This window comes from Melopsittacus undulatus, chromosome 4 (assembly GCF_012275295.1).
Source record: "Melopsittacus undulatus isolate bMelUnd1 chromosome 4, bMelUnd1.mat.Z, whole genome shotgun sequence".
Lineage (NCBI taxonomy): Eukaryota > Metazoa > Chordata > Aves > Psittaciformes > Psittaculidae > Melopsittacus > Melopsittacus undulatus.
In genome coordinates, this window is record NC_047530.1 from 92,418,614 (window position 1) to 92,526,155 (window position 107,542).

General features: G+C 39.2%; 3 protein-coding genes across 3 annotated transcripts; all 3 read right to left on the reverse strand.

Annotated features, from left to right (window-relative positions):
- Nucleotides 1–16,110: 16,110 nt before the first annotated feature.
- PTPN20 (protein tyrosine phosphatase non-receptor type 20) lies at nucleotides 16,111–29,233 on the reverse strand. Its single transcript, XM_034061984.1, has 9 exons — nucleotides 29,210–29,233; nucleotides 27,026–27,111; nucleotides 25,274–25,389; nucleotides 22,942–23,090; nucleotides 20,645–20,735; nucleotides 19,192–19,526; nucleotides 17,594–17,809; nucleotides 17,262–17,324; nucleotides 16,111–16,422 (listed from the first exon to the last, which is right to left on the reverse strand). Exons 1-9 carry the CDS (start codon nucleotides 29,219–29,221, stop codon nucleotides 16,351–16,353), a joined length of 1,140 nt encoding a protein of 379 aa, XP_033917875.1. The 5' UTR covers nucleotides 29,222–29,233; the 3' UTR covers nucleotides 16,111–16,350.
- On the reverse strand, nucleotides 29,222–40,611 carry LOC117435991 (tyrosine-protein phosphatase non-receptor type 13-like; the record flags this gene model as incomplete). Its single annotated transcript, XM_034061342.1, has 10 exons — nucleotides 40,474–40,611; nucleotides 39,376–39,534; nucleotides 38,570–38,744; nucleotides 37,296–37,506; nucleotides 36,513–36,550; nucleotides 34,204–34,290; nucleotides 33,705–33,769; nucleotides 32,163–32,324; nucleotides 31,087–31,258; nucleotides 29,222–29,286 (listed from the first exon to the last, which is right to left on the reverse strand). Coding segments are annotated over exons 1-10 (1,272 nt in total), but the record flags the coding sequence as incomplete, so codon positions are not given.
- A 3,681-nt stretch (nucleotides 40,612–44,292) lies between these two features.
- FRMPD2 (FERM and PDZ domain containing 2) lies at nucleotides 44,293–83,545 on the reverse strand. Its single transcript, XM_034061343.1, has 29 exons — nucleotides 83,443–83,545; nucleotides 82,473–82,601; nucleotides 78,834–78,991; nucleotides 77,867–77,932; nucleotides 76,080–76,265; nucleotides 75,107–75,233; nucleotides 73,141–73,272; nucleotides 70,442–70,526; nucleotides 67,152–67,302; nucleotides 65,482–65,553; nucleotides 64,670–64,844; nucleotides 63,789–63,939; nucleotides 63,553–63,691; nucleotides 62,516–62,668; nucleotides 59,586–59,771; nucleotides 58,542–58,698; nucleotides 55,845–56,007; nucleotides 54,833–54,936; nucleotides 53,743–53,841; nucleotides 52,474–52,581; nucleotides 52,224–52,340; nucleotides 51,515–51,750; nucleotides 50,846–50,950; nucleotides 49,448–49,541; nucleotides 48,862–48,947; nucleotides 48,518–48,665; nucleotides 47,244–47,458; nucleotides 45,880–45,978; nucleotides 44,293–44,661 (listed from the first exon to the last, which is right to left on the reverse strand). The coding sequence occupies exons 1-29, from the start codon at nucleotides 83,543–83,545 to the stop codon at nucleotides 44,293–44,295; spliced, it is 4,113 nt and encodes a 1,370-aa protein (XP_033917234.1).
- Nucleotides 83,546–107,542: the final 23,997 nt, after the last annotated feature.

The window sequence follows — 107,542 nt, forward strand, 5'->3', positions numbered from 1 at the left end:
TGAATGAACATAAATGGCATACTGAAATTACCTTAATGCCAGTGTATGAAATGAGCTTATTTTAGCCAGAACTGGCTATTGTCCCAAACTAGAAACTCTGATTTTCAGGGAGGTGGACAAAAGAGACCTTGGGCTGGAACCCTGAGATGGGCTAGCAAATAGTCCCACTGCAGTGGATATTGCAGGTACTTTTCTACTTCTAAATTCCCTGTATGTTTTCTGTCATCCATGAACGAGACCTCTGGAGATGGTTTACTTACAATATCATAATGGAAAAACATGTTATGCTAATTCTAGTTTGATTTTGATTGTCACAAAAGCAAATTGCACTGGGAATTTTACAGTTTTCAGTGTGACAAATGGCAGGGCTAGTGGTTCAAAAGACCTGAATTCTGCATCTGCTTTTTTCCTGGCTTCCCAGGTGATCATAAAGACAGTTTGCAAATTTCCTCTTTTTCTCTTTCCCCATCACTGAAGTTGAATCTCCCTTGTAAAACGCCTTAAAATCTGTGGCTGGGAATTATAAGATACTGGTTCAGAGTGGTGAGAATATGGAGTACTATTATCTTATTAGTGAAGAAGGTGACTTTTTTGTAGTCTTCTGTACCTGGACAGAGATTAGAATCTGATCAGAGATGTGATTAGTCCATCACACCCTGATAGATCCAAGACATCATTAAAGGGTAGGAGGCAGCTTCCTTACAGTCTGTTATTATCTAGTGATCTGAGGAGAGACAGTGACCAAAGTGAATGGCCGTGATGAGCATCACACCCCACTGCCTGTCATAGTCACGTGTTAATCAGGGTACAGTAATTTGTGAGAACATTAATAAATACACATCACTCTCTAGGGGACTGCAATACATTATTTTACCTTCATCAGTAACAGACCTTGTTATTACAGAGAGAAGCTCCTGTCAGGGCAATCAAGGATGGCCACTTTTAATGAAGACAAATGATCTCCGGCAAGCCTTGATTTGGCTTAATGGCTCGCTAGTATGAAGCATGGATTTAATCAGAGCTCCAGCTTCTGTCACGCATGGGCCTTGAAGTCAGGTAATTGGAAGCAGGTGCTAAGTACAATTTAAATGAAATGTCTAGTTAATAAGGACAGTTTGAAACAAGCAATTTATACCCTTCCCCCAAGCCATAGCCGTCTCAGGGACATGAAGGCAGCCAGCTGTACTCAGGAACCAAATGACTTAATTTCTCAGTGTTGCTTTTCTCACTCCCAACACTCTGTTGCTACTTTTAGCTTGCCAGATGTCCCAATTGGATGGACAACTAAGGGACTATTTGAGCTCAGTATGCTTTGTTTTCTGCTGGAAGAGGCAGCTAAGCCAAAATCTGGACAGAGATATGGTCCAAAAGATTCTGGCTTTCAAGCTTCTCAAAGTCCAGGTTGGGAATGAAAAAGAAGAAAGTACTGGTGTTTCCCTAATACATTTATCATTGTTTACCCCTGAACTGTGGTTTTGATTTCAACTGCTATGTTGAAATTGGAGTACATATAACCCACAATGCCTCTCATAATCCAAATTGAGGATCATTCTGAAGAACACTGTGGTCCCTTTCCTACCTGCTAATGTGTTACATTTCCTTCCAAGAACATCATCATAGTTCATATTTTTAACTTTTTCTTTTTTGGTGGTGATGGGGCAGGAAGGAGAACAGAACTTGGGGGTAGCAGAAAGAGACTGCCTACAACCCATGTTATGTGTGTAATTGTCATTTGGAACCACATAGGAATTGTCAGCCCCACTAAGTCTTCTGCTGTAAAGGTAAGTCTTCCAACATTTGTAGTTTGTTTTGATTTTTTGTTTGTTTTAGTGTGGAGTTTTGTTTCCTTTAAAACCTGGCTCAGTCATGTGCTTATGAAATAAAAAATGACTGTAGCCAGGGAAGAAAATCTGAACATGTTACCTAAAGCAACTGCTACACCACCCCAACACCTCACTAAAAAAAGAAATACTTATTTTTTACTTACAGTCCTGAAGAAAGGCCTCTCATTCTCAGGCATTTGTTGCCAGCAACACTGAACCTTATAGGGAATATAGGGATTTATAGGAAGTTCAGTGAATTATCACTAATACATTTATTATAGTCTAGATTTTCAAACATAAATCAAACAGAAACCAAACTGGGTTTTAAACCCTAATTTTCAGTTACTTAAAACAAGGGTCTAACAAATGGGCAGAAGCATAATAAGAGCAGTACTATTGGTACTACAGGATCTTCCTTATCCCTTTTAGGTCTTTCTGCTATCTTTACACTTCAAACTAGCAGTTAAAAGGTAGTACATTCATAACAAAAACAAGATTTTACTTCTGAGGGAGAAAGTAATTAGCCACTGGCTGTGGAAATATTTTCCATTAGCAATTTTTCAAACACAGGCTGGAATACAACAATGCCTGTAAGGACTGCATGACTGGTACAAACCACAGACATTCACTAAAGGGTTGTTTCTATGATCAGCTTCTGTGAAACTAATTTCTCAGTCAAGGAAGTACACACAGGCAAGGAAGGACCACTGGTGCAATTAAGGAGACAGATACCGGTGTGCTTTCCCAGGATAGCATATGTGCTGCTTGCTTTGAAGTGGCATCAGTCAAGAGGTAGGGCTGCCTCTCTACAGCAGGACCAAAGTTACTAAATCTGAGCCATGGTAGGTGCACCTATTTCTGGGAGCATGACGTGGCAGTGATACTGGAAATTGATTTCTCTCCATTAATATCTTATTATAGCAGGACCATTCAAGACTAGGTGCCTGCTAAGGTATCTTTTTTAGAGAAGAAATAAAGTAATCCCTGGCTTAAATTGTTTATTGAACTGCTTGGAAGCATGAATTTTTCCTGGGGGCTTCTGCAGGTTTTGTCTAGATTTCAGGAAATCAAAGGGGTTTTGGCATTTCAGATCCATTTTGAAATTCATTGTTGATTTTTTTGTTTGTTTTTGATTTTAATCCTTTTCCCTTCATCTGGGTTTTTTTTGTTTTTGTTTGTTTTTTTTAATTGGGAAAAAACTGCCTGGCTATAATTAACAAATGAGAAATAGAACAGTCTCAAGGAGGCAAATGGATCAAGAAAAGAGAAGTAAAATACAGGCTTTTTAGATTAGAAGCTAGTGTTCAACTGGTGAGAGTCCTGCTATCCTTCTGCTTTATGGCTTTCATTTCTTCCAGTAGCCCCAAAGGTGGAAGATTTCCCATTAGTTACAAAATAATTAACAAGCAAAATGTTCAGATGGCATTTCAATTCCACAGCTACATTGTGCTTATGCATGTGATTGCAGCTCAGATAGCTGCAAAAGAGCTGCCAGCTCTTGGAATTATGAAGTCTAGCTAAGTTGGGTACCAGAAGCAGTGGGCATTCAATAACACCAGCTCCACCAGAAACTGAACAAAGCTGGCTGCTGTGTGAGCAAACACTCTGTGCCAGTTGCAATCATGTCTCTCTGTAATGGAGGAGAGAAGCAGCGTTCTATAAGTGGCAGAGTTTTGTGCTTCAATCCCAAAGTCACTTCCTATTCACGTGTGTATAAGGAGGGTTTATCATGGGCATGCATGATGATGAATAATGATGGGAGGAGAAAGGAAGGATAGTTTGATTCTGTACCAGAAGGGGAAGGGTTGCAATGTCCACCTTGCCTTTTGAATGTTGGTTGTTTCTGTGTACCTGTCAAAGTAAGATATTTATGGCAGGAAGAGGAACTATGATTCTGTCAGAAAATGAAGCATTGGAAATGCTATGATACTGTATTTAGTTATTGGCCCAGCTGAGGAAAAAGAGAAGTTCCCAGAAGAAGAAAAGGAGTTTGTGATAACTGTTTAATTGATGCAGATAAAAACAGTGGAGAGAAAGCCCAGACGGGGATTGTAGTTCCGCTCTTCTCCTAAGGAAGCGGAATTGGGACCGTGTAATCATGGAGCAGTGAATAGTTTGTGTGTGTTCTGTCTGCAGTCATAGAATCATAGAATAGTCAGGGTTGGAAAGGACCTTCAGATCATCTAGTTCCAACCCCCACACCATGGGCAGGGACACCTCACACTAAAACATGTCACCATGTTTGAACAACATGGCCAGGGATGGAGCATTCACAACCTCCCTGGGCAACCCATTCCAGTACCTCACCACCCTCACAGTAAAGAATTTCTTCATTATATCCAATCTAAACTTCCTCTGTTTAAGTTTTAACCCATTACCCCTTGTCCTATCACTACAGTCTCTAATGAAGAGTCCCTCACCAGCAACCCTGTAGGCCCCCTTCAGATACTGGAAGGCTGCTATGAGGTCTCCACGCAGCCTTCTCTTCTCCAGGCTGAACAGACCCAACTTTCTCAGCCGGTCTTCATATGGGAGGTGCTCCAGTCCTCTGATCATCCTCGTGGCCTCCTCTGGACTTGTTCCAACAGTTCCATGTCCTTTTTATGTTGAGGACACCAGAACTGCACACAATACCCCAAGTGAGGTCTCATGAGAGCAGAATAAAGGGGCAGGATCACCTCCTTTGACCTGCTGGTCACGCTCCTTGTGATGCAGCCCAGGATACGGTTGCTTTCTGGGCTGTGAGCACACTGCTGGCTCATGTTCATCTTCTCATCAACCAATACCCCCAAGTCCTTCTCTGCAGGGCTGCACTGAATTTCCCTTTTGCCCAACCTGTAGCTGTGCCTGAGATTGCTCCCACCCAGCTGTAGGACCTTGCACTTGTCCTGGTTAAACTTCATGAGGTTGGCATCAGCCCACCTCACAAGCATGTCAAGGTCCCTCTGGATGGCATTCCTTCCCTCCAGTATATCAACTGAACCACACAGCTTGGTGTCATCGGCAAACTTGCTGAGGGCACACTCAATCCCACTGTCCACGTCACCAACAGAGATGTTGAATAAGATCGGTCTCAACACTGATCCCTGAGGGACACCACTTGTCACTGGTCTCCAGCCAGACATTGGGCCATTGACCACAACTCTTTGCATGCATCCATCCAGCCAGTTCTTTATCCACCGAGTGGTCCACCTATCAAATTGATGACACTCCAATTTAGAGACAAGGATGTCATGTGGGACAGTGTCGAACGCTTTGCACAAGTCCAGGTAGATGACGTCAACTGCTCCACCCCTGCCCATCATTTCTGTAGCCCCGTCATAGAAGGCCACCAAATTGATCAGGCAGGATTTTCCCTAGTAAAGCCATGCTGGCTGTCACCAAGCACTTTGTTGTTTTTCACGTGCCCTAGCATGCCTTCCGGGAGAATCTGCTCCAAGATTTTGCCAGGCACAGAGGTGAGACTGACTGGTCTGTAATTCCCCAGGTCATCCATTTTCCCCTTCTTGAAAATGGGGGTTATATTTCCCTTTTTCCAGTCATCAGGAACTTCACCTGACTGCCATGATTTTTTTAAATATGATGGCCAGTGGCTTTGCAATTTCATTTGCCAGCTCCTTCAGGACCCACGGATGGATTTCATCAGGTCCCATGGACTTGTGTGCGTTCAGGTTCTTAAGATGGTCTTGAACCAGATCCTCTCCTACAGTGGGCCCAAGGTCTTCATTCTCACAGTCCCTGTGTCTGCCTTGCAAGATGTGAGTGGTGTGGTCAGAGCATTTGCCAGTGAAGACTGAGGCAAAGAAGTCATTGAGAACCTCAGCCTTCTCCAAATCCAGGGTAGGCAGTTCTCCTTATAGCTTCTGGAGGAAACCTACGTTGTCCCTAGTCTGTCTTTTATTTGCTATGTACCTATAGAATCTCTTCCTGTTATCCTTAACATCCCCAGACAAGTTAAATTCTAACTGGGCCTTGTCTTTCCTAACCTGGTCCCTAGCTCCCTGGACTGTTTAAAAGATATGAATAACTCTTAGATACAATTCACACCTTGACAATGAGGATATTCCAGTTCTAGTTTGGTAGCTGTTTTGGTAGGCCAGGAGGAGAACCTAATACTGATAGTTGCAGTGGACAGGAGACAAGGCTAGCATTGCCTGTTGAGTCACAGAAATAACGTGTAAGACCAGCTCCTGAGTGGAATCACCCTGCGACTGTTGTCAGCTTGTCAGGGTACCAAAGAGTAAGGCCAAATTTTGTTTTTTGGTCTGCATGCCTTTGTAGAAAACAATGTAGAAAACAATGTAGAAAACAATGTGCACTCTGCTCCCAGCTACACAGGACAAACAGGCTTTGCTATTATTATGGACAAGGATCTCTTCATTACAATGTAATCTGTGAGGGCTCGTGCAATATAAACCAACTTCCATGCTTCCCTAGGAGCAAGGTTGCAGAAATAAAGCAGTAGGCCAGAGGTTCATTTATACTGATCAGGATTCGCTTTCCCAGCTCTGCGAGTTGCTCACCATGAGGCCAAATAATTTTGTCTTAGTGTGTACTTCAGTGTCTGTAAAAAGCCCAGAATAATGCTACCAGCCTCTCAGAAGTGAAATGATTTGAAGCCCTCCATAAAAGGTGCTATAGAAGCCCAAGCTGCCATAGTCAAGCCAGCACAAACAATACCTTGTGGAATGTGTGCCTTTCATGTTTGTTCTGGGGCCATGGCAAACAATGTCTTTTCAGGACAATAAATGTCTGTGTTCCATGGTGAATTTCCTTCCCTTCTCTCATTAAAATCCATTCATTTCCAGTTCAGCCTCTTCATTCTGAAACATACGTCTTGGATATTTGTCAACTTCTATTCATTTTACTTAGTCTGCGCATCTAATCTCTTTGAGACTAAACATTTCCTCTGATGGCAGAGCCCTAAGAGTGCTATTCTGCCAATTGGGGCGCATTGAAGAGAGCTTCTTGGCAAGCTGGCTCATTCTTGGGTACACACATATTTGAGTAGTGAGACCTTAGCGTTTAGCATTCTGCAAAACTCAGAAGAGAACTACTGCCTTGAAATGCAAGATGCTTACTGGCAAGTGTTTTTCAAGGTAGGTATGGAAAGTTGGCTTTTGTGCCCAGTTTAACTCATGACTCTGTATGTAGGTTCCTCTGTAGCCTGGAAAGCAGTAGCACGAACTTCCTTCTTGTGCATACTATCGTATCTCCTGCCTGCTCTGCCATGTGTTTCAGGTACAGGAGAACAAAACTGTAGTGTTCACTACTGCTAAATGAAGGGAGATTGACTCAGATTGAGCTATCCAACAGCAGTGAAATCATGGCAGCTTTGGCTCTGCTTATGTCATCCACTGTTTTATCCACTGAACAAAGGGAAAGGCTCTTTCCTCAACTCCTTACGTTTGCTGTTTTACCCTGTTCTCTTCAAAAGGGAAAAGCACTCAAGCAAGAGGCTTCTGCTGCTTCGACTCAAGAGATCCTTGAGGGCTTGGTGACATCTGGTGGGAATTGGAAGGATCGCAAGTAATTTATAAACAATTTTAAGTTTCTCCCCACCTAGTCACAAAGGTTGCTGTTGAATTCATACTCAAAAAAGCAAACATGGTGTTATAATGGTGCATATTGAACACTGTTTAATTTAGAGATCAAAGGGCTTAAAATGCTGATGGGACATAACAGAGCTTACATAGAAGGTGTTTGGCACTGGGCTTTTGCAGGGATGTAAATACCATCTTTTTATCAGCCTGGTCAGAATATCAGTATAAAAAGCAAATTGTGCAGGTTACATTTGCTCATCACGCAGTACTAGGCCCCTGATATATAACCAATTTTCATCATGTTTAAACTTTGCACAAAGCACTTTTATGCCCTAGCCTGGGAAGTACCACTGTGGGTATGTTTAGCAACCCATTTGAGAGCAGTTAGATATGTGTGCCCAGAGTCTGGATTAGGCATGGGTCTGAAAATTGGTGCAAAACTTCAGCAAAGGGAAAGGTAGTGAAGATAATGTTCAGGCTAAATCTGGCAAGGAAAGAGAAAATGGGTTTCTTGAAGTTCTGATGATTTATCACATTTGATCTACATGCAGATGCATAAACAGACCTTAGACCTTTAGCATAGCAGACTATATGGAGTCTTTGGAGTTTACTGTTAGATATGCCCATTATTTTAGGTTCCCTGATCATCACTGGGGCAGGAAAATGTTCTGCTGGTACAGAGGTGTTCATGGTACTATTGTGACACAGTGATAAGCTATTAAGTCCTAACCTAGAGAGAAAGCCACGTTCACCACCATGCTGTACACATGGCATCTTCTGGGGCAGGAAGGTTCTCCTGCACAAAGCACAAACAGGACTAAAGACAAAATCCCCACTCACAAAATCTCTAGTAGCTGTAATGGGGCACTTAGTTGAATGTTTTTGATTCTGTTCTGCAGAGAGCAGTGTTACATACATACACACACATTTGTGCACTCACAAACAAACACACACATTAGGTTGAGGAGTTAACAAATGCAGTGAGCACACACATAGGTTGAGGAGTGAATGAATGTCTTATTTTATTGTAGATTATTCTGTGATTTGGCAGAGGGTGAGAGCAAAAAAAAGAGGGCATTTCTCCAAGGAGTTAAAGAAAGGTGCCCCATTTCCTGCATAATATTTTGGCCTGCATCGATCATCAGTCTGCTCCTGTGGCATTGTAGTCTGGTGAATGCATCCACATTAACAAGGATATCTTTCCCAATCCTGTCAGTTTTCTCCCAGCAAGTAGAAATCATGTGCATTTGTGATATGAGATAGATTGGAAATGGTATATGCTACCTCTTCCATAAGTCCCCAGAACCTAGAGGTAGCCTAGGTGCACTTTGGATTATTCAAGGACAAAAAGCTGGGAATCAAAGCACCCAATTGGAAGTGGGGTTTACAAATCTGTTGCCCTGTTAACTGAACAACTAAGGGGGGAGAACTGTTGACAAAATGGAGAGAAGAAAAGTTTTATTTACTGGATAATTTTAATATATTTACTTGTTGGTGGTGTTCCCAGCTTAGTCTGTGTCCTTCTCAGAGCTCCAAGGAGATAGCTGAGTTTCACCAGATGCTTTGGTAGAGTTCAAACCAGTGTTATGTAAGTCCCTGGAAAATTGAACCTGGCCCTTTGAACCTTTTGAATTTCTGCTGACAAAGGCTAACAGAAGACATAACCCAGCAGCTATCCACATTCTTAGCATCTGAATGTTGCTGAGAAGCAGAATAGGTGAAGTCTCCATGAGATTGAAAGTCTCAGCAGGAGCTAGAATGGAGTACTCTGGAAAGAGCTGCTGTTGTCTAGAGCAATGTTACTCTGAAGGAATTGAGCATTTGTGTTGATCTGAGAGATGTGATCATCCCACTGCTCCTGGCATCCCAGCCATTATCTGGATTCTAATTATGGGAACAATTTTAGATCTTTTGATCTAAAATTGCTGTCAAGCAAAAGGAATGATGCTTAATCTATGCTAAGTGGCTCAAATTAGATGATATTAATGGTATTCTCACTGTGAAATAACCACTTTGTTCCTACTCACTGTCCAAATGGTAGGTTAGCAGAATCCTCACCTTTCCAGGGGAGAGGCATATGCAACAAAAATAGCTCTCAGTTGTGTGAACTGTTTCCTTAATGAAGCAGCATAAATTTCCTAATAATAGAGACAGGTGCTTGCTACTTGTACCATACCGCACACACAGTGGTGAAGTGAATGTGTGATAACTGAAAAGTGAGAGCATGGAGAATATTTTATGCTTTGTGCTTTCTTTTTCTTTGAGTACTTTCTCAACACTTCACAAACATTACCTGTGAGCCACGTATCTCCTCTAAGATGGCAAAAGGAAAATGAGATAAGGAAAATGAGATGTGATACTATTAAGGAATTTGTCTTACAGTGAATTATAGGTATGATGAAAATATTAACCAAGAAATTCTGGAGGAATATGTGTAATGCTATTTCAAGTTACATAATCTATTTCTTAATTTACCTACTGGAAGTCAAAATTCCCCAAAAGTCATTCAATTATTTCAGTGTAGGATTAAAAAAAAGTCAGAAGTCAGAAAGCACTGTCTGTGTTCCTATTGAATACCCGAATACAGGTTTCGTCTGGTTTCAGTGGATAAAATAGGTGTGAGGCAGGATAGTTTAGTGAGAGAACATGATTCAGTTCCTGCCTTGAACAATGACAGCCTCCTGATCACCGAGGCAGTGTTATCAGTATGCGGTTCCTTTGGTGACAGTGCTAAATTTGCAGTGAAATCTGGAGCCAGCTGAGTGAAGTCTGGGATTTCCTTGCAAAGACTCAACAGTTTTGGAAGTGTTTTCTCACCCAACATTTCCAAAAATTGTGTGAGCTGTTTCTGGCTACTGTAGGTGTGATTTTTACATGTGTTAGGGGTTGTGGCAAGTCTGCAAGCCAGGCATGCTCCCTCCTGATGCTGTAGCCCAAGTTGCTGCTTTATCAGCACCTTTACATATAAAATTACAGCATTTTCCTTGCACTTATGGTAGGGGTTTGCTTTGTGTGAATACTTGTGTTGCTATAGCTACATTTCCCTAATGTTCATTATTTCCCATAGTGTCTTTGTCGCTCATCCAAGGATCCTGGCATCAAGCAAGCTCACAGCATGTAATTTCTGCCTTGGGAGCTATTGGTAGGTGTACTGAATGGCCAAGAGGTACTGCAGCTGGTTCATTGCCTGGACTAAATCTACTTCAACCATGAAGGAAGTGTTCAGGGAAACAGGACTTTTCTTACAGCAGGGTGATGGGAAAGACAAGCCTACAATCACTAGTGCCCCTTTCCAAGAGGTCTGAACAGGAAGGAGGAGAAGAAACTGTCATCTCTCAAGGGAACAATTACAGGGAGGGGAGGGATCACAGGCAACTTCAGCTAATTGCTAGGTTGTGTAATGAGCTGGGGTGCTGGACAGCTACTGTATAGTCTCCATTGTGTCCATTGTGCCTGGTTGGGGGTGTACTGCTCTCGGGCATTTTAGCTGGTTTTTGGTTTTGAATGGTTTAATGAGTGAGCTAAATAGCTGTAAAATTCAGAGCAGGCTCTCAAAAAGTTCACTTTTCCTCAGGCATGCAAGTGTATCTGGTGCAGAGCAGAAGGAGCAATGAGTTATGAACAGCCACCTACTTCCTATGGGAGGGAGCTGTGTGCAGAACTCAGTTGCACAGAAAGACAGCAAAGAGTTAGTTAAAAAGTAGAGCTGGTCACTGGCAGATCTTGCAGACTGACACCTAGGAGATGCTCCAGACTCTTCATCTTCTGCAATATCTGTCATATAAGGAGAAGCTGAGAGAACTGTGGTTGTTTAGCATGGAGATAGGAATGTTCAGGGGCCATATGTACAAATTCTGAGAGGGGGAGGAGTAAACAAGTAAAGAAGGAAGAAACAGACTCCTTTTAATGGTATCCAGTGAGAGGACAAGATGCAATGGGCACAAACTGAAATACATGAAATTCCATTTAAACTTCAGAAAAAAGATTTCTTACTCTGCTCGTCAGATATCAGAACAGATTGACTAGACAGCACATGGAGTCTCCATCCTTGGAGATACTCAACACCGAACTGAACACAGTCCTGAGCTGTAGATGATACTGGTTTGAGTTGGGGGGGGTTAGACTAAATGCTCTCCAGCAGTTCCTTCCAATCTCATTTATTCTGTGTTAATGCTTCCATGCTATTCGGTCTGCAGAAGTGAGAACAAGTATGAGGTTCTCTTATTCCTGGTTTGCATTAAGTAAGTGACCAAGACAAGAAAAATAGTACCTATATGGCACTTCAGAATATCTTTCTGGTTTTACAAGCTTCTTTCTAAACCTACAGAGCTACATGAGTGCAAAATTATGTGCAAATCACACTTCACTGTTACACATATCTTCTGTAAGTGCTGTGGCCTTCCATCACACACATGAATGGACATTTAAAAGATCAATCTAATAGTGGATTGTCACCCTCAGTCTGCTTAGACTGCAAGGGTGAGCTCTCTTTTCAGGGTAGGGATCTCAGTTATAATGCTCAGTCAGTAGGCAGGCAATCTTCATGTTGAGCCCAGCTTTGTGACTTAATAACTGTGAGAAATACTATTGTCCTTCATGGTAACTGTTTTACTGGAGGTAAAACAGTTTATTGGAGCACTGGAAGTGCTCTTCCATTATAAATCCAGTAAGAGAGGCACTCAGACTATGCAGAGTGTCATTTAAAGTGCTATTTATTGACACTAACACTATGGAGGAAGAGATGATAGTACAGATAATCTTATGTCCCTTCAGATGGCAAAAACTCTGAGTTGTGCAGCATCAAAAAGGCAGCATACGATCTGGGTGCAGCCCATCACGCAGACTTTGTCTGAGAAAGGGTTTCCCTCTTTTGGTCATTTGAATTATTATATGGTTTTTGCACAGGAAAAAAACCCTCAATTTTTCTACCACCCAACAGAAAGAATGTTCACATGAGAAGTTCTTGCTACACTTCTAGATAAAGGCAAGAACTTGAAGGTGGTATGATCACCAATACCAAGTGGGAGATGCCTACAGGCTCTCTGTTACAATTAGCTGGCTGTGTTTATTCTGCAGCTGAGATATTCACAGCACCACAGGGGCCTGAAGGTTAAGCTGTATGTGCAGCACAGCACAGCTATTGGCCTATTGGGGTTAAACTTTATGTGGATAGCCGTCCTTGATATGCAATGATTGGGATCATTGCACTGAGATGTATGACACTATCTCCAGTGGTCATTTCGCAGATGGAATTGCAACATACTTGATGAAAGAAACCAGTTTACATGGATTATCTTACACTAATATACCCCAACCCAACTAGATTCAGTTGCTCACAGGGTTTCATAAAACCAGTTCTTGTAAAACTCCAGGAAGATTTACCATTACTCTTAATTTTCAGTAAATGAAGGAAGAAAGCACTCAATTGCAAAAGCACAACTGCTTTGAGATCAAGACCAAGTTTATTCATAAATTAGGCTCTTGTCAGATTTGGACAGATCCTGTTCCTGAGGATGATGAGTACTTTGTTATCATTTATTTTAGGATCTCTAGGACTGGCACCAGCATGGCTATATAGCTGTCAGCAGCATGCAGCCCCTGCCTGCCCAGGCAGGAACCTGCCAGGCTGAAGCCAGAGCACTGCATCCTGCTGACCCTCTTCTGGTAATGCTTGTGAAAGAGCCTCAGTGAAAGTTCATGGAGTGATTCTGTGCCAAGGACATGAGTGACTCACTGCAGTGGATGCTGTGGCAGTGGCGATTTGCCCATAGATGGCAGCGTTTGCTGTCCTTTTGATATCCTGGCGGTATATGTATTTACTGTATTTGTTCCACCACAGAAGATTCTGTTGTACAGAAGGCCAAAAACTCCAACTGAAAATACAGTTAGAGAAAACTTTCTGACTCATCTCTCAGGCTTTCTAAAAATAAAAATTAAAAGGAAAGCAGAATAGCATGAATAAAGAACACAGGAGTATGACCCTCATTTGTGCTGGGTATTGGAGAAGATGGTGTAGATCTGCTCTCTGTAGCCAGATTCCCCTATACATAAACACATCTTCAAAGTCTTCTGTTTGCAGTTTATCCACACTTTGAGTTCAGTGGCCCCATCTATAAAGAATATAAGCGTACCCCAGTAGTGCAGTATAAAAGAAGAAACCTGTGAGGTGCAGAGAATCCCATTTAAGTGATTTGGCTTATTCAGGAAGTCTGCAGCAGAGCTGGAATTTGAATCCCTGAATCCTACCTCTAAAGGGGAAGCTGAATGCAGATGGTTCCTTAGCATCTCCAAGACAGCATATACATCAGCCACATCTGCTGAGCACTTTCTAGTGATGACTCATTGTTTATTTCTCCAAACATAGTGTAGGAAGAAGATGCATGTATCATTTCATTCCTTTCCTCCTAAAAATGTATCTGCTGTCTAGGCTGACTGTCAGCAGTGGAGCTCATGAGCAGTACTAGTACTGAGGTGACCAGCTTTTAGCTTCAAGCATGTGCAGAACCTTTGCAAGTCTGCAGTTTTGTTAAAATATTTTCCTTCTGTGGATTGAGAGACTCTATCCGATCGCCCTGGGACTGTGACAGATGGAGCGCCTATCACCCAGAATGTGGTTATTTGTGTCTGTCTGGCTCCACTCAGAGTGGGTTGGAGAGTCTCTGAGATTTTCTGTGGGAAAGTTTCTTTGTTATAAAACAGATTACAAAATATCTGGAAGGACAGTTCTGTTTTATCTTATTCTGCTAGCAGCCTTAAAGGACAAGATCTGTGTAAATTGTATGTCTCATCGAAAACAAAGTTCAGTCTGAGTGACAATGCCATTATGAGGATCACAACCATAGGATCAGTTTAAAAGCATTTAATTATTATATTCCTATAGGATAAGAACATGGGATATGGCAGAATGTCTCAGAGGTCAGTTAAAACCTGCTTCACAGAAATGTGCAAAAGGTAGCATAATCCCAAAATCTGCCTTTACAGGAAATTTAAGCCCCAATTAATAAAAGTTTGTTTTCCCTAGATCTCAATAAAAGAAATTGAAATGAAACAGTGCTTTTAGAAATCTTTGTAATATCCCTGTAAATAAAGAAAAACTGTCAAACAGCAAACACTTCTGTTGAACAGCTGTAAAGATGGTGCACAAATGCAGATGAATAATACCATGAAGATTGCCTTCTAAATCCGGAATGCTTTTCCTAACCTACAGAAAAACCACTCTTGCATGAAGCACAAGAATATTTTCACTGAGAAGCTTTTTAAAGCTGTTGTGATACATAAGGTGAATTGTGCATTCATGTGCATTCATTGCATAGTAATACACGTGCAGTAATGAAAATCAAAATGAAAGGCCTAGTACCAAATGAAGGTAACAAAGTTATGAATAAAACTTTGATGATATTGGACAAAACTGTAAATAATCCTTTACATGCAGCATAAAGGTAGCAAATGCAGAATGCATGGAGAGCAATGCTTCTGGGAAGGCTCAAATTCAATGAATTTAAGACAAAACATTGAATTCTGTTTATATTTATGCCAATTTAAATCCAGGGTTACTCCACTAACTTAGCATTACTCTGGATCTCTATCAATATGGTTGAAATTAGCATCTGGCTCATCGTCATAAATTTAATTTCTATCTTTTCCTGACTTCCAGCAGACAGAAAAAATGGCCCTTGGCCTTAATTATAATTGTATTACAATGGCTTTTTCTGAAAGTCATATTTTTAATTTCTATTTAATCCCTCTTTCTTTCTGAACTATAAACCTTTCATTCATAATGAAAATAAACAGCTATTTTATTGTCTTGTTTCTACTGCAGTTTTATATTCAAATGCCTCAGGATTTTGTCCTTTCCTGAAATGAAAGAAGTTTTAAAAATATGTACAATTGAGTTAAATAAATTCTCTTATAATATTCTATGTGTAAAAGTTACTCTTCCAATGCAACCCCCCACCTTCTAGATAAAGGACTTAGAAGTAGCACTATAGAAACAAGTACAGTCTTATAAACCTGAACAGCAGATTTCTGCTCAAATCTACTCAAACTCACACTAATAAAACACTTTTTACAAGAGAAATAAACTGTACAGAGAGTTATTTACTCTAAACTGAAACCAATAGGACCTCCCATAGGTTGGTTCAGATCCTAGATAAGAATTACAAGATAGTTAATGAAAATGATCAGGGGAAGATGAAATGTAAATGTGTGCCACAATGCACACACAGTCCTTTCATCTGGCTTTGTATTGCATTCCTTTTTACATGGATGCAGAATGAAAGAATACTGATGCTGTTTAAAGACGTTCATATTGCTGGGGAAAAAATAATATTCTATGCAATTATTAGAACACTCTTTCTGCTTTGAAGAGAACCAACTAGGGTTTAAAGGCATCTTATTTTTCTGTCAGTTTCTTAAGATGTCTTTTGATGGTGGTATAAATTCCTGGGCTGGAGTGATGACTGGAAATGATTCTACATTGTTCAGGCAACCAAAGCTAAATAAATTGAGTCCTTCAACACAAAAGCATAACTACTGTAGAAAATGCTGATTTGCAGTCCAGAAACCAATAGTGCACAACAATATGTAAGGGACAACTAATCTTCCACCAACACCAGCAGAACCTTAGATTTTCATAGTTGCCTCTGGAAAGTGGAGCTAATTCCAAAAGCTTCTATCTCCTTGTCACAGTCCCAAAATATTTTCCAAACAATTGATATGTTGTTTTACAGAACACACAAATTCCATTTTAATTTAACAGCACTGTTCCAGCACTGGTTGGCTGTTTCTCCAAACTGTGTGCCAAGACTTAAATGACTTACCGAGGACATGTTAAACAAGGTTTTGAAATGCTTTAGAAATCAGAGTAATTTAACAAAGCATGTAATGTAACACTTGTCTGTGCTGGCTTGACATTGCTTTAAAGCAATTACTGAGTGGTCCCTGGAGTCCAATGGGGACAGCAACAGGGAAGAGTCATATTGCAGTCAGTCGGAATCCATTGCTTGAAGGTTCTGAAGGACTTCCAGCACAACTTCATAGCAGAATAAATACTCATCCTGGATGCAAAGACCGCAGTGTCAAACATCTGATTACATTCAACATAAATTCTAGACAAAGAACAATGAACTGTTTGAAGTGTTGTTTGTAACTCCAACATCTATGTAATATGGATACAAAACCTTAAAATATTTAAGACAATCCTTGTTTTTTTTGTTCCATCACTTCAAAAGTTCATGAAAGTTTTCTTATTCAGTGCAGTGCCTGTAAGCCTGTGCTCAAGCCTCATTTAGGTCAGTGAATGCTTAATTTTAATCACACACTCAATCACTATCCTGAAGCAAAATATATGAAAGCATATGATAAAGTATTTGCCTACAGGAAGAACGTACCCTGGTCTTGTCTTACTTTTCTTCACACCACTTGTTTGCTCAAAATTGAGTTAGCTACATCTTATCTTTTCCTGTGTGAAAGCTCTTTTCAGGGGTAGGTTTAACTCAGCAGTAGTAGGCTTTACTGAGGTGGTGATAACTCAGTAATAGCAAGAGTTCATCTGAAGACTGCAATTTTTCAGGGTAGAATTTATGGTATCTCACTGGTTTTGTTGTTGAACCCTGCTTTTCTTTTTGCTTAAAAAAAGTGGGGGAGTGGGAAGGGAATGGGGATGGGACTGGGAGCTGTACTATATTGGTGCTTTGCTTTTATTTGCATTACTCAGTAAGAAACAGACCTTTCATATTTAAATCTAGACACCACTTGCCTGGAAGGCTGTTATTTTCCTCAAATAAGAAGGCTAAATTTATGCTTTAAGCCCCAGATTTATCAAAGCATGGAGCTATTATGTACCACTAATTGAGACATTATAAATTCTTCATCTAGTTGAATATTGAAAACTTACCTTCGTTTGGATCATGCCAAATCGTTGATGTCTCAAGTCTCTCACTATCTGCTTGATGTTGAACTATCAGAAGAGAACAGGTTTTATTTTGTTGACATGTGAGTTATAAAGAAAGATTTAAGCATGTTTAGATGGGGAAGTTGTGTCTTAGTTCTGTTACAAATAGTATATTGGCGGTTATTATCTTTGTTGCTTAAAACAATAAAAGCTGGTTTGTTCCATTTTGTTACGTTGATTTCTAACAGGAGTAATGCTGATCTAAGATACTCCCACTGTGTTTTTGATATCCATGCCAGTTTGTAATACTTAATGACAATCTGCTGGATACTTACAGATAAATCTTTTTCTATATAGCTGAGCAAAACTTCAACAACCAGCAAAACTCCACTTCTTCCAATGCCAGTGCTGCAGTGAGCAACAATAGGTCCTGTGCTGTGAGCTCTTCTCATGTAACAAATGAATTTTACAAGTTGCTCAGGCAGTTTGGAAGTATTTTGGTCTGGCCAAGTGGTAAACTGCAAATGACTTATAATGCGCTTCTCTTCTGTCTGGAAGAGCAAGACCAAAAATGTTAAAAATGAACAGTTCTAAGACCAAGTTTCATGTAATTCCACTGATAAATTTTCCATTAGCTTAATTCTTAGTCAATTGTTAGTCTGCTGAACAATTCCTCAGCCTTTCATACTTGAGTCTATTAAGGTTTCTTTTAGGTTTTCAGAAATGTACTCAGAAGACACTGGCCTAGGAAATTTACTTCATATCATTTTTCTGACACACTGAAGTTACTCTGGATGTAGTTACCTTATTTGATTAGACAGGAAAAACAAAAACATTTGTTAATTTAGAACGTTCCAGCACCATTTACTAAAGTTAGTTTTGTAACTGAACTAAGCCATACTAAGATTGTAAATGCTATTCTGGCTATGAGATATAAAAGAACAATTTGTGATTAGATACCCTAACATTCAAACCAAATCAAATAAAAAAATTCTTACAAGAATAATCATAATGTAGATAAAATAAAGAGTGTTATTAACAGAATGGTCCTGGGACGGTACTTCCTGTTGCCAGCTTGCCAAAACATGTTAAGCTGAATGCAAAACAACTACCTGTATTTTTACGATCAGAAAAATGTGAATGCATTTTTGGATTTCTCCTGAAGTAAAACTGTGTCTTTCTGCAGTAATGTGATATTGGTCCAATACAGACATAGCAAACTAAGATAACCATTGAAACAATAACGTATAACAGCCTATCTTCCCATCTTAATAATCTTTTGGGGAAACTCTTATCAAATGCTTTAATATGCTTCACACTTAGTGACATAAAGTAAATTGCCTTTTCTTTATATAGAGGTTTTTTTTTTCTTGATGGAAAACACCAATTTAGTCTGGAACAAGAAGGAATCTTTTAATGATTTCATTAATTAATATGTCTTGCAGAAATTTTCACAAAGCTAAGTAAAGCTTTGAGACAAGCTATTGAGGCAAGACTGATGGACTTATAGTTGCCCTAGTTTCCATGTTTTTACACTTGGATTCTGTATTTCTAGTTTTATGGGTATTCACATCTTTTGACATTAGAAAGAAACATCATTAATTCTAAGATCTAAAAAAACCACCTTCTTCCCCTTTCCTTCCAGCCAGCATTAGAGAATGTGAATCCACTCTGGCAGCCGTTACTGATTTGACTTGAGAACAGTAAGCAATTCTGCAAAACACTGAATGCACCAGCTCTGTGAGTATTAAAGGACTAACTTTTGAACATTCTTGTTTAACCTTAATTTCATGCCTGTTATTCAGATTTTTACATTCCTAAAAATTACTGACCAAATGTTACAGAAGAAGCAAACAATAATATTAGAATATACTCATGTAAAATACCTAAGAAATTTCATCATATATGAAAATATTAAGCCTACTCAACTTACCTGCTTGTTGATTATTTCTATTGTTCTAATTATGAAATATTCCAGAATCTGGTAATCGTCTAGCCTGAGATGGAAATTAGCCAGGTCTATAGAGTCATGGGGAGGTTCAGGCCAGTATCGATGAGATTTGATTTGCCCTAGCTCCACTTCTTTTGTCATCATGGCAATCACATCTGATTCACTCTCCCAGACCATTTGCCAGAAATCAGCCACAGTGGATGGCAAAGGCCCTTGGGTTGTAATATAGAAATGTTCCTCTTCTCCAACTTTCATCCTAATATAACTTGCATTAATGTAGCCATTCTTTTCTCCCAGAGGAACTCGTGTCCTATCATCTGTACAGAAAGAGAAAGTAGTTATTTCAGCTATAGGTCTGACACAGAGTTCTACCATCTCTAGTAGTCGGGATGGTTAACCTCAGCCTCAAGCAGAAAAGTATGCCTCTGGATTTTCAAATACATTTGACTAGTACCACTAGTATTAATCACCATGAATAGTAATTCCCACAGATAAATTGTATTGTTCACTTCAGCTTTATTTCTCTTAAGATACCTGTGTAACACTCTGACAAGCCTTCTAATTACCATAGAATTATACGGCAGTGATTCAGAATAGTGTATCTAATATGGCTTTTAATATATGGGATGGGAACATTGTCACTGGATAGTGCTGTTTTAGAGCAGGAAACTCCTGAGAATGTATGCTGTATCACTAATACAGAAAGGTGATTGCGAATCCTATTTTGCATGTGTTTTCCTGCTGCTGCAGTTCAGAAAGACATCAAGGGTCCAGCAAGTGCTCCCCTTCTATTGTGATACCTCTCAGGGAATCATTGGGTATTACAGTATTTTTTGGAAATACTTGTTAACAGCAGTCATTCAGCTCGTGTACTGAAATCTTCTAAACAACTAAAATGACTTATCAGTGAGCAAACTTGTTTCTGACTTAGAACAGAGATGAGCATATAAAAGCTCTGGTTGTATATTATGCTTCAAAACACTTCTGAAAACATCTTTCTTTTTCCAAGAGATGCATAACTCCATGATTTCCACCATGCTTTCCAGAATTCCATTGTGTCACAAACAGTAGATATAGCTGTACATTCAAATAGATTTAAAGATCTGCTATTATAGTTCAAGTTACACTTGCCCATAGAAATATAGATGAATATTTCTGAGAAAAATGGGAAGGAAACGCTCAGATAGCTTCCCCCCTACCAGAGAAAGTCCCACCTTGTGGAAGATGATACTTCAGAAAATTACACACTGTGCAATGCTGACACCCTTACATGAACTCTACCGCCTTTGGAAAAATCTCAACATGTTTCATTGTTAGCGTACCTCTCAGTGACTAATGATGTAGTGGGATTTGCATCTCCTACATATCAATGTTATAATTGCTTTTCTGTTTTCCAGTTAACTGAATGTATGTTCTCATTAGTGTGCATACTTACACGGAAGAATATCTCTGTATCTGTTTTTATCCCGGTTTTCTGGTGCTTTGCCAGCTCTGCAGTCATCTATTGGTTTCAAACGTTCTAAAGCCTAGAGCAAAGAGAAATAGTCAATCTATGTTGTTCATGTCCTTCTTAGACAACCTTTACAGAGTTGGTGTGAGCAAATTATACCACTATAAGTGACCCAACATTGATAAATAGACTTCTTACAGAAGAGAATCAGTACATCACCCTCTAAACTTCAAATTGCTTTGTACTTTCTTCAGTCTGCACAAGATTTCTGGGGTTTTCAAGTGAGATTTCCAACCCACATCCTCAGCCCTTGTCATTACAAATCCCTGTTGTATCCTCCTGTGAAATGAATGTTTGGAATAGTGTCTTGGTCAAATGTCAGTATTCATATTTGATGACATACAAAACTAACTAAAGCACCAAGTATTGCTCTATTAACAAGCAGTGAATGTCAGTGAATACTTTTCAGTGACAGGGAAAGTGATGGATATAGAGAACAGCATCAATGGTGAAAAGTGCAAATAATATGACTGTTAAATACTTCATAGCAGATTTAGGGGAACTGTGTGGTATAGCTTGAAGCAGGAATGTAAAAGTTAATTTCATTTACAGTTTTGAGTTACCTTCATTTTTCTTTATTCTTTTACCTCTTCGGTATGCACTGCACAATGCCCAATCATCACATTATGGCAATATACGGTGTATATGGGCTGAAATACATCTGACATTTCTTTAATACATTTGTCAGTTACTACAGCTTTTACTCAGATAAATTATCCACTGGCTTTGGTGACCAGTGCATTCCCTGTTAGACCTTTATGTTTTCTGTGCAGACATGTGTCTCAGCTCAGTATGCTATGCCTGCATCAGTAACAGAATGGAATGAATGGATATTAATACATGCCCTTGAGCCTTTAGGGAAAGTCAGCAAATCCTATACACTTTAGCCTGTGGGATTTTCCACCCAGAAAGTCAGAGATACAAAGGCAAGTAAAAGGAACTGATGATGTTGTAATTGCTATGGAAAACTGGTAGCAATCTATTTCCCTGGTTTTGAGTACATCCTTTAAAGGAAATTCCGGTACTGTGCTGAAGTTACGAAATAATCTGTTCTTTAGGAGTTTGCTGATAATTGAGTACTCTTTTTATACCCTGAAACAAGAGATCATAGAATCATAGAATAGTTAGGGTTGGAAAGGACCTTAAGATCATCTAGTTCCAACCCCCCTGCCATGGGCAGGGACACCTCACACTAAACCATATCACCCAAGGCTTCATCCAACCTGGCCTTGAACACTGCCAGGGATGGAGCATTCACAACCTGCATGGGCAACCCATTCCAGTGCCTCACCACCCTAACAGGAAAGAATTTCTTCCTTATATCCAATCTAAACCTCTGCTGTTTAAGTTTTAACCCATTACCCCCTGTCCTGTCACTATAGTCCCTGATGAAGAGTCCCTTCCCAGCATCCCTATAGGCCCCCTTCAGATACTGGAAGGCTGCTATGAGGTCTCCACGCAGCCTTCTCTTCTCCAGGCTGAACAGCCACAACTTTCTCAGCCTGTCTTCATACAGGAGGTGCTCCAGTCTCCTGATCATCCTCGTGGCCTCCTCTGGACTTGTTCCAACAGTTCCATGTTCTTTTTATGTTGAGGGCACCAGAACTGCACACAATACTCCAAGTGAGGTCTCACAAGACCCTAATTTTATATCTTTTCATGCCATCAGATGTAATTATGTGTTATCATTATCTATGGAAGTACTTTATTGTTTCTTTTCAATTTCATAAAGTTCCCAACCTTAATAGCATCTTGTGGCAATGAGTTCCGTGGTTCACTGGAGCATTGCGTGAAACATTTTGCTTTCAAATAAGTGTTTCAGATCTACTGAATCCCTAGCTGCATGGATTTCTTGCTTTAGTGCAGCCTCTAAAATAGTTCTTAGGGAGTTGTTCAATAGAGCTGAGGGGGTAATAGGAAGAAGTCAGCCTAGGAAAAAGCAATTAATACTCTAGTGTATTATTTATTTTTCATTCCATGTGGGCTGTATCTTTGGACAGGGAATAGTGTAAGCTTGACCTGTGTGGAAAGAAAGATCCAAATACTGTAGCATCACCCAAGCAGTAGAGTAGAAACCCCATTCTGGCAGGAATAATTCCCTGAGAAAGTGGAGTTAGTAAAGATATACAAGCCAATCTCCCATACAGTATGCAGAAGGCTGCTAAAAGTCACTTTCTTATCTCTGCCACACACTCAGATCTTAAAAAGGAATCACACTTTACCACAAACTCCTTTAACACCTCTTGAGTCTCAATCTGAAACTGAAGGCCTCGAATAAGACCTGTGATGCCAGTTGTTGGACCTATTCCAGCCAGTGATGGTTTAAAGTTAATTAAGTTAGTCAGTTCATCTCCAGAAGCAAAGGTTCTACCTATATATCAACAAAGAAAAAAAATGAGTTTTTAATTATTGTTGTTCGTAGTACAAATTCTTTGCTTTAAAAATTAGGGGGCTGCAGTACATAAATACATTTTGATGCTTATACTGTGGAAGTGAAAAGTGAAAAAATATTTTTGGCTTACTTATGTTCACAGCAGAAAGAAGAGTAAGTCAGCACCATGGATACAACCAGCACTACATTTCATGTCATTTGGAAGCAGATCCAACTATTGCAACTTATTGCCTCATAGAGTTTCTAAATACAGTCTGTTTAAATAAAGTGTTCTTGCAGAATTGTAAACTTTATCGACAGATTCTATTGGTACTGGAGACTCTCGCCACTTCTTCACAAGGAATCATCTTCATCTATGCAACACTTTCCTTAAAATTAGTACTGCCACCCCCCAGTGCTAGGAATAATCACTGCAAATTCTTCCTCCCTGAAGTAAAATATCTTCTGTCCTTTCATCTTACCTCACACTCCTCTTCAAGAATAAGATGCAAAGCATCTTTGATGCAACAAAATCAGGATTCAGTTTTACTAATTTGCTCAGCCTGAAGTATATGTTCTGATAAGAAATTTGGCAGATAAAGAATATGGATAAACATTTATATCTCTAGAAATACCACTACTTTACTGTAGCAATTGAAAAAAAAAATTACCGTGTAGAGGAAAACCAGTAGCTTTTTTGGTAAAAAGTAGTTGTTTGAGGCAGAGAAATTACGGAAATTGTCCTTTTAGTCATAGGCTACTGTTGGCAAAGGATAACATGCCAGCTGTCTCAAAAAAAAACCCTGTTGATCAGTCCCACAGGTTTGTGGTATGCTGAAGACAAGAAGCAATGCTCTCATTTCCTCTTGTAAGATGTCATCACTATTCTTAAACAATCTCCGTAACAAAATTGTTGCACTTTCTATGCTTTTGTCTGAGCTACAACTTGCAACTGCCTTGCTTGAGCTTCTGAAACAATTTCTGTCCACTTTCTGTTCTCTAGCCATAAGAGATGCCAAGGTACTTCTATTAACTAGTTGAGAGTGCCAATGAAGACAGATTTGCCACTCCAGACACAGCATGCTATTTCCTATACACCTCTCCTTCCTGATCAAGTAGAATAAGAAAGCCAGAAATCTGGGCAGGTATGAGAGGAGAGATTGGATAATTTTCTATTTGCTAGCCAGCACAGTTTGGTACTGTGAGGGAGATAACTGTGATTTACTTCTTCTAAGAGCCATGAGTAATTAATTGCTTCCACAGGGCAAGAAGAAGCAGGGAGAGACCTGTATTTCAGAGAATCTATAGGATACTGCAGTGTGATTCCTTTCACGAATTTTTCTTGTTTGGAGCAGAAGCAAGCTTAATTTCCTACAGGAACAACTAGGCAGATTCTTTCTGCAAATGGTCTTCTGGTATCAGAACGGCTTTAGCACCTGAGCTGTGAAAGTGCTTCAGTATGTTTAAGCACATCAGTTCTAGGGGTTTTAATTTCACTCATTATATGATGTGAAATTCAAAGCCATCTGCTTTCATTTCATTCATTTTGAAACAAACTAAGAATTTCAATTTTTAATTATGCACTGGGAAGCTCCCACAAATTTCCTTCTGACCCAAATTGCACTGGTTTTGTTTTCTTTTTTTTCATTCAGCCACTGAGCCAGTGTGTCATTTCTTCACATAATCCAATAGTGCATGACTTGAACAAATGTTATGAAGTTGCTCAAATTAATGCAACAACTTTCTTTTCCTCTTTTTTGCTCAGTTTACAGCTCAGTTACACCTGATTGAGTATAATCAAGGTATTCAGAGATTTTCCTTTGAGGAAGAACATGATACAGAGCATGGAAAAAAAAAAAATCCCCCCCAAAAAACCCCACACACATAAAAAAAAAAAATGCTCATCCTTTTGAAACTGGGGTGCCAAAGCAAAGGTGCTCCAAGCAATGGTGAGTGGGTGATGTTGGAGAGCTCCTGATGTAGACCTTCTTCTTGCGAATGTTGCAAAGGTTTGATGACCTTCATATGTGTCATAGTGAAAATTGTGTCCTGAGTGCTCTAGTCTTTGAGACACAAAGAGCAAATACTTAGCTTATATATAAGTGATTAGTGTTGTTCTCACTGTACATATACAGAGAAGCTGGCCTGTAATGTTAAAGAAACAGAAATTTTTGCATGGTTACTTCTAGGTAGAACAGAACTCCTGTGGGGCATATCATCGTCTTCATCATTCCGGTTGTCTGCCCCAGGCTGCTGACTCTGTCTTCTGCAGCCTTCACATTCCGCATGTTTCTGTGACCTGCAAAACAGCATTAGTTGAATGATCTTACAGAAGCAACAGAAACTTTTATAGTTTGGTTTTTTTAATCTATTTTCTATCACTTTTAACATTCTTAAGCAACTATTTTCAAGAATTAGTGTGAAATCCAAAGAACATAAATCCAAGGAGTAACAGCATAGTCAGGAGTAGTGTTTGGAAGTAAGGTTTATCACAGTTGCAGACAATTTTTCATGTATGATACTTTTCATTTGTTAGGCAGCCATAGCTATATAGGCTTTGCTTGTTACTATTGCCGAAAATATTTAGAAAATTTTGGAGCCCTTAAATATGTTTTAGGTAGAAGACACACCTGCAATCCAGAATACAGCTACAATGTGTGCAGAATGGGTCAGATGTTCCTCTATTGGCTAACTCTGATACCCGCAGACCTAACATTTAACTATATTAGCAGGCTTAAGCATTATCCTATCCTAGGTGTGATAATAATACATAATGTTAGAAATAGTAGAAGGTACACTTAAGAGGGAGAATAAGACAATAAATAGCAGCTTTCTGAATATCAGTATCCATTGCAGGCTGTGCATGTTCAAATGACACAAGACTTTTGCAAGTAGCAAATAGGAACACTGGAAAGTACTGGTAATAAAAAAATTCAGATTACATGACAGATGCCAGAAAACCATCCTATTTGCAAAACAACCAGAAGAGATACTTGTTATCCTTATATGTGATAACTTTGTATTAGTCATAGATGCATTTATGTAGCTTGCCCACAGAGCAAGATAACTTAATAATAATCATACCTAATTGCCTGGTATATGACAAGATAATGTTATATTAGCAATGAGATAATAGCAAGGGGCACTGAGCCTCTGTTCATATGGATGTTCTTACATGCAGATGCTCTCAAACCATCTTGCAGCTCTGCAAGCAGGTGGGTTAGGGAAGATTTTCATCCCTAATTGGTTGGCCAAATACTGTTCTTACAAAATTTTAAGTTTTCTTACAAAATTTAAGTAAATATTTAGTCTGTTTTCCAGTTTATGTGAGTTGTAAGTGATAAATAGTCATATTTCATCTATGCCATGTCATTTTAATAGACAAAACTGCCCATGTCTTATCAACACTCTGTTATTCTTTGGTTTCCCATTGTACTGTGTATTTAAAATTTGAAGTAAAATCCTTCTCTTCCTGTAGTATGTACTTTCTTTGGAGTAACATTCTCAAATTCTCCTGACTCTCATATGTCTGAAGTTCAAAATCTGGATTGCTACAACCATAATAGCACAAGGTCCAGCCCACGCTGCAATTGCTGCTTGGAACACTTAGTAGAACCCACAGGTACCCTACCCACACCAATGTGATAGTGGTACCACTGTTCTCTTTTCTCCTCAGCTAGAAAAGCTAAAGCTAGCTTAGGCATGTCTGCATGAGCTGCTAGAGCTAGAAGTTTGTGTTTCGTTTGTCTTAGTACTTGCGTGGAAGCTGTTAAGCATTTCTTACTGCAGATGGAGCTGTATTCCAATAGAACTATATTTCTGTCATTTAGGACACATGGGTGCATTTGCACTTCATATTAGGGCAGTTCTGGAAGTAAAAGATTAATTAGCCATACTATTTATTTTAATAGTTTTAATTCATTTGAAAGACTTACCTGTCTGAAATGTTACCGATTATATCCTTATAGTCTCGTCCAGCCAGCTGACCTTGCAGAGGGGAATTGTGTGTCCTATCTAGATCCTACAGGTTTAAAATATGAAAAAGCTGTGAAAAATCAGTACATAGAAAACATCAAGCATGTAGTTACTTTCATTTACATTGTTTCTTATATCTGTAAAAATGTGTCCTTCAATCAGGAATGGAAGGGAAAACAGAATAGTTTCTACTTTCAGAAGAAAGTATGCAACTTTAATTCAGCATTGTAGTATCTACTAGGAGTAAGAAGCCACTAGGTATAAAAAGTATCTGTGAGTTTCATAACAATACAGCCTTCAGAATCCCTACAACTTAGAATTAATGACTAAACTTTGAAACGTTTCATGTTAGTCATATCCTCCCCAATCTCATAAAGAAAATGCAATCACAGGAATCATGAGTCACACTCTATCCTTCACCTCCTTAGCTCTTGGTAGGAGAAAGCACCACTGTCTGAGATGGAATTGTTGGTAATAATTTCCTTTTTTCTATCTCAGACACAACGATGCCAGCTGGTAGAAGCAGGGTGCAGCTGCTCTACTGAAGCACTCAACTAACAGAGAAGGCAGGCCCGTGATCACCCTCCATATGCAGGAGAAGCAATAATATTGGTGGCTGGTTTTCCATCCTAGAGAATTATAACTGGATTCTGCATTTAAATAATGATTCAGGACATCTGCATCTGCATCATGTTTGTGGAAGTGGCTCCTTCTGAGTTGAAACACTTGATAGATACTTATTTAAATTCTAGTTCAGAGTGGTGTTTCTTTTTCTTTCCCTCCTTAATATTCCAGATGTACTCAGAGTACTGTGACATGTTACACAGTATAAAGTACTGAATGCCCACAGAATCTTAAAGGTAGCTTCCACTTACACCTTATTTTCTTAAGTTTGTGCTTGTACTTTCCCATTAGTACAGGGAAATTCGTGGCAGCCTATTTAATAATGAATTCATTTACCCAATTTCTGCACCTACTAACTACATTGATTGGAGAATGCTGTATAGATTTTTGTTTTCTATTTGCTAAGGAAAGTTATCTTACTGCTGCTTTTTTGCATCTGTGATTTTTTTTTCAATGGGTTGTCATTTTCAGAGTCTACATCTTTAGAGTAGATGGCAGCTGTGCTCTATAAAGTAAAGCATAAATAGTTTCTATTCACAGGAAACAGCTAAAAGCAAGCTTGAAATAACAAACACTTAATGAAACTAGTTCAGCACAACATTTTAGCATGTGCTTTAAGTTAAGCATGTGCTGTGCTTAACTAGAAAGACTTTACTACATGCTTAAAACTACATTTGTGCATTAACACTTTGCTAAATTGGGGAGCTAATAAAGAAACTGTAAGTAACCTTAGCACTATCACTTATTTTTCATTTCGTTTTGTATTTCTTGGGTGTACTTCTTTGTCAAAATACAGGCATGACCTTGTTTTGATGTTACTTTTCATCAATCTTCAACAGTTTAGTTCAACACCCATTCCAACAGAGTACTTAAAACTTCCTCAAACAAATTCCTCTTCAAGGTTTTCTCATCTTATTCACATCAAGGATTTCTTCCATTTTTTCTAGTTTCATTATATTGGTTGAGGGTTTTTATTTGTTATGGATGATAAAAAGACCTATATTTCTCACATTTCCTGAGAAGAGGTTTTACAATTGTAAACTTAGAAATAACAGACGCTGTAAAATTTGGTGTGGAATGTCTTATAGAACTTAGTAAGATTACAAAACATAAACATGTTTGAAGAAGTTTGGGACCCTTGGAGTTATGAATATTTATAGAAGACAGTTGAATAGAAATCTTTTAAAGTGTACTGTTTTAAAATACTGAAAGAATGGTAAAATTAATTAATCATCATTCCAGTGTTAAAAAATACAAGAATTAGACTTGATATATGCAGCCTTCCACTTCCCCCCCTCCCCCTCTTAGCATATATATATTATACTGATTGTATGCTCTATCTCAGTGGAACCTTGACTCATTCAAATGTTACCAGTTCCTGTCATTGTAGCACACTTCCCTCATCTTAATCCTTTTTTGTTAAGGAGGTGTGGTTCTTGCCTGCATTGCAGCAAACCCATTTTGTAAACAAATGTGAGTGTTTTGCCTGATAAATTCTAGAAGCCTGATTCAGATTTTACCTTGGTACACATCTGGTTGGATTCTTCTTCCTTGAAAGTGAGAACAGGCTGAGCTTGCAGGCTTCCCTCTGCACTATCTGAACACCAGAAAACAAAAATCAAAACAAAATCCCTATGAAGCATGAAAATATAGAGCCATTTCTTTTGTGCCACACGCACCAGAGGACTTCAATCTTGGAAAAAGCACTGAAATACAGCGCCAGAAACTGGCATGGAATATCCCTTTCATGGATGCTCCGAGAGGTTAGTACAGCACAAATGTTATATATCACCACTGAAGAAGCTAGCATAATTCAGGTTGCCTGAAGATACACTGAAGAGACCCCTGTATCAATAGCAGTTATAAAAAAACTGAAACAGATTTTAATTCTGCCCTCTCTAATCCAGCCCATTCCTAAGGCCCAAATACCATAGATTAACTTTAATGCCAGTGCTTCTATAATACCACGGGGTTTTGCTGGTCCAGGAAAACAGTTAAAACTTTCCAGCAACTGTGTAATTCACCAGTGTCATTTGAGATGCAAATAAATGTGCCCACAACTAATTCCTTGAATTTGCAGAGCTGGGGAAAAGGCTAGTCTTACTGAAGTGAATGGGAATAATTACACAGACCTTAATAGAGCAAGAGCTTCAATCAGCCTTTTTATTAATTGGCTATCCTTACTTTTTGTTTGATTTTTTTTTTTTCATCATTAACTCCCAGAATTAAACTAGGATAGAGATGGGCCAGTGAACATCCTCCTTTGAAGCTGGTGCTGACCATGGCTTTTACATCCTTATGGAAAAGCTTTGCTCTTGAAACTCAGAGGCAGCTTCCAGTAAGTGAAGGAGTATCCAGTGCTTAAGACACTGGCTAGAAGTTCAAGACGATTAGGTTTAGTCTAACAGATACTGAAAAAATTGAGATCTTTGAACCCTACGGGGCAGCTGCTGCCTAACAGCAGAATTGCCTAAAATACCTCTACGGGCAAGTTTGCATCAGTAAAGCTGACTAGATGCATAAATGTTTGCTCTAAAATATGTCAAAACCCCACAGTCAGCTCAGCATCTCTTCCTCATCAGCTGAGGAGAAAGTAAATAGCAATGACACTAGCTTCTTGCCTACAAAGATTTGAAACAAAGCCTCCAATCTGTAACTGATGAGCTAGAACATATATTAGGAAGGAATTATATATTCTTCTCACTGAATTTTCTCCTCAGTGTTCAAGGAAATAGGTGGTTGAGGTATATAAAGCCATAATCTATTGTTAATAGTATACCCTTCCTTCCACTCAGAGCTTTAATTAGTATTTTGATTTTGCATATTCATTAGAGCAGAGCCTGCAGCACAAGTTTTTTTCTATTAGAGTTAGTCAGCTCTGTTTTACCCTCTGCAGGTTGATATGCTCTCAAATTAGTAGCAATCAATCTGGGAGCAGAGGCTTCTAGATTTGCACACACACAGAAAGGAGAGGAGGTGTTTGTCAGGTAGAACTGGTGCTTCCTAGATATAAGGTAAGAGTGCTGGGGTGTGGAATTTATGGGAAATGTGTTTCAGCAGCTGGGTCAATAACTGGCTGTGATTCCATCAGTGGGTTGTATAAAACTGGGTAAAATCATACCAGGAGCCTCCATGACTTAAAAATAAAAGCTGAGTTAAAGGTTCTGTGAGGGTCTTGCAGCTTTGCTTCAACTATTTCTAGACTTAAAACTGACACTTGGACATTCCTTCGTTATAGTCCTATGTCTTGAGTAGCTTATCCAGAACTGCAGATCAGGGTGAAGAATGTGTTTCTATATGCAGCTATGAATCAGGACTAATTGTAAAGTTAGTACTGTTGAACCCAGGCAACACATAATCTCACTTTACCATCTACTGAGTGGCTGTAGCTGCTTACCATGCTCTGCTTTTGTGTTTGGAGGGGAAGGTATATTCTTGCTTTGACTGCCTGAATAAGCCCAATGCAAAGCCATCCTTCGGCACACAGTGAGTTGAACAGTGCCTTGAGACTTGCGCAGCAAATCTGTAACTGTTTGTCGTGGCAGGCCAGACACGAAAGTCTCATTCACCTGAAAAAATACAATGATATGTACTTCCAGGTTCCCATAACAGAAAGGTTTTTTAATCACATATCCTAGCATTGAGCACTTTGCACTTTATGTGTCCTCGTCCCCTCCCATTTTAGTAACTTGCTTGATCCTCTCCTGCCCACTTCTTTATACCATGATTGCCAGCAGTATGGCACAAAAGTATAGTCTACATACCTTCTGAGACAATAAGAGGGCATTGTTCCCCCCATAATTCAGATGGAAGATGGAAGAGAGATGGAAGTAAATGAAAAATAGAAAAGCAAACAGAACTACTGAAAGTCCTGGAGGAGGAAGAAAAAATAATTTGGGGTAAAAATAAAACCCAAACACCCCCCAAAAATCCAAAACATGGATTTACATTAAGAGATGGTTAAATAGTGAGATTTTAATTAAAGATTCACAAGCTCTAATTCCAGTGCTTTTTGCTTGTCTTGGTAATACCTAACTGGCACTGATGATAAATTCCTCCCAGTATCCTCTTGGTTAGTTGTTATATGCATGCTTGGTCAGTTAACTCTTTCTTCCCTGATTTTTTTCATGTGTAGCCATGTGTAATCCTCACTGTGCAGTTACACTACAGAGTGATTGCACTTTGTCACTTGCCCTGCTATTCTGTGTTTGCTTCTCTGCTGGAATAGCCAACAGCTACCTCCAGCTGTAGAGAGGCCCCGTCCCAAAGGAAGATGAATGCTAGGCAAGGGATGGAGGGTAGGGAGGCAGAACAGCTGTCTGACCCCCAGAAGCTGAGGAACGCCATCTTCTACATATTACTGTGCCAAGCAGCCCCAGATCTCCAACCTGTGTAGCCTTTACACTGAACAAAATGCTGATTATAGAATAGCTAGAGAAATTGTAGGCCAAAACAATGAAGAACAAGCAGTACCTTAAGTAGGATGTCACCAACTTGAAGCCTTCCATCTACATCTGCAATGCTGTCTGGGCTGATAGCTTTTATTAGGATGGCCCTGCCATTTTTTCCACCCACGAGTGCAAATCCTAGGCTTCCATTTTCTGCTTTTTCCAGCTCAATCTTAATAATGATGTCCTACAATAGACAAGGATGTAGTCTTAAGTGGAGTTTATTTAGGGCTGTGCTTTTTTTGCATTTTTAATACTAAATAATCCCATTATGCTTCAGAGTCCTCACTCATTGATGTAGATTATGGGATATATCCTTCTCCTGAATAGGTATATGGAGCTTTCATATATTAAAATAGAAGCTGCATGTATATATCAGTTTGAAAATAGTACATACTTATTTCCATAATCTTTTTCAATAATTACTGGAGGGAAAAATAAGTTCTTAGTAGCAAGGAAATACTTAATTTTGCAATCCTTTTATAACGTATCAAATACATCACCTTCACTGACAAACAAGTCACTCTTCTCTCCAGCATGATGGTAATGCAGTACATCCTCCATTATTTTATTATTCTATAATGAAAATCTTAATCTTGCAACCCCAACATACCCATCTGTTTGGCTTTAGCATTTCATTAATTTTTAAAATAAGCTGCTTTCATAGGGTCAAATATTATGTCAGAAATAGCACCAACCTAGAACTATTTATGACTTGCAGCATGACTTGTTCCAATGTTGCAAATGTCACCATCAGAAATTATTTTAGCATGTTGAACAGATAAACCATCATGGATTAAATGGTGCAGAAGAAGCAGTAATAGTGATGTCTTAATCAAAAGTGAGAAAATAGTTTCCATTTTCCTGCAAGGTTGGAGGTCTAATTTTAACAAGAGAGCAGCCTTCTGCAAACCACAATCAAGAGAAAACTAGTAAATCAATTCCCATGAAATATCAGTCCCAATGTGGGTAATTTCACTTCCAAGTAACATCATTTTCCACATTTTTGCACAAACAGAAGTGGTGCTTGCACTTGTAAGAATTCTGAAGCATTGTGTGTCGAGCATGGAAATTCTTTTTTTGAAGAGCACACATGTATTTTAAGAAGTCATCATTTCAAAAATGGCATTAATTTTGATAAATTCAAACCATTAAGGCTTATGTCAATACTGCAGAATACTCCAAAGGTTTTGAGTAATTTTACACTCTTTTCAAACGCCCCCATCTGAGAATGTCAGAATGAGATATATTAACTGAGATTTCAAACATTGTTGTGGAAAATATTTTACAATTACATTTGCACTTATTTGCCCTAGAATTCCATATCATAAACTGAAAAACAGTAATAGAAGAGCCTAACTCCAGGAGTGTTCAAGGCAGTCTAGTCCATGAAGATTGAAGGAATTCAATACTTCACAGGACACTCTCCAAATGCATTATATTCACATTTTCAAAGAAACTGGAGAATCAAATACTGTTGAAATATCACTGTTGAAAAAAAAATCTCACTCCATATAGCTCACTTCACTTGGCAGACTATGTCACACTTGATAAACTTGTCACTTACCTTACATTCTGGAGAATCAGGAGTGTTTTGCTCAGCATCACAGTTTGCTTCCTCCAAATGTTTCTCTGTGAAAAAGCAGTGGCAGCAATTTTTGCACAGTTGCACTGGTAAAATGTTCTACAGTATAACTCTCAAAATCATATTCAGAGGCATAATAAAACATTTTCTACTTGACATGTAAAATACAAGAAAGAAAACCATTTGAGGATTTATGTGGGCTTACACTCCTGAACCGTGAACTTTACTTTCTGTGCATTATCCTTTAGACTTTTTATGTCCCAGTGAGCAGGTTCCAAAACAAACTTTAAAAGCTGCATATTACAGGGTCAGATACTCTATAGAGATGGATGACAGGTAATGAAAATCTGAGAGAGGCAGTTTTGTTTATGAAGAATTAATCTTTCCCAGGTGTGGCCAGTACCACCTACAGTCTTATTTTCTTTCAAAGAGAAGGCACGTAATTGTACAAACCCTAATTGAAAAACGCTGAGTTCCTTACCATGTTGATGCAGCAGATGCTGTTCTTGGGAATTCAGGTTTTCATCTGATAAAGAAATATTGTCATTCTCTGTCTCAGCAGGTGGCCCTGAAAGCATACATGGAGGTTTGTTCTAACAGGCCATATACACAGTGGAATGTAAATTCTTTGATTATTAAACAAAGGATTAATATCCAGTATTGACACTACATGCGGCAGTTTGAGACACTTACTACTGTGTTATTAAGTTTGCCAGTTTGCACAGTAATATAAACAATTCTGTCGTGAATTGCAGAGATGTTGCATCTCAGTCATTGCTATTTTTAAAATTGTAACAACAATCAGAGATCAGACTGAGTCATTCTAGACATGTGGCAATGATCAGGCAGAGGAAGAAGCAAGGCGTGTTAGTGTCTGAACAGATGGATATGTAAGAAAACAATGTGCATTTTTTGACCCTCCCACTTCTATCCACCCACCCCAAGTTTTGGGATTTTGCTTTATCATCTTGGTGATTCTCGTTGTTTTCCAAAAAGTATTCTTTATTGTATGAATTACAGAAAATGTAGCGATAGGACAAGGGATAATGGGTTTCAATTGAAAGAGGGGAAGTTCAGACTAGATATAAGGAAGAAGGAATGAATACTGATGGCCTCATAGCAGCCTTCCAGTATCTGAAGGGGGCCTACAATGATGGCAGAGAGAGGCTGTTTATCAGGGAACGTAGCAATAGGACAAGGGGTAAAGGTTTTCAACTTAAACAGAGGAAGTTCAGGTTAGATATAAGGAAGAAGCCCTTTACTGTGAGGGTGGTGAGGCACTGGAATGGGTTGCCCAAGGAAGCTGTGAATGTCCCATCCCTGGCAGTGTTCAAGGCCAGGTTGGACAGAGCCTTCAGCAACATGATCTAGGTTGAGGCATCCCTGCCCATGGCAGGGGGGTTGGAACTAGATGATCTTAAGGTCCTTTCCAACCCTAACTATTCTGTGGTTCTATAAGTTTTCTGCTGGTTTTAAAGGAAAAAAAAAAGCTCCCTGTTGCATCTGCAATTTTAGTATGCATTTTTGTGACTGAGAGTCTATCAAATGAAGAGTTGTTTCCTTAATTGCAAATTGTTATGGATTTTCTATAAATCTATCAAAGATGATAGCAACAGAACACCAAATACCAAATTACTATAGATTTAAGTGCCTTAGAAAAGTGAAGAATCTTGTTTTATAAGAGAGGTGGGTAACTGTACTACTGTAGAGTTCATAAATCTGTATCAGAGGTGGATCAGATCTGGTAACCTATTTTGCAGGTGTCTTGAAAAATCTCAGAATCTGCAAAGCTCATGGAGCAAGGGTGTGTAAGCAAGGTCCTATCAGGATATGCTTTTACCATGTTTTAGATATACCACAGGAACTGAGAGCACATGTAATTTTAGCTGTAGAAAAGTCAAAAAAGTTTGTTCTTCAGTTAATTAAACAAACTGCTTCAGATTATAAAAACAAACACATAACTAGTTCTAGGGTAGGAAACTTGTAACTAGCTTGACTTGAAATAATTTCTTCAGGTAGTCAGATGCTAGTATTAAGATGAGTGTAGGCATATGAGTAATTCTCTTTTAGGGGTACTTTTTCAGGTCATCTTTGAAAAAAAAATTATTAAAAAAATTCAGATATTAAGTCAGGTAAATGAAACTTAAAACTTAAAACTGTAGCCAAATGTACACTGGAAAGTATGATTTGCATTGGTAAGGCACTTTCTGAGCAGTGATGCAGATGTGATACCTATCTGATGGTGCAGACGCAACCTCTGCTTGCTGAGTTTCCTTCTACTGCTGCAGCAATTCTGGTTACATCTTTGCAGTGCAGATGATTACTGTAGTTTTGTGTTAGTTACAGTATTAAATATCCTTTAGGAATGCTGTTATATTAACTAAGGGATATTGGTGCTGCCTGTTTCTGATTTTCTACAGATTTCTTGATAGCAGTTTAAAAAGTTGGTCTAGATGATGAAGTAGTGGCTCATATTAAATAGTTCCAATCAAAACAGATGTTGAAATACGGCCGCTTAAAATTCCCTTTTAATATCAATTAAAAAAAATAGAAACTATGCAAAATACAACAAATACTTTTTTACAGAGAACTATACATTTAATTTCTGTCTTTAAGGACCTACCAATTTTTTTCAGACTCTTAGAATCGCCGTAACAGAAATACCAAATGTCAGATTACAATCTCTTAATAACGTTTTAAAGGCCATGAATCAATACCTTATGTTTATTTCCAAAATCAGAAGTAAGTTTTGAACTAGAAAATAATAATAATAATATTAGCCTTACTTACTATTCTCCTGCTCTATAGGAACCACTGGATTGCCATTTCTGGGGGCAGAAAAAGTGAAATATGTGAGCCATTAAGAGCTGCATGCTTTGTAAAGCACATATGAAAAATATTTTTAGAAAGTCAGTTGTCTGAATTGTGGTTCTATTCCTATGCTTTTGTTAAGGGTGCTTTCCTAAAGAGTATTTATATGAGTATACAAACTATTTGTATGTATTTAACAACAGTGAAACGTTTTTATTTAATTTATTTATTCCCTGGGTTGGGGAAATAAAGAACATTTTGAGCCATCTGTCCCATTACAGAACTGCTTTGTGGTATATTTTGAATTCAGCTTTGGTTCCTCCTATATAAAGTTGGAATGATCTTAAAATGTTTGGCTTTTTTAAGCAACTCAGAGTTTTCCATCAGAGGTAGTTTCTTGCCTGTAGTAGTGAATCTAAGATTGTATGCAGAAGGTTGGCGCTAGTGGAGGGCTTTCCATAGAGAACAGGATACCTGAAAATGATGGTCAGCCTCATGGTTAAAGGTCCACATTTGTAGTTGGGTGACAGTTTGGAGATATCTCATTTGTATTGTATGAGTGTACTTGTACTCATTGTGTTAGCTGTAATTACAAGGAGTAAAGATATCTTATGGATATCATTTATCAAGTGGCAATGTTTAGACCTTTGAGTTAAAGCATTTTTCTTGTACTTTGTCTTGGTTTTATTATTTGACTTGTTTATGTAAAATTGAAGAACTTGCTTCAACATTAGGATAAAGGTTGAGTATGCTCAGATTTACCTTGTGGCTTTGATTTGGACATGCTGGGTGGCAGCTTCACACACTCTCACTGCATCATCCAGGCTAATGCCCTCAGTCCGCAGTCCACAGATGTAAACAATCTGATCTTGTGGCTGCAAACTGCCTTCCACACTGGCGGGAGAGCCAGGCACTATTTCTAGCACATAAATACCTTGTAACTTGCTTCCAGCCCCTCCTGTCAGCTTCAAGCCTAGAATAATGCAGAGAAAGCATCTTTTGTGGCAGTGTTTTTTCAATTTCACTGTCAGTGACATACAGCCTAATGGAATAGATGTGGGTCATTGAAAGATAGGCTGAACAAATCACTGACATTATAAATAACAGTCACCCCAGTGCGATGAGGAATAAGAGCTGGACAGGGAGAGTGAAATGCAATTAGATGCTAAAAAATGTATGGAAAAAACTTAATGGTATTGTCTATCTCTATGCTTCAGCTATTCAATAGTGCTTTATTTCACCTGATATTGAATAGTCATTTGAGTAAGACACTCAGCTGCATAGCAGCAACTCCCTCATTACCAGAGTGCTGAAGTGCCCTGCAATCTTTAGAATGCCATAGGCAATGGAGGCATAAAACAAATGAGGAGATACCTATACAGTGAAAAATGGAATTGTGCAAGAATATCCAAGAAAACTCCGAAGAACCTAGTTTTGAACTTGAAACTGGATACTATACCTGAGCAAATAGTTATACTGTTTCCTGAGTCTACAGTTGTATCTGTGTACAGTACTCACCACATTCTGCAGAAATATCAAGATACAGTGTGAGAACTTCTTTTGTAACTTGTTTTGCACAATGTAGATCAAACTTCGTGTTTATGGCTAATCAAAGATTTGAGTGGAGACTTTTTGAATAGCAAACTATTTTTTTTTCTTTCTCTCCGAAAAGATATTTATGTATCTCAGCAGGTAGGAGACATTATTATGTACAACATTAGTATCTACAACCAACAGCTTCTGTATACGAGTAACATAAAAATATGAGACTAGAGATCTGCAAAAAATATTAGCTGATAGAGTCATAATACAAAGATCATTTATCCAATAATTTTCACTGGTCTAATAAGATATATTGGTCTTCCCTTTCAGGCCTTACCCAAAATAAAGCTGTTCATTGTCATGGGTGATGGCGAAGAGCATAAAAGTGTCAAGGTCACTCAGGATCATATTGATCTAAGACCACAGTTGGCTATGATTACTTTATGATTGCTATAATCCCTGTCTAAAATAGCAAGTATATATTTACTACACACCTAGCTGTCCATTGGCACCTTTGGTGAGAGTAATTTCAGGAATCTCATCTGGCCTAATAGAAGGACGTGGATCACTGTCAGCACGACCAACCACAAGGTGCAGATCAGGAGGGGAGCTCTGCAGTAAAGTCAGGGCTTCGTTGCATGGTAAAGATGTGACATCAATTCCATTCACCTAAATGACAAACCAGTAAAATGATGTCATAGATCTCATTGGCCATCATGTACTCATCCCTCCACTCTGAATTTTGCAGATGAACTTAAATTAGTTTCACTTACATGTTACTGCTTTGGTGTGGTATTTAATGTCAGTGAATGCAACAGCTGAGATTGCAGTAAGAATTCTTTTTTGGACTTTTGTTTTTCTAAATGCAGAGCTCTCATAAAAATAGCTCTTTCTTTTCCTTGAAATTCAAGATCTTGTAGCAAATAACCAAAGAAGACATTCTAATGCAAACAACTGAAGATGAGCCAAACTGAAAACAGGTTTTATTCGTAACTCCTGTATCCTTTGTATGTAACCTATCTTATGACATTAGTTCAGTTTATTGGGAAAGCATTTAAGATCTTAGTTGTCTTGCATTACTGTTAGATGATTCATGATATTTGACTGGTTATACAATCTATTCAATGAGAAACGTGTCCTGCTGAAGTCAACAGAATTACATTTATTATATGATTCATTTGCACTTGCATGCCTAAGTATGTGTTAAACTGGACCCTATGAAAGGAAGAATCCTCAAGCTAAATGACATTGATCTGCAAATATTTTTTCCTCTGTATAAACTCAAAGTCAATTACTGTACCATAATGATTCTGTCTCCCCTTCTTAGTCTTCCATCAGACAGAGCAGGATCATTCAAGATTTCATCAACATAGAGGCAAGAGTTCACTTTGTTAAGAACTACAGAGAATCCATAACCGTTGTTCTCTGACTTTGTCAAGGTCACAAAGATCTCCATTTCCTATTAAAATAAGTACAAGATATGTCTGATGTAGGCTTTTCTGTTGCTTCATTAACATCTTCCATTATATGCAATGTTTTATATGCAGATAGTAATCAGATCCTCAGATGATATGAATAAGAGCATACATAAAGGCTTCTCTGATCTGTCACTGCTTTATTCCAGAATTCATTTTACTTCTTTTTACCTAGTGGAGCTTCATGGTGATTGACTGATAGGGCCTAATAAGGCAGAAAACACCATCAGGGACTGGAATTTTGGTATTCGAAATGTGTGAAGTAAGGCTTGGAACAGTCTGAGCTGGCAAGCATTAGAGTATTAGGGTGCAGAGATTATTATTGCTATTAATACTGCTATTGCTGTCACATTGAAGGAAATGGCTGGAGATAAATTTTGGCCTTGGTGCTCTCAAATTAGTATCAATTCAGAACTAAATTAGTGTCAGCAAGAATGCAAGATACTCAGCATTTGGCAAGACTGAGCCCTAGATTTTGTATAGTAATTAGCAGAAGGAACGCACTTTCTTATCAGGACATTACAGTAGTATCACTGTTACAAAGAGATTTTTCACATGGGTTTAAAACATGACAGAAAGAAACCCATGTAGCTGACTCCAATTAATTTTAGTCACTACTAGAGGACTGTTAGGCCTTTGTAAACTGGGAATAATACTTCAGAATTCTGGAAAGCTGAAGAAATAGTAAGGTGGCAAGAGCAAGGACATGGCCTTTAAGGCAATTAGTAAAGAATTCTGGAGAGCTGGGTGTTACAGAAGGTCTCCTTTACTCGAGTATTCTTGACATTCAGGAAAGTGAAAAAAGCCATGCAGAAATAGCACAAACAATGAGTTGAAATTAATGTTTAAGAATGTTGCATTCTTAAAGTTGGTTTTTTTTCCCATGTTTTCTACCTATTAATAGTTTGGTGCCTATCACATACCTTAGTGCAATCTTCCTTTTCTTCCTTCTCTTCTTCTAGTTCCTCCAAGTCTTCCCATTCATTGTCACTGTCACGTGTCTCTCTAGCCAGCATGGATGATGAGAAGGGACCACAGACACGTGGTTGTGGGGTCACCATAGTTGTGGAGAGTGTCTCAGAACTTCCTTCCCGTGAAAGTGAGGTCACAGGTGTTGAGCTGATAATGAGATACTCTTCGTCAATAAGGGTTAGACAGAGAGTTTCAGGCATACATTTCGTGTTCAACAGATCATCATCACTCTTGTTAAATATGTGGCTGGAAAGTAAAAAGACTGCAGTGCTGGGGTTTTCCTCCAGATGCTTTATTAGATGGCCACTGGAAAAGTCTACTACTTATACGTTAACTTATTTTAACTGAAGTACTAGTTATGATATCAAATTGCTGTGTGGGTCTTCTAATGTTACTATAAGAATAAATAAGTAATCAATAGTGGTGACCTCATAGCATCCTTCCAGTATCTGAAAGGGGCCTACAAGGTTGCTGGAGAGGGACATCAAGTACTGTAGTGATAGGACAAGGGGTAATGGGTTTCAACTTAAACAGGGGAAGTTCAGGTGAGGTATAAGGAAGTTCTTTACTGTGAGGGTGGTGAGGCACTGGAACAGGTTGCCCAAAGAAGTAGTAAATGCTCTATGCCTGTCAGTATCCAAGGTCAGGTTGGGCAACATGGTCTAGGGTGAGGCGTTGCTGCCCATGGCAGGGGGGTTGGAACTAGATGATCTTAAGGTCCTTTCCAACCCTAACTATTCTATGATTCTACAATACTTTGCAAAGCTAATTAAAAGATTAGAAAGCTTTCAGAATTTGAAAAGAGTCTTTGCAAAATCTTGCACTTTTTTTAAGACATTAATTAGTACTTTAGTTGTTTCTTGAAAAGAATAATCAGACTGTTCCTAGGCCACTGCCATAAACAATTTAACTTATCTGGTCAATGGTGTGTACATTACAATACTACTACAATCTTTATATTTTGCATTTTTGTTGAAAGAGGAATGCCAGCCACACTCCTGGCTCCTAGAGGTCTTTCCTGATAACTGGAGCACAGACCAGAAACATGAAATATGAGTCTTGTCTCTCCATAAAAAAATTCAAGTCCTGACTTCTCTTTGTAAGTTTGCTTTTATTCTTATGCTTGCCTTGAAGCATAAGGTTTGTCCTACAGAAATCAATGGATTTTTCAATTACTTGAATTAAAATTGCTATTGATTTTATTTCATTACAGTGGAGATAGTGTTCAGCACTTTGGATATTCAAGCCCAAACTATAATCGTATGTGTTGTGTTTAATACTGTTTTAGCTGTTAGCATTAATGAACTTTAAAAGAGTTCATTACTATAGCATTGACTCCCATTAAATTTAACATTGCAGCCAATAGAAATGGTTGGAACACTTTTTTTCAAGTATGTATTTTCTTCATATCAGTCTTTATTGAAATATTGTTTAACCTCATTCATCTTAATGAAGAAAACACTTAAAATGACACAACTTTTATTAATGCTTCACATAGCAAAAGTGTCATGTCATTTCATACATATCACCTAGGAACTTCCGCACTGGTGGAACTGAAGTGTATCTACCATCTCCAAAGCAAACATAGACAACTAAAATGAACACCTATTATGTGTCTTGCAGGAAATCACGGAAGATCCCCAGTGTTAATCTCTTCTTTCAAAAGTTGTTTATGATCAGAAGGATAATACAAAGCACACTAGCAAAACAAGCATTTTAGTTGACTACAGCTAGTAGACCTCAATAGTATGTTGAAATACCAATGAAAATTAGAAAAGGTTGTAGGCTTATGCTGTGTGCCCTCAGTGACACAATCCATCTAGTCTCTTAGCTTATATCTTTGCAGGGAGGAATTGAGAGAAGTTGGCTGTCTCAAGTACAACAGCAAAGCTGAGAATGAAGCTGACAGTTAGTGCTGTAATAGCTGGACAACAGATACTTACAGTACCATGGAAGACTGGGATAATTGAAAGAACTGTTTAAGGGTAACAGCAAATGCACTCTGCTCCTTTCTTTTAGAGACGGGAAAGAAAAGAATAAGTTCAATAGACATTGGTCAGTGTGGGTGTCATAGAAGTTGTCACATGCTAGTGTAGTGCTGGCTGACCTTCGGAGTGTATGAAAGTGTTTGGCAGAGCTACACAAGCTCAAGGCAATGAGCCAGCACGGGCTTAATCAGTTCACAACTTTGAGCCAATCTCCACATCGCTGTGGGAAATAACATGAGTCTTGGTCCTGCAGGCCCATACATGAGCTTCACTGCTTTTGATTTCCTTTTGGAGACTTGTGACTGGACACCTGGGCTTCAGAGGGAGAAAATACAGGCTAAGGTTTTCCAAAGCAGCTTTTTCAAAGGTTCTTATTGGTAGTGATAGAAAAAATAAAAGGAATTTTCCATGTGATACCCTGATCTTCTAAAATTCATATCAGAAGATATCTGCATTTGCATGAGCAGTTTTGAGAAATCTGAAGGAAAGAAATTTCCTCATTAATCAAAAGGAATTCCTTCATTAATGCCTATTTCTTTTTGAGGGTTTTTTGTATGTTTCTAGATAGAAGGATCGTTTAAATTCAGATTATATTAAAATATTAAAATGCATGGCATCTTAAACTTGCCTGCCTGCCTTTTGAAAATGCAAAAGCTGAAATTAAATGATACTGAGACTGCATCAAACAAATTTTTAAAAGCTGTATTTTAGAACTTCCTTCTTGGGAAGAATCCAATTTTTTTGTTGGAATTTATATTTTCCCACATTAAACATAGTGTTGTTGGAACTGTATCTCTTGGCAAAAATGTCTGCTACAGACATATTTCTGTTGGTTTTACTCTAAGCAGTAGGGAACCATATAGGTAAGCAGGAGCTTCACTCATAATCATAAGTGAAGGTTCTCTCAAGAGAGAGGAGTTAAAAGTATGAATTGCCATAATGGCTCAACTTGACTTGCAGTCAGCTTGACTGGAATCTCTGACTGTCTGGTTCTGCACTTGATGAATTTCAAGAGTAACAAAAAGATTTCAAGCAACTGGGTAGAAAAATAGAAATTAGTTTCTAGATAAAATTACCAAAACTGTAAGTTAAAGGCTTCTAGAAGACCTTTAACTTGTCTTTCCATCAATCATTTCTGTTCTGATAATTTATATTCTTTGCACAGGGAAGGATTATTAAAATGGAATAGATCATGTTTTGTGTACCAGTGTCTGGCATATTGAAAAGGGTGTTAAAGAAGGCTGAGTCTGTTTGCACTACATCTTATTGTATAACTCCTCTGGCTTAGAGCTTCTACCGTTCTACCAGCTTTCAAAGACCTGAAAGTAGTTTATCTTCCAATTTTGTTTTATTTTCTCCGAAATATTTTGGAATTAAAAGATCATACAATAAGAAAGAAATTTTTGGTGCCTATTTAAGTCAACTCTGAGAAAAATTAAATTAAAAGATCATATAATAAATGAGAAACTCTTTGGTTCCCATTTAAGCCAACAAGAGTCTTTCCACTAATTTCCAACTGCAGCCAGCTTCTGCTGAACAGCATCAATTATTACAGTAGTGCAGCACTCATACAAATACCTTGCAACACAGACTTATGCAAAAATCTTATAGATGAAAGTAAATAGAGACAGTAGGTTAGGATAAACAGAATAAGCTGGTAAAGCAAAATCTTCAGTAATCAACAGTGATTACAAGCACATAGTACTGTACTTAAATCCAAGCAATTCACATGCAAAATTCAAAGAGCCAAAGGAAAGGCTGCAGAGCAAGTTTCAGCATTCCCTACCTTTTTGCCCGTCCAAATTCACATGGTGAGTAGCAGTTCTCCTTCATTTCTTCCTCAAGGGAGTGAAAGACTTCAGAACTGGCAGCTTCTTGATGAAACTTCCAAAGATGCTTATAGAAATGTTCCCTGGAAGTCATAAGTTTCTGTATGGGCTTCTCTGGAAGTTCAGCTTCCTGCTCTTCATAAGTTGAACTGTCCTCCTCAGGAGGCTCACCAAAATCTGCTGCCACTGGAGAATCCAGGCAGTCTTCGAGGTCTGGAGAGGTGCTACCTCCATCACTGGTTGACTGATCCATACTATTTCCTAACTCTGTACTGCCTGGCGTTTCTGCCACAAACTCCTTAACTGGAGATGGTGCTGGAGTCTATCGAAATAACAGAAAGGTTAGTGTAACTACATTTTATCTCCCATCTTCTTTAAGAACAAAATAACTTGAAGAAGCTGTATCAACAAGCAAGTGAATGTGAATATATGAAATGGTAGCTGGAAGGGAGGGGAAAAAATAAGAGGGGAGGTACTCTTACTAAATCAGTGTTCAGTCTTTATGCTTTTCTTCCATATTCTGCAGGAGTTCCTGCCAGGACACTACTACACAATTCCACTTTCCCCAATATTTTTTTTTTTTGCTAGAGGTGGCCCTTTTTTATTTCTTTTCACATCATGTCTCAATCTGTGTCTATATTCTCTTCATTGTGTAGAAGTAGCTTCCAGATTTGACTCATGTGTGACTGACCGTAGAAAACAGTCAAGAGCACATAGCAGGAGAGCAACAGGAGCCAGTTTGCTATCTGGAGATGGTCCAGGCAGTAATTTCTGTCTGTCTAGGGACAGCTCTTATAAATCCTTGAGGGACAGGAGCCATGAGTGGGCCATTCTGCTACAGTAATACAAATGCATATTCATTATAAGAATACTTGTGTAGGTGTTCATGAGATGTGTTGAAGAAGAAGGAATAATAATGGTAGCACAGCTAATGGCACTGGTTTAGTCTCTGCTGCCTCTAATGTTTGGGTTTTTTCTCCCCCTTTCTCTCCACACTTTCCTCCCTTCTCCCTCTCCCCCCCTCCTGCCCCCCCCCCCCAATTCTGCTAACTATCAATAAGAAGCTGAAAAAACAGTTGAAACCATAATATATATAAATTTACTAAGAGGTAGCCCATATGCGAAAAGTTCTTTAGTTTCCTCTTACTTTGGGGAGTAATACAGCTACCTCAAGCCCACAAGTTGTAATAGCTGCAGTTGAGAATACTGTAGGATTTAGCTGAGGATTTAGTAGAGCATTTTTAGAAGCATCACTAGAATATCTGCTGGGGTATGTGCTGTTTCACTCCAGTGACAATACTGCAATTAAAAAGTTGTTGGACTGGGATAAATATGTTTGACATCAGTCAGATTTCTATTATTCTGGTTACTAAGGAAGAAACAGTTGAACTTTAGAGGTTGAATTGAAGCTGGGTAGGGAAAGAAATGGAAAAAAGAGCCTTTGGGAAAATGGAAGGTTACCTTATTCAAAACTGAATAAAAAAGGTATTGTTTTTCCAAGTTTACAGAAACAAGCTTACTGATAGAAGCTTTGCCTTACCATGGCACTCTGCTCTATTTCTGGAAGAACACCTTTTGGTGGTCTGCAAAGTAGTAGTCCGACTTCTGAAGGAGCTCCTCTCAACAAGTGCAAGACATCCTAAGCCAGAAGAAGGAATATTATCTTTCTTATGGAACACAGTCTTTTGTACATGTCAATTTACCAACTGGGATGGAGACAATTTTTATAGTGAATGCCCAATTCCTAGTATTTGTGTCTCTCAGTTGTGTCTGGGGGACAAAATTCACCACTGTATGATTGTCATATAAATGAACCATAGTTTTTATGTGAGTGTATATCTAAAGTCAAGTCAGTTCTAATTACATATTTTTGTTCCACCAATAAACACGTAGGTTTAAACTCTTTTCTTGAAGAAAACAGGGTTTTCAGGCAAATTCATTCAAATTGCATGTGGCAGTGACACATCTTCTGCCAGTTGTATCAGTGCACCTCCACAGACTGCCATATTAACATAACCAAAGGGAGACTTTCTCAAAGCCCCTCCTTGACATCTCCTCAGTGCCATTCAGCTTTCAGCTAAAGTGAGAGATTAATTACTTAATATGGGAGGGGGGAGGGAGGAATAATGCTTTAGGCAAAAACACCCTGTCTGTCCCCCTGAACAAACTGAGTAAAAAGGCTGTATGTCAGAAAGCAAGATAGTGCTGAAAAGGGACAAACTCCAAGTAAGAAAAAAACCCCAAAAAATGGAGTACAATTACAGCAGCTCTTCAGGTGTCTGGGACCTACAGCACCTTGCCTTTTGCCCTAGCTATTTAATGATACAGGTGACATGCCATTCCAAATTGCATGATTTCAACATTTCTATTTGTTACCAACCTTATCTATTGGTATATGCATATTTACATACAAAAGGGGCATTTTTCATAAGGAAAACAGTTTATAATGAAAAAAATAAATCCACAGGTAGTCCTTTCTTACCATTTAATTTCTTCATAGAAATAATTTCTTATTCTAGGTAAGAAAGCTGAACTGGACTTAGCTCATGTGGTAGAGATTTGAATCTGGGACATGGCATTATAAAGCACAAATGATCACAGGGAAAAATTGTTCCAGCTATGCAGAACAGCAATAAAGATTCCAACTAATTAACAACTGGTGTGCATCTGACAATAGACTTTGTGCATCAATAGTAGAAAGTTATAAACTAAATAACAAAGAAATTCTGTTAGGGAGGGTATTCTCCTTAAGAATTATAGAGAATAATCCTACATAGAAATCAGATTAATTATATGCTAATTCTGACTCCCTCTGGTAATAATTAAGTTCAAATGCAGTTTCACCCCATTGTCCTTATTATTATGTTACCCATCTGGAGTTCCAGTGATAGTATTGCCTGGTACCTGATACAAGAGTCCTTGAATAGGTTTCCCATTCACAGCTAAAATGATGTCTCCGACTTCAATTTTGCCATTCTCTTCAGCTGGCTGCCCTGGAAACAGCCTTTTGATCCTGATGATAGATCCTCCGAGGTGTTCGCAACCATCTCCTTCCATCTGCAGAACACTAAAGCCAAGGCCTCCCAAATTCTTTGTCAATTTGACTTCAAATATATTACCTGTTCAAAGTGGGGATTAGAAAAAGAGTGGGAGATGTGGCATATAGAATCATAGAATCCCACATATGCAGCTGATGTAAATTATATCCTCAGTAGTCCTTTTCCTGGTGTCCTGCAGAAGTATATCTACTGATAATAATGGCAAAAGAAGGGTTTGGTGTTGCTTTAACTTATGTGAGCCCTTGAAATAGCACAGGTAGAATGTGGATAACTGGATTCTGTTTCACCATGTCTTCACAAACTTTATGCCATCTGGTACAAGCTCAGAAAGGAAGAAGCCTTTCATGCCAACAGAAAGGTTCAAATGCTATTCTTTTCTGACATTCTTTCTGTACGTGTTGGATATATCTTACTACTGTGTTGATACCTGATGTTCGTTTGGGTCCTGCAGTAACCAGCATAACCTATAATAAAATTTACTGCTCTTCCCAGACAATAACAAGAGACCAGACTTTTTCCGAATACAATATTTGCAGCTGACCCCCATTCTGCTAGGGACAATATAGAGAAGTATGCCCCACGAGAAAGCATAGTGTTTATGAGAGAGCCTTACAGTAGAAGAAACAGCATTTGTTTGTTGGCTAAATTCAGTGAGAGTGATCTCTGAATCTTCTGCTTTTAAGAAATGAAGTGCTGGCCCTCTTCAGTCCTGTTCCTGGGGTAGCAGCTCACCCTGGCTTCATCACTGACATAGCATCGGCAGTTGTGCTGGTGGTGCTCTCCTTGGGTATCAACCTGGCAACATCTACACAGCTGCTTCATGCCCAATGGTGCTATAGAGTACAGACAGGAATGTCCCCTGCCAGCTCCAGCTCATGACAGTACAGTATTTATGCCTAAGATAAATTTAGTTATATCTAGCAACTATAACTCTTGAGTACATCAGAAATGTTTTGTTTGGGATTGATTTTTTATAATGCCATTAATATTGCACATTATATGTTTATTCAACATGCAGTTTTCCTTCCAACCCACAGAAATTTCACAGGATTATTTTCATTCATTCCTTTCTTGCACACTGTAAGAAGTCACCCTGAGATCTTTTTTTTGATCACTCACCATCTGTCAAAAAGCAGTAGTCCTTGATATCATCTGTGAAGGATGTTGCTACAGAAACAACTGCACATTGGTCGTCCTTTCTCTCACTAGCAGTCAGGCATGGCTCTGCTGATTGGTAGCTTCCCCGTTCTAGAACCAGCTTGGCAATCTAAAATAATGATGAACAGGTTCTAGTTACACAGTACACAGTGAGCCCTAAGTCTTTTCTTTTTACTTTTGCTTTTATAATAGAGTTGGATGGAGGAGTGGGGTGGCGGGGGAGGGGGGGGTGCGGTTCTTCCGGTCCAGTCTTGCTACTGTGCTTCGTATTAAAATATCTTATTGAGCTTTGCTGTTGTACAAACCTGGCCAGACTTCTTCAGGTGTTCCACAGCCTGTTTGTGAGTGATGCCACAGAGGCTGATGCCATCTACTTCCAGGAGACGATCACCTGAGGCAAAAAAAACAAGCGAACAAAAAAAGCGTTCAAGTTGCTTTTATGTTTACGGTCAGTGGGTGTAAACATTGAGGCTACCCATGATGCAATAGGTGTTCATGCTTACATGTGTCAAATTATGCTACTTTGTATAAAAGCAATACTGCTTGCTGTACAGAATTCTATACCTAGCACTTAAAACATACCAGCGTATTCTGTAAGTAAGATGCAGTGATAGTATCTGGTTATCATAGCAGCTTCTGAAAGTAGATGTCAAAGTCACTAGCCTGATGTGCAGCTACATAGAGTAACTGTACAATGTTGGCATGAGGTTCCTGGTTTTTCCATGTGATATCTATAGGTAGTACTGTGACTGGCTGACAAATAATGGACTACATACTATGTTTCATGGTAGTATGATCTCCGATCCCAAATGGGTTTCATTGTCCCTATGGCAAGTATTCCTCACAAACATTGACTTCTGCAGCCCAGAGTTTTCTTGACAGACACGTTACCTATTTTTATTTGTCCATCCTTATCAGCTGGTCCCATGGGAATAATTGACTTCACATATATCCCACCATGGCGTACACTAGTGTTAATTCCACCCTACAAACATACACCTACAGATTAGAGCCTTTACATGATAAAATCAAAGCAATTTACTCATGCATTGCAAAACAACTACTCCAGGAATTGCATCTTATATAAACATAGGAAAAAAAGGAAAAGAGGATGTTACTCTGAAGTCCCATCTAGTTGTAATACACTTCCCTAGGCAGTAATTTTGTTTTTTCTCAGGCAAATGCAATGCATTTCCACTTGGCTATATAAAAACATTTACTAAATGGTCTTAATTTTTTCCCTGTGCTGACATAAAGGTGTTGCAGCTTTCAGTCAGTCACTAGCCCAGATTCCACACTATGCAATATCCATTCAGTTATTATTAATGTTTCAGACAATATATAAAGCATGGACCTGAACTTTTGCAGCCATGTGCGAGCCTACAGCTCAGAGGAATACCAGATTAATCCAAGAATCATGTTCTGCCCACCTGCATGCCCTGGCAAAATTTAGACAAAAAAGCAGCCCTCAATTTCTCCTGCAGGCAATGAAATGGCTGTTGCTTCCAACTCCATTTCAACAAAGACTGTAAAGATGTCCCAGCCTGGAGGGGTAAACTCAACTTCAGTAGCCAGGAAAAGGAATCATTATTCAAATGTGGCAGATGGTTTTCACTGCTGCCTTCTCTGGTCCTCTGAATATACAGTCAACTGCATTTCCTTATATTAGGAAATAAAATTGGCCATGGCCCTTTCTCTGGCCTCCAGAGTAAGAAGCATGATGTCATGCTTGAGTCCACAAGCTAAACTTTCAGCATGGGATGGCTTCTGTTATTCTACTTGTTGAGGCCAAAGCCTTATTGAGGGCTGTCAACAGTTAAACAGTGCTTGTGGGCCACTGCTTGATCCCGTGCCATGGTCCTGTACAACCTGCTTGTACAGACACAGTCTTTGAGTTCCAGGAGCTCTAGGGGAGCAGCAAAACCAGTCATGACTTGGAGAATTCTTGAATTGCTGCATTTCTAGAAGCCCTGGCAATATCCCTTGCTCACCGAACTCAACATTCAGTGGCAGGTCTTGTTCTCAGACTAAGGTTGAAGAGGGTTTGTGCTGCCGCTAGGCCGGCACACTTTCACAGCTTCTGCAGGCAACAACTGGGGAATAAGCAGAGCATGTACTTTATGCTTTCTCAGTCAGTCAATTGGACACTTAGGTTTGAAATGTGCCATGAGAACATCTTTTGTCATCAGCCTATCTCCTATTTCTGTTCCACATAAATACATTTCCCTATGTCTTTCTTGGTCATTAACAGTTTGACAGACACACTGAAAGATTAACAGTAACACTTGCAGTCACACTGATTCCAAAAGTTCCATCTTCTTTAACAAGCTCCACAGTATAAATTTCCTTTGAGTTAGTTTCAGATGGAGGTGGTAAGTGCGAAGAATCAGCTTCCTGTCTCAAAAATATAAACAGCAATAAGAGTGCAGCATCTCAATAAAAAAGGAGGATAAGGAATAACAAAAAGGAGAAAGTTTCCAGGAGGGTTTGATCCTACTGACACTGTAAGCCTGGAGCAGTAACATTTATATCCCTGACACTATTTCAAGCTTACAGTAATGTTTCTCAAAATGTAATCTAAATGTGTGTGTGCTGAGTAATGGGGAGGTTGTCTAATAGTAGAAAATTAGACACAAATTGTTGCTGTTCTCTGTCAGGTTGAAAACTTAAGAGAATGCAAGGAAACAATCAAAATTTTGTACCCTCACTAGAAAAGGGAGGAGAATTTTTAATAACTTTTTTTGGAACAGTTTGCCTATTTTCTTTTGCATATTCTAGACATGTCTATCATCTTGACACTTCCAGTGTAAATTAGTAAGCAATATCTTCCAAGGTTTTCTTTTTCCTTTACTATTTTTTTTAAAATTTCTTGGTTACTTTCTACTCTTAACAAGCTGGCATGTTGTAAAGAAACATACTGGGCATAATAGTTCTGAACTACATCAAAATCTCGGTTACCTCCACATCCAGGGTATCAGCTGAAGGAACTGGCATCCTAGAGCCCAAATTTGGTACTAAACTCCAGGAAAGGGCCTTCTCAAGTTCATCTACATTTATGTCCTGTTCTTTGGGGAGGGCTGTATGACAATCCTGAATCTTTTTTCTCCTGTTGTCTGCACAAGAGATCTCAGATCCACTAGTGCTGTTTCCTCTTGATAGATTCTTTTCTTCATTTAGTTCTTCTTCACATATGTCTGTAAAGCCATAGCAAAATAAAGCATTGCTGAATGCAAACAGTAAGTAAACTTAAAGGCAAATATTATTATACCTCAGCACAAGATGGCAAAATAACTTCCTACACCAGCTGGTTGTGAAATCAGATCTATAAAATTAGTCGGTCATTGTAAAGTGGAGCACTGCTATTAGGAACGTGGAGAAATGCATTTGCTTTATCATTGCAGAGGACTGTTTCTCTATGAGAGAAAGAAATTAACAAAATTCCTTGGTATTCAGCAAAGCAGCCAATAATAAATATTTTCACACTGACTGTAGAATGGAGACCACTTGATACCTACTAGAAGCTGACTGTTTTCACCACTGGACTATGGTTATTATGATAGGCACTGAGCAGCAAGAAAGTACTACTATATCCCAGTGCCTAATAAATACCAGCGTCCTGAGTTAACTATTAGAATTCTATAGGCAGGAAAGGCATTTGCCTTCATACCTTTGGGTTGAGAGATGATGAGCTCCACTTCATCAGGAGAATTCTGTATTATTTTAACTGCAGTATTAAATGAAACACCCTCAAGACTAGTATTATTCACAGAGATGAGTCGTCCTCCTTAAAAAAAAAAACAAAAAAAACAAAACACACGGATAAAACTAAGACAAAGGAAATAGAGAAATAAATTCAGAATAGTTAACTTTAAACCATGAAAGTATTTTAATTCTAATTAAAAACTAAGGACAATGACCTGGTTTGATATTTCCAGCTCTGTCTGCAGGTCCCCCAGGGATAATTGAAGCGATAAAGATACCGAGGTCTAATTTTCCTACATTTTCTCCTCCAATAATTACAAAACCTGCAAAGATGAGATAGCATGAGCATGCAGAGACATTGGCAGTATTAGCAAAGATGAACCTTAGAAGCATAAAAAGCTCTTTGCTCTAATGGCTTAAATTTTATACATGGACTGGAGAATGGGGAGCTCTGATTTAAATGGCATTTTTAAATCAGGTAAAACAAGGTCTTGATTTGGAAGAGCTTTAAATTTGTATTATATTATAATTAAAGTGTGCTGGTAACTTTGGTAGCTATGTAAGTATAACATCTCAATAAGAATACCTTCCTGGTGTGGGACTTTCAAAGATTCCAGCTACTTTCTTACAAGAGTCATAAACTCTTGTATGTGGACCTTAGTATTTAACACCTGCAGGAGTGAAATGGTATAAAAGCTCATTTAATAAATTCAAACATTTTTTCTGCATCATGTGGTGTAGGGCCTGTCACGTGGGCCATGTACATTTCTAATGGAAATGTAAGGCATATCTAAGAAAATTAAAACTATTGTCAAGGAGTTCAATTTCACTATCCTAGTTCAGAGTATTCTGCTTATTGCAGAATATATTCTTCTTTCTGGTAGCATAGTTGGGTCTGGGATGAGGATATTCCACACAGATATGCACCATTTAGAAACTTGATGTTTAATTGTATTACTGGTCAGCTGTGAAACGTGATGGTCCTCTGAACTTATACACAAGACCAGGATAGACTGCAATAGTGTATTATATAACAAAAAATGTTATCTGAAAAAGAATTCAAAAGTCAGGAAACATTAATGTTAAGCCTGTGTACACATTTTGCACTTCCACAGGCAATACCTGAAAAGTTTGCAGAACATGATCTTCCCCTGTGTAATGTCTAAGATAAATAAAATCACTGAGCTTGCATTTCAGATACAAAAATAGACCCTTGTTACTTTCATTGTATTCTTAGCACTTGGTCCCCTTGACCTCTGGCCTTAGTTACTCCTCTGAAAAAATTGTGGTCTTGATTTATGTCCTTAGCCCTTTTCAGTCTCAGAAATTCTAAGTCCTTCTCAAAGACTGGTAGTTTTATTCTATAAGAATAAATGAGGTGAAGAAGGTTACAATCTTGGCCAGGCTGAGTCAGCAACTATCAGCGTTAGCAACAGGATCTGAAAGTCTCAGTAACAAACGCAACATTCATGTTCTTTACTCACCAAATCCATTCTTAGGGTCACGTTTTAGATTTACGCAAATTATTTCCCTTTCTAGACCACTTAGCAAAACTTCCTTTTGGATGGCTGGTGATCCAGGTGCTGCAGAAACAAAACAGCTAGAATAAATGCAGATTAATGCAGGGAGACAATAGATTCATATAGTGTGAAAAACTGGGGCTTCAAAACTAAAAATATATTTTGTCCTTTCAACATTACCATCACTTCTGAAAAAGTATAATACGAAGGAAGCTCAAACAAGTGTCTGAAAATTTGTATTCTTTAGAAAAGTGTACACTAGCTGTGTAAGTTCTTCCTATAATGTTCCTTCCTGGGAGGCAATGCATTTATGTGCAATAGTTTTAAGATTAGGACATCTAAAGAGACAGGCTTGTAGTGCCCATTGAACATGAGGGTGATTTGGAGACAAAGTCTCCTATGGATTCCTCCGGAAAATCTAGCCTTTGTCACTGAAGGCCCTTTTGTCTCTGTAGGTGCAATCCAATCAGCACTGATTAGGATGGTGACTTTTGTAGTGTTAACACTATTTAATATTGGGCAATTGACACAGCATGTCCGAAATACAGTTCTAATTTTAAAATGGACCAAACAAATAATCATAGCTTTGTATTTCATACATCTCCTCACTTGTGCATGCAATGTTAGACAATTAAGTGTTCAGATCTTATTCTAGTTAGTGTCATACAAATGCAAGAACAGAGAAAGGACCTGGAGCCTATGTCATCTCATACATTATTTATTGGGTTGTAGATCTTTATTGCAAATCAAATTATGATCTCTGAACATTGCGGTATTGCCTCATGCGAGAGTCCTGGGTATACTGAACCATGTCTCTGAAGAGCGTTAGGCATCATTGATAGAGTAATTGTATCATTAAGTCCCCTACCACTAATCCTGATGGAAAACAGGTGTGAAAGGGAAGAAAAGTGTTTGTCTTGCTAAAGTCTGGGTTAATTTCCAGGACTAGAAGTGCAAAATTATATTCTTTAATCTGTAAGTAGAGTATATTTTGGTCTCCTGCTATTAAAACAATAACATGGAAGGGTACTGTCTCTATGATTATTATACTCACCACTGATTGTGTTCTGAGCTGAATGGATAGACAGGTAGTCATAACTCCTTTGCTTTCCGTTCAAATTGATGTGCATTTCTGACTGGGATAGTCCTGATGTGGATCTGCATGGTAGGAGGTAAAGACCTCATTACAGGAGCAAATCAGCAATGGTATTTAGCACTCCTCATTGTCATTAGTCTGTCAGAGCCAAGTTGGGAACACATGTCTTTATAGCCTTTCAATGAGTATTCTGATTTCTGGGCCACATTTCATTGTAGAATAGAGGTAGTCTATCCTTGCCAGCATTAGCTTCCAAATAACAGCTGCCATTAGACCACTCACATCATGACTGATTGCACCTTGTGTATTCTTTGAGCTGGGTGCAGGCATCAGGAAAACAGAGCACAGTCTCAGCATGATTCGTTTAGCCCTGCTGTCCATTTAAACAAAACCTCGTCTGAAACTTTTCATAGTAGTTTCTGTTCTTCTCAGCTCTATTCTACCTCAGTATTCTAAAAGGAACTAGAATTCATCAAAGGCCTTGAGACTGTGTGCAGCTATAGTAACTGCCTACACCGGTGAATGTACCAATGCAAATGAAAAGGGAGAAGTTCTTATGCTGTTCTCTGTGATTTGCACCTTTAGACATAGAGGAATCAATTAGGCAAGACCTGCTCAAAACTAGCTTCCAATGTGCATTGAGTTCACATACTGCCATTTCCAGACAAGATACAGACAGTAAAGATTTTTATTCTCCCTCATTTTTATCCTTCTCCATGACGCAGTAAGTGGTTCATTCCTGAGTCTAGTACAAATTTAAATGTCATTCTTTTTGAAGTTCTCTGTTAAAGGATTAGCCTCCCGCTTGTGTTTGCACTACTGATGCCACCATGGAACCCTAGGACTTTTGGTGTGACTACAATAAAGGCTGTGAAAGAACCCGTCTGCCCCACAGCTTACTATAGACATTTGCAGTGATAGTCTATGACTGAGTATTCTTATACATGTTTAGAGGAGAAAGCAAACTTACCTGCCGAGATTGCTTTTGTGTCTAGTCCTGCTGCTGGTTTCCACACTGAGGTTACCACAAGATTTGCTCATCATCCCAGCAGAAAGATTTTCCAGGTTTGCTCCATAGAGCACATTCTCTGAACGAGACAACCTCTGAATCAGGGCAAGGTGCTCATGCTGAGCTGCATATGAAGAATTTGATTTGTCTATTTCCACAAATTTACTTTCCTCTTAACAAGAAGGGAGAGAGAGGGAGGAAGGAGAGATAAATCCACTGATAATTTCCAGTCTTTTTAAGCTCAAAGGCACTTTCTGTCTAACCTTTAGAAAATGCCAGCAAAAAAAAAGCTTAGCATCACAGATATATTTGTTCTGGTATCCTTGGGGATACCTAGGCCTTGGAGAGAGTGGAAAGGGTTTCCAAATAATTTCTGTCATAGAAAGCATATGCTGTAGTTAGATTTCATTTCTATGAATTATACTTTCCACAAACAGATGAAATTTACAACCCTGTATAATTTAAACCTGAATATTTCTGTAAAGCATACTTTGGAAATGTTCAGTGTGTGGAGAAATACCCATCTGTCAGACAGTGAATTAGTCAGGTTGGTAGTTTCCTGTCCTTCATGGACAGGACACCACTCTGACCTATATGTATCTGAAAAGACAGGAGCTACACTAACACATGCTCTCTTAAGTTCAGAGAGGGGCCAAGGAGCTGGCTGTTTGCTCTAAGTGATTTGCACAAGTGAAGTTGAGTAAGGGGCCATATTGATGGCAATGTTTTCTATCCAATTTTCCACCTCTGTGTGAAATCTACTACTTGCTTAATGACATCAGGGCTCTGCTACATATGAATCTATCCTCTCAAAAGATTTAATTTCCCTCAAACAATATAGTGCTGGGGGAGGGATTGTTAATTTATTTAGGTTCTCAGCTGGTGGGCTGGACAGGGGATTTGAAGGAGAGAGGGACAGTAGGAAATAGGATGGATGCTGGAAAGTAAAATAAGCTTGGTATAGGTTAGCAGAAATATCAGGTTTAATTGTGCTTATACATGACAGCTGACCTGCCATGTGTTTTCCTAACAAGTGGTAGCCTGAATGCAACTTTCTAGAATGCTATTGTGAAGCATCAAACTGGGGCTTTCTCTTTCCTCAGTGACTTTGTTCAAGGGCATTTGTTGAGGCATCAGAAGGCATAACTGTCCACAATATGAGCACAGTCTGAGAGTTGCCATGATAACTTTAAAGTAGGGGGTTGCTAGCAATTTTTGGAGAGATGGTGACTTCTGCATTTGAAGAGTGCAGCAGAAGCAAGTTTCCTTCATGAATAAAGAGCCTTATAATGTCTTACAGCCCCACAGTGGTGACTAAGGCAGCATTTTGTCTGTCATTGCCTTCACAAAGCCTTTATTTCTGGGACAGCAAGCACATATCAAACCTCAGAACCTGCAGTCACATGGCATGTGTATGTCTGGCTTTTTTCAGTGGTTGGAGGGGGCTTAAAATCAAGACTTGGGTTATAATTTTCTCAGCTCTCATGTATGGAATGTAGTAATTTTTATTAAGATATGTTACCACAAGCAAATGTGACACAGGAAACTTTATGATTCACTGTTAGTACTCATTTGTATGCTACAGATCACAGTCCCACTAAGTTATATTTGAAGCTACAGGAGCACAAGCAACAAAAGATGCTTTGAACCTAAATGTCATCCTAGTGCCTTTGCCATGGTAACAAATATGTACAGGTGGAATTTCACTTTCATGAAATAATTTTAGTGGGAAAGAAGCCATATATCAATCATCCTGTTATATTCCATGATACAATTTTTTTGCCTACACTTTTACAGTTTTACTAGAGAAAGGAATATCCCAGCAGATAAGGCTAACACTTGACTCTCCTGCTATGACTCACTGGGTCAAATACTTAGTGGTTGTAAATTATAATGATTCTGTTCAAAATAGTGGATGAGCTAGTGAAAACTCATGTTGCTCCACTGAATCCAAGAGTGATGACAGTTATCAGCTTAGGTTATTTTTTCTTATATGCCTCAGTTTCCCTATAATGATCCTCACAAGAAGTGCTATGTAACTGCCCTCGTTGAGCATAACTTTATCTTAGAAACTAGAAAATCTGAAGCCTAAGGAGGTATTAGTCATATCTTCCACAGACACGGCAAAACCTAGCAGCTACATAGTTGAGTAAGTATAATGGATGTGCCTTGGATTTAGTGGTTTTGACCTGGGACTGAACCATACAGCTGAACTCCTGTCTTATGCAAAGATGGCTAGTTAACTAAGTTCAGCTCCAGCACATCTGGGCACTACTGTATTTATTCATTTTGAGCAACATTACTCAGTTGGAGTAAGATTGATACGTTTCTTCAGATTTCTCAGAAGATTTCCTGAAGGGAAGTATAATCATGCTTGTGGGTTTTTTTTTAATCTGGGTTTAGCTACATAGTTTTTATCATCAGAGAACCCCCCTACAACCCCTGCACATGGCCACTCTCATCCAGAGACTAAATTAGACTTATACACCTCTAACTTCTAGTGAGTAGGAGACATTATTTTCTATTCTGCAAATGTGAAACTGAAGCAGAGTGAAACTGATGTGGCATGTTCTGATTCTCAGCTTCATGGAATGTACTTTTTCTAATAGCTAACTTTGTCATATATCCTAAATAATGAAAAGTGCATTTACACCTCACCTGATGATGTTTGCCGAAGTTGCCGAGAATTCATCTGTGCATTGAATTTGTGCTGGGCAGAGCAGAGGTCCAGTAGATATTTACATGTCTTTGCTGTATCAGTAATGAAAGTGTGTTTCTTGCCACTGAAGCTGCTTTCAATCATGAACTTTTTTCTCTAAAAGGATAAAAAGCACAGCTTGCTTCATATATCAGTCATTACAGTGAGGCACTGAAAGTTCATTTTACATAATCTTGTTGGTTTGTCCAGCTGTATTTATACCTGGTTTCATGCCTTTGAGTACAGTAAATACCCATAATAAATTCAGCAGTTGTTACTGAGGTGGCTGTCTTCTACTCTATGTCAAAATTCAGGAGCCTTTGGACATTGACTACATTGAGAGCAGTTTGATAGAACTGGCAAAATTTGATCTTACAGATGTTAAAATGATTAAACCAATTTAATGTAAAACCAAAAATACCTTCAAGGGGCAAAAAGGCCATGTGATGCTGGTTGACACCTATGCTGTATGATTGTAGATTGATATACATCTGATGGCAAAATACAATTTAGAAGGGGTCACAATCTTGTCACCAGTACCAGTTTGTTACAGGCATCAGTATACCAAGAGATGAGGACGGAAATAATGAGATCTGGAAAGACAGAGATGTGATCCCATGATCTGCTGTGGGTAGGAAAACAAAAGGAGTGGGGTGGGGGAGGGAATGGGCTGGCAAAGAGAGAGGGGAAGATGGGAATGAATAGGGAATATGCCATAGAGAGATTTGAAATAGTGTCTGTAATAGTCAACACCAGATTATTCAGTTTCATAGTAAATTGACTCCAGCCTTGGCAAGAAAACTTCCAAATCTAAACCTCACTAAGAGCTGGATATCTTGGTAACTGCATCCACATCCAGCCTCGATTTTAGACTGTTTTCAAAAAGGACTTGCTTGTACAGAATGAGTCTAATTTTGGCTCTGAATGCAATATTTATCAAAGTGACAGGCAGAAAGGGAGTAATGTGGTAGGGTGGAGAAGAGAATCACTTGATTCCAACTCACATGAGCTGAAATTCTCTCTGTTTCACGCCACTGGAATCTTAAACTGGCAATTCTTGTTTGATTTTTAACCTCATAAACAATGATGCCTTTGGCACAGATTCCCAGGATGATGTCCCCTGCTGCTCCTTTCTTCTCTTGGGACACACGGTAGAATAAGACTCCATATTCAGGAAGTTGCTGAGTCACCTTGTAGAGAAAAAGCGCATTTACCAAGTGTTGCTCAAAAAGAGGCATGGGAATAAAAGGTAAGTAGAATCATAGAATAGTTAGGGTTGGAAAGGACCTCAAGATCATCTAGTTCCAACCCCCCTGCCATGGGCAGGGACACCTCACACTAAACCATGTCACCCAAGGCTTCGTCCAGCCTGCCCTTGAACACTGCCAGGGATGGAGCATTCACTAACTCCCTGGGAAACCCATTCCAGTGCCTCACCACCCTAACAGTAAAGAATTTCTTCCTTATATCCAATCTAAATCTCCCCTGTTTAAGTTTTAACCCATTACCCCTTGTCCTGTCACTAATGTCCCTAATGAAGAGTCCCTCCCCAGCATTCCTATAGGTCCCCTTCAGATACTGGAAGGCTGTTATGAGGTCTCCACACAGCCTTCTTTTCTCCAGGCTGAACAGACCCAACTTTCTCAGCCTCTCTTCATATGGGAGGTGCTCCAGTCCCCTGATCATCCTCATGGCCCTCCTCTGGACTTGTTCCAACAGTTCCATGTCCTTTTTATGTGAGGGCACCAGAACTACACACAATACTCCAAGTGAGGTCTCACAAGAGCAGAGTAGCTGGGAAAGGAAATGGTTTTGAGTCTCTTTACTCAATATTCTTTCACTCTGTCAAGAAACCTTTGAGAACCCTTACCAATTTTTCATATCTGCTGCCTCACAGAATCATCCCTTTACTTTGGTATGTCATAGGACCATTACATGAATTCATTTTCCATGCGTAAAATTGAAGCAACACTTTCCCATGTTCCTAATTTGAAGAGGAAGAAAGATTATATACCTTCCTCCACAATGATCTAAACATTATATTGCCACTGGGATATTCAGCATTACTGCTCCTTGGTACCTGTGTGCGTTTCTGAATAGAAATCCATGCAGGATTAGTGCTGCTTGACTACTGTTAAACCTTGTTTCATTTCATTTTCTTTCCTGTGTCTTTGTTTTCCTGTGCAATTCCAGAAACCATGAAGTACAGCAAATATGATGGTCTTAGTAAAACTGCTAATATTTTGGTGCAATGGCTACTCTGACATTTTTATGGGCTTGTGTAGTTTCCTTTCAACAATAGTGATGTCCACCTGGACAGTGACACTACAACTCCCTGCCTGCAACTATCTCACACATATGTCCATATAGGTACATAAGTCCATTCCTTCATGGCCATCACCTTTTAAAATCAGACATTATAGATTTCTGTTACCAAAGTCTTAAATTATAGGGTTTGCTAATTTGCCCCTTAAATTATCTCACCCAGATATAGTGGTGACTTCTGAGGGAATTTCACTGTCCCAGAATTCCTTTTGGTGCCAGACTTTATAGCAACAGACCTTAGGTATCACTTCTTTCTTGCACAGTGCCCATTGCTAGGTAAAACATCAAGTAGGAACATGCTTCAAGTGACTGAAGAGCCAGCTTGTGTCCCTGCCATCTATCTGTGCAGAGGGTACTCTGAGGAACTCACCCAGAGGTCCTGGGTTGTTGCCTCTGTACCTCCTGCACTTGATAACAAAATGTTAAAATATGACTCAGACCCTTTACAAAACTATGGAATATGAGGAGGGTTTTCTGTTCTCTTTTGTGATCTGCAGATCAGTAAAAGTGTATTCTACAGCTTTTTTTTTGTCAGGGGGAGAAGCTAATGTAGAATCCCCAAATTACTTTTCAGTAATGAAAAGGGATTTTCAGAGACCAAAAATAAAAGAAAGTAAGTTTTTCAGAAAGCATCTAGAGCACAAATGTTTAGGTCCTGAAAACTAGGGCATCTATTAGCTGAATCTGGGTTTTAATTTTTAATCCTTTTTATATTTGAAATATGCATGTTCTTGCCATGGGGGCTATCTTTTTCACTTTGTATGATGTGTTAGCTTCTTCTACAAACTTATTCATTGAAACAGATACTAACGAAGCTGCTTTTCTTCATTGGATTTGCCACGCACGATGGGACTGTCATTAAGGCTAAGCTTCAATCTATTTCTTCAATTCCACTGACAGCGTTGGATGAGGAACTAACATAATTAAACAGCAAGTGAGCTAAAATTATGCTATAAATAAAAATGTGGCACTGCATCAAAATGGCTACTAATACTTATTCATTATCAAATCCCTGATATTTTTCATTTGATAAAAAGCAGGGAAGTTTGGGGAAGAATGAGAAATCAGGAAAGAAAAAAATCATCATGACAGTGTAGAGCCCTAGAGAAAGTCATGTGAGAAAATACTTCAGAGAACTTCTTCCTCCCTTCTAGAGTTCACAGATATTTTTAAACAAATAATCACTACATGTTTAGAAAGTAGCTGAATAGCTGCTGTAGTTTCAGAAATCAAGAAAGTGCTTATTCCCATGCTTATAATCATCCCTAATACATTCAGTAGGTGTACTTAGAATTATCTGGAGCCCAGACATGTTGGTAACATGCTGAAAATTCGCATCAACTCTTGGGATGTTGAAAATACACTGAAATGTATATTAATCCTTTATAAACTATCAATGAAAGGGAACCTACAATGAAAATGTCATGGAAGTTATTTAGAGTAGCAGTATCTGCAGCAGAATGAAATTCACAGATTTTTGTTGGCTGTTCAAATTTGTTCACTATACCTAAAATATACTGTATCAGACAAGAAAGAAATAATAGGCAGTGTAAAGAGAGAGGGGCTTTCTATTTCTAAATATACAAGTGCTTGGGGTATGGCAAGTTACCTTTAAAAATTCTAGTTCAGCTTCATCCTCAAATAGAGAACGATTCATACGATGTAATTTAGCAAGCTCCCTCTGTACATGTGCCAGAGTCATTTTCTCTATTCGGCTTGCTGGAATGTAGTCTTCAACACGGAAATAGCTTTTCCCATGCATCTTTGGGAGGAAAAAATAAATAAATAAGTAAACCCTCACCAAACAACAGAGAGAGGAGCTTTTTGTTCTTTCTTGACTTTTCTTACTTGGTGCATTTCCATTTTCAGGGTGACCCATGTGCTGAAGTCACCCTGTTGCCATTTCCTAAGAGAAGATGGGGAACAGCAGGTAGTATCGTGACAACCAAACGTTCCTCTTGTACTTGTGCTCAGACAGGTGCTTAAAGTACACACTACTGTATGTATTGTGCATGCCTGCAGTTGTGCATGTGGAGTTGACAGCTACAGCTGCCTCAATACAAACTACAAGGGGAGACCCAGTGCAGGGGTGGATCCAGCCAGATGGATCAGACCACTCAGAGTTCAATAAATAGAGCTACACTGATTTGTATAATTGAAGATATGGCAAAGACCATGAATGGATATTTTCTGTATACTTTACAACTTGGATAACTAGTTCAGATACAGCATCAGTAATCTGTCTTTGCAGGTTGTGGATCTGAGCCAACACACAAAATAGCTACAAATTCTGGAGTGTTTATTTTTTCTCCCATGTTTTCTAATGTCTTTAAACCCCTCTACACATCCAAGCTGTGCCTGTGTTGATTTTTTTTCTACAGATTTTTGGAATTTCTGGTCTATATTATTAATTATGAAGGACCAAGAGTCTTTCATCATTCTGCCATATGGCCTACCAAGTTCATCTGGCTTCTTATTGCTCTTTAATCAGGAAAATTTTGTGACTTTTAAAATGAAATCTGAAATGTGATTACTAAAGGGCTTAGCTGAAATTATGTGCTTTTTACATTTCTTCTTTAAACTCTAGGTGACAAACAAAAGTTATTGAGAGAGACCTCTGAGAAATATTGTATTACTTATCCGCACCTCAGGAGCATAATTGCCAAGCTCTGCCTGTAAAGCCAAAGCACCAAGTTTCAGAGCAGTCTCATCATTGCAATACAATCGCTCCTCCAAAATATCTTTACGAAGCTGAAGATAAAACTGATGCCTTGTCAAGCCATGCCTGGAACATAAAGAAGGTTTAGGAACACAGGGGAAGCCTTGAACAGTCACCTTAAATGCTTCTGTTTTTCCTGCCATCAGCAGAACCATACACTTACTGGATAATATTAAAGTGATTGACAAAGAATTTTATCCTTAGAAAGAGAGTGAAATTAATAATGGATGTTTTCTTCTTGGGTTGGTCATTCCAGCCATCTGGGGCCACTTTGTAGAGTTTGGTCTCCTCATCCAAAAAGAAGAATTCTTTACCTGAAATGAGATTTTGGGTTCTGTGATAAATCTGGAGATACTTCAGTTTCTCAGAGTTCTGCTTTGTTCAGTGCATCACTACCAATAAAAAATAAAAGAGATCATGGATGTTAGTTGAGTTATATTTCTCTGCATTATGGCTCAATTACTGCTTCTTTGATGGAGAAATTAGGATAACAGTGTGTAATTTAGGATTACAATTGTTTGATGCTGGATTTGTGAAGTGTCTATTACTCAAAAAATCAATGGGGCTTGTATTCTGCTCACCACTGTAATCTTCATGCCCTACACACAAGGTATGCTTCTTCCTAGTGCCTCAGCTATGCTTACTATCAGAAATGGGCTAGGGAGACGTGTGTCTTGTAGATGAAATAGCTGAGCCTGTATTCAAATTTGTATCTAGGAACAGTCAGCCTTCCTCATTACAGTGCTTCCTGGAATTTCTAAGGGAGCTATGTGGCTCAATATTATTGCAGTGCAAGGCTGGGACACAGCCTTTGCTGCATGAGAGTATCGGATAATAGTATGGTCATGCTGATGCAGAGTCCTTAGGGTAGACATCCTTTACACCTCTGCAGTACAATTTAAACCAATGTACCTGACTTTTGCCTAAGCTTTGGATCTACTTTCATCTGAGGACCTTAAAGGAGCTTGTTGCAATTCATTAATAAAGTGACTACAAAAGCACTGAGGGGGAGAACTGTTACTCTAGTTAGCTATGTTTCATTACCTTTCAGGTAAGCCAAGCCAAAGTAGAAATGTTCCACCAAGTTTGCATATGCCACCACAGTGTTGAAAACATCTCTTGCCTTGGACTTGATGTCACATTGCACCTCAAGGCACTGCCCATTGAGTAGAACCACATTGAGATCCCTTTGGGACAAATAGGATTTCCCTTTTTTAGTCTAACAACATGTAAAGAAAATGAAGAATGAGTGTCAAGTACAAGCAATGCAAGTTCCACAGCATTTTATTGCTGAGGCCCCCTAGTTTCCTGTCTCTACATAACCTGATGGAGTTGGTCACAACACAATACTGTTCCCTGCTTCCCTTCTCACAGGTTAATATCCCAAACATTTCTAATTTTTTTAAACCCAGGGAATCCCAACAAAACAGCCAAGCATACTCAGATTCTACAGTCACCATAATTTTCACTGCTGTATGCTGTCAGCCTTTTCCCTTATCTTAATTAAAGGTAGAGGATCTGCCTGAAAATTGAAGAAGTCCCATACTTTGGCACTAGATGTCATATTGCATCTATACAATGTATAATCTTAATATAAAATGTATAATCTTAATCTCAAAAAGTCTTGTGTTAAAGTAAGCATCCTTGCTGAGAAGGATAAATTAAGCTATTTTCACAACAGAAAAAATTACATAGCACTGAAAACTAAATGACCTCCTTTCAAGTTTCAGTACCTCTGCAGGAACCCTCACTTGGTTTGGGAGGAGCACAAGAATACAGAGGTGGGACTCAACTTACAAAAAGCCCCAACTAAAGGATCACCAGGTTAGTTCTAAATTCTTAATGTTCATACTTACAACAATTGATCCAGGCAGCTGTAAGGTCACCGGTGGTTCACTAGACAAAATAACAAATTCTGGACCTGAAAACTGTGAGGAGGCAGTTTAGAAATTTAATAAATGTTTCCTTAATATAATGAAGATCCCAAATACCAGTAGCAATGAAACCCATTTCTGTTTGTCTGTATATTGTAGCTAATTGACTTCAGTCAGTTCAGACAGAAATGCTGACTGAAAGCTTCTCTGTTTGGGGTCTCTCTTGTATGGGCTCTCTGGGGTCTAATTAGGTGTAAGGTCATGCTGAAGCAATTTCTCCTGTAAAGGCACTTAACCAAGATCCATTTGCTTTGCAAGGCACCTATTTTCATGACACCCACAGAAAATTAATTTCTTTTGAGACATTTTGTCATTTGATTCCCAAGTTGCTATAAGGGCAGTCACAGACATGTACATAGAAACATACATGCTAATGTGATTTTCATAAGCCTAGCTTCCATAGGGAACCAGACTGGAACACAGAGCTACTTTCTTCCTTGTAATAAAGGTTGACTGATATATTAGCATACACTGTATTCTTTCTTTAACTTCCACAGACTTTAACAGCACTTAGTGAGCTTTTTCTTAGTGAGCATCCATCTCAAGGAATTTTGCTTATTGTTTTTTTTTTTCATATTCATCTATGCATTTATATCCTTCAAGCAGACAGAAAAAAATGAATGTCTCCAAGTGACAAGATGTGGATCCTTCCAACCATTCTCCATGACTTAGTACCTTGACCATTTAGATATCCTTTTTTCTTATTTTTGTTTGAGAAAATATGTGGTTAGTTTCATAGTACTAGTATCATCTACCATGACAATGCAATTTTGTATCACATATAACGAGGGTCTAGCACTTTGTTGCAACAGTTACTGGATGCCTGAGGAACTCTATTATTATCCCAGCAAAAATCATATTCACAAAGTTTAAAACTAAATTTATTTATAAAAAGATAATTTCCCAATGTATCTAACTGAAACTCTTGATCAAAGTTCTGCCACCGGTCAGTCTGAAGCTGGTGAATTGGGAACAGGTTAAAGGACTCACCAGCCTGAAAGCTGTCCAGAAAGCTCCATGGTAGCAGCATTGTGGAGTTTTCTGATTCAATTATTTATAGGTTCTTGTGACCAAACTGCCAAAAACAACATTATCCTTCCCATTTAGCAGAGTCCTACAACAAATTAGCAACGAGGAATAGACCCTTAGGTGAACTATTGGTTTGGCACACTCTGCTAGCCTATGCTTTCTGTCCAGGCATATACTATAGAAGCAATTTAAGATCTTTGAGCACTGTAGACCAGCAGGTGTTTGGGTTCAGTGTCTCTGTAATTTTTTTTGCTGTACTGAAGCTCCTGTCAAAGTGGTTAATGAAAACAGACCATATGGTGCTTGATGCTTGCAGAAATCACACATGTAGGTCAGAGAGAGTTTGATTATAAGCTTTTGCTTAGTCTTTACAGACAAGACTTTCACTGCCTTCAGTTTTGAGTTACCAGGACTGGATCATAGTTAATTTGGAGTTTGTCAATTTAGAATACTCATCTAATGATACAACTCGTGCAGGTCACTGGCAAACAACAACTGGATAAGAAGTTTCTCTTTAGTGATATTTACATTTTTAATCAGCTTATAAGTTTTTCATTATTCACCTTTTCCTTCCTGTGGAACAAACATTTCTGTGATGTAGCAGCTGCTGTGTAGTCCTTTGTAGACACAGAGAAGGTGGAACCTAAACTTATCAGGTTCTGTCTGCTGTTCTTCTGAATTTCAGTAGGGATTTCTTCTACAGCGCTGACCGATCTTCAAAAGAAATATCATAGTGAGCAATATATATAGCATGCAATCAAAACAACACAGACTTGAGAACAAAGAGCTTAAGATGCATTGAATGCAAGAATAATATGAAATCCAGGGCATTGTCAGTTACAAGTTGTTAAATGCTTCATTACAGAAAAAAAAACACAAAAATAAATCAACTGATTCTGATGAAGCCAACAGGCAAAGAATTTAGCCCCTTGTCTTTCTGTGAATTCTGCAAGATGAAGTAAATTCCCAATTTCTTATTTTCTGGAGAAAAAAAGCTTCCCAAAATCATAACATTAGTTATTGCATTATTCAGAGTTTTCCAGGAATGGAAACTAAATTATCTTAATACTAATTCATTAGAATAAATTTATGTCTAAGGGAACTGAGGGAATTTTCTATGTAATTAAGACAAAGATGTGTGAAATCTCAGATCAGAAACCTGTCTTTACACTATACTTCTAACACATACAGTAATGGTGTTTTCCACGTGAGAAGAAACATGTGTGCTTAGAATAAACTTAAAGTATAACATATACTCTTATCAATGAGGAAAGACTGATTATGTAGTATAGGAGGAAAGATTTTGTTGAGGTAGGTTTTTGTTAATTACATTTTAAACAAATGCCAAGGTCACACATTTTTTGTTATTCCAAAGTTTTATCCTTTTTTTTGTATGTTGTAGAGTTGCTTCAGGGAACTATTCATAGAGTTTTCAAAATGTTTTTAGTAAAGTTACTGAAGTAGTTGCTGATCTTGATCTCTTCTCCCTGGTATCCAGTGACAGGACATGTGGGAATGGTTCAAAGCTAAGTTAGGGAAGGTTCAGACCTGATATTTTAAAGCATTTCTCTACTGAGAGATTGGCCAAACACTGTAACAGTCTTCCCAGAGGGGTAATCACTGCCCCAAGCTCGTCGATTGTTTAAGAGGCATTAAGACATTGCCCTTAATAACATGCTTTAGCTTTTGGTCAGCACTGAGATAGTCAGCAAGTTGAACTCAATGATTGTTGCAGCTCTCTTCCAACTGAACTGAACAAACCTATCCTATCCTATCCTATCCTATCCTATCCTATCCTATCCTATCCTATCCTATCCTATCCTATCCTATCCTATCCTAGTTTAAATTCCTCTGTTATAAAGTTGTCTAGATACTTTTGTTTCTACCTACACAATCTCTTACAGGTCAATATTTAACTAAGAAATATGCCTAGAAAATCACCTGAAGTGACTTTTGTGGGTATGAAAATACTCTTAGCTCAAAACCCAAGATGCTCTATTAAGAAGATTTTGTTTTCCTGTGGAAAACACTTCCTGTTATTAGTCCTGCAAGGTGGGAGATACAAGACTTGACATTTGTGCCTTCTTTATATATAGGCCAGAGTCCTGTGTGTACTTCAAGCTTAACTTTATGAGATGTAAACTACATCAGTTGGATGGCTTATAGAATTATGATATTAGTAAGCTTTATAGATAGTAAACCCATCACTAAGTTTTGTGTTGGTTGTCATTCTGTATAGGAAATTAGTGGTTTCCAAACTAATTAATCTCCACTGTTGTCGTGGTACTTACAGTAGGGCCTTGCAAATGCCTACAACCAAAAGTGAGATTTACAGTCCCTGAAATTCTATGGTAAACAGCTTGCTGGAAATTTGGAGAAAAGAGTTTATCTTTCAGCAAAGGAGGGGAACATTTTCTTGGCAACATTATTTTAGATCAAGGATATGGGGATGATACCCAGATTGGTAGTCAGAAGCATTGAATTTACTCCAAAATACTCAGTAAATAAATTTTCTGTTACTGATAGCATTCCTGGGTGTGTAATGCATTTATAGATGTCTGTCTATACACATATGTATGGTTTTGTGTGTAGTTAGACAGGTAGACAGAGACTTCATTCTTCACAAAAACTAGCACTATCATGCATCCTGCTTGTAGTTCTTTATTGCAGGTTTAGTGGTGTACTCGGGTATCTCACATCACACAGATTATTGTGGCTGATTTATCAGGAAGTTCAACTATTTACCTGGGGTACATTTAATTGGGAGTTGATCTAAATAGAGCATTTCCTGTGGGCCTGAATTACTCATGCCATGGTTAAAAGAAGAAACACCTGTTTAACTGGGTCAAGAACTCAATTTAAATGGGATGTCTGTAGGGATTACATGGTGCTTAACTGTGGGATTCTGGTCTTTGTGGTGCCTACAGGCTAACAGTACTTACATCTCTTCTTCATTTGGAAAAAGCCATGATTATAGCTTCACTATGCTAACACCCTGTTTAGAAAACTCTTGTTTGGCAGCAGTGGTGTTTCCCTGGCTTTTGAAAATGAGTTAGTATCAGCTGTACAATTTTCAACTTTCCTTGCCTATGTCTACAGGGCTGCTGTATAGGCTGTGACTGAAACGAGGCTAATCCTTATAACAGAGCCAAGTTCTTTACTGGTTGTGTCCCTAGGTTACTTGAAACTCTTCAGTAAAGTGGTGGTGCAAGCCTGGATATGGCTCACAAAAGTGAGGCAAATCAATTTAAGAACTTAGATGGAAATGTAAATAAACCACTGAAAATGATGGATCATATACATGGTCTGTCATAAGCACTCCAGAATACATTAGGCCTCTGCTAACGTGACAGCAAGTCAAGACCAGGCCCAAAATCTGAATGTAGACAAATATGGACTCTGCAGAACACCTTGCCAGTTAAAGCAATGCCTGTTCACATCCTCTCAACATGTTTTTCCTTTCCACACTCTGTGGAGCTGCTTTGCAGTTGTTTCAGGCACAGTGCGCTATTGCTTCTTACCTGTCTAATTATGCCAGAGACAAGTTAGCAGCAGCTGTTTTGGGAGGCCAGTAACAGCTGGCAGCACACACTGATAAAGAGTAATGGTTGAAAACTCAAGTGTGCTTGTTTTGCATGGACTGATCAGGGCCCAAGCTCCATTTCACTAGAGCATTCGGACTGTTTCACGTGTAGCCAAACTGAGCCTAGGTGCACTTTAATTCTGTGTAAACTCGTAAAAACGAGTTCAGATGGCAATCAGACATTTTCTGATCATGACATTGCCTCATTAGTTGCTGTTTCACTTGGCAATAAGACAGCATCCATCTTTCAGGAGCATGAGTTCTGATTACCTGTTTATGAAGAGCTTGTAGCTACTTTGTGTCCTTGACCCACTAAGGGTGGGGTCCCATGACCTGTGTGTCTGTGGAACTCGTCCTGAAATGAACAAAGGAAATTTCACAATTGAAGCAATTGAACCAGCACTTGGCATCAGACCTTGGGACAACAACAAGAAAGAAATTTAGACTGGCTGCCTCCTCTCGTGTCCTCACTGGGGCATGACAAATGGCTATTTGATAAGGTTAAGCGAATACTACACCAGCAGTATTCCCAGTTCTCTAGTTATTGTTACTTCCTCTTCATAACTCTTCATGTGAACGTAATTTGGAAAACAGCTGTGTAGGTACAATGGCTGTTATTTCCATATGTATGGAGAGCTTTTGCTGTTCAGAAATTACCCTTAGGATTCTTTGTTCTTCTATATCCAGGCATAAAATTGGGAAGGAGGGGTGGGGGAAGCCATGAAATTTCTCTGGCTTAATCAGAGTAGGATATGAAATCAAAACTGTTCAGAAATATTCCAACAGTTATTTGCTACATTTAATATATTGTGAATGGTTTTACAGCATAAAAATCTGGCAGAAATACAGGATGGCTTCTGAGTTATTAGCAAATAAGTTTTGTATGATTTTTAACCTTCAGTCATCTCTGCTGCTACACAAAGGATAGGCATTGCTCTGTCCAAACATATAAAAGTTGAAATTTAGAGATAGAACCAGAAAAGGTTATACAAGTTCTGTGAACATCTCTTATAGCAGCAGAGGTGTTTTAAATCCTGTAGGGAAGGGTGGGAAGGTTAAATTTTTCTTCACTTGGACTATGTCATTGATCTTATTTGAAGAACTGCATATCAAACTATTACATAAGCAGTGGTGATAAGATGAGCTATGTGAAAGCACTCATACAGGTAAGCTTTTTCTCCAGATAAAATATCCATTAACTACACCCTGAGACCTCACTCTGAATTCCAACATGAAAATGTGACATTGAATTTTAGTATACCAACCACCAATTGCAATTTTAAAAACTAGAAAATTTACACATTGCTAAAATATGCATAAAATGGTTTTCAAGCCACAAATGGTAGTGTCAAAATGGGAGATTTGAGATAAGCCAAATACGCAGGACTAGTTATCAAAGTTAAGATTCAGTCCTGTGTTCATGTGCTTTTTAACAAGAAAACTTTGCAAAGTTCTCTGCTCACACTATAGGTTTCACATAATTGTGTAAATGTATTTTGACAAGCACATGAAATTCCCTTTAATTTTTCTGTCTCAGTTGTCATGGCACTGAGACAAGGTGACTAGTTTCAGTGACCGGACTGTTATGCTTTGATCACAAATCCAAAACATTCCTGATGTTAAATAACATGTGGCCCTCAAAGACACTGATCCTGTAGATGATTAATACAATAATGTTGATCTCTCTTGATAATGGTGCTCTACTAGGTGGTAATATCTTTTTTTCAGAGAAGAATGCACTTTTCTAATACATTATCTCATGAAAGAATCTTTGCAGCAACAAGTTCCCACGTTGTTTTCTCACGTAATTTGTTTTTTTCATATAAAATCCTGAGTACAGCTACCAGTGTATCAGTGAAGACTGAGACATGCACCAATTCACTAGAATGGGCCTTTGTCAAATTTCTGTCCTTACTTTTTAAAAAAGGACTTACAAAAAAGGCTCCTGGGCTTACCTTCACTGTGTGCCACTAGGTCTGTGACTGACACGTATGAGTCACATAGGGAGCAGCTGCAATTTCAGGGTTTTATTGCTGCTGATATTGAAAGCAATTCTGGAGCTTCAGAAAATTGCTTTTAAGGAGTACCAACAGCAGTTGTATGAGTAGCCTTACCTTCCTCATTCTTGGGGCTAAAGGCTTGGGGCTGAGAGGCTGTTACATCCTGTGTTTTGTGTTTTGCTTGGGTTTTTGCTTTGTTTCCCAGGAAGTATTTGTTTTCTCTCTGCAAATCATCTCTTGGCAGACTTGTGATAATGAAATGGGCACCCAGGGCTTTTTGCTGTCTTTCCTAGGGAAATTTGTGTGTTGAGTTCATGCTCTATGCCTTTAATTTTTGCCTAGTAAATTTTAAACTTTTCACATTTGGAAGAGTGTGAGTAATATGTTCCTACAAATCTCATAACGATCAGCAGATGGATATCATAAACCCAAATTAATGTTTCCCCGTGAGAAAAAGCAAGGACTATTCAGCAGCTTTCTGTCATTTATGGCATCAATGAACTAACCAGTAGGTGTGCATACCTTGTTGCATCATAACTGAAAAAGTGGATATTAAAATTATAGGGAGGAAATTTCTGGGATAAAACCCACACATGCTTGCAGAACACATTTAAATCCATGCCACAGGAGGACCTAGTACCTATGGAGCCTATCTATGGAGGCTCATAGAGCGAGGATGTAAACTCCAAAGTACAGCTTCCTGGGACTGGAAGCTCAGGAGAAGTGCCCCAGGCAGGATGGAAAAAAAAAAGTCTGAAAACAGGAGGGAAGGTGTGTAACTGTGGAATAGAGAACAGAAATGTGCATGTTTCTGAGATGGGGAGCTGGCATGTAACCTTGGTTTGTTAGGCGATGCTGATGGCATTTGGCAACAGGAAATTTTTGCTCTTACATGGATATTCTTACATTTCAGGGGACAAAAGAGATGAATATGTAATTCATAAACATAATATTTCAGGAAAATCTTACCTCTCCTGTGTCCTCGGTTAGACAGTATCAAAGATGTACTTTCAGAAATACTATTAGAGTCACTGTAGTCCACAGAGAATTGTCTGTAATCTTCTGTTGATTGACTGTAATTCATTAATCTGGACCCTTTGTCTGGAAACAGAAAAGAAATATGGTGAATCACATACTTTAATTATAAATCATTGTATCTGCATGATAATGTAAATAACATTTGGCTTGACTTCAGCTCCTTAAAGATCAAGGAAAGCTTGATAACTTCATTCTACAACTTTCATCATCTTATTCTGACCCAAAATAGTTCTTATAGTTCTCCTAAAATATTCTGAATAAAACAAATCTAACATATTAATTCTATTCTACATGTTATGTGGAAAGGTTGCAAAGTGCAGATAACTTGCAAAGTTCTCCTTTCTTACAATCTGAGACCCAAAACCTTCAGCTATAAAGTATTCTCTTTGCGTGCGGGATGCAGAGTACCCAGAGATAAACCACTAGCAGTGCTGGCTGAAGAAATTCCATTAAGGAGTCATTCTACATCATTAGGAAGTACATGTTTTTGTTCCACCTTAACTTTACTTCGGTTGTGTTGTCCCTTGTCCTTTTCCAGAACTTCTGAAGGTTATAATTTTTAATTAAATACAAAGAAAGAAATTGAATGCTGCCTTGAGAAGTGCAGCTCACACATTGTCAGTGTAATCAACATCCTGATTCATTGAAGTCCTTCAGTGTAAGCCACATGACCTGAATCCCTAGAAAACACGGAGATCACCCCAGATACATAATCATGAGAAACAGTAGAAGCGAAATGGCAGGAATTTGAAACTAACAGGGGGTTGAAGATGGGACCACCCCTTTTGGCAGTAGCAGAGTTTTTACCAGCTTATGCAAGTGTGAATCTATAAACTCAGTTTCTGAATAAGTGAGCCAATGTGCTTTGAAGGGTGGTTTATCTGTATGTTTTCAAAAGAATGTCATTTTCTTATGACCAGTAATACCTAATAGATCATAGAATCATAGAATAGTTAGGGTTGGAAAGTACCTTAAGATAATATAGTTCCAATCCCCATGTTTTGCAGGTATTTAAACATGTGTTTAATTCTAGCTGCAGCTAATGGAACATACATCTAATTTGCTGAATAGGAAATGGATTTTTCATATGCTTAATATTGCGCATATCCAAAAAAATGCTTGTATAGCTTTGTCCAACCATCCCTTTTCCCCAGAATTAGAGACTTTTGTTGAAGTGAACAGTACAATATGGAGACTAGAAAAAAATTAACTATCTGAACCTGAAGCTCACATTTAGTTACAGCTAGAGAATTAGTCTGTGGGATAATAAAATCTTGAGTTTAGTCAAATGAAATGTGAAATTAGTATATGCTGGTTTATTTATATAGTGAACAGGATCTGGCCTTGTGTCTTGAAATCACTCCAGCAATCCATATGTGAATTTATAAAACATCTCTGAATACAAAACCAAAACTAAAATAAAAAAGAATCCACAAATCTTTGCTTGAGTAATCAATCGGGAAGGATGAATATATATTCTTTAATGGCAACAGGATAACTTCACAGAATCCCACTCTTTACCTTCAGAAATACACTAGAGTATGCAAATATAAAAGCATACTCCATATAAAAAGCAGATTTGAAATCAGGCTTTTTTATACACACAGGTTTTATGCAAAGTGCTTTAAGAGTTGAATCTGTGCAAGCTGATTCGTTATCATTGCTTCACAGCCCTCAGACTACTGTCCTTTGTGGAAATAAGGAACAGAAACCTTGCTGACTTGCCCCAGAGTCTTTCCATTATGAAGTCATTTATATGTAAAGCAATAAATATCCTATCCAACACTACTTGTAATCACCACAGCATGAAATTAAACAAGTCGCCTAGCCTGGGAAAGACTCAGAAAAGGCTGGCTGTATCCTTATTACACAGTTCAGATTGTAAGTCTTTTTTTACCTTGGTGAAAATTCATCTGGGAGTACAGTGGTGAGCTGTCTGATATTTTCTCATGCAGCCTTTTCCTTATCACATGACTTCTGTTAAGCTGAGAGGCTGTGCACTCTTCGTTGACTACCCGCTCTGCCTAGAAGACAGTAGTACTGCAAGTCAATGTCATACGATATGTGGACTTCAGACTCTCATATTGAAGTGATCCTTGCCCTCTGCTAGTCAGAGGCTGCTGGTTGAGTTGGTATAAACAACTTCATCTTCTCATATTAACACAAAGCAGGATTGAGTTTTGATGGCTTTTTGCTCTCATGCAAGCTGTGTTTAAGAGGGGACACTCTCTCTTACACTGGGAAATAGAGTAATAAGGAGTGCAAGTTCATCTCAGAATATTAACAAATACTGGCTGAAAACAGGGAAAACCCCCCACAACCCTGCAGTGTATTTTCTTCCAGTTTCATTCAGCTTGTCAAAAAAAAATCTTAGTTGATATTTCAAATCTTGAAAAAGACTCAGGTGCTCACTTATTAAAGACTTCACATGGTCAGGCTTGATTGAACAGCAGCTGTTCAGTTCCACTCAAGAATGATGAACTGAATTCTCAATATGATGTAAATGTGATTTCTTCAAATTTCTCAAAGTCTGAAACCAGAGGGGCAATGAAGAAATCTTTTCTCTTGTGTAAAGACAATTGGCCAATATGAAGGCTCTGCAAAGGTTATGATTGCTTCAATATTAACCAAAGAAATGAAGGTACAGACTGGATTTTCCCTGTCATTTCCCAGGAGTGTAAGAGTGGTGTGAGAGATGGCTTCATTGCTTCATTTGCTTGTACACATGGCCACACAATTTCCTGCTTAGAAGTCTGAAACCAAACCTAACTTCTTGAATTCATACAATCATTAATTTCAGGCAATTCCTCACCATGATGCTGCTCTCCCCTCTCACCAAAGAAAAGATTACATATGACAGTAGTACCTACCTCACTGACATTTCCCACAGCAAACTGGACCATATTCTTTATATAGACATTGGCTGGTAAGAAAGCAGCTTCTTTCTGATGTGCCTCACATGCTTCCAGAATTGACTCGGGAGAAAGTCTTTTGTGTGGCAGATCTTCACATAGTGTCAACAAGAGCATGTGTAGTTGGTCACTCAGCTGGAGGGACTGAGTCAAAATACAGGTACTGTTAAATGACATCTCCCAGTGGTTTGAAATCCTCTGTAAACTGCAACAAGGGATTTCTGTAAGCCTTTTACTCTGGGTGAGAAATGGGCAGTGAATTTGTTTAGTGTGAGGTGTCCCTGGCCATGGCAGGGGGGTTGGAACAAGGTGATCTTGAGGTCCTTTCCAATCCTAACTATTCTATGGTTCTATGATTCTAATTCCTTTAGATTTTGGGAAAATTCCAGACAGACAGCATAACAGCACTAAATGGAGCCACTAATGGGATCCAGAGGGAACTGGCATTGACAAGGGAAGTCATCAGGCCATATAGGAGCTTCCTGATAACAGACAAAAGCTAAGTTTCTCCACAGCTTTGCTAATTAGACTGTAAATCTTAAAAGATTCATGCAAGTAAGATATGTGACAGCATTAGCTTTAAAAAGGTGAGGAGTTATACAAGCCAAAACTGTTACCATAGAGACCAGATACTTAAATTTTAGAGTCATTTAGCTTATAGAGCTTTTTCTCTTAGACCATGTATACCCATGAAAGGGAGGTTAGATCTACTAAAAATTTGTGATTTCCAAATAAAAACCATGCCATCAAAGGCATGGATAGATAAATGAAGCAAAATGTGTGCTACAATTCTTTGAAAGAATGCTGGGGAAAAGAAGAAATGCAAAATTTCAACTAGCAGAGATGCTGGTAGAATTTGCACAGAAATAAGGAGAGTTATTCAGTTTACTTAGCATCTCATTCTTTGAAAAAGCACATAAATGTGCACAGCATCACAATCATGTGGACATGATGTTTTTCTTTTAGCCCTTCCTATTTTAGAATCATAGCGTCATAGTATCATAGAATGATTTAGATTGGAAAAGACCTCTAAACCATCAAGTCCAGCTGTAGCCCTTATACTGCAAATGCACCACTAAACTATGTCCCTAAGTGTCACATCTATACATCTTTTAAATATCTCATGGGATAGTGACTCAACCACTTCACTGGAGAGTCTGCTCCTTATTACAGCCTTGGAATAAATAATCTTCACTCTTAACAGCAAGGCACAATTAATCTTATTTGGAACAATTCTGTTTTTTGAAGAAAAGAGAGAGAGAAAAAAGAAAAGTAAAGATGAGGATCAACTAAATTTCTGACTTGGATTAAGTAGTATTTTTGGTGAAATCTGGACCTTGACATAGAATTTCCATTTTTTTCTAATGGTCCAAAACATAAAGACCCTCCCTCTGAGATTTCAGATTATGCCTCTCAATCTTTGAACCAACTAATATAAAACAGAATAAAAGTTCAAACTTCAACAGGGAAGTTCAGGTTAGATATAAGGAAGACATAAGATATATAGATATGAGGAAGAAGTTCTTTACTGTGATGGTGGTGAGGCACTGGAACAGGTTGCCCAACGAATTTCTTAATGCTCCAGCCCTGGCAGCATTCAAGGCCAGGTTGGATGACACAGGTGACATAGTTTAGTGTGTGGTGTCCCTGCCCACGGCAGGAGGATTGGAACTGCATGATCTTAAGGTCCTTTCCAACCCAAACCATTCTATGGTTCTATTCTAAAACAAAAAAGTGTTACTGGCCTGGTTTGGAGGAACCTGGTAGTCTGCTGACCAATAGAGGGTCATTCCTAAGGAATACACCAACATCTGTTAAAACAGAAAAGGAAACCCTTTATTAAGTCAACATTAAATACAGAAAAGCGTTGTACTAGAGAGACCACCTTTTGTGTCTTTGGTCACCAACGGCAGAAGCCAGAGAAATGTTAAAAAAAAAAAAAAAGCTAGAGGAAGCATATGAAAGTACAATAGTGACTTGACTTACAGAGTAGGTAGCATGCAGTGAGTATTGTTCAGCTTGAGGGGTTGAGCCAGACTTCCCTTTATCCAATGATGCCATGAGTAGGAAAAGAAACATTAACTCCCTTTCTAGTTTTGAAGCAATCTCGTTAGTCATTAAAGCTCTCTTCTACCTGTGGAGCTGACCAGCACTCATGTCCATATATTCCAAAGCTTCATGTTTCTGCATAGTGTCTAAGTGATCAGGTACATGGGAGTCTGAGACTACTGTGTTCTGCCTGAGGGAAGTATGCAGTTATGCAGTCCTAGTGGTTTGTAAAACTTATACGTCCTGAGTGTTGTATCTTACTGTCTTGAAAGAGAGACTTACTTGGCAGCAAGAAGAAAAGTAAATTGTTAACAAAGCTGAACATATTTCTGACTTCCTGGGAGTGCTTCCACTCCCTGATTGTAATTACAATTACCATATCTGGTCAAGCATCATATTCATAGAAATATTTTTCCTTTCTGTGGGCTTTTCCATATAATACATTTGCATAGATCTTGAGGACTGATGTTAAATATTTCTTTTGATGATGACATGCATGGTATCTAATGGCAAGCTGCAAGACACACCTAAATCTTTCTTACTGTAGCCTAATTAGTGTTATCGGAAATGGAATTTGAAAATAGATACCTGGTATACTGCATTAAAACCCACAAGCTTGTCTTCATAAGGTAATATCAAGATTTATTTTCTAATATACCTTACCTTTGCTAGTCCAACGTGCTGGTTTTTACATTGTCTTTGGAGCAATTCTGGTGCACTGAAAGGTACAGCTTCTGTCTGAGATGCATTGTTTTGGAAGGACAGATTTCCTTCAGCAGACAGTAGTACTGACCATGGACAAATCACACAGATGGCAAGGTCTGAAAAATGTTGAAGAAAATAATGGAGTTTTTAGTGTTAAATTTCCTGTGCTCATAAAATTATATTGCTGGTGTCTCACCCGCATAGCCAAACCTATCAATGAAGTTTCATGGAGATGTACCCAGAAGTCAGTGGAATCATGCTCATTTATGCCTGGCTCATTTCATCAGGTGGAATTCAGTGATGGTTAAAGACTTGATTTCTCTCTCACATCATTTCACACATACAAACATATTGATATCAATGGATTTCTGAAGCCTAAGGACAGGCACAAATACATCCTATGTGCAGATTCTAGAGATACTGATATTTTTGATAGATCTTTTTATGCAAAGCACAAGAGAGTATCTGAGGAATAGAACACTCCTTCCAATTAAGCATGGGCACTTTGAACTGGCATTTGCAAAGACCTTAAGTTAGCTTCCATTAAGCTGCATAACCACAGTACAAATCTCTGTGCTGATATATTTTTGTTCTGTGTGCTCCTTATGGTCAGTCAGTTCTGCATTTTAGTAACCTCTTTTTCAGTGTATTGTGTCTAGCAAAGCCAAGTTACTTTGCCAGAAAGTCAGTGTCAGGATTCAGTATCTTCATTCCTATTGTACAGATGAAGAAACTGATGCAGAGTCCAGCTTTGATGACTACACCACATCAGTCAACAGAAGCCAAGGCAACTTCCCAAGTCCCAGTGCTTTAACCTATGAAACTTTTTGTAGAGTGGAAACATAATTTCCAACTAACTTAAAGTTTGGGATTTTTTTTTTTTACCAGAATGCAGATATGAAAGCTAAGCAAACTAAAACTAAGACTAGACTCTAGCAGTCTAGTAGAACTGCTGTGATATTTTAGCATTATTCACATTCAGTCTTTCTGTCTGCATGTCAGATCTCTTAAAAGAGGGAATATTTCAAACAAATGTGCTTTCAAATGATAAATGCAGACTCCTAAACTTGACAAGATCCTGAGGACACTAATAGGCCTTAAAGGCCCTGACCAGCCTCACTTGGGAACTAACCCCATCCTCTGCCCATAGTCCCAGCCTCAGTTAAGCGCAGCCTAGGACCTTGAGTCCCTGCCTGATGTATGGTGAAGGTGTGCCTGTGTCCAGCTTAGCCACAGTTATGCCTTGTCTGACTGTGGACCTCTTTGATCCTGACACATTGAATAACTTCCCAAAAGAACCTCAGGCTTGCCTTGTCACTGTGGACTTGCCTGGTGATCACTGGGCCAACTGACTCTGGTTGCCCACAGAAGACCTGATCCTGACTCAGCTTCCCCATTTGAGCTCAGGCCTGCCTTGTCATCACAAACTTGTGTGTTGGTCTGGATTCTCAGCCGTCAGCCCCACACCTTCCCTGCTTGCCTTGTTTGGGTAATGTGGGACAGGGCCCTCTGTACCAGGAAAATGGATGGTAAATATGTATAAAATGTTAATCTGGGAACACATATATATACAAACCTAGGAGGTTTGTATAGGTTTGTATAGCCAGAGGACTCAGAGATTCAAGACTTACAGACTGCTGGTATTTGCAACAATTGCGGCATTTATGATGGAGCTAGGCTTTTTTCAGTGATATTCACTGGTAAGACAAGGGGCAATAGGTGTAAACTGGAGCATAGGAGGTTCCATGTTAACATCAGGAAGAACTTCTTTACTGTAAGAGTGACAGAGCACCGGAACAGGTTGCCCAGGGGGGTTGTGGAATCTCCTACATTGGAGATATTCGAAGCCTGCCTGGACAAGTTCCTGTGTGATGTACTCTAGGTTACCCTGCTCTTGCAGGGGGGTTGGACTAGATGATCTTTCGAGGTCCCTTCCAACCCTTGGGATTCTGTGATTTACTTCTTTAGAAAACTAAAGGTCTTACAAACATCAGCTAACCTATTTTGCTTCTTCCTCATTTGCTGTAATACTGTGTGCAAATGCAACTAGCATGTGCTGGGAAATTTGTCTGTTTTAGAAACAGCCAGCTTGTACTTTAGCATTGATGGAGATTACCCAGCATTCTGTACTGTTGTCCAGCCAAGGACTGAGCATACCTGTCTAACCAATTAGTGCTCAAACACACTGGAAATACTGCTATAGCAAGTGTTGACCCTCAACAGGTTTAGCAAGACTCAAGCACAGTGCAGCACAAATGTGACAGTACTAGCCCAGAGAAAAGCCTGATTCCAGAAGTAGTATAGCTGTAATTAAGAGATGTAGAGCCAGGGATATGCCTTAGTCAACTGGGATGATGCTATGCAGAGGCAGTTTACCTTCTCTGCCCTCCAAGAAACTGTAGCACTCCGGATTCAGCTTCAGGAGTCCAACTTGGCATCACTTCTGGACTTGAGCTCTCCAAAGACATGTTTGAGCAGTCGTGCTTAACCTGTAGACTAGCTTGGTTCTACATAGCTACTTTCTCTTGGTTTACTCTTCATCTTCTGATCACAATATCCTAAATTTATCTGATGCAGCATAGGGAACATAGGCTGATTATCTGAATTCAACAGATATCCAAAAAGTCTGTTTGTTTGTTTTCTTCTTGTGTTTTGGTTTGGTTTTTTTAGGTTTTTGGTTGGGTTGTTTTTTTGGTTTTGTTTTTTTTTTTTTTAACAAGAAATCAGGAGCGCATAGTGTCAGCTTAGCATCTGGGACAGAATTAGTAAGGTGTGATGGACAGCAGCTGAATCTATCCAGCTGGGTATCTCTGTGATGCACTCCTTTGCACATTCCTGGTGCCTGTCTTGTCTGTGACGTTCTTCCCTCTTGTTAGACTACCTAATAGAGAACTGATGGTATAGCCAACCTCCTATAGTGTTCCAGTCCATTAAAAACCAGCTGATAATGAAAGTTCACCCCTCCAACTATAGCAGAAGTTACATATTACTTGTTTTAAGTATTTTGCATTTTGGTTCTACATGCTCATGAGGTAAGAACACATCTCATTCATTCCCCCCTCAGAAGGAACATCCATTGTCATAAACAGTTCTCAAAATGTGACAGGTTGCTCAGCTGTGCTTTCTTGTACAGCTGGCCTGCTTGGCAAGCATTTGTCATGAAGACTTGCCTAGCTACTGTGGTAAGTCATTATTATAAAGGATGAAAGTATCTTACCAGCTGAATGAGGAATCATGTGGATTTGCCTGTTCTCCTCTGCTGGAACATGAAAGACATGATTCTAGCTGGCACTGCACTTTGTGTGAGTGTATGTTTCTCAGACTTTAGGAAGGACTCTTCTGTTCTGTTCCACTGTGTATAGTTGTACTTAGATGAATTAATATCTGATGTGTAATTTGAAAAAAAAATGCTGTGAAGATCTCTCATGCATGCAGAGTGGTCTGTAATGGCAACAGCACTGAAAGATTTCTCATTTTTATTATCAATATGCTAATACTGCCATTAGTGCTTTTTGTCTCTCTCCCCACCCCGCAAAGCTATAAGAACTCAATGAATTTCCAACAGTAAAAAGCATAAGAAGATACTTTTCACCTCACCTTTGTGAAGATCCTCCAGAAGCTGCTCTGTGGCCAGGTACAAGAGTGCCCATATTTCTTCTTCCTCCAAAGGGCTTCCTTTTGCCCACAGGACCTCTGCCAGTGTCACACAGGAACTGCTCATGCCTGCTGCAACAGAAACCAGATTCTGGACACAGTAAAGTAGACTGGTCACAACTGTGTCCTTCTCTCACAATATTTTGTGAACCACCTTCTTTGTTCACTAAAGGTATCATTCATCCCCATCTTAATCTGAGTAAGAGTAAATAAAGGGATCTGAACTAAGTGACTCCCTGTAATCTTCTGGAGCCCTTTTATTCCTCATTTGGGACTAATCACAAGAATATTTGGGGCAAATAGATTTTACTTGGGAGATCCTCTGTGAATACACGTTGCTCAGACTTTCTGAGTAGTTATATGAATAGTAGGGCATTGATTTTGCTGCTTAATTGAATGTTCTTGACTATAAAAACATGACAGAGTTAACCTAAGAGAAAAAGAACTGCAAAGCAAAAGAGATGCACTGTAACATGGAAGGTTTGTAAACATAGTCCAACAGAGCAATTGAGTTTCACTCATTGTGCAGCAGATTTATCAATAAAAGCTTGTAGACTTTTACTGAATTCATTGATGAGAAATTTTCTTGGTCAGATACCTGTGACTCAGGACTCGCAATTCATCCATATCAATACACATATAAACTTGCTTTCTTTCACTAAACCAAATTAAAAGATTGTTCCCTTAGTGAGCTGCTGAATAGGAGTTTTGTGGCTCCCTGCATGCTATCCTTTCTGACAGGTTCATAAGATCTGGTATACTTAAGAAGAATGTTGGTGCACACACTCCCTGTTTCGTCTCAGTGCAATGCAGCATCAGATAATTTAAAGAAAGGCATTCTGTAGTGAATAATAATTTAATGTCTTACCTATCAGGAAAGTATTTTCCTAATCCCAGCCAACCAGAAACTGACTTGTGACTTGATGTATTAAGGCTTCTTTTCTTCCAAATGTGTTACCATACTCAATATTGTCAAAGAAGGTTTTGTTCTTCATAAATGGGTCTGATTTTTCCATTTCACCAATTTTACATTTTTATAATTTACTAATCTAGGCAGAGCTGATTAGATTTACACATCTGTAAGGAAAACTGAATCCAAGCTTAAAATTCACTAAAATCTTTTGAATTTAATTTACTCTTTTGCTGTTACTATACTGTAACAGTGAGCTCCATAGTTTCATTGTATGCTGTGTAAATAGGGGCATAATGAGAAAAGTTGGAAGTGATCCATCTATTGCTTTGAGGTTTTGATATTGTCTAGATTGATGGACTGTCTGACCACCAAGTGAGGACACAAGAGCTTAGGAAGCTATTGTCACATATAGGATTATAAACACCACTGTAAAATTAGTTCATTTACAGCCTGAAAACAGATCTCCCCCCTAACCATTTCTTCACCCTTTGTACACAGCTCACTTACTGCTACCATTTGCTGTCTGTCTGCAATAGAAACTACTGTGTCTTACGGCTGGTTTCTTTGCCAGCTTCCTGTTCATTATGCAGTCTTCAAGGGGTCACTGCAAGAGCATTACGAAATTCTGCAGGACCAACTTGTTGCTGATTAATAGACTACTCAAACTTTAATTTATGGGGTCTTGTCTTGGCTCACTAGCTTCCAAACAAGGAATCACAACACTGGAAGACTGATCCCTTGCTGCAATCACTGTATGATTATGGACCAACCTAGTGACATTTTAAACAGAACTAGAGTCCTAATTTTAGTCTCTGTAGCTTCAAAGGGTACTAAAGCTTCTTAAGAACTTAACCTTAATTAGAAGAGACAGACAAATCTTCTTAATCTAAGCCATCACCATTTCTCTTAATAATAAATTACTGTGATAGTGGTTCATTTAACCTAAGCAATCAATTCACATCCCCAGAGCTAGAATCTGTGTGGCTTCTCCATATGGGAAATCCACCAGACTGTACTTATTGCTATTTTATTTGAGACTGTGTTGGGGGAAGGAGCACTGACTGCATCCTTCATTTTAGATAGAAGTGCTTATATGAAGTGATTCCAGTGCTGATATTTCTAACTAGCATAAATCGCTCAATAAGCAACTATGCAGAGTGCAGGTGTTACAACCTCATAGAGCCAAAGGGAAATCAAAAGTAAGACCAGATCTGCCTAACTTTTGCAGTGAATGTTTTTTTCTAAGAGCAAAATTAATGTCTCAGATCAATACTAAGTATGAATTAAATGAATACTGCTAGCAACAATGTGCAAACTTCTAAAAACTGTAAAATTTTAAGGCCATAGAAATCATAATCTCTTTAAAGTGTAATAAGTTATTGCTTTAATGGCACATAAAGTTAGGGAATGTGTTAATTTATTTTGAATGGGCAATTATTTTTAAACCCACTTGTAATGCCCTGTAATTTGGGGCTGTATTTTTGATTTTTGGCTTTCAAGACCAGCACAATGTGATATCTGACAAAAATACAACCGTGCGAGTGCTTGGGAAAAAAAATGCATTTCATTTCCTTTTATAGCCAGGCTATGCTATGTGTATGATAAGTGAGTAAAAGTGATATAAAGATGTTATCACTGTAGCCCTGCACATATTCATGGTCCCTCAATTTAATAAAAGCTGTGATCCAGATCCGAACAATTCTGACCTTCAAACAAGCTACAACTGATAAGGCAAAGCAGACAAATCAGGAGGCATGGAGGAAAAAGTTAACAATAACCTTGCAGAAGGGACTGGATTGTTTGTAGTAACCCTACACATCAGGCAATGCCGGTAGGTCTAGTTGAGCCTGAAGGGAAAAATTAGAGCAGCAGAATGTAATCACCCACTTTGGAGTTTGGCCAGGATATAGACGTTAACATTTTGTGCCTGGAAAAAGTAGCAAAAGGCTTTCAGTGCCAATTTGTGCTCTGAGGTCAAAGATAAATCTTCTGCTGACTTCTATAGAAGGTAGTACCACCCAGATAGGCAAATTAGCTTAAAATATCCTCTCCAATCTAATCTTTGCAATACATTCATTCACTGCATGGACTGTCTAAAGTCAATAAAGGTTCCCCTGGGAGAATTTAATCTACTCTTCTTGCATAGATGTGAAACATATGCTGAGGTGAGGCTGACCCATCATTTTTCCACCAATTTATCCTATTTTTTTCTAAATTGTTTTATTCTATTTTGGTATTTGTATTTTTTTTTATCATAAGTGCAAGCTTTCATCCAAACAGTCATTGAAAGTTAGGTCAATGAAAGACATTTAATTAAATATAAAAGTTAATGAACTACAGCTTTGCATCTGAATTTAACACTTAATAACAATCACACATTAGTAATTTCATATGCCATTGTCACTTCGTGTGAAATTTAGCTTTATAAGATTTGGCAGTCTTAGTAATATGTAAGGGAACAACTTTACTTTTGCTACTTGGTTGACTGTACAAAGAAAACAAAAGAGCTAAAACCTTGCTTTTGTGAGAAAACTGTCCTTCCCTTGTCAAACATGTGAATCAGATATCCTCAAGAGGAATGGGGCATCTGGATTCCTCATAAACTACAGCCCTTTTCATGCAACCATATTAAAGGGAGTTTACTTGAGAGTTTATTCAGCTGCAGAATCAGTTTCTATATCATGAAAGTCTTAATTCATTACCTGGATGATGATTGAAAAAAAAAACAACAGATGAAAAAGAGACATCATAGGACACAGCAGTGAATAAGATGGTGAGGAAGGAGAACTCACATTTAGATTTTGAAAATATGGGGTCAAGTTTGTTTCTGGTCTACTTTTAAAGGCATGAAGCAGAATAGATTTGCCCTATTTGGGCATCTTGGATAAAAAGTGGAAATGAGAACTTCGGCAAAAAAAATCTGTATACACAGAACAGCAACAAAGGATTAACCTTGAGTAGCAACCAAGCATTCTGTGAACTGGAAAGGCTTCTGTCAAACCAGAAATACCTTTCAATTTTTACTGCCTGGAAGTTGTTCTTGCAGCGGTCTTTCTTCTGATTGAACATCCAGATCTGCTTCATTATCTGTATATCAAAAAATACCTAGCTGGAAACTTAACCAGCTTTTAAATTGCTGAAGGCTGTAAACAGGCATAGATTTTGTAAGCAGTTGTGCCTGAGAAAGGTGTGTTCCCTATTTATGGTTTGGACATACATGCTCATTGCAGCTCCTGTACCAGAGGTCACTAATTGATTGTGACAAGTGAGCCAGAGAGAGGCCACATTAAGTAGGTCCCCTGGCAGATGAGAGGTTGCTAACCTCAGTCACCAACCTCACTAACAGTGTGAGTGTAAGCTTCTACTGACAGGCAAGTGAGTGTGGGCCTGGAGTTTAACATCTACCATTTTCACCACTATATCCAGAAAAAGTTGTCTACTCCTAACAGTATGTGTAAGCTGGTGTAAACCCTCTGCACATGAAGACACATGAAGTTGGCTAATACTGATTTTGCTTAATATAACCATTACACTGTGGAGAAGTATCTGAATCTCCATAGGTCACTTTCAAGGGCAACTTTTGAGACCAGGAATTGTTTCTTCTAGTGCCACACTGAAGCAATAAAACTACACATAAATTTATAAAAAGATGGTGTTTTAGCCAACTTTCTTTATATACAGTACTTTTCTCAGCCTTCTATCAATTTCAGCCCTTGAAATCCAATTTCTTAGCTGTACTCTTTAAGCCTCAGGTACTGCCTCATAGTCTAAAAGCACCTCCTATAAATAAATGACCAAAACCAAAGGGACCCAATCCTACTTCAGTATAGCCAAAGATAAAACTCCTTGTATTGGTGGTAGAAAAATGAAATAGAGGAAAGAAAACCACTTTTTAGAAGACGGACTTAGCCAGAGAACCTCAGGTGCTATTCTGAAATATGTCAAGCAAAAATCTGTTTTCAAATCCAGGTGATCAAATTCCAGGAAAGATGGGAACTTGAAGTGACATTTTCCTAGGGTGCTGAAGGGCTAATAGACTGATTTTAAAGGCTGAGAAGGAGTATACAGCAAACAGATTAGCAAGACAGACTTGATAAATCTTAAAGATCTTTAGAATGAAAGTGACTAGAAAAGTGGATTTTTAGTAAGCATCCTTTTGCTTGACATGAGGTGCTGGACAATGGGTTTTTAACATAGCAAGTAATGTAATTTCTGTACACACCCAGGTGAGGACTTCGACCTAGATAAAATCAGTCTGTCTGTCCTATCTCTTACTTTTTCTCTGTGGTCCCACCCCTCAAGGATTAATAACTTACAGTATCTCATTGCTTTGAAGTTCACTATATTTAAGAGTAGCCCAGTGATGATTTTGTATCTTTACATTTTTATGACATAGGAGTTCAGAAACTTCATAAAAAGGGACTGAAAATTCACTGAAGACTAGAAATAAATTAAAACACAAATAATATCTGATTAAGGGTAAGACAAGTGCTTTTATAATATCAAATATTCCAGATTCCAAAAAAAAAAAAGTTCTTGCAGTCTATCTCAGGACTTGCTGTGCAATAAATCAAATCTAGAATACAAAATTAGGAGGATTAAAAATATGGCTATTATTAGTATTTTAATTGAGCTATAGTTTTTAAATAATCATTGATAATTCCAAAGTAAATCTACAGAATTTTAAAAAGTCTCTTCCTAGCCTAGCAGTATATTGATGTGACATGACGAAGGCAGAACACCTTCTGAGTTGCCTGATTTGTAGTGGCAGGGACAGTGTTTGGCACAAATCTGAACCAAAGCCAGAATCACCTCTCCACATTTTGTGAGAGTTATCTGCAGGAAGATACTTAACTGATCTCCATTATGCACTTAAATATTATATAGCTATAAATGTGAATGCAGAGACCTTTTTTAAAATGAAAAAAAATATCCCAATATGCATAAAGATTAAATATTTGATGTACAGGATCATTTCTAAATTGAAACTGGAAAACAGAGCTTGCTTTTAATAGAGGCACAAGATACTGCACAGTACATATGTATTAAACTGATTCTGGGTCTCTAAAGACAATTTGGGATCAGTGAAATAATTCTGCCCTACTCAAGGGTGCTCACTCTTAAATGAACAATTTTCACATAAGGATTACAGCCTTTTGATGCTCCAGACTGCATGTTGCACGCTTCCTTAAAAAAACCCAACAAATCCAAACCTTGTCATTTGGAATACTCTATGGAGATTTGGTGTTGGTCTCCAAAATAACTAGAGCAAGGTAGGTAGGAGATTCTGAAGAGGCACTGAAAGGTGGAACCAAACTGTCTTTTAATGAGAACACTAAACCTGTTCTGTTTTGCATCTGATTTCTAATAATCCACAAAACTATAACATGCAATTGGCTACAGAGGAAAAAATATGATCACTTCAGTCTGCAATTGTGAGCTTTGGATAGGGTCTGACTGCCTCTACTGTGTTGATGATAGTTTTGGTTTAATACTTCAGGTTATATTTTGGTTTTGAAGAACAGTACTCTTCCATGAGAAAAATTAAGCTTCTCAAAAATACAGTATAGAAATAATTTACTGAGAAATGACAACTAAATATATTGGTTTTATGGGCACTAAATGTAATATCATAGTCATAACGGTATTAATATCCTAGAGGAACAATAAAGGAAAGACTCTGGGAAGATCAGATACTCTTACTGTGTACTTTAGGCTTTTTTAAATGTCTAAATTAAACTTTGAGATTCTTGTGTATACAGTGCATCTCAGGGCCAATAAGTAAACCTTTAGTATATTTAAAGTCAGTTCTTGATACATGCTATCACTCATGACATGTTTTTACATGGAAATATAATGACTGGATAAAAATATTTAATAATTACTAATTACTTTGCTTAAGTACAATCTATTATATTTCAATGCTGCTTGTCCATAAAATACCAATAGATAATAGATGCATGAAAAGTTGGAAAAGACTGAAAAGAGCATGTTTTTTTAAAGATCTAGTTTAAAATGAATTTAAATCATAACCTTATTTATTCACATATATTCTACATATAAATGTTTGACTCTATGCTTTTTATTATAATTTTGGAGTACACACTGCATTCCTCATACCAGAGAGATGAATTCAACTTTCTGAAATATGGGGTGGAAATCTCTGGGTTTATAATCTGAATAAACAAATAAAATGATGTGGAAAAAAAAATCTGTTTAAATTAAGTAGATAGGTGGAGCCAAATATGTAAACATTGACAAGTCAATAAGGGAGTTGCCTTGTTGCTACAGCATGACTGTTCCTTAGAAAGGTTATGCCACAAGAATTACAGCTATAATGATATAATATTTTTTCACCCTCTAATGGAAATTATTTCCTTTCTAGAAGCATGCACTTTAATCAATGGGAGAATTAACCAGACTGCTGCAAAGTATTCAGCACTCAGATGAGATAAAATTTCATTGCTGATTAGAGCCAAGCTTCATTGGTAGGAAATCATAAACTTCTCATGGGTTGGGCTACACTTTAAAGAGTCTAATCTTTGAAGGAGAGAACTGAAATCTGATTCCTGAGCAGTGTAGTTATGTGCCTCTCTGCACTGAATTTCATAAGCTGAGTAGTAAGGGTGGCTTTATTACAAGATCTGTGGGCACTGTTTCTCAAAGGCACAAAATGTTATGCCAAAAGACAATATAGAACTTCGCATCTGAGAGAATCAGGCTTACAGGGCCAATTTCTTATTTCTTTTACTTCAAAGGGAACCTACCTGTGAGGATAATATTACACTGAAGTCAGTTTGCAGAAAGATCTTCTTTCAGCAGAAATGTATAAAAGCATCTGCCCGGATAAATGCATTCAAAAGAAAGTGGTGCTATGTTTGTTCTTGCTAAGCTTATGTGCCATATTGCCTGCACACTGGGTGATGTCAAACCCAGAAGACCTCATAGAATATCTATCTGTAACAGAAAGCTACTGTTATGCTTTTATTTTTTTCATGCACCTTTCATTGAAAACTCATTCTACAAGAGAGCATTATAGATTGATCACCTAGAACTGAATCTAATACATCTAATACACAACCTACATTCCAGTGCTTCAAAGAATGAAGCTTCAAAAACAGTCTGCTGCTGCAGAGCTAGGAATAGTAAGACAGTAGAACTCCAGCAACACATTGGTATTTCTCTTCTTATTGGCTTATTTCCTTCTTTATACATTCTGTAAATTCTCTTCAATGAGGCAGTCTTGTTCCAGAGATAAGAATGAAGAATCAAAGGGTTTGCCAATGTTGGAGTTAAAAGGCAGCACCATAACACAGGTAAAAGGACCTGAGCAGGCTTTATTCTAGCTTCTTCAGGTGCCAGAGAAAAATTAAATCTCAAATTAAAGATGAACAGCCATGATTTTTGCCTATACTCTCAAGGCTTCCCATATAGTTTCTCAAGCAGCTAATCCTACTATAGTAATGCAGCTGTTTTTTTACTATAGTTAATATGTTTAACAGGTACTCTGAAGCTACTTTTTGAGTCCTAGAAGTATTACAGTTATACTTTTGTTTGCAGTAGAGAAATATCTAAAGCTTCTGATTTTGATTCTGATGCTGACTGGCTTTATCACCTGAGAAAGAATCAGTGCCTTCTTTCACCACATCACTGAGGATGAAGTTTGCTGTCATCAGTGATCCACTTCAGATGTAAATAGTACTTTACCATTATTTGTATTCCTTTGGAATTTTCACATTAAAATATCTAAATCACTAATATTTATGAAGCATATGTCAGAATGCTATAAATTAAGGCTGTTTTTATTTTAGAAACTGCAAACTATAATGCAGGGACTTGCCTAAAATCACATTAGAAAGCAGTAGAGAAGAATTAGAAAACCAGTTTTTTAATTGAGACTCTTTAGTCCCAGGTTGTCATCACTGGTAATCTTTCTGGTGTTTGGAGTTCAGTCCTGTTTCCTAAATCATAGTGCTCAGTAAAAATCCATGAATAAATAACATACTTAAACATGGTTTCCAGAATCATGTGAACTGTGTGTTATACAAATGAAGACTGATCTTTGCCATAAAAGTAGTAACTATTCCTTTGCCTTCAATAGAAAATAAAAATAGACTGAGGTACTGTGAATTTTTCAGTGAAATTCTGCCATAGGTAAATGTTTCTAACTCCAGGAGAAAGCACAAGGGACTAAGCACTGACATTCTGTACCACAATCTGACCAGTTCTATATTGTTATTTTTCATACAAGCATGCAGCCTTCTAATCAGAATTAGCTAATGACCAGAGAGAAATTAAATGAACTTTAATTAAAAAGGGCAAATATTAGAAACTGCTCTACAAAGCCAAGAAGATGAATACTTTAATGCTTATTTATTTGATAATGAGATTAAGATAAATACACAAGAACCTACCTGTATAAATTAGACAGATGCTGCATCCAGAATGGTCTGAAATCTTCTATACTTTTGCCCAATACTGATTGTTTAGATCATCATAGTTGTAAATGTCCCATTAACCATATTTAGGACTTGTTTGGACTTCTGTTTCTTGTGGGTTTTACCTCTTTTTCTTTGTTTTCTTCTGTCTTCTTTCTTTCTGTTTCTCTCTGTCTTTCTCTCTTTCTACTGCTTTGTTTATATATTGTAACTAAGCACTCTGTGGTCTGGCAAGTGGCTAAGCAAGTAAACAGTAAGGTTCCTTCTCCTGCTTGCAAGCCAAGCCTAGAGCTCCTGGTTTAAAGTTGAAGGTAACGTCATGACTGCTGGGGCTGTTTACACTCCTTCCTTTTTTTTTTTTTTTTCCTTCCTTCCCTGTTTTGCTGTTCACCCACCAGGTAATAAAAGTCAGCTTTTAGGAAGTGCCTCAATATAAATCTCTGGGTCTGTCAACATGTAAGAACTCAATTGGATTACCTGACGCACACGGGAGCATTAGATCTAAAGCCCTGTAGACTGATGTCACTTTCAGCCCCCTGCCAATCCAGAGAGAAGTGTTACACCAAAGCAGAGACTGATGATCTAAGGGGGTGAGCATATCTTTTATGAGCAGCAAAATCCTTCAAATTCAATAAACAATGTGGATAACATTTTGATGGGTCTGGCAAACCCAAAACAAAACCAACCAACCAACAAACCAAACGAAATCCCTAAAACCTGAAAAGAAAGGAAGTTGATTTTTTTTTATTGCTCAGTCTGAAAAATGCTGTTTTATTATGTCTCTGTGCTCAGAGCAGAGCAAAAGTGAGCTACAGGGTGACTGTGAGCTGGCCATAAGAAAGTGAAGAAAAAAAAAAACAACTTAGCAAAACTAAAGAAAATTTGATTGGACTTATTCAATAAGCTCTTCACATTAATTGTTCCTTCATTCTTCCCAGCTCTGTTTCTGTTGGCATTATGGTTTATTCCCTCCATCTTTAAAACAGCTTTCTTCTGGTTTGAGCTAACGAGAAGCCTCTTTAGCCCTAAAGAGAAGCCTCACTCTGCCCCCAAAAAGTATGAATTCATTAATTTACTTCCCAGTGTTAAAAATGAAATAACAAAACAAACAAAAAAACAAAACTAGAAGAAATTTTTGAAATGTACATTATGTATTGAAATGGCAAATGTCCACTTTTATGATAATGTTTGTATTCGGATAGATCAGACAGCATCTTATTTTTAAAGAAGACCCACAAAAAATAGGATGACACAACAGAAAATACAGAATTATTAAAAAGAACAAGAGCTACAGCAAGAAAATATTAATATCAGGCAACCATCTCTTTTGCTGTTCATGTCTATGGTAGACACAAGCCAAGATTATTTTACCATCAGAAGCTGGAATTGTCATTACCCTAGATCTTCATACTGCTTGATTCATCAGCTCACACTCAGCAATGTTCTTCTTTATGTCTTGTCCTTCCTTTGACTATAGGTCTGTCTCCAGTCCTGATTCTTGTCCTCCATAAGTGCTCTTCTGGGAAGTAGCTGGAGGATCCTTCACTTTCTCTCTCCAGCTTTGTATGGGCATTCCACAAAGCTGCATTTGTTTACTCTTTCTCCCTATAATTTGTCCCTGAGCAATGTGATTTGCAGATGCATCTTCAGCTACAGTCTTTATGCTAGTGTATCACAGATGTCTCCACTAATTGTTGTGGAGAGAAATTGAGAGAAATTGCTGATTTCTCTCTTCATGTCCAAGTGAAACCCTTGGATTGTCTCTCTTTGCCTAACTTCATGCAACTAGTATTTTAAGTTCAATATGACCCAAACCCACCCTCTTATTTCCATACTTCTCACTCCCTTTTCCTTTCTTAGTCACTGTGAATGATACCACTGTTATCTTCAGCCCATATCCTGGGCTTCATGTTCAGTTTGGTCATCTTTCTAGGTCAAACCTTCCACCTTGACATGTGCTTTGAATAGAATTTACAAGCTATGGTCTTTCTTTATCTATTAAAAAAAAAAAACAACAAAAAACAAAACACAAAAACAATCCCCCCCCTGAAAAAAAAAAACAAACTAAAACCAACAGGTTTTTATAATCTAAATTGCTGAAAATTCTTCTGACACTCGCAATATCGCCTTATCCAAAATGTCACTGAAAACATCCATTTTGCTGAATTCTCATATTGGACACAATTCTCATCTTTTTGTATCCCTTCTCTGGTCCCTTTTCTTTATAGCAGCAAAATGAAACTATTTTTTTCTAAGTTTGGCCTTGGTCCAGAAGTCATAAATCTGATCTGAAGAATAGTCTGCCAGGAATGCAGGCAGGAATTAAATTAGGTAGAAAAGTGTCACATTTGAGATGTCTCAAGCAGACTATTATGGAACTAGCAAACCAGCATACAGTGACAAATCTGTAATTAAGACTATTTATTTATCCTTTTCCTGTGATCACGGGGATAGATACTGCTTTTCATTTTTTGAACTCACAAATCCAAATATCAATGGATCAGCAAAAGGCTGTTGAAAAGAAGCTCTGAGCATTGATGCGCACTGGGATATATTCAGCCTGATTGTCCAATACAGTCATACCAGCAGGAGAAAAGCAACACAGAAGTTTGTGGCTATTCCTTCTGGCAGATAATGAGTGGGGAGAAGTTATTTATACTGGTGCACTTGTAGCTACCAGTTTTGATTTAAATAGATGTGTGTATAATGCTGTTTATGGAGTTAATAGGGCATGTAGCTTGTAGAATCATTTTGCTAGAACTAATGTGTTTTGTGAATATGCTCCCACTAAATCAGGTAGAAATGTTGATTTGATTAACTAATCAAAGCTCCTAAATACTTTATGCTCTATTGTTTAAAGAAAAGACTCAAATTGTTCTTGTGAAAACATGGTCCCAATGCAAACCTGTGATAGTTCTGTTGGTGTAAGCAACAGTTCCAGATTTGTGAAATCAAATTCTCACCCATGGTTCCTTCTCTATTCAAAACAGTCATTGAAAACAGACATTTTAGAAAATTATTCACATCATTTGGCCTGAACCAAAAGCAGTATTTCTGAGTTATAAACTCAAAAGAGACAGTATGTGAGCTCCACTTGCATTTATTCTATTCATCTCTTGAATCCTTACTGTGTACAGGTGACATGTTTGTAATTGTGGCAAAGTTTACGTAACTAGATCACTATGAAAGAAGGTTAACAAGATGAGACTATTTATCCTGGTGAAGGAACTGCTGGATGGAAGCTTAGGATCTCCCTTATGTTCCGTCCAGCTTTCTGAGAACTGGCAACGGTTAGAATCCAATTATTCCCTGACATTAATGCCTTCATCCTACAGAAGCTGAAGTGTGGGAAGCTCTTAAAGTTTACATAAACGTGAGGATTATTATTTACTTCTCAGCTGATTGTGATACGAGCAGGCTGTCCAAATTCAAACCACATCAGGTGTGGGGTTACTGTTAAACAGAGAAGACTCACAGTGCTTCTGTAAAGGTTTAACTGGTTTTAGTTCAGATTCCCATGGAGTGAATCATAAACTGCCTGCACTATCAGAGCTAAATGGGACATCACATTAGCTTTCAGAAAAATCGGGGCATCTCCCTTTTTGTTTTAAGTCTGCTCAACAGGACCTAACCAGTTCTTTTGATGGTGAACTTCCATGCATCATCCCTATGTCCAGTATACATATAAATTAAAGTTTTATTTCCATAATTATTTCTAAGCAGATGGGAATTGGACCAGTCTTCTGCATTTAGCTTAGCAAAATAATACAGGGATGTGTCTATGCTCTTGTTCTGGTCTTTGCTGTCAGTGGTATTTCACAGTAGTATCTTCATGGGAATCAGATCAGATTAGTGTAGCCCTGATATCAGTTTTGAAGAAGAAGAGGCCAATATGTAAGATCATAGAATGGTTAGAGTTGGAAAGAACTTTAATATCATTTAGTTTCAACCCCCCCTGCCATGGGCAGGGACGCCTCACACTAGATCAAGCTGCCCAAGGTGCTGTCCAAACTGGCCTTAAACACTGCTAGGGATGGAGCATTTACCACTTCTATAGGCAACCTGTTCCAGTGCCTCACCACTTTCACAGTAAAGAATGCCTTCCACATATCTAACCTAAACTTTCCCTGTTCCCCTGAAACTTAAGTTTAAACCCATCATCCCTTGTCCTGTCGCTACAGACCTTGATGAAGAGTCCCTCTCTGGGATCCTTGTAGGCTCCCTTCAGGTATTGGAAGGCTTGTGGGAAGTCTCCGCACAGATGCAAAGAAAGGATCTATGTAAGAAAATCCATTTCAAAATAATTAGCGTAACAAACATATCTGAACAGCCTGTTTCCCTTTAAGAGAGAATTTCTAAATTAAATAAAAAAAAAAAAAATAAAAAACAACCCATCCAAGCCCAAACCCCACTAAACTGAGACTGGAGGTGTTTAGGGGTTTGTTTGTAATTTTGTGTCTGAAGGGGGGAAGAAGGCAGAATAACTTCTACCTGCTACTTGTGACAGTAACCAGTTTTCCTTCAAAGGAATAGCTGGCAAAGGCTGGATCAAACTCCTGGGAGTTTCTGAATCTTTAGAAAGTTCTATGAATGGGTGAGAGGCAATTAAAGTATCACTTTTAATACAATCTGTTTAATTTGCTTTTGCTTCTTACACTGCTTTTGAGATGTGATGTGAAGCAGTAAAATTAATTGGACAAGTAGCTCATACTTGTGATAGCTGATTGCAGCTCTGCTTATCCCATAAGTAATCCAATGAGTGGCAGTATTCCTAAGGTACATCCTCCAATGCATCTTTCTAGGATACAAGAGAGAGTGTAAAGCAAGTAATTAATTATATAAAGTACAAGCTGGCACTGTTTAATACCAAATGCTCTCAAACTGTAATGGCATTACTCTCTAAAGAAGAACTGGAAGTTCAGGCCATTAATCTAAGGAAAGAAAACATGCAGCTTCTTCAAAGTTTCTGGAATATGGTGATGGAATTCCATGTGTGCACTCCATTTGTAGTTTCACTAAAAAGTGTCATTTTAGCCAGCATGACGTGGATGCTGGTACTATATGAAAAAAAAAAAAAAAACAACCCTTTTCTCTTTTGGAAAAGAGATTACATATTTGGTTTGCTTTTTGCCCCCACAATGAAACCTGCATACATCCAGATATACTTGTGTATATTAGATTAACAATTTACCTAAAAAGTGAAAATATTTTCCAACTATGATCACCTTATAATGACAAAGGAGAAACAATTGATATAATAGCCCATATGGCTGCTTTCTGAATCCTGGAAATGCCTTTTGTTTTGGAATTATTCTTAGAATTCCAAACACAAAGTATTCATTGATAAGGATGCAGGAAGGGAGATCAGGCATGTCGGTACATAAATTAGAAAGACAGAAGTATGGTGCAGATATAAATTGGAACTATGGTTGGCAGATTCCTGAACTAAATGACAGTGGCACACATTTACAATCAATCACCAGTAAAGGAACCACGACTTGGTTGTGACATAGGTAGAATATTGCCACAATCCAGCCCAGTGAACACACTGTCTAATGTTGTTCCCAGGTAATGCCAAACCCCAAAAGCTTGCATGAGCTCCAGGGTTGATGCAAAATTTCAAATGAGTAGTTGTATAAAGAACAACCTATGCTGGGTTAATATCAGTGTATAGAAATATGAGGCATTTTATACCCTAAATGCTGTTTTCTAATAGTTAATCTACACTTCCCTCCATCATTTCCAGTTGGCTAGTATGTCTAATGCTTGTACATACTTGGCTGCCTGTTTACTTGCTACACCTATTAATATCAATTGGCTGTACATGGAATTATGGCAGCTCAGAAAGAACTTTGTAGGATGAGCAAAGAAGTGGTTAATAGTACTAATGACATTTCAGGGCACACAGTTTCTTGACTACGCATACAGAAAGACAACTTTTACTGAGCTTCAGTATCCCTTAGCCATGAATAGGGCCCTCCTTTCATGTTCACATTTATAACCTGTCGCATGGTGCCCCATGGTGGCTGCTTGCCTTCTGTTCCACCTGTTCAAGCAAACGACTGCTCAATTCATTTTGGTTACTAGTAAAAAGATGTCATTCACTGCAGTTCACCATTATTTGCTAATAGTCAGAACTCAAGTATATAACAACATTTGGCAACTATTGACTGTTCCATTCAAAGAAGGAATACAGTCCCTCCAGCTAGTTACATGAAGTTGATTTCACACAGCTATTCAAGACTTGCTTTTCAAGACTTAAATAAAAAGTTTAACTATTACGATATTTTTTTTATTATGACTTTTGCTGAGGTGAGCAGCTCCAGACAGGATGCCTTCAACCCCTGAGCGAGGGGACACACCGCGTCCAGGAGCCTCAGTTCTGTGACAGGCCGGGAGCCACAATGAAACCTCAAGCCCCAGCCAGGCCTTGCCCAGCAGCCGTCAGCTCAGCAGAGGGGAGCAAGGAACGCACAGGGGGTTCCTTGTGTGGGTAAAAACTGCCCCAGGGGGCGCGGCAGTCAGGGTGTGTCGCTGCAGTTGGCGCCGGCAGCGCCAGCCGGCAGGGAGCGCAGTGGTGAGCACTCGGGTCAGGACCAGGGCCCAGTCTGGGAGCTCTGCGCTGGCTGCCCTGGCGGTGGCAGCGTCGGCACCAGGCAGAGTCGATGAGAGGGAAGGCTGCAGCGCAGAGCTCGGCGTACAGAAAGAGCCTGCACTGGTCTCATGAGGAGAGGGTGCACAATGGGCAGGGCTGCACTCTGTGTGCCCTGGTGCAGGTCCTCCTGCAGCAGGGGCTGAGCTGCGGGATGCTATCAATAGGCTGCAAGATGTCAGGGAAGCTGAGAGGAAGCAGGACTGCTTGCTCCAGGCCCAAACTGTGCAGAGGCCTCAAGAGTCCATTGTAGCTCATGCAGGAAAGAAGGACGGCATCGGTAAGGTTCCATGGAATAAAGCCTTAGGAGACAGGGGGGCCCAAGGCTGTTGGTTGATATTCAAGGATCACCTGCTACAAGCTCAGGAGTGTTGCATCCCACTCCTGAGAGGGAATGGGAAATGCAACAGGAGGGCCAGGAGACCTTCATGGATGGATAAGGAGCTGCTGAGGGGGAAAAAAAAGCTTATAGAAGGTAGAAGCAAGGACAGGTGTCCTGGGAAGAATACAGGCACATTGTCCGGGAAGCTAAGGACCAGGTCAGGAAAGCTAAGGCCCAGTTAGAATTGAGTGTGGTAAAGGATGTGAAAGATAACAGGAAGGGCTTCTATAGATACATAGCAAATAAAAGACAGAGTAGAGATAATGCGGGCCCTCTCCATAAGCTATCAGAAGAACTGGCTACTCTGGATTTGAAGAAGGCTGAGGTTCTCAATGACTTATTTGCCTTCACTGGCAAAGGCTCTGACCCCACCACCCAAGTCTTGGAAGGCAGATGCGGGGACTGTGAGAATGAAGACCTTGGGTCCACTGTAGGAGAGGATCTGGTTCCAGACCATCTTCAGAACCTGAACATGCACAAGTCCATGGGACCTGATAAAATCCATCTGTGGGTCCTGAAGGAGCTGGTGAATGAAGTTGCTAAGCCACTGCCCATTATATTTGGAAAATCATGGCAGTCAGGTGATGTTCTTGACAACTGGAAAAAGGGAAATATAACCCCCATTTTCAAGAAGGGGAAAACAGACAACCTGGGGAACTACAGACCAGTCAGTCTCACCTCTGTGCCTGGCAAAATCTTGGAGCAGATTCTCCTGGTAAGTATGCTAAGGCACATGAAAAACAACAAGGTGCTTGGTGACAGCCTATGACCGAAGATGCTCTTCCCCTTCTCCAGCAGACGGTCCCTGTCAGTCCAAGTTTCTCAAACCAAGGGTCATGCTCTAAGTAGCTGAACCCCTGGCTGTGCCACCAGTCCTGTAACCATTTGTTGATTTGTCAGTTTCAACTGACCCATTCAAATGCCTGCCCTTTGACTGGGAGGACTGATGAAAAAACTACCTGCACTCCGGAGTTCCTTACTGCTGCTGTCAGGGCTTTGTAATCTTTCTTGATGTTCTGTGCCTGGCTGTATCATGGGTGCCCACATGAAACAGTAGCAGTAGATAATACTCAGTGGCCTTACAAGGCTTGGTAGTCTCTTGGTGACATCACTCATACAAGCCCCTGATAGGTAGCACAACTCTGGAAAATGGGTCAGCTTAGCAAATGCATGCCTCTATACTTTGCAGAAGAGTTGCCTACTACTGTCACCTGTCGCTTTTTCTTAGTTGCACTGGTTATTATAGGGGGAGCAGATCAGGCAGCATCTTTCCTGATGTGACAGTTCTTTCCCCTTTAGTCTGCAGAGTGGTGAAGCAGTCCTGCAAGGGCACATGCCTAGAATATCTTGTTTCTATTTTCAGCTTGTCTAAAAATGACTGTAGGCATAATCAGATATTTACTTGGAAAACAGCTATTGCAGTTTAAGCAGCTACCACCCTGTGTCTGTTCACAACAGTTCCATTCAGCTGAAACATACTGAGTTACAATGTGTATTTTCCTAATTGATTTTGGTGCAAAAAATTATTATTCTTAACTATAGATGTTTTGTGGGCAAAAATTACTACTCCAGGTATCTTTGGGCCTATAACTTTATGTTATAGCGTCTAATTTTTACCCTGATTTTTGTACATAAAAATTTGCATCAGATACTCAGATCTGTTGCCTTCACTCCAAAGATTTCAGCCTGAACTGTTTGCTTTGCAGTTTATAAACATCAGCATGTTAAACCTGCATTTACTACCAACAGTGTGGTAATTGATAAGAACTTAAAATATTCAAATATGGCAAAACTACGTTTTTAATGCAGTTTCATGACTGCTGAATCCATCTAGTTTAAAGTTTTCTTGACCAGCCTCGCAAGCCTCCAACTAAAACAGCTCTTCCCCTTCTTTGTCAGACCAGCTCCACCAGCCTCCAGTAGACCCGGCCTCCCAAATTGAGTCCCATGTTCTAAATATCCAAGCCTCTGACTATGGCACCACTGTTCTATTTATGACCTGCCAAATCCTCCTTGCCTTTTTAAGGTCCTTCCCTTTATCCTGGGGAATTGATGAAAAAATTATCTGAACTCCAGAGCCCCTAACCACCTCTCCCAGGGCTCTGTAGTCCTTAATGTTCTTCTGGCTACTGTCATCTATAGCGCTAGCACCCACATGGACCAGTAGAAGTGGGCAAGTCAGTGGGACTTACTAGAGCAGGCAGCCTCTCTGCAACATCCCCATTCCAAGCCCCTGGTAGGCAACACATCTGCCTTGAGACTGGGTCAGGCCAACAGATGGGTGCCTCTGTGCCTTTCAAAGTACAGTCCCCTACTACTGTGACTCACCGCTTTTCCTGGAGGCACCAGTACTGATCTTTCCTGATACATCAGCCGATTGTTCATGTGATGAGGTGTGTGTTGTCTTATTAGCCCCCTACAGAACTGCAAAGTGGTTCTGGGTGGGGAGGTCAGATTTAGGAGAAAGCTCCTTGCTTTTAATTGTCCTTTTGTTGTTGTTATTTTTTATTTTGATTTTTGTTTGGTTCGGTTTTTTGTTCGTTTGATTGTTTTGTTGTGGGTTTTAGGGTTCTTTTTGTTCTTAGTTCCCAGCTTCCTGGGTTCATGTCCTCTTTCTTTCCTGCATGAACTACAGTGGACTCTTGAGGCCTCTGCACAGTTTGGGCCTGGAGCAAGCAGTCCTGCTTCCTCTCAGCTTCCCTGACATCTTGCAGCCTATTGACAACGTCCCGCAGCTCAGCCCCTGCTGCAGGAGGACCTGCACCAGGGCACACAGAGTGCAGCCCTGCCCATTGTGCACCCTCTCCTCATGAGACCAGTGCAGGCTCTTTCTGTACGCCGAGCTCTGCGCTGCAGCCTTCCCTCTCATCGACTCTGCCTGGTGCCGACGCTGCCACCGCCAGGGCAGCCAGCGCAGAGCTCCCAGACTGGGCCCTGGTCCTGACCCGAGTGCTCACCACTACGCTCCCTGCCGGCTGGCGCTGCCCTGACTGCTGTGCTGCATTCCTAGTCGTTCGCGCTCCCTGGGGCAGGTTTTTACCCACTCAGGGCTGGTGCCGCCCCTCCTGGCTCCGCCCGCTGTGCGTCCCGGATCGCGTCAGCTGAGCTGCCGGCTCCTGGGCAAGGCCTGTCGAGGACTTGAGGTTCCCTCGGTAGCTTGTGCTGCTCTGAGTTGAGGCTCCTGGACGCTGAGCTTTGCCCTCTCAGATGTTGAAGGCGTCTTCTCTCTAGCTGCTCACCTCAGCAATTCAACATACTTGTGAGAAGCAGTTTTGAAAACAATACTATAGTGATGCTCAGTCTCATTCTCAGTTTTGTTTTCTTATTTAGGGACTTGGTTTTGACAAACTGACTATACATTCAGTCAAAGAAACCTTTGTCCTTACTCAGAGATGTATTATAGAATCAGACAATGATAGAAACACAGAATAGTTATGATTGGAAAGGGCTTTAAGATCATCTAGTTCCAGCCCCCAAGAGAGCAGAGCCCAAGGCTCTGTCCAGCCTGGCCTTGAACACCTCCAGGGATGGGGCATTCACAACTTCTTCAGGCAACCCATTCCAGTGCCTCAGCATCCTCACAGAAAATAACTTCTTCCTTATATCTGACCTAAACATCCCCTGTTTAACTCCATTACCCTTGTCCTTTTGCTGCGATCCCTGGTGAAGAGTCCTTCTGCATCATCTTTGTAGGTCCCCTTGTGATACTAAATGGCTGCTACGAGGTCTTCACACATCCTTCTCCAGGCTGGACAGCCCCGATTTTCTCAGTTATTTCACTGTCTTGTAAATTCTGCATAGTTTATAGGAACTTTACTACCTATCTATCATACTATTTTCTTAAACCATTACACTAGTAAGCAGCAAATTAACAGTATGAAATTCTTCCTTTCAGTTTTCCGTCATAAAATCTTTACATATTCTGGAGCTCCTATCAAAATATATAATGCCCCTTCGTCATGTTCTGTAACAGCACCAATCTGATCTTTTTGTGTAAATCTGAATTATTATTTATGTTGTTCATCAGTTCTACATGCAAGATGGCAATAGATGCTGATGGTGTAGAAGGTCGTGACGACTAGTTTTAAAAAGTCATTCTCTGTTTAAAAGTGTCAGCTTTATAAAGTCTTAATGAGGGTTTGATTATGCCCTGAAAAAGACAAATCTGGATCCTAAACAAAACACCATTTTATACTTTAGAGAGACTGTTGTCTTTCTTCTCTTGCAAATCTTTCCCACAGAAAGAATGCCTTGTCCTTTTCAAAATACTGGGCACAAAACCTCCGTGCATTATGCAAGTTATTGCCCTTGGACATGCCCAGGATTTCTTGGGATGTGTGGGCTTTTTATCATCTTCCTCTGCATCCTCTTTGTGCTACCCAGTTGTCTGTATCTGATGGACAACTGGTTTACTATTTTTGAGAAGCTCCAATGGGCATCAGTCTCAGGCCTTTTCTCCTCCATAACTTCACAACTGTCCTCACAACCGTAATTTATTGCAGGGTCAATATTTGGGCTTTTGCTTATATGGACACAGTCTAAATTCAAATGGGATAGTTGGGAACAATAACTTTCCCCAAAAGAAAAACATTTGGAGAAGCATCAGTGATCTGTAAGTCCATGGGTCTGGTTGCAAATAACTGAACTGGCTGAACATGACATCATAGCATCATAAAATAGTTAGGATTGGAAAGGACCTCAAGATCATCTAGTTCCACCCCCCTGCCATGGGCAGGGACACCTCACACTAAACCATATCACCCAAGGCTTCCTCCAACCTGGTCTTGAACACTGCCAGGGATGGAGCATTCACTACCTCCCTGGGCAACCCATTCCAGTACCTCACCACCCTCACGGTAAAGAATTTCTTCCTTATATCCAATCTAAACCTCTGCTGTTTAAGTTTCAACCCATTACTCCTTGTCCTATCACTACAGTCCCTAATGAGGAGCCCCTCACCAGCATCCCTGTAGGCCCCCTTCAAACACTGGAAGGCTGCTATGAGATCTCCATGCAGTCTTCTCCAGGCTGAACAGACTCAACTTTCTTAGCCTGTCTTCATATGGGAGGTGCTCCAGTGCCCTGATCATCCTTGTGGCCCTCCTCTGGACTTGTTCCAACAGTTCCATGTCCTTTTTATGTTGAGGACACCAGAACTGTACACAATACTCCAAGTGAGGTCTCACGAGAGCAGAGTAGAGGGGCAGGATCACCTCCTTCGACCTGCTGGTCATGCTCCTTGTGATGCAGCCCAGGATACAGTTGACTTTCTGGGCTGTGAGTGCACACTGAAGCTGGCTCATGTTCATTTTCTCATTGACCAACACCCCCAAGTCCTTCTCCACAGGACTACCATGAATTTCCATTTTGCCCAACCTGTAGCTGTGCCTGGGATTGCTCTGACACAGGTGTAGGACCTTGCACTTGGCATGGATAAACTTCATGAGGTTGGCATCAGCCTACCTCACAAGTGTGTCAAGGTTCCTCTGGATGGCATTCCTTCCCTCTAGCGTATCAACAGAACCACACAGCTTGGTGTCATCGGCAAAATTGCTGAGGGTGTACTCTATCCCACTGTCCATGTCAGCGACAAAGATATTAAACAAGACCGGTCCCAACAGTGATCCCTGAGGGACACCACTCGTTACTGATCTCCAGCTGGACATTGGGCCATTGACCACAACTCTTTGCATGCGACCATCCAGCCAGTTCTTTATCCACCGAGTGGTCCACCTATCAAATTGATGTCTCTTCAATTTAGAGACAAGGATGTCATGTGGGACAGTGTCGAATGCTTTGCACATGTCCAGGTAGATGACGTTAACTGCTCCATCCCTGTCCATCACTTTTGTAGCCCCGTCATAGAAGGCCACCAAATTGGTCAGGCAGGATTTTCCCCTAGTGAAGCCATGCTGGCTGTCACCAAGCACCTTGTTGTTTCTCATGTGCCTTAGCATACCTTCCAAGAGAATCTGCTCCCAGATTTTGCCAGGCACAGAGGTGAGACTGACTGGTCTGTAATTCCCCGGGTCATCCATTTTCCCCTTCTTGAAAATGGGGGTTATATTTCCCTTTTTCCAGTCATCAGGAACTTCACCTGACTGCCATGGTTTTTCAAATATGATGGCCAGTGGCTTTGCAACTTCATTCGCCAGCTCCTTCAGGACCCGTGGATGGATTTCATCAGGGCCCATGGACTTGTGTGCATTCAGGTTCTTAAGATGGTCTCGAACCAGATCCTCTCCTACAGTGGGCCCAAGGTCTAGGTTTTCACACTCCCTGCGTCCGCCTTCCAAGACTCGGGTGCTGCGGTCAGAGCCTTTGCCAGTGAAGACTGAGGCAAAGAAGCCATTCAGAACCTCAGCCTTCTCCAAGTCCTGTGTAGCCAGTTCTCCCGAAAGTTTCCGGAGGGGGCCTACATTGTCCTTAGTCTGTTTTTTAGCCGCTACATACCTATAAAATCCCTTCCTATTATCTTTAACATCCCTTGCCAAGTTTAGCTCCAATTGGGCCTTAGCTTTCTTAACTTGGTCCCTAACTACCCTGACAACATCCCTGTATTCATCCCAGGCCACCTGTCCTTGTTTCCACCTTTTATAAGCCTCTTTTTTCTTGTGATTTTTTTCTCAGCAGCTCCTTATCCATCCAAGGAGGTCTCTACATCACCTCACTTGTTTGCCATGCAGAGGAGACCAAATGTTAACACCAGAGGTCTATTAGCCAGTAGAAAGAAACCTCTAAAGGTGCCATGGCCTGCATCAGCCAAAATCAGGAGGGCTAGCTTAACCTGTCAGTGAAGATAAATATGACCCACCCAGATTAAATTTTGCCTTCATTGTATTTTGGGGATTCATATTGCCCCTTCTGCCAGGTGATTTGCCTTTGGCACACATAAACATAGAAGGGAATGCAATGTCTGGCTGTGATCTAATCTGCTGCAACAAGAAAAAGCCTTAAAACTAAAAATTGGCTAATTCATTTCTGGGGCTGTCCCATGGAAATGATAAGAGGTGAGGTGGGAGGTGTATTTTAGAAACATACTTAAAGCCCAGTGACATCTAAAGAGGACTGTGGATGGACTGTCAGCAATGGTTTTGTTTGTGGGTTTTGTATAGATACAAAAGAAGCATCATGTATCTGGGGATTTGTAAAAGAACAACTTCGAACTTAGTGAGTGAAAATGGGCTTGCTTAAATTGAGAATTTTAAGAGCAGAGGGTGCAGAGGTCTTAATAAAATGGTCGCGAGTAGTATAGTGGCAGCTTTGTGTAAGTGAAGATTTAATCACCAAGATAGCAGGCAGAACGGTAATATTCTGAAGCACCACCTTTACCATGTAAAAATCCATGCTTATCATGGGAGGATAAATGCTGCTAGCAGCAACAATCACAGTATAATCTTTGTCATCTTAAAAATGTGACATAGGCCAGTCAAATGTTTGAAAATAAATTAAATGTGTGTAGTGGTTTAAGCCCAGCTGGCAACCCAGAACCACATAGCCACTCGCTCATTCCCCCCCCCCCCCCCCCCCCCCCCCTTTTCCTCCCAGCTCCCGGAGATATGGGGAGGAGGATCTAAAGAATATAACTCCAATGTGTTGAGGTAGAACAGCCCAGTAACTAAGATACAACACAAATCACTACTGCTACCACTAATAATAATAGTGATAAGGGAAATAACAAGGGTTAGGGTTAGGGTTATATACTGGGCATGATGTGCTGTGGTATGGAATACCTCTTTGGCTAGTTTGGGTCAGGTGTCCTGTCTCTGATTCCTCCCAGCTTCCCCTCCTCCCTGGCAGACCATGAGACTCAGAAAGTCCTTGGTCAGAGCAAACATTACTGAACACCAACTAAAAACATCAGTGTTATCAGCGCTGTTCCCAGGCTGAAAGTCAAAACCACAGCACTGCACCAGCTACTAAGAAGGAGAAAAATGACAGCTACTGCTGAACCCAGGCCAGTGTGGAATGTCCATGTTAACAGTGCCTTATGCCTAACTGGCAGATTTTATGTATTGTTAAATATTGCTCATAAGGCCTGTTTTATACTACACAGTAAAAATATACAAAGGCTTGCTTCAACCATATTTATATGGCTTTGAGGCACTGAGGGGCCTCTTTTTGTCTCTAAGCAGGGATATTCCTGGGGGAAAAAGGAAGGGGGGGGGGGGGGGTGGCGGAGGGATGATGGTATACAAAACATCAAAAAACAAAGGAGAGAATATACTCATGTCAGGTGCCAAGCGCCAAAGGCAATGGTAATGAATAATACCAAATCCCACAAAAGGCACTGAAGATCTAGAGGAGAAACAGCGCCAAAACAGATACAGAACAAGAAAATGTTACAATACTCCAGAATCCCAATAATGAGATGAAGTGCTGCCATGCCAGGCATGCAAAGCGAAGCCTGGGGCTGCCAAGGCCGTGAGAGATGTCTAGGAGCAGCAAAAAAAACTGATGCCAGAGCGCGACGGTTGAGTGCCAAAGCACTGGCGGAGAGCAGGAAGGCAGAGACCTGAAAAACGCGATGTTTTAATGAAAGCCCCAGCAGGAAGGGAGGTCTGGCTCAGGGGCGTCATTCAGGAAAGCAACTGCTCCGGTGGAAAGGGTGCGGAGGAGACAAAGCGG

Coding starts and splice junctions, on each gene's coding strand:
- PTPN20 (XM_034061984.1), bottom strand. Junction 17,810..19,191: donor TAGAAATAATCAACAAGCAG/GTAAGTTGAGTA, acceptor TTGCTCTTCCAG/ACAGAAGAGAAGCGCATTAT. Junction 16,423..17,261: donor TTGGCATGATCCAAACGAAG/GTAAGTTTTCAA, acceptor CTTTGCATCCAG/GATGAGTATTTATTCTGCTA.
- FRMPD2 (XM_034061343.1), bottom strand. CDS start 83,545: ATGGAAAAATCAGACCCATTTATGAAGAACAAAACCTTCTTTGACAAT. Junction 76,266..77,866: donor ACCAGGTTCCTCCAAACCAG/GCCAGTAACACT, acceptor ATTTTGACTCAG/TCCCTCCAGCTGAGTGACCA. Junction 52,582..53,742: donor TGACCCTAAGAATGGATTTG/GTGAGTAAAGAA, acceptor TCATCTTTGCAG/GTTTTGTAATTATTGGAGGA.